Source organism: Panicum virgatum, chromosome 1N, assembly GCF_016808335.1.
Source record: "Panicum virgatum strain AP13 chromosome 1N, P.virgatum_v5, whole genome shotgun sequence".
Lineage (NCBI taxonomy): Eukaryota > Viridiplantae > Streptophyta > Magnoliopsida > Poales > Poaceae > Panicum > Panicum virgatum.
In genome coordinates, this window is record NC_053145.1 from 49,745,874 (window position 1) to 49,884,430 (window position 138,557).

A 138,557-nucleotide genomic window follows, 5' to 3' on the forward strand; every position below is an offset into this window, starting at 1 on the left:
ACAGAAATTTCCAGTGATCTTGATTCTACGCAATATGGCATGAAAGTTGCGCCACCACTTGTCCAAAGTAAGATGACTGTGTCTCTGCCTTTCCTATCTATCGCTGCTTCATATTCTGAATCACATACTATTGATGCTATTTTTTGCTATAAAGGTTCTGCATCGAACAATTGCCTAGTCTTTGCTCAGGTTTCATGGAATTAGCACACGGGTTGTTACTTTGTTTGGAGAAAGTCATCATGAATTTATGCATGGAAACAAATGATATTAGGCAGTTCTGTTTAGGGATAGTAATCGGAATAATTGAACAGTCTTAAGTATTTTTAGAGGAATTTTCAGTGTCCAATCCTGGATATCAACTTGAACAGTATTGGAATGAAATTCGCTTGACAATCACATATATGCAGTACATATGCGTGCCTCTTTTCTTGCTTCTTGGAAGAATATCTCTGCATTTCATTCCTTACTACATCCACCTTCTTGAATCTAATAATATGTTTGTGATTTTTGTTCTCATAATGGTTTAATTTGTGTAAGTCGAAGTACTGGTTCCGTTGAATTCTCCATTGACAAATTTGCATCCAGATTCCAGCATTAACATTAACTACTGCAGCTGTTCCATTGTGCTCTGCTATTTACTTGCATATTGTTTATGATCACTTGTAAAGTAGAAATTTTGGTTTCCAACAGTAACAATCTGAAATACCCCGGAAGGTCTTTCTTTCTCCAGCTGCTAAAAAGCAGTTGCCCTCGTGAGCAGCAACTTTTTTATCTCTGAATGTAAAATTCAGTTCCTTTTTGTGCTTGTATACCATTGAGGTTTCAGAAAGACGCAAGGCTCAAACACAGTTGGGGGCAGTCAAGTCATAGGATCCAGTCATCTTATGAGCGCAAATGTACACTGGTATGATCGGCATTTCTTTGAGGCGTTGATAAGTTTTTTTTTTTTTGTCATGCAGCAGCGCCAGGAGCGGGTGCAACTGCTGCTGCAGGAACATTGGGAACAGGGGATCAGAGCCGCGAAGAAGCTGGAGAAGATGCAAGCAAGTGGGAGAAGAAGCGCAAGATGAGCTCGACTGCGACGCCAGAGATGACACAAGATACCAGTAGCACGCCTAGTACAAGATCGGTGAAGGTGGCTAGGAAAGATTAATAACCGGTCTCCCCTCTGAACTTTGCTGCGTGGATGTATAGAATAGGGTAGGATAGATTTGGACCATCCAACCAACGCGATCGATCAGTTGGAGAGATGGTGCGCCCTCACGTGGCACTTGAATGTATGCATCAATTTTGCTATATAGTCTTAATGGTGGCAGTTCTGTCTCTCTTTTATCTGTTTTTTGTGGCATTCATGCTTAAGGAGTGAGGAGTGACTCTGATCATCATGTCTGTGCTAATGTTAGTATATATATTAATCAGCAATAAGTTCATCACCTGCCAATGCAAAAAGGTTTATACTTGCCTCTCATGCATTCTGAAAGCCATAGTTTAATTTCAGAGTTCTCTTTTGTTACCAGATCTGCTTCAGTTGCTTGAAATAACTTCCCTTCCCGCCGAAATAGCTTTGTATACTAAATCAATCTGTATATATCGGCTTCATTTTGTTCACAGCGCAATCAAAAGTTGCATACTTGCATCATTAGGCTGCTTCTATTCTTTGGGCTGGCTGCTATTGTGGCCCACATTCCACATTAGGCCTAACATGCATGTACTCCCTCCAACACAACCTTCTTAGGTGTTGACGATGTGGTTATAGCTATGACTTTGTCTGGTCTCATATGGCGTAACAACGAGCGGCACAGCATGGCCCGTGCTAGCCCACGGGCTGGCAAGGCGGCCTAGCAATTCAGATGGCCCGTGCTGTGCCGGCCCAATAGCCTGTCAAGGCCCATCATGCACGTGCACCAAAGGAATTGAAATTACAATTTCAAAGTAAAATACTTCACAATGCTAAGATAATTACGGATCACGTCACAATTCTCACATGCATAAACACTTGGGGATTCAAAAAAAATTAAAATACTATTATGAGCTATTTTTTGCTAGCTCATTTAAAATCTTTGTAGGTAAAAACTCACCCCTTCTGAGAAAACTGTACAAAGGGGGGATAAAGAGTAAAACCACCTCTATCATTGACAGTGACAGGGATGAAATAATACGACCTCGGATTCGGATTGGATGCGGAAATCATCTACTACACTTTCATCCCTAATCATTATTCAGATATAGATACATCACAGTTCCACGTGCACTACGATTTCACAGTCAAGATATAAGTTCCCAAATGATTCTTAAAGTTCAAGGTTCCTTCATGTGTTGAATCGTTGCATCCCCTTGCATTGGCCCCATTTGGTTTCCTAGAATGCTAGGAAATCAATACTTTTATCGTTAATTACAGTGTCAAACTAAGTCAATTTACAAAATCAACTCCAGAATTCCTGCGCTAAGAACTCTGAAGAATCTAACGAGGCCTTTGACCGCGTAATTAGATGATGGTTACTGTAGCATCACTGTAGCCAATCATCGATTAATTACCGTTATTAGATTCGTCGCGAAAAGTTTTCTGAAGAGATTTTGCAAATAGACTTCATTCTGGACTTCATGTATGAAAATTTTTTCTAGACTTGCGTGCACTAGGAATTGCCGTAAACCAAACAAGGCCATTGCATGGTAATAGTAGTTGCTCTAGCACAAACGCTGTCCTTCCTATTCTTCAAAACATTTATTTGGGTGGTGGCATGTTTGAGGGTCACGTCCCAGCTTATCTAGGAAAGAGATAAATGTGGATAAATTTATCGGATAACAATTCCAATTGTACTGTTGGCGAATGGATTGGCAAGTGGATGACCTTACAAAATCCATAGTTTCAACCTAACAACTTTATCGGGGCAATCCAGACCTCCATTAGCAATCTTACAATAAGCTTCATTCTCATTAAGTAGTGTCATAACAGTGTGATGATGTGGCAGAGAGTTAACTGAGAGAAATGAAATAAGTTTCATAAGGATGGAATCATGTATAGGTAGCGCTGCTCTGCAACACCCAGCAACGAGTACTGGAAGAGAGAACAGAAAAAGAACGCCTGCACCAGTCGGGCTGGTACTGATGTTTCAGCCTCGAGTATTTTTCTAAGTGCAATTTTAGAACTCATGAGACCCTAGTTTTGATTATATACAAAATACACCATATTAGTTGGCCTCTCATATCACAATGAACTCAACCAAATGATCATAGTTTAAGCAAGTAAACATCAAAATAAGCCGCCTAAAGATAAGAGCAAAGTCTCCGATGCTGGGAGACTAATGCAGGTAAGCAGCATGGAGCATGTTACTTCTCCATCAAGGTAAGGTAGCTAAATTAATCTCACGCGGCAGCTTCGACCTTCTGGGCCTTGTTAGAATTCTTCTCAGAATCGGGGTTTCTACCACGCTTCCCGCTGAACTGCTTTCCTCCTCTGTAGTTCTTTGCGGCCCTACAAATTTACAAACAAGAAAGGTGTAAGCCCAGATACCTTCTGCAGAAGAACACCTGATAAGGAAGACTTCTTTCAACATAATTAAATGCCCTGTAGTTGCAGCATTGACAGCTTGTTTATCGAAAACTATGAGACTGCATCATTTTGTAGGGGGGGAAATTGCTGCCTAATTTGTACTCCTTGTATGATCCACACAAGGTATAAAAGCAGAGCAAAAGTAGGGAGTTTTCCCTTAATAAATGTGGTGCCAGTAGTTTGACATCAACAGGACTGCAATTTACTCTAAATTAATTTTATTAAGTAAGATTCCATTAGAAGAGATTTTTTGCTTACGAAAATACATAGCAGACAACACAGGGTGGATTTTTATTTTTACTCTTTTAAGAACAGGACATAAACAATAAAATAAAACCGAGTCAACCAAGAACAAAATAATACCTTCCTTTGTAGCTTCTATTGTCCTTGTATTTCCCTTGAATACCACGAATTGTGCTCCAGTAATCCTTCTCAGCTTCACCTGCAGAAACAGATGAGTAAGAGCCAGTTTATGGTTGCTGTGCACTGTGGCGGGATGCCCTATGGAATTTGTTATGGAATATTAGCTAGTACCCCCTCTGTTTCTAAATGTCCTAAATGTCATAAGATTTAAAAACAGAGGAAGTAAGATTTTCATTACGGATCTTAAAAGATGCCCCCTAAAGGAACTCTCATCCAAATCTGTAAAGAATAAATGCTTTTGAAAAGGTACCATATTGGTAACTACAAAGCCTGAGATCAGCAAATATAAATATATAATTCCTATCTGGTGAATTCAGCACACTGCAAAAATGAACAAAAACTGATCCCTCGTAATATTGCACCATCCAGTGGAACTACAACTTCTACAGCATTTGTGATATGCATTAATTAGCTATGAGAAGAAAATCACCAAACAAAGTAATTAAAAATTACCTGTGTCCATGTCAATAACTGCGTATGCAGACGAAATATTTAGACTTTTATCAATGACGATGAAAAAATGCTATGTTGTTGTTGTTGTTGTTGTTTATCAATGACGATGTATTTATGGATATCAAGATCAGCCATACAAATCTTGAATGATGATTTTGATTTGTCTGGGAAATACTTCCATAACATCGCAATTTTATCAGCTTTACAAATACGATAGAACAGAAACTGAGGTTAAAGTCGCCTTTTCAAGCCTCATCAATGACCAAAGGGACACTCATCTTATACTAAAGTAAGCAACAGTAAAAACTAGATTCAAGCTTCGCAAAATCAGTGAGTGATAAAAGAAAGCTGATATTCTTACCAGTCACAGGCTCCAAAGTAATAATGTGGTCTTTTATTATCAAGCCACCTTCATCGGCTAGTACAGCAGCCATGCGAGCCTTTTCAGCTCCCTTAGAATCTTCAAAACGAAGGTATCCTGAATCATCCCCAATGCTGAAGTCCACATACTTCAAGAGAAAAATATTGTAAGAAAATATTCTATATTGATAGGACTCATCAAACAGTAAATAAGAAAAACAATCAACCATGCAGGAATCTATGCTCGTTGCAAGATACCTTGAAATATAAACTTTCATTTTGTAGCGGTGCAGCCATAAATTATGAGGTTAACAAAATTTCAGAAGCAAATTTCCCAGTAAATAGTCAATTGGTCCTAAGTACCTTACATCTTGAAAGGCAAGGAAAGTACATGGAAAATAAAAATATCCTCATAAGTCACCAAATAACTTGGTTCCATAACCTGCCAATGAAAAAAGTGCCTACACATCGCATTACATCATCCAGTTTCAAATTTTGTTCCTTCATACCATTGACATCATCTTATTGTTCAAGCACAGGCGCGCAGCTACTAAACATTATCCTGAATGGCCACCAGCCACTAACATGATTATCAAACAACAGGCAAAAGCAACGGCAATGGTGGCGTAGCCAGTACCACCCTACCAATCACATGGAGCTACCAGTCCAAGAATGAGAGAAATGTGAGAGGAAAGGAATACAGGGAGGAAAAAGACGTTCTAGCAGCAAGACAAGAGTCATAGATTGGGTAAGATGCTTTATCTATTTACTTGTGGTCTTGTGGAGCATTCATGGGATTGGGAACCAGCAAATATAGATAGAGCTGAATGAAAGAATGGCATGAACAGAGTTTGTTAATGAATGGTACCGGATGATTAAGCATTTTAAGGAACCCACCCACAAGCTGAAATTTGAGCACCCTGCTTGATTTGTGGAGCATATATGAATGCAGATAGTTGGCATACTTGCAAGTTATATTATAGGCAACATGAAAGCAAAACGAGGCCCATACTTCGAAGCTAATAAAATAGAACTGTAACTGATGCTATACCAACAAAAGCAAAATCCTGAAGGTAGGGTGAATTATTATTACCCGAACAGTTCCAAATTTCTTGAGTGTTTCTTTTAGATCTTCCCTCGAGATTGAATTCTTCAAATTGCCAGACTCACTATCTCCACGCTTTTCGCTTTCTACCAAGGCATCACCAATGCACTTCTCAGATTCCGTAGTTTCACTAATGTTTACCTCTTTCTCTTTGGTCACGTTTTCTGAGGACTTCTCTTCCTTTGAATCACTGCTCTCAGCAATCCCCTCGGATGCTTCGCCTGATGGATTCACCATTGAATTCGAAGTTTCTAATTTGGTGGCAGAGTCATCCACTTTGTCTACGCTATTTTTTTGAACAAAATCAGCCATAGTCTTCTCCAATTTGAAGGCCACAATTAGGCCTTTTGGATAGCTGCAATAAGATTTCCAGGTCTCTTGATTTACAATTGAACAAAATATACACAATACCAATAGTCCAGATAGGCTGCAAGAAACTCACCCTTCATCCTGACTATCCTTGACAGGGTGCGCCTTTTTGTGTTCTTCTTTTTTATATTCCTGTTCCGCATCAAATTCCTTCCTTCATAATTCAAGCAAGGATTTATAAGTTACAATATTAAAAGCATCAATTAATTTACATATCATCAAAATGTGTAAAAAAAATAGTACGAACCTGTGGGAAAATGTTTGTTTGAATTAAAACTAGGTAATAAATTGTGTATCAAAATATTGTGTCTTATTTAGCACAATCATTTGGAAATTTCCACTAGTAAATTTTAGCTAGACAGCAGCATTATGTTTATGGCTGCTGCCGTGATTATCCTAGTACATCACAATATACTCTACGAATGCCCAAAAGGAAATTTTCCTTAAGGTTGACCAACACTGTTAAATTTCTCTCTTGCATACTCAAATAACTCCCAGCTCCCAATATTAAAGCCGGCTCCTAGTTGGCAGGTCTTTAACTTTACTTGGCCTTGTTTGGTTCCCGCGCTAGAATCCTAGCGCCTCTTCTAGTCTCCGCATAAAAGACCAAATGAAGTCTATTTGCAAAACTTTTTAGGGATGGGTGTAACTTTTCGCGACGAATCTAATGACAGTAATTAATCAATGATTTGCTACAGTGGTGCTACAGTGACCATCCTCTAATCGCGCAGCCAAAGGCCTCATTAGATTCTTCAGGGTCACTAGCGCGGGGGTTCTGAAATTGGCTTTGTTTGACACCGTAATTAGCGGTCAAAGTGTCACTATTCATTAGCAGTTTAGCACGCTACAAACCAAACGGGGCCTGCAGCAACTAACTATTTCACTCGATCAACATAAATTAACCTGTTTTGCACAGGCTTTCATCATGAAAAGGAATCAAGAGACCACTTAGTACTCTTAGGTACAGTAAACATCAGGGTGCCTTATAGTCTACAACTAAAAAAGTACGAGTGCAGCTGAATTTCACATATTTTCATCCCACTAGCACTCAAAAAGAAAGGAAGGCGAGTTCATAACAGCAGCTAGCAGGAGGTTTGACCATTAGCCAACAGCTTCCCAGTCAACAGAGGGGACATTGATCAAAACTTCATACAACCTTATGAAGGTATTGACTGATAAAAAATGCATTTTGTGCACATGCAGAAAACCATGCACTATGATAAGCTAGTGGGCTTACTTAGGTCTTATTTCCAGGTTTGCCCCAGAAAAAACCAAACTATTCTCCAAAACCTTTTTTGCTTCCTCTTCTTCAGAAAACTCAACTAGAGCAGTGCCACAGAAGTGCTTTTTGTTTGCAATATGGCGTGGTAGTCTCACACTGTTCACCTGTGAGTTTAAACAGAAGTACATAAAAAGAAATGTTACCGTAATTGTCATTTGCATGATATAATTCATGTATTGCACTACAATAACTATTTTTCATAACATCTAAGAAACTGAACACAAAATAATACAACGGCTATATTGTTGTATGCCAAGGAAGTTAGTCATGAAGCTCTAAAATTTGGCTATAGAAGTTAGTAACCATATAATATTAAACATACTAACTGAATCTATGAAACTTGGCTATGCCATTCTCCACAATGTATTTCAGTTTTTCTTTTAACCAAACGCTAGAACATTGGCTGCATGATTGGAATGAAAAAAAGACCCACACCTTTGCATATTGTGCAAAGAATGATTGCACGTCTTCTAGCTTTACATTGTAAGGCAGTGGCGACGCAGCCACTGTCCTAGAATCCACTTGCTCTATAATCTCCTCTGGCTTCAGCAGCTCACTTGCTCTACCAATCTTCTTTCCTGCATTTTAAAAATATGAAAACAAAGTTACTGTACATATTACGCTGATGAAAGTGAACAAGTGTAGCTCTATCCCAGTTCACACCTCAAAGCAAATTACCCGCTCTGTAGCATCATTTCTCGTGACATAATACTCTGTACCATCTTGTCTCGTGGCATGATAGAATATCACAAGTAATTTTGCGCCTAATGGTATGTTTGATAGAATGGGTTATTCCTTTTGCACTAAAATGAGTACATACAGGATAAATGGCATGGTTGTCCGTGCTGAATAGCTGATATTTATAGGTGCAACATGTGCAGACTACAAATACAGCTATAAATTTTGCATTACCTCATTTGAATCGAAACTATAAATTAAACAACAAACAAGGGGTGATGATCAAAATCAAGTGCAGAGCCCGTCGCTTCCTTAGTACAGTTATCAGGAGTAGGACGAGAAAACACCACCACAGAATTGAGAAGCTGAACATCTAAGAAAAAAGGGAAGGGAAGGGATTGGATTACCATCCTCTGATACACGGAGCACCGGAGAACGCCGAAGCACCTCAGCCACCGCGAGCACAGTCTCCTCCGGCACAGTCTCAGGCTTGACAGAGGCGTCGAGGCCCAGGTGGGACTTCATCCGCGAGAAGGAACATATCAAGGCCAAGCTCACCACTACACAGTTTCCCAAGAAATAAAAATAAAAAAATCAGTAGATCGGCGACAAAACAAACAATCATCGACAAGGAGATGGAACGGCGTGAGAGATCGTTACGGCCATCGTCGCTCTGCTCGGCCGTCTCCCGCAGGAACTTGTCGCGGGGGAGGTTGCTGTCGCTGAAGTAGAACTCCACCTGCGCCAACGAACCAATAATTTCTTCAGAAGAATCGCTCAAAAAAAAAAGACGACCAAAACGAGGATTAAAAGAAAACGCAGCGGGGCAAACAAGGCAGAGTCGCGGACCTGGCGAAGGACGCTCTTCGCCTTGGATTCGTCGAGCGGCGCGGCGGCGGGGGCGGCCATGGATGCCTGCGCTCCGGTTGCGATCGAGCTGGAGATCGGAATCCGGAGAGGAATCGGGAGGTTAGGGTTTAGGTGGTTTTAGGAGTGGCGTCGGCGAGGAGCTGCTGTGGGCTCTGGCGTCGGCTGTTCACTCCTCAATCCGGTTCTCCAAGGTGTTTGTACCGGCCCGGCTCACATTTCCAGCCAATGGCTTACAAAATGGCCTGCTTTCTCTGTGAGGCCGAGACCAACGGCACTTGGGCTGTAAGAGGCGTCGACGCCAAATTTCATCAGCGAGCTCCTCGGCGGGAATCCTATACATTTTCCACGAGATTTTTCTTCCCCACATTCTAGTGTTTAAGATTCATGCTAAACATTACATTCATTGGATCGCATCTCAAACCCTAGCCCAAACCCCGTGCCACCCCTGTGACCGTGCTACCCCGTCGGCGAGGTCGCCGGTGGTTGGGGTGGTGGTTGAGGCCGCCGACGAGTCTGAGTTCCGGGGTTGCCAGGGTTCGGAAGCTTCAATGGTCGCCGGTGATCAGGGGAAAAAATCGACAGGCGGTGGGTGGCTGTGCGTGGACGGCAGCGAGGCGGCGGAGCGTTGCTGACCGGGGTGGTGGCTACCGGTAGTCGGGCCAGGTCCCGAGCGGGGGTGCTGACGGCGAGTGGACAGTGGGCGGCGGGACACGGCGGCGGCGCCAGCCGTGGTGGCGGAGGAGGCGGCGCCGGTGCAAAAACCGTCGTAAGCTTTGGTGGGCTGGAAGATCTTATCCATCTTCCGAAAACCATATTGGAGTCTCTGACCTTTCGGCCCACTCGCTTCCCTTCCGCGTTCATCACAGTCGCAGAGTCGTGGCTAAACTGAAGTGCTCAAGCGGTCGCCACTCACCGTCGCCCGACGGGGATGCGGCGATGTGCCAAATTGTCCTGAACTCCTTATCCTTACGTGTATTAGCTCGCAGTGTCTCTTTCGGATGGAGTCTAGATAGCGACAGCGTCTCCACTTGCGCACGCTCGCCTCGCTCTAATCTTTTGGTGATGGACCTCTACATATTAGTCATCTTATAAATTATCTTGTATAATGGTATCTGGGATTTTAATGATGTGGAGATGAAAAAATGACAGAAACTAGTGATTATTTTACCACGGAACCGCTCCTTGAGCTAACATTTGCGATTATAAATTACTCTCTAATTATTGTATGAGTTATCAATGTTGTGCAACTTACAATAGTTTTTTTCTACAAATTAAGTTTATTACGAGATGATAAATAGATAGTTAATAATAAAGATTATTAATTAAATTATCCTAAGATTAGATAATAATACTTGAGATAGGTTTTTATATGATATTGATGTATTTACTCCAATCTCAATGAGAGTGTCATGATCATTAAATATCATGTCACGTTAGCAAATTGTTTATATTGCAGATTTAGTTATAAGAGAAGAGGAGGGGCAGTTTAATGGGATTAGAGAGGAGTGTCATCACCACGGCACTCCTTCGTAGGGATGAAAACGGACGGGAACAGGTGGGAAAATCTTCAACCGTTTCCATTTCCGTCTTTTATTACGGGAAACATGAGCAAGAGCGGAATAACCGAGAACGAGAGTGAAAATGGGATATACCGGTTATGGAAATGAGCGGGAACCGAAATGCATTATTGTTTAATCTGCGTTCACCTTATATGAATATAATACTACACTCCCTTGCATGTAAGCTATTTTAAAAAAAATATGATTAAGACTTCATGTTTTCTATGTTTAAACGTGAAGTGCACCGATTGATATTGCAGAATAAGAGAGGATGTATGGTGTGCCTAATAATTTTTATCTGGATTTTATAAATACGGGATCACCCCGATTAAAAAACGGAATCCCGCAAATACGGGCGGGATACACTCCTTCCTTCTTCCCGGCTCATTTCCGTATTTATCCATAAATATAGAAACAGACGAAAAAAATATAGAAATACGAGCGGGACGGGATAGTGACCATTTTCATCTTACTCCTTCATTACAGTTTTTCAACCTTAATAACGATGATACTTCTTACTGAGACCGATTTTATCATGGTTATCTCTATTTTGGATAGGGACGGCGGGGCGTTCTTTCCTTGAACAGACAGATACCGGATCTGATATCTTTTCGGATAAGCATGTTCTCCTCGGTGGCATCTCTCAATTCTGCGCTGATGCCGGCTTGCTTCATCGGAGCCGAGATCTGTCACGCTCCCATGATTCCAAGTCATTAGTTTATCGGCTTCGGTTATTACTTATTATTACTCCGTATTAGTCTATTTGACCTGCTTAGGGCAGTCCCAATGCAGATTCCATTTTTAGAGTCTAAGTCTCAAAGACTCCATCACAAGAAACTATACTTCCCAATGCAAAGTGTGTTACTTTGGTTTATATGGTCTACTTGTCTCTCTCACATTTATTCTTAATTTGTGTGAAGACTTGGAGTCTAAATAAGACTTAGAGTCTTGGTTTTTCTTCCTCTCTCTTCAATAAATATATTGTCACATCAGCAAAACACAATAAATAGGAGTCTGCATTGCATTGGGACTGACCTTACCTCTCTTGCTTCCGCGCCCGACGGTCGTTATCTGTTTTGCGGAAATCCGAAAGCTACCTTTTTGTTGGGATGACAGCGGAATATGGTAGCATTAGTACCAGAATTTCTAGTAGTTCGATTTTGTACACTTGCCGAGATTGGACACCTCATGTGCTGCTAGTGGCACACTAGTGTCTCGTGCAAACTATTTTCTATGTTTGTGTTCGCTTGGTCTAGTCTAGTGGCACACGCATTGGCATTTTTTTTCTTTTTTCTTCAAAAGTAAACATATTATTTGCGTTTCCTGGAGCCATTTTCAAAGCACCTTTTTGTGCTACCGGAGAGAGACAGAGACGAGCCGAGAAAGAAAGAGACGGGGTGCCATGGGCCCGTCGGTACAAGTGGAGCGGACGGACAGCGTTGCGCGGCCAGACGGAGGGAGGGGGCCCGGGCCTAGCCGAAGGATCTAGATCTGGCCTGCGATTCGCCCGCCGGGGTAGGGGCCCGCCGGCTGACCTGGCGCCCCCGCGTATCAGCTGGGGATAAGCGCGATCGCCCCATCGGCCAACCGGAGCGCGCCAGCTGGCGCGGAGCAGCCGGCCTCGGGGTGACGGGGACTGTCCCCGTTGCGGTCGCATCCGGGCTTTGGTTCGCGCTAAGCGCACTTAGTAATAATTTTAATCACTAATTACGATATCAAACAAAATCAGTTTATAAAACCAACTTTATAACTCCCGCGCTAGTGACTCTGAAGAATCTAACGAGGTTTTTAACCGCATGATTAGAAGATGGTCACTGTAGCTAATCGCCGATTAATTACCGTCATTAGATTCGTCACGAAAAGTTACACCAATCCCTATAAAAATTTTGCAAATAGACTTTATTTAGTACTTCATGCATACGAAATTTTCTTCTCGAAAAACATACGCGCTAGTTTTGTTGCAAAACCAAACAATACCCTGGCGGCGCCCGTTCCCGTGTCGCACGAAAGGTTTTTTTTCTGCGAATGATGAGAGAAATGATTCTGAAAATACAATGAGCCTAAAACTATTGGAAGATCCTCGGGAATAAGAAATCTCTCGAGTGCTGGATTTGTCGGGACGAAAGGTATTGTGGTCTAAAGGAGGCTTCTTTCGGATCACCAAACTTAGAGACTTTAGAGGGAAGGTTGTGGCAGCCACGAGATGGTGGAGGACATCTAGCTGGATAGTGGGGTTCTGGGAACACTATCAGCTACGAGATTAGGCGATGATGTTAGGGTAGGGAATAGGGATGCTGAGACATCTCATCGGGGCAGCAAATCTAGTTATATTATGCTTTCTTTGTTTGAATATTTGATGTTTTTGTAGTTTAATTTCTCTAGTTTTGGCTAATTTTATAGAAAAAAAACATTTTAACAACTACAATATCAAATGAATGCGCTATATAGTTTTTCAAAAGAAACAACAGTTTATGGTGCTTTTAATAAAACTAGTTTGATGTCACCGGGATGCAGGTGGGTGCTACCCGATGGTGTTTTCTGGATCAATAGATTAATTATAATTGTATGTCACTATAGTTTTTTTTCTCCTCCTACATAATTACATGGATTATCATTCTAATCATATCATCAATTTATTGGGTTGATCCAATGATCCAAAATATTTATGACTTGCATCCTTAGTCGTAGAGCTGGTGTATATTTTTCAATAAACTTAGTCAACTGTTAGAGAAGTTTAACATAGAGGAAAACAAAAACATCCTGTATTTTGGATCAAGGGAGTCAAATGAAACACGAGAGTTGGGGAAGAGAAAACCATGATAGTGAAGACGAGGAATAAGACGAGACACAAAAAAAGGAATGAGGCGGTAAAACAATGAAGAACTCATCAGAGTCGAATTTAGATTGAGGGCAAAAGTATCAAGGGCATAAGGAAACTTGAATATGCACTAGAATAATATATATACTCAAGTGCCAATCTCCTAAAAAAAACAAACGAAGCATGAAGCACTAGTCGTGGCTACCTCCATTCGCTAATATGTGTTTTATTTTAACGCTCCCACTATTCATTTATACATGAGGTTGGTTAGTTCAACAAGAATGGAGCGAGTACTTTTATATAGCTCAAATTACATATATTTTTCAATTCAAAATATACTTATGAAGACTTCTTCCTTTCAAAGTACACGCTTTACATGGACAGAGGAAGTGCTGTTCGACGATAGTGAAGTCGTAAACTTTTGAGGAAAAAAATCTTTACTAGGCCTTCCGTTGTTTCCCCATTGATCAAAGGCATCATCTTACGTTGGCACCGAGTTTAGATTTCATTATCCAGTGACGATTAGCAACTCTAGTTGCCAGCCATGTAGTCGTATCTGGTAGACTGGCACCGTCGGACAAACGAACAAAGGTGCGTGGCCTAAGGATGGATTCGGATGTCTGGAAATTCGAATTATCCGTATTCGTATCCGTTAAAAACGCAAATATGGATATCCGAATTCGTATTCGAATTGAATGTGGATGGCAAATGGAAAGCATCCGAATTCGATTACTAAATCCGGATCCGGATCCGGATATCCGAATTTCTGTCGGATCCGGATCTGAAACCGGATGTATCCGCTATCCGCGAACAATTTCAGCCGCGCGCTCGCGCACCCGCCGCTCGCGGACTTCGCGCCTTTTCCTCCCGCTCACACCATCGCTTCGCGCCATGATTCCTCTGCCTGCGCGCGCAAAAATCCTTTACCCGCGAACCTTATAACCTTATCCATCCATGTACAGCTCCCATTTTCTCCTCATCCAAAGGCAAAAATTCCCACCGTGCACCCTAACCCTACCTGCTCGGGCCCGGCGGCGGCGGCGCGACGGCCCGGCGGCGGCGGCGCGACGGCCCGGCGGCAGCGCCCCCGACGGCTGCTCGTCCTCTGGTCCTCCCACGGCTCCTGCTCCTCCTCCTCATCCTCCCACGGCAGCTGTTCATCTCCCACGGTGGTCTAGTCTGCTACTCCATTGCCTCGCCAGTGAAGGTCTGCGCTCTTACTTCCCCTCCAAATTTGTGCACCTACGACAGCCCCTCCTCTGATTTCAAGGTGACATTTTTTTATGTTTCTATGTTTGGATCATGAACTTGGTGCCCTGTATGATGAACGACAGAGCATATATGGCCATTCATGTGAAAATGTGGGATGTAAAATTATTTTTCTATATTTTTACCTCTCCTGATATGATGCTTGTTATGCTTCTGTGTTCTTGAGCAGCTGTGTCATGCTTCATGCTTTTATGTTGTTGAACTGCTGTTTGCCTAGTTGATCTTTGTGGTTTGCCAAAATATAGATAGAGTAGCTTGTTAAACTGTTGCAAAATTAACTAATGTATGCTTTAAATTTGAAAAAAAAAAGATAGATATAATATCAGATCCAATCTAACAAGCCTCTCTAATACTTAACCTCGTGTTTTAGAGAATTGGAATCAAAGGGACAGGTGAAGCATATCAGTAACCATGGTTTCAAGAAACACAAGGTCGTCAAGAAATAACCAGGTATTTCATTTTTAGGCAACCTTTCCCAAAAAAATTAATCTATCAACTGAAATATGTAAATGGATTGAATCTATCAACTTTTACAAGAATTTCTTCGTTGCAGAGGTCAGCGACATCTGTAAATGGAGGAGAACTAAATGGCATTGCTAATGCGAATGCAAGTGAGAGGGACACAGAGGTTAATATAGAAGCAAGTGGTGCAGCTAATGTTGTGACTGAATCTGAGGCTGCAGCAGGAGGAACTCCACCCACCAGAGTCAAGCGTGCAAAGAAGAAAACTTCACCTATTTGGAAGCATTTCACTGAAGTTTTTGTTGAAGAAAAGGTGGATGACATGGTTATCAAGAAGCCGAGGGCAGTATGCAAGTATTGTGATGATGTTCTTAGTTCCCAAAGCAATCAAGGTACCCCACGCCTATGGAATCACTATCATTCATTTCATGATGAAAAAAATGAGAAACCTAGCATAAAGAAACTAAGTTCAGATTCTTTGAAGTATGATGAGGAGACTAGTGTTAGAAAATACTATCTTGCAATTATCATGCATGAATATCCAATCAACTTTTGTGAGCATGAGTATACAAATGATTTTATTAGATCTTTGCGCCCAAATTTCCCAATAATGGGCCGCAAGGGCAGTAGGACCAATATCATGGATATCTTTCACAGTGAGAAGAAGAGTTTATTTGACTTTTTCTCCACTCTTGACTGCCGCTTTAGCTGCACCATGGATTTGTGGACATCCAATCAGAATAAGGGGTACCTATGTGTGACTTGTCATTTCATTGATGATGAATGGAGGATACATAAAAGGATTATAAACTTCATGCATCTTAAAGGAAGGCATACAGGAGCTAATTTGAGTGCTGCATTTATGCAAAACATGGCCTCTTGGAACCTTGATCATAAATTATTTGCATTGACCTTGGATAATGCATCTTCAAATGATGTTTGTGTGGACACGATCGTTTCTATCCTTAAGAATCAAGGTTCTATACATTGTGGTGGCAAGTTCTTTCATGTGCGTTGCGCTGCCCATATTATTAACCTCATTGCTAGGGATGGTGTGAACACAATTTCAGCTGTTATTGCACACATTCGTGCATTAGTAGTTGCTATTAAGAGCTCACCTTTGCAAGAGGAGTTGTTTTTTAAGCAAGCTGCTGATTTGGGAATATTAGAAAGAGGTCTTTCTTTAGATGTGTCCACTAGATGGAATTCAACCTACCTAATGCTAGCCGATGCTCTTCACTTTAAAAGAGTTTTCCAAAGGCTTATTCTACTCCATCCTGAGAAATATGGTCAGCATGCTCCTACAAGAGAAGAATGGGACAATGCTGCTTCCTTATGCAACTGTTTGGAAATCTTTTATGAGGCCACTAAACTTTTGTCAGGATCTTATTATCCAACAGCAAACTTGTTCTTTTCTGAATTTTGTAAGATTAACCTCAAGATCACTGAGTGGCTCAAAAGCAGCAACAATTTCATTGTTTCCATGGCAAAGTCCATGAAGGAGAAATTTGACAAGTATTGGGAGATGAGCAATACTGCTCTAGCTGTTGCATGCTTCTTAGATCCAAGGTACAAGATGAAGGTGGTTGAATTTTATTATACTGAGATGTCAGATGAATATGGATATGATGATATGTATGAATTCAAAAGAATTTTGAAAAATCTTTATGAATCTTATGCCTCTATGTCCAGTTCTTCTACAACTAGCAATGTGCAACAAACTCAAGTTAGAAATGCTAGAACATCTCAGTGCTATGCAGACTTGAATGAGGAGCCAAAGAGAAAAAGATTAAGTTCATTTCTAAGGGAAAACACTGAAGTTGGCCAAGAACAATCTGAGTTGGATCAATATAGCAATGAACCATTGCTGAACTGGAAAGAAGATAACCACTTTGACATTCTGAGCTGGTGGAAAGCCCATGGTGCAAACTGTCCTATCCTTGCTCGAATTGCAAGGGATGTTTTGGCTGTTCCCGCATCAACAGTGGCATCTGAATCTGCATTTAGTGCTGGAGGAAGAGTTGTTCACAAATATCGTAGTCGTTTGGACCCTCATGTTGTCGAGGCACTTATTTGCACAAAGGATTGGATAAGGGCTACAAGGAAAGGTATTTTTCACCTCTATACTTCTCAGTACTGTTTGCTTGTATGTCCAGTTGGTAGATTAGTTGTTGTTGATTTTTCCCATGTAATTGTTGTCTATTCTTTCAGATCCAAGTGATGTATCTTCAATCATTGATGATTTATCTGGTTTTAGTATTCATGATGATGTCGACCAAGATGGAGGTACATAAACTATTTAACTTGACTACATGATGTTAGTTTCAGATGCTCAGATTTATTTGTTTATACATATCATCATTCATGATGTAGATACTTCTAATGCTGCTGACCAAAATGTCGACGGTGACAACATTGTGGAACTAGAAGATGTTTAGGATTGCTCTCTCTTTAGGTATTCACTATTCCCTTTGGATTTTTTATTAGATAATTGTGTCAAATCTGTACATGTGTTATTAACAAATTAACAATTTTTTTAGGCGATCAGAGGTGCTTGACCTTTTTGTGCTAGTTGTGCTACTGAGCACTACTACTGTTGTCTGCTGCCAGCTCCTACTGATGACTGCTACCAGAAAACACTTTAGTTTTAGTTCACTTGAGTTGAATGTCATGTACTTTGTTATCTAATTTAACATTAATGGTCGTACCATTGTTATTGAGGATGGATTTCACTTTGATTTGGTATGGTACTGTATGAAGAACCCATATTTTAGTTTACTTTGATCTATGTAGTACTTTGATTTTAATTCGAGTTGGCTATCTATGAAGTTGACACTAATATCTTATTCGTCTAGATTAAATTTTAGGAAAATAATTTCGAGTTGATTCTGAGTAAACATCCGAATGCGAATTCGAATTCGAACCATCCGTTTTGTATTCGTATTCGAGAAGATTCGGATTCGTATTCGTATTCGAATTAAAATGTGGTAAAATGTGATATCCGAATTCGAATTCATCCGTATCCGATCCGAATCCATCCATAGCGTGGCCCGGCGAGACAGCGACGGGACGCCGGTCCGCTGGCCGCCCAGCTCGTGGCCGCCAGCCCCTCCACGTGCCGGCCGACCCCTCAAAACGCCCGCCGCGCCGGGCACCCCCGAGGCCAACCATTTCCGACGCAGAACCCCCGGGGGCCGGAATCCGTGACACCCACCCGGAGGAGAGCAGAGCAGAGGCATCAGGCATGGCCGCCGCGGTGGAGCTGGAGCAGAAGCCGGCGGTGGGGTACTGGGGCGTGGCCGGCGCGCGGCCCTGCGACGCGTGCGCCGCGGAGCCGGCGCGGCTGCACTGCCGCGCGGACGGCGCGTTCCTGTGCCCCGGGTGCGACGCCCGCGCGCACGGCGCCGGGTCGCGCCACGCGCGCGTCTGGCTCTGCGAGGTCTGTGAGCACGCTCCCGCCGCCGTCACGTGCCGCGCCGACGCCGCCGCGCTCTGCGCGGCCTGCGACGCCGACATCCACTCGGCCAACCCGCTCGCGCGCCGCCACGAGCGGCTCCCCGTCGCGCCCTTCTTCGGCGCGCTCGCCGACGCGCCGCAGCCGTTCCCGTCCGCGGCCTTCGCCACCGCGGGGGGCCAGTCCCAGGGGGACGCGGCGGCGGCGGCGGCGGCGGACGACGACGGGAGCAACGAGGCCGAGGCCGCCTCATGGCTCCTCCCCGAGCCCGACACCAGCCACGAGGACAGCGCAGCCGCCACCGACGCCTTCTTCGCGGACTCCGACAAGTACCTCGGCGTCGACCTCGACTTCGCCCGGTCCATGGACGGCATCAAGGCCATCGGCGTCCCGGTCGCGCCGCCGGAGCTGGACATCGCCGCTGGCGCTTTCTACTACCCCGAACACTCCATGAACCATAGCGTAAGCCTCATTCTAGATCCTCAGCGGACACCACGAAGTGGTTTCTTTTGAGATTCGTCAACAAAAAAGAAGTTTATTTTCTGAGGGAAGAAGTCCACATCACACCACCCGTGCTCGCGCTGCCGGCGAGCCTGCCGCCGGTGAGCTCGGCCCCGTGCTCGCGCTCGAAACCAGTCTGGCATAGGTTGAGGGGGTTGGATGTCCGGTTTTAGGAGATCAGAAAGTAGACGGTTTCGTATATCAGGGTTGAAGTTTAGACTTTGCAGAGAGTTTAGGGGGGTAATCAGGGTTGAAGTTTAGACTTTGCAGAGAGTTTAGGGGGGGTAATGTAGACTTCTTCTTTTCTTAGCGGACTTGGGGATAACGTGGACGCCTTCAATTGCTTGTTACAGGTGTCGTCATCAGAGGTGGCGGTCGTGCCGGACGTGCTGGCGGGCGGCGTCCCGGCGGTGCCGGTGGCGAGCCGGGGGAAGGAGCGGGAAGCGCGGCTGATGCGGTACCGCGAGAAGCGCAAGAACCGGCGGTTCGACAAGACCATCCGGTACGCGTCCCGCAAGGCGTACGCCGAGACGCGGCCGCGCATCAAGGGCCGCTTCGCCAAGCGCTGCTCCGCCGAGGCCGAGGACGAGGACGAGGCGCTGCTGGAGCACGAGGAAGGGGCGTGCTTCTCGCCCGCGGTGTCGGCCCCCGCGGCCTCGGACGGCGTCGTCCCGTCCTTCTGCTAAGGGGGACGACGGGTGGCGGCCGCGCCTCCTCCTCCTCCCCGGCTCCCCGGCGGCAACCCCTTAATTTTGCCGACTCTGAATCGACCCCCAACGCATGCCAACATGCGAATGCGATGCGCGCGCTCCGTGTAGCATAATAATTGTACAGCAGCTCGTCCGACGCAACGAGCTCAATCGCGGTCGCACGGAACGCCTGTAATCCTCCTCACCATCCGTGTAATCCAGCCTTGTACATTACCATCTAGAGGTGTTTGTGCTTCTCTTGCATTGGGTGCATCTCAGTCTCAGCATCTGCGACCTGAAAACCGAGCTCTTCATGCGTCAGTGCCCCCACAGCGCGGCATCCTGACCTCTCAGAAAGATTGTCCCGTGATGTTCACAAGCGGTGTGCAGTTGTGTGGAGCTTTCCAGATCGTTTCTTGCTTTCCTGGAGTAGTTTCTTGCGGACAGGGCCACAGGGGGAAGGTGGAGCATTGAACTGGCGTCGGATCTGGGGGCACGTGAAGTGAAAGCTGTGAGGTGGCGGAGCAGTTACCTTACCCGAACTAGGTCCTGGTAAATTTTCTGATTCCAGCCGTTGGTGGTTGCCTGTGAAGATGCATCTAGCGGCCGAACCGGGATTAGACAACCACGTGACTCGAGTGTACGCCCACTGTGCTGGACTTTTCCTTAACAAGTGGCACTGGCACAGCACGGGTGCACATCCAAGTTCCATGTGGCAACCTTTCGTCAACTTGCAGGGGGAGAAGACAGAAGAGCAATGGAGCGCCACCCGTGACTGAAAGATGGATAATTTTGCTTTTGGATACTCTACCATGTTGATTTTTGCTATAAGATATTACTAAATCTTGTCTTTGTTGCAGGACACTCTTGAAATGTGAATCTTTGCTACTGGACACTATAATTACTATAATATTCATTTTGAGAAAAAAAGAGGGAGAAAAATTTCAAAATGACTAAATTACCCCTGCTCATAACCCTAACTCGTTGAACACAAGCGGCCCACCCATTCGCGTCCCCCGCCCACCCTCCCGCCGCCGCCCGTCCGCTCGGCCCCCGCCACCCGTCCCGACCCCAACCCCGCCTCCCAGAAACCGCCGCCGCCGCCAGCTCCCAGGAAGCCGCCTCCGTTCTGACGCCGCCTGACCACCCGTCCCGGCGCATCCATTCTGCGGCGTGGGACAGGGGCTGACGCCGCCTGGCCCCCCGACCGCTGCCGTCTCCTGCAGTCCTGCAGGCAGAAGACCCCTCCACATGTCCGCCCGCTAGCATGTGCCTGTGACTGTGATGTTTAATTTTGTTTTTGATTATGGCTGAATTTATATGGCTTTTGAACTTTATTATGGCCGCTAGCATAGCATGTATGGATTCTCAGCCTGGCCATGCTTCCTAAATGTAACGATATTGAGCCTGTAATGATTCTGAACATCTAAAGTTTGTTTGTTCTGTGAAATATGAACGTGAGCACATTGGCATGTTTAATTATTATTTTATTATATCTTGTATCAAAGATGCATAATGTGTCTAGCAGCAAAGGAAATATTGAGTGGAGTAGTGTCCTATAGCAAAAGCCAACACTGTGGAGTGTCCATGAGCAAATGAACTCATCACTTCTTAGCAAGCAAAGGAAATATTGAGTGGAGTATTGTCCTATAGCAAAAGCCAACACTGTGGAGTGTCCAGGAGCAAATGAACTCATCACTTCTTAGCAGCCTACCATTGCAAGGGTATTTTGGTCAGATTACTCATTTTCTCTATCCTCTAAACCAGGAAATTAATATTATAATGGCTGTGGTGTCCAATAGCAAAGATTCACACTTAAAGAGTGTCCTGCAGCAAAAGCAATATTGAGTAGTGTCCTGTGGCAAAATTACTCTTGAAAGATCTGCTTTGTTTCCCGTGCCTGCTGGCGATGCTGCACGCGGACGCCGGTGTCGCGTCGCGTCCATGATTCAGTGCTGCTACCGCCACTAGCTATCCCTCGCTGTCTCCATCGTGCATGGTAGTTGTAACGACCCGGCCCGGGATAACGACTAAGATCTACTATGCACGTTGAGTAAAACACACCTGCTAAATAGCTCTCTTGCGCTTTCTCCTCGCTTCGCGCAAAAGGTTCGAACCGGAGTTACTAGCTTCCCAGACTCAGGTTTTTAAGCTGGTCTGTCTCTCGGTTCCATTACCAGTATGGGACTAAACTTTTGCCGAACACGGCCCGCGGGCTGTACAATCACCCCCCGTTGAGGACTCGATGTCCTTGTCCAGACATCAAACCAGCTTACTCATATGGGACAAAGAAGTAGAATCTCCTCTTTTGATCACGTCACATACATCTAGTGCTAACGATCTCATGTCACGTCCGTGGGTTCACTGTCGCACGTGCTCATGTACGCACACTTCTACCCGTATGTGGCGTGAAACCGCGAGTTGACCCAGCCCGGAATAACGACTAAGATCTACTCTGCACGTTGAGTAAAATACACCTGCTAAATAACTCTCTTGCGATTTCGTCCTCGCTTCACGCAAAAAATTCGAACCGGAGTTACTAGCTTCCCAAACTCAGGTTTTTAAGCAGTCTGGCTCTCATTCCGTTACGGGTACGGGGCTAAACTAAAAGTACTGTGCCTCTACTACAGTACCAGCAACGCTACAGTAACTTGCTACAGTGTCGCGCATTCAATCCGGCCCACCCCAGCCCGCGGGCTGTTACAGTAGTGGCTCTCTGAAATCAGGAGCCAACTACTGGGCTTCAGCTACAAACATGACACATCGCACAAGATAAGCATTTTGTCCAAATAACAAGCAACCTAAGAATACAAATCTCACAGGAACCAGATTTTGTCTCGACAGCTACAAGCGCCCAAAGTCACCCAGTCAAAACTCGAAACAGAAACGTTATAGGCTCCTGCCTCCACAATTGTATCAGCAGCGGTGTCCTCCCAGGAAACACAACATTGAAACGAAGTGCAAGACTCATGAATCCTAGAATTACAGGAGTTGTACCAATGCGGACGGGAAAAACATGCTGGGTCCCCTAACATTTTCCCAGCATCTTGGAGCAGCTAAGGATCTCAGGCGTCATTGCCGTATGGGGATTCATCGCGCTGGGGTTGCTGCTCTGGGGACCTGCTATAGCTCCTGCTCCTTCTGGCAGGTGGTGGCGGAGGCGACCTGCTCAGTTCTCGGGTTGCTGGTGGCGACCTGCTGTTGTTTCTCGGAGGCGGGGGTGGCGGCGTCCTGCTGAGACTCCGTGCACGAGCGGGTGGAGGCGACCTACTGAGACTCCGTGCACGAGGAGGTGGAGACCTACTGTAACTCCGCCTCCTAGGAGAACGATCCCGTGGGCTGTAGCTCCTGAAACATGGAATTTTTTTCAGAAATAACCACAAAATAAACTCATTGAAAAGGCAGAAAGTGTGGCAACAATACATAAGGGGCTTGTTGAATTGCTAAGCAAAAGGCAAATTGAAAATATAGCTACAACCAGGCTGGTCAGCAAAAACAAAACAAGAGATGTGCACAAAACCCATCTACATCTCCAAAGAAAGTGTATTTGAAGACATTACTTCATATTCCCTCAGTTCTAAAACAGAAGTTTTGGAATGGTTTTGTGCTCCAATAAACATTGTTTTAGGTTTTATAAGTGGCATTTTTTTCCTGAAGAACCCTTATCAAAAGCTATTGAATACTGGTGTTCAGAACGAATTCATGAAGTGGGATTGGTGTCATTACCTTCTGCCATAGCTTGGGCTCCTCCGATACCTTGGGCTGCGGCTGCGGCTGCGGCTACGACTGCGATATCTAGGACTTCGGCTTCGGCGTCTTCCACTACCCAAGCCTCCGGAACCAATTCGTAAGCGACATTCACGTGCAAAGTGACCAGTTTCACCACACTCATAGCACTTCATATCAGAACCATTACGGTCTCGGCCACGTCCACCACCAGCTTTGGTTGACAGCTCAACCCTCCATCCATTCTTACCTATCGAACACGAATTAAAAAAAGTATATGCACAAATTCATACATGAATATACCAATAGCTAAAGGGTAAACTTGGTTCAATCACTAACAGAGATGAAAATGGTCGAAACGTTCTTCTCAAGTAAGATGAATGGATTAGCAATTTAAAATGGACTCGAGCATCTTTAAGAGTCTTGCAGTTGTATTCATTTTGCAGGACAAGACATGAGTATCACTTGCTCCAGGGTCAGTAAACACATGCATTGATTAGAGCAGCCCCAAGATATTCAACATCCCACTCATGCTTTAAGTTTGACTTGTTATCACTATGTTATTCACTAAGTTGATATAATGGATACCAGTATATTTCTTGGTACAAATATAACTGCCAAGTATCAGAATGCAGTCACAAATATTGTCGAAGACAATTGGACCGCCTCTAGATATTAATAGTGGCATGCAGTTCTCCTTGTTTGAGAACCCACAAAAGCAGGTGCCATCAGTATTTTCACAACTTGACCTTGCATAAGCTACCACTTTATTGGAGATGCAACTTCCTACTGCAGAGTGATAATTACCTCAAATCACAAGCTGTTACCCTCTTATCATGAAGTTTAAGATCATATAATACAACTAAATGAGGAAATAAAGGAATTTTTAATTAAAATTTGGAAGTAATTTAATAGGGCCATATTCTTCATAACAAAACTACCCATTGCCAAAAAAAATGAAATAAATTAATCATGAAAAGATGTATAGCAAAGGGCAATCTCTTTAAAATGCAAATAAAAAATAGACATCCTTGATTATTACCATCCAGTTCACGAATGGCATCTTGTGCATCCCTGCGGTCATCAAAGTCAATGAAGGCAAATCCTGGTGGTTTTCTAGCAACCCATACACTGCATTGAAAAAATAAATCAGAACAAGTGAATTCCTCTAATCATCATCTAATGTACAAAAGCATCTAATACTCAATTAAGCTCAAAAATGGCATACAAACAAGAATCTTTACCATCAACAATTGAACAGCAAACAATAACTAACACTGCGGCCAGGGGCGGGCTCAGGATTTTGACTTTGGGTATTCAAAATTTTGCCCTAAATGGGTGCCATGGTTCGGTGTGATGGAGCAGTAACATGGCAGAAGCCATAGCCTAACAATCTGCACAAAAGAAAGGCTTGCAGACAATTGTAGTGTATCATTTTCTATTTATAATTGTTTCAGAAAAAGGCGTATGAAAAATACAGTGCTATCTTACTACAGTTATCTTCGTGGTCGTGGACGCAACTCCGCCTCCGAGCCAAGACACAGCCACCACCCACTGTGTGGCCATCAGGCCGTGGCCACGCTCGCGCGGCGTTCTGCGGCTGCGCTCGCCGTCCGCCACCGGGCCGAGCCGCCGCCGCTGGCCGTGGCCGCGCCCGTGCATGCCGTTGCGCACGCCTGTGAATTCGAGCCATGCCGCGCTCAGCGCGCTACCCTCCGAGGCTCCAACCTCCGCTTGATCACCTCCGAGGTCCGAGCGGAGCCGCAGCCCATGGGCCGGCAGCCGCCTCATGGTCGTGCGAACTGCGCCGCGCTCGTCGCCGCCCGCCCCCTGAGCCGAGCCGCACCACAGGCCACATCCGTCGTCGCCCGTCGCCGCCTCGCCGGCTCTCCGCGCCGCGCCGTGGCCGCCGCAACACGACCATTCCTAGCTTGCCGCTGTCGTACTCGCTGCCTGCTGCTGCGCGCGTCAGGAGAGGGAGGCCAGGCAAGTCAACCGGGTCTGGAGCCTGGACTAGGCCAATCGGTGGAGAGTGAGCCGTGGGAGGGGTGAGGGGGTGGGGGACAAAGTGTTGGGCCGCTGGATTGGGCTGTTTGGCCTATTTCGAGAGAAAGAGGTGGATTAGAGTATAATTTTTCTATTTTTTATATACACCACACAATACATAGTATATATACTTGATTTTGTGTCAAAAATAATGGGTATTCAACTGAATACCCTTGAATTCAATTGGGCCCGCCCCTGACTGCGGCATACAAATGCAAGAAAGACTGACTGATACATTCAACAAGATCTACGTAACTCTTCCAAGGAATCCTCTCACTCTGCATGTACACCTATTGTTGGCTTGTTGCATAAGTCAACATACACCCCTCCGCACAGAGGTACACATCACTCTCGACAAGGTGCAGCTAAACCTTTCCTGGATTGAGTACTAACATAAACAAACATGCATAACCAAGTGATCAATATATTTCATTTATGTGATAATGTGATATACAAATTATAATCATAAGAAACTGTTTACTAATATACGAATCTAATGACATCATTTCTGTGTCACAAAAGTTATCAATTAATAGAGTAATCATTGGTAAAAGGCTTGTCCTAACTAAATGAAACAAACCTTGTGATTTCAAATGGAGGGAGTATTGAGGAGATGTGATTCTGGGTTAATTTCATGAGGGGAGTATCATCTATTATCACATCATCTGCTGTTTACTTTTATTTATAGCTCAGAGACATAAATTCCTAGGTCAAAAGATGATGTTGTTATGTTGCCATGTTGGATGCACTTCGGAACTACTAGCCTACTAGCTCGGTTCCATCTTTGGATCTGTCATTGTAATTCAACTTCATTCCACCTTACTCGTCATGTCACCTAGTATTTTCTACTATGTTCTTTTTATTAACACACAGCATAAAAAATAAAATTTATACTAGCTCGCTGAATTAAAACATAAATGGGCAAAAGATGCCCTCTAATCCTTAGAAAAGGAGCCCTACCATTACATAAAAGGACAATCACAAGCCTTTTAAAAGAAAAGAATCAAGTACGTCTGTAACTAAGGAAAAGCTAAACGAAGCTGGTAGCTTGAAAAAGTTGTCTTAAGCTTAGTACAACCTAAAAGAAGCTACTAGCAAGACATAAGGCCAAGCCCCATATGTACTGATAAGTTGAAGCCGCACTTGCTAACTTATTATGCAGAACCCATCAAAACACCAAGCCCTACCAAACTAGGCCTTACAGGTACTCCATGTACTTCAAATGTGAACATAGTGGTCCCACTTTTCCCTTTTATTTTCTCAAACAGTATATTTGCATTGCCCCCCCCCCCCCCCCCCCAAAAAAAAGGTTCATCAAGAAACAGCCTCAAGTCCAAGAAAACCTGTTCTACCCAACAAACTGAACACATAGACAAATGCATTGGTATTGAATCCTTCCACAGTAGCCTTACTATATAGTATCGAATCACGTAAGTGGACATCTGGCTGCAGTGCTACTGTTCTACCACTGGCACCCTCGGTGCGAAACTATAATACCCAAAAACACAAATTACTTGCATGCTTGTAAGGCAAGGGAACCAAAAAACAAGCTGACACAGTCCTATAGGCAATATTAACAGTACCATATAGACAACTCGGGAAAAGCATATGCTCAGTAGCACCAGCTTAGCACTTCCGCAATCCAAAAAGTAAGACAAAAGAAGCTTAGCCCTTTCGAGCAAAGGCACTGCATCTCACCTCCTCAGAACCCCGAACGTGCGGAACTCGTCCTCGATCTCCCGCGCCGTGACGCGCGGATCCAGATTCCCCACGTAGACGCGAGCCATGAGCGAAACCCTGCAAGAGGCCAAAGAAATTCCAACAAAATATCTCTCAAATCCACTCCAAGGCGCAGCAGCAACCACTAAGCTCCACCGGGGAAACCCCAAATTTCTCAGGGATTAGGACGAAACAGTGGCCTAGGAACCATAAGCAATAGGGGATCTGAAGCGCACTTGCCTTCGCGCGTGTGCTCGCTCCGGGTGATTTGAGATTTGGGGTCGCGAGAGCGACCGGGGGGCGGCTCTAGGGTTTAAGTTCGAGCCGCGGCCGGAGGAGAAGAGGGGAGGGCAGGGGAAGTGTAATTTTAGGCGGAAACGAGTTGACGACTCAGGGGCAGTTTCGGAATCCTGAGTTTGGTGGCAAAATACAAAAAGGACGAGTCCATTGGCCTTTTTTGCGCTATGCCTCAATTCTCAAATGAGTTGTTTTTCAAAAAAAAACGCAAGAGTATATAGCAGTTGACATTTTTATTTTATAGGTACAATAAACATTTATCATCAAGTATTTGAGTTTTCACCTCCACTTAGTTGATGAAAAGCACTTGGGAATTCATATACTTGTTTTTCATGATCCGCAGAAACTATGTCCTCGCCATCCAAGCATCCACCCTAAACCCTTGTGTTTGCTACCATCATCCGGCCATCCTTGCTCCCAAAGTGCTTTCTCTAAGCCTAGCAAAATTTATAACCCCATCTTAAATCCACCACTCATTTCTTCTTGATGTATGTCAACTGAGAAAGTCTGTGTATTTAATCACTCAAATATTAGGGCTTGTGATGAAAATACACCTTGTGTTTGGCTAGTGGGAGAAGCAGCCAGCTGGGCTGGTTCTGGCTGGGCTGCCAGCCCAACCATTCGGCGGTCTTGGTGATTAAGCCGCCGGCGGCCTCCTTTCCTCGCTCCTCTCAGATTGTCTCATAGGTCACCCCTCGTTGGCTGGATGGTTAGCTGAGGCTGGGCAGCTCAGCTAGTTATTCCCAGATAAACAGGCTAACATGTAGTAGAGTTTGTCTTGGGTTTTTGACATTCTATGTAATTTTCACTCGAATTGTTGATTTAATGTATATAATGTTAAAGTTCCTATAAAATTCAAATTTTCATATGGATGGCGTTTAATGAAAAGCTCATATTGCCGAATATTGGATGCAAATATCAGTCCCAAGAAAGTATAGTTCTAGTAGAACAATAATAATATGCTAATTCAAAATAATAGAAATATTTTTGAGTGTTCGAGGTGTAATATTTCTCAGTGAAAGTTCTACCCACTTTATTCGCGATGGAGTTGGATGGATGAGGTGACAATCCATGACTGATATTTTCTAAACAAATTGTCTAGCACACTCATTGTTCTTGGTTACGTATGTGCTTTCCAAGCAAACCACCAAAATCTGAAACACCTGACGAGCACGACGAAAGCTATGTTTAAACCTGTCCCTAGTCTTGAGTTTTAGCCTTCCAAGTGATAGGGTACACCACTAGGCATATTTTAAATGAGAAATATTTTTTGATTGTGGCTTACTTATTAGATCGTGTTCTATAAACTCATTTTGTTTCAACTTTTAAGAAGTAAAAATAACGCGCATGCTCAACGCGGAATGAAAGGGTGAGCATCACGGTCACCAAGTTCCCAGGTTGAGAAACGAGAATACATAGACATTGTATGATACAAAATTTTTACAAGGTGAGGAAAAATGTTCCTGCATTCCTGGATCGAGGAACCAGTGGCTGGTGAGCACAAGTGTACAACAAACAGATCTAATTGTCCATGCTGAGCATTCTAAAGCACGTAATGTCCACACATGCTCAGTTCTTTTGCTAGTAAAGACAGGTCCTAACAATATCTCTAGATCATTCCAAGTCGAGGTATGTCGCTGCTTCTTTTCAAAAAGAAGTATGTCAGTGCCATGTTCCATTGGCAGATGCTAAGTCAATCGATGTGACATACATGCTCAAGAAACGTAAACCTAGCTCAATGTTTTAAATAACGCGCTATTTTGCCGCTATAGCGGCGCCGAGAAGCTCATGCGACGCGAAAGCTCTTTTTTGCGCTATCGGCGCTATGGGCGCTATAGCACGCTAAATCGGCGCTAAACGCTATTAGCGCAGTAGCGCGCTATTTTCCCTCTATTGCTGGACATCCAAAACATGCCAAATCAGCAGCCTAGCCCGGTCATTAAAAAAAGGCCGGCCCGGTCCATTTTGGCTTGACGACTTGACCCCTTGAACCCACGGTGGCCTTGAACCCTAGCATCTACTTCGTATCCCAAATCCTAGCTACATGGGTCACGGCGGCAAGCGCGAGCAGCAACTGGGAGACGGTGGCGGCAGCTGGGAGACAACGGCGGCAGCTGGGCGAGCGCGGGCAGCAGCATCAGGTAAAGAGTATGTACGCAGCAATAAAATGATTCTTTGCATCTTGCTTCAATTGTCTTCTACCTACTGTCGATTGAATTGGAATTGGATTGTTGCTCCATTGTTGATTGGATTGGCGGGCAGCAGCAGCTCCATTGTTGAACTGTAAACAAATAGCGTGCTATAGCAGCGCTATAGCGCGAACAATAAGCTAACACTACTGCGCGAAGCTGCGGCTATAGCGCGGTCATAGCGCCGCTATAGCGGCAATAGCGGCCAGAACAGGTTGCCGCTAAATTCGATAGCGTGCAATTTAAAACCTTGACCTAGCTTGTTTTTAGCTTGTAGTTACAGTACAAAACTAGTACGGATTATGAATCAGATCAGATGCAGTTTCACATTAAATCAAAAGGTGCAAGCAGCAAAACAAACAGATATTAAGTCATGATCACATATTAAAGTATACTTTGCTGCTGATATTTTTGTTTATAATATTTCTAACAGATAATAATTACACACGAGATCAAAGTTATAAATAAAATTTCCTCAAAAAATATAACAGGTAGCATGCAAAAATAGTCCGCATCAATAGCCTCTGTAGGCTCCGACAACAAACTTTACAACAGAACACTGAAACTCAGAACTCAATGAACAAGAAGACAGCAGAAAACACTTGAACCACCCAAAACTTGAAAGTGAGATTTAAGTCACACGCTGGCAATAGAATCATCACTCCCACAGCAGGTGGCATAATTATAAGCACAGTATATACAAGTAACCAATCATAACCTTCTAATGAAAAGCCACATCTCACTACCACCTCAATGGTTTGTCCAAAAGGGAAAGAAAAAAGAGTTCTCAGTGACTTGAACGTTTTGACATTGAAGCATGAATAGAACTGCTCTTCAGCAGCTTCCCTGTTTAGTTCCCAAAAATTTTTGTACAGTACCCATCACATCGAATTTTCGAACACATGCATGGAGCATTAAATGCAGTTGAAAAAAAAACTAATCACACAGTCTAACTGATTAGCACGAGCTGAATCTTTTAAGCCTAATTAGTCCATAATTGGACATTATTTGTCAAGTAACAACGAAATGTGCTACAGTACTAAAATTCAAACTTTTTCACCAACTAAACACAAATAATCATCAGAAATTGTTGGGGTACATCGAATAAATCTGTTACACTGTATATTAATGTTCAGCCCATGATATAGTACTTGATAAATATACAAATCTGGTTGTGTTATTGCACAGCCAGCTAAGATTAATTACCCAAAAAATTGGATGGATCCAACAAATAAGATTCAGACAAGAGCTCTCTTGGCCAAGGAACGTGAAAAAGAAATCTCCAATCATGATCCTCTATTGCTCAAATAAACTAGAAATAGCCGCCAAATATCCAGCCAGCTGCAGGAATTGATGAGCATGGGGTCACATATCAGCAGTGTAGAACTGTGTCTCATATTCTAATTTTTAGGTAATTAATTGTTTAGCATCTCATTTCACAATTATCAATTATGATATTTCTCAAATTATGTTATCTGCATTGATAAAAAAACTTGTACATACTACAAACCGAATTCCTAATGCATTCAGCATTAAGTACCTGCCCCAAGATACCCTTTCCTGTCCGACCTTCCACTACTAATCCAACAGTCAGTCCTATCATTGCCAATGCACCATTAATCGCTTCTGCTTGACGTTGCTTCTGCAAAACAGACCACAGTTGAATTTGAACAAAACACAATGAAGTATTAATATAGAATACAGACCAATCTTGGAATTCAAAGGGGAGTGCAACAGATGGGTTTTCCAGGACAACTGAGATTAATTAGTGATATTATATGAAAAATGACTACTACTATCTTAGCCTCTTAGGAAAATAATAAACATATATCTATCTTGTATCACATAGGATTTTCAACATCTCACATAAGTTATAACACATATGACATCCTTTCAAAAAACAAAAAATATAACACATATGACATATTGTGAGTAATGCAATCGACAGTCCACTAGGTAAACCATGTTGCATATCTTTTTGCAATTAGGTTAGGTGAGTCAACTGCACAATATACGATGATGTTTTTGCCTGCTCAAAGAATTAAATCCGTAATGGGGAAATTGCGTGACAGCATGAACAGGGAAAAAGGCTAGCTTCACCATTTCACCAACAACCATTGGTGCAAACAAAAGAGAGATTTTCCCCCCTTATCCTGAATACTACTTCCTTTAGCATACATGATTTATTTAATCTAATTAATGATACACTCCAATACAGTAACAATGCACCTTCAGCTTTTCTTTGGCCCTGATTTCTTGCATCTGTTTAGCAGCTAGACGCTTAGCTTCCAGTGGATCAACCATCACAACATTTTCACCTGAGCTTCTTTTGCCTTGTGGTGCCTGATTCATTTGGACAAAAGCAGTTGAACTACAAAGAATATACTGTAGAATAAAGATGCAGTAACAGACACTAAAAAAGTTGAACAACTTTCCCCAGGTAGTACTTAGTATAATGCATAATAAAGTGAAGAGTGCTAAGGCATTATGGCATTCTGATTGGATAAAGGCCTTAGCAAAACTAAACCATGATCTAACTAAAAAGAATAAAAATCACGTAAAGAGTTCAGGAAACATTATTTGTACTACTACTTTTAATGTCATTTGTCATAGCCCTACCAACCCTCAAAAATAGATGGCCTACTCAAAAAACCTGATGCATACATCTGCACTAGCAAAGGCCAGCATGTGGCTTCTCCGGTGTAATGTATGCCCCCGTTGCTTGTATTGAATTGTCGATCTATGAGAAAAAATAATGGTAACTCAGAGGTCAGTTAAGCTAATGCAGGTGCTATTGATGTTACACTAAACCACAACCAGAATATAGCCATTAGAACACAAGTCAAACCAACTGATGTAATTTAAAAGTGCTATACTCCTGGACCCTTGCCAACCCCAGTGAAAAAGTTCAACTGTTCAACCATTATACAAAAATGAAATTCCTAAGGGTTTGTAGCTGAAGAACAGGTTCTAAGCCTGTAAATACTCTAGTTAAGATAGGCATGGATACTAGATACATCAGAATGTGGAGTGCGAACTAATTATTCTTCAATACGTTAGACGTATAACAGTTCAAGGTAAATTTACCAGATTGCTGAGAATAAAAAAAAAAAATTAACAACAAAAGTTCGTGTGACCTTGTGGGCTAGCGTCAGAAACAAATACGAGTATACGATATCCACATCACTAGAAGAACAACATCTAAAATCATGGAACGCCTTAATTTGGGCTCTGGATAAATGAATTGAGAAAGAGCAATACTGCATCAATGGGGACATGGCAGCAAGAAACCAGAGCATACCTGAACAAGGACGGGGCAGAGGACACTTGCCGGATCGAGAGAAGGCGGGAGGAGCCGGAAGAGCAAGAGGCTGGAGACGGAATCGTCGACGAGAAGCAGAGGCTGGTGGAGCACGCCATTCTTGCTGCTACCCGCCGCCTCCTCCTCCCCTTCTCCCCTCCTCTCCTATTTCTATGGACTCCGGACACCGCCGTCTTCCACCCTCTAGTTTTTCTCCTTTTCCGTTACACGAGGTCGTCGTTATCCTGTTCGGCTTCTTCGTGGGCTTGGGCCGGCCCATCGCCCAAACGGAAGAGAGAGATCGATCACACACTGGGTGGTGGGTGAATTGGCACGCCGCGACGCGCCGCGAGGCCACCAGGCACCAGCAACGTTAGCTTAGCTTCTGCGTGTGGCCGTGGGCGCCCGCGCGCGGCATGACGACCGCCACCGCCATCGTCGCCGGCCATGGCCTCGCTCTGCGCCGGAGCCTCCCGCTCCCTAACTCTCCAGGGCGACCCACCTCGGTCTCCCTCTCCGCGCGGCCCCTCCCACACGGTCGCCAACGCGTGATTGTTCCGGCCTGCCCGTCGCCGCGGCCGTGCCGGTGCCGGTCCATCTCCTCCGAGAGCTCCACCGCCGCCTCCGCGGCGGCCGACACCGCCGAAGAAGAGGAGGACCCCGAGAAGTCCGTCGACGAGGAGGCGGAGGAGGAGGAGGAGGTGGACCCGAAGGCGGAGGTGTGCTACCTGGACCCCGACGCGGACCCGGCGGCGATCCGGGAGTGGGAGCTGGACTTCTGCTCGCGGCCCATCCTGGACGCGCGCGGCAAGAAGGTGTGGGAGCTCGTGGTCTGCGACGCCACGCTGTCGCTCCAGTTCACCCGCTACTTCCCCAACAACGCCATCAACAGCGTCACGCTCCGCGACGCGCTGGCCGCCGTGCCAGAGGCGCTGGGCGTGCCGGTGCCCGACCGCGTGCGCTTCTTCCGGTCGCAGATGCAGACCATCATCACCCGCGCCTGCGGCGAGCTCGGCGTGAAGGCCGTGCCGAGCCGGCGGTGCGTGTCGCTGCTGCTGTGGCTGGAGGAGCGGTACGAGGCCGTGTACAGCCGCCACCCGGGGTTCCAGGCCGGCACCAGGCCGCTGCTCGCGCTCGACAACCCGTTCCCCACCACGCTACCCGAGAACCTCGTCGGCGACAAGTGGGCGTTCGTGCAGCTGCCCTTCTCCGGTGAGTGTTAGTTCGATTTTCTACCTTGATTAAGCCATCCTCAAGATTGTGTTGGGTTGATGTGTGATTGTGCTTCGTCTGCAGCTGTAAGAGATGAGGTGGAATCCCTGGAGAGGAGGTACGCTTTCGGCGCGGGGCTCGATTTGGAGCTGCTGGGGTTCGAGCTCGAGGACAGCACGCTGGTCCCTGGAGTCGCCGTGGAATCATCTCGCGCCAAGCCTCTAGCTGGTAAGTTTGCACTACGCCACATTCTTATTCTTGTGTAGAAGATGACAATGTGCTGTCAAGACACTGAAATTAGTAAGCAGTCTGAAGCTCCAAAGGCACTCGAGATGATGTGGTGGATCGACAGTGAATTTTGATTTTTCATGATAAGTGCCTGATTGCAAACACAAATGATGATGATCCGTAGGATTTCTAGTCGTAGCTTGTAAATATGGAGTAAAAGAAAATCGCAGTCTTCTAAGCAGTACTCGTATACCAGTTGGTTACTCTGATCTCTTTACGCGATGCAAATGCAATTGAGAGATCAGTTGCCGTAAACCTTGGCAAGTTTTGGCATGTCGTATGAGATGATCGCACATGTTTTATGCTTCCAGAAGTGTACTGCTAGTGTCGAAGAATTGCAGTTGCGCTAGCAAGTTGGCCGTGTCATCACTGTGTTTCCTTTGTCCTCCATTTTTCAGCGTGGATGAACGGTCTGGAGATCTGCGCGATGGAGGCGGACACGGGCAGGGGGAGCCTGATCCTGTCGGCGGGGGTGTCGACGCGGTACATCTACTCCGGGTACCAGAAGACCCCCGCGGTGACGCAGGAGGCGGAGGCCTGGGAGGCGGCCAAGAAGGCCTGCGGCGGCCTCCACTTCCTGGCCATCCAGGAGAACCTCAACTCCGACGGCTGCGTCGGGTTCTGGCTCCTCCTCGACCTGCCCCCGCCGCCTGTATGATCCACCCGCTGGATGCGTAGCCTGTACTGTATTGTACCCTGAATTTTGCAGGAAAAAATGGAAGTAGCAATGTGTAGTGCCAGCACAAGATTCTTGGGATCGGTATACGAGATTTCGTTTCCCCCCTTTTGCTTGTTCAGTACTCATCAGTGGTTTTGTTGCCAGATTGGCTCGTCACGCTTGTTTTTTCCTTCTCTCTCTATTTCGCTCCATGAATGGGCCTAGTCAGGAAAAATGGCGCATGGCCCTCTTGCTTGCAGCAGGCCAGGCCTGTCTGTCCTACGCAGCGTCGTGTCGGCCCAGTTACTTTTGTTGCCGGACCGTGCGTGAGGCGAGGTGGCCTGGGGGCTGGGGCGGCATTTCCCGCACAGAGAACTGTAGGTAGTAGTAGTGGGGCCGCCGTGTTGGGGTTGGACAACCGGTGCCGTGGACCTCATTCCGCAGCAAGTTATGGGCCCTTGTGAGCCTCCAAAATATATCTTTAATCCATGACCAATACCCCCAATTGGTCCTATATATATGACCAACGACAAGGAAAAGAATAGCAATAGTTAAATAATGGTGTGCAATATCACTCAACCATAAACCACCGGTTATTGGATCTAGTCCTCCGCGAAAACTAAGAAATTTCGCATATTTGGACCAATTCAAGGTGAAAAGGGGGTTTGCTCCTTCAGCAAAACTAGAATAAAATTGAGCCAAAAGGTCGCGATTCAAGAGTAAATTCGTCACAATTCAAGATAAATTCACGAGGAAGTGGTATCTCTTTAGGATCAACCCAGCATTGAGAATTGGTTAATCAGTAAGCATACATGGATTTGGTGTCCCGCCCAAGAAATTCCTACATCTGAAGATTGGTGCTAAAGCAAGCTCGCACAGTAATAGTGCAATGCTTTCATTATGTCTTCGACACACAGAAATAAATATATCAGGGGATTGGCTTCATAAGTGATTCGCCGCAGCTTGCGACCAGCCACTAGATAATAACCGATATAAATGAACAAACATAACGTAATCAGCACCAGCCAACCGAATGAGCTGGAAATCAGCATAAGATGTAGAGTTGCAAAGTCGCCCACCCATTTGAATTCCACGGGTTTAAACTGTTAGACTGAACATATCAATTTAAACATAGGTGACCTTGTGTGGCCATTACACTAACTGAGCTCAGCAAGAGATCGCTGTCTTCAACACCACTGGATGGTTTGAAATTCGGAAGCAGAATTCAGGTGACAAACTAATCTAGAGAGTAAATGCTCTAGTTTTAGTTTAAGCAGTATACCAACTGAAAATCTGACACTGGATTAGTGGCCACATGCACCAAAAACCACTCTAGAGAACTGTATCCCTAAATGAAATACCTAAAGATGGTGTTGTCTTAGCCCCAGAATCAAAACTTAAATGCCTCAGAAAGCAAGCTTTCTAGGACATTGTAGATAAAATTCAGAGTTTCCTCTCCAAAGACAAAATGTTCTCAGTCTGCATTGGTCACAGCAAAAATAAACAATCTCACTCATATGGGCAAAAAAGAGTAAATCAAATAAGCAAAAGGCGGTACATAAATGGATTCCAGAATGCATAGTATAATGATTTTTCTATCACAAAATGATTCTGCTAAGGCACAAGGCAAAAAAAAGAGGAGATTACTTGCGGTGCACCAATAGTTTACTGCAAGACAATTACTTGAATCAGTTCATAGTAACTCAAAACACATGTCAGCCTCAATAGCAGTTGTGGAACAGGAATAGCATAATCTTCATAGGAAAATAATTTGGGATACTTTATAGCAACACATCTACTGTGGAGAATGATGATGAGTTCATAGATGACAAAAAAAAAAATGCTTACTAGCCTCAATAGAACAAGATTGTCAGTTATCACTACTGAAAAACATGTCCAGTCTACAAAAAAATGCAATAGTAAAGAGAACTTAAGCTGCACCGCTATAAGAAACTTTGGCACACAAGCAACTAGAAATTAGACATCAGATTCTACTAAAAACATGCAACTCCAGCAATTAATCACTCAATAGAAAAAGATTGTCAGTTCATACATACTAAAAACACCAGTCTCAATATCAATAGCAAAGAAAACTTAAGATGCACTGCTGCATAAGCAACTACATCAGCAACTAGAAATTAGCAATCAGAATCAACATATCCATGACTCCAGAAAAAGGCATTAAAAGAATGTACAACACTTCGATATAATATTTGTAGCACCGAATTCTCAGCACTTCAACAAACTTAAAATGAGAACAAGAATGTTCCAACTATTTGAAGTAATATGCTAGAGAAATTAGTACTAATGTGAATCAGATAACATTTACTGCAAGATAAAACCCAACTCATATCCAGAAAGTACAATGCACAATTACTCACCTCTCACATTTTGCCCTCCCACACCTTTTTGTTCGTCATTCAAAGCAAATCTCACTGCAAAGTACCATGAATGAAGCCATTATAATGGCATGATTGCTAGAGCAACAAAACAGTATCACAGTTGCTTACCTCCATTATAATACATAAATGTTAGGGCATTCAATTCTTCAATCTTCTTTTTCTCTAGACCTTCCCGTTCCTCAGGTGTTGCCAAGATAACATGGTACGCGGAATCCATATAATATACTTATTTTGGAATGGAAGCATCAAAAACCACCATCAAAGGCCTCTTACCCTCAAAGGACAAACCACATATTCCTCCGAGAGTAGAACTCTTGAAAAAAACTGTATCTTTCACACTTAAAATAAGAAGGTCCACAAATTCTTTGTAACTCTCTTTTGAAGTCATCTGCTTTATCACAAAAGTCAGAGACACATACTTCCAAGTCAATGGGCTTAAACGCCTATTGAAGACCTACTAAATAGTCTATCTTAGATTGTTCTTCTGCTTCAACAAAAAAGATTGTCTTCTCATTTTTTTTCCATATGATTCGTCAACTTTGAGATTAGTTGCAGCAGAAAATACAAACTGTTAAGAACAATAATTGAATAGAAAAATAACCCAAATAATAAAGATAAAATATACAACAAGCCATATCAAATTTTTTAACCGTGTTTTGTGTAGCAGTCGTGCGCTCAATTCTAAAAACAGGCAGCCCTTGTAAATGGTGCGACCACCTTTTCAAAGTGAGATCTTGGAACGTTGGGGATGCAATTGGTCTGTCACTAGCTTTAGAAAGATCATCAGCAAAGATCATAAGCTGCCGAGGCTTCCACATCACTATAACCTTATCAAAGTGTTTTCTCATTGATCTAAGCATCAGCGAAAGTTTAACGAGATCAAATGTTTCCCTGTCATAGCTTAGTTCGCCACTCAGAATCTGACATACAGTCTTGGAATCAGAGCATAAAAGTAGCTTTAATATCTTCATTTCGCGTGCTTTTAAGAGTAGGGCAAAAGCAGCGTAAGCTTTAGCCTCGGTTGCTGATTTGCATTTGAATTCTGAGTAGACCTCTGTGTGGATGATCTGGTTGCCCTTCCAGAGAATAAATGAGAGCCTAGCTGTGGTGCCTTCAAAAGAGGCATCACATTCACCTTTATAGATTTCATCATCTGTGCCATCTTCCGTCCCTTTGATGCCGTGGTCATACATTAGTGTCTCCACAGTAGAGATTGTGTTATCAATATCTTCAACAATACAAACCCTCTTGTCAACCAAATGTTTCAAGAAAAATTCCAACTCTTTTTCAGGTCTTGCACCATCATCATATTGCATGATGTCAAATGAGCTCAGGTAAGTTGGATTTAAGTTCATAATGTTAAAGACTTGATGGTGTGAAAACAAGGTAGATGGATCTTTCAAATCTTTGGGTAAAATCAAGGCTCTTGATGAAAGTAAAGTATCGTGACCTTTTTGTATCTGTTCTCGAAATCGCCCACCCTGGACTCCACTTCTTTTAACTCAGCATCTATTCTTTGCCATCATCTGTTCACAATTACCAACAGTGATATGGAATGTTTGCAGATCTTCAGCAGCAATCATAAGTCCAGAGCTATCTTCAGTTGTTCCATCAACATTAACCTGCACTTCAGTGTTGTCATCTTCAACATTGGGCACTGATTCAGCTGTGTCATTTTCAACATGCAGTGAAGCACAATCACCTTCTGAACCCTTGGGTCTTGGTGTAGCACTGTCATCTTCGTTCAGGTTCTTCTAACCTTCTGAAATCACTAGCTTCTCCATTTCACCCTTTCCATTATGATAGCTCGATATTTGTCTGACTGATTTGCTTGCAAAGGGATAAAGCAAATGTGTCCTTTGTTGGTGCGATAGATGACACATTCTTGGACATCTTAGCCTTCCATGACCTTCAGTAACAACACTTGGATGCAAAGTTGACACCTGGAAAAACATTTGCAATCAAATCAGAAGAGGACAACACTTTGAATGCCCTAATGGTCAATGATATCTTTTGGACAGATGAAAAATAATAAACATATAAAAATTTAGTACTATTCAGTTAGACAATTAAAGAAAGTACGATAGGTGTGATATTCCTAAGATATCAGTAAACTAAATAAATACATAGGAATGATATGGATTAATGACTATTAAATTAAAAGTTGACAGTCAAATGGAGCTTTTATACAAAGAAACATAGAAGTTTTTTACAATAGAAGAAATCCATATCTACAAAAGGTCTTCTCTATCATGTTGCCCCATATTTCTTTTTCCTACACCTCTCAGGCATATCTGTAACACATATTCATAAATAATTTTTTCTTTAGAGGTATCACTTAGATGAACCTTAGTATCACACTACAAAAATTAGGATCAACATATGCACATATTGTCAACGATGCATCATAAAAGGTGCAGCACGAAAGGGATCTACTGACCTGTGGCCTGAAAGAGCTTGTCTTCTCCCTTTGACAATGAAAATGCCGGGGCCTTTTTAACACTTGTTGAGATTCCATGTGACCTCCATCAGCCACCAAAGTATTGTCAGAAACACAAGTGAATTCAAAACAACCACCCAATTTAAAATATATTAAGATTTGAATTGTCCAATAGCAAGATTCTCCAACTAATCAGTTCATTGGTTTGTAGAACAATTCAAACATACCTGGAAGAAGTTGAAGGTGTTGGTGTCACCAGAACTAATCCAATCAAACCCCTCAGTGCAAATTGTATACAACTCCCCAGCATTTATTGCCGACCACTAGCTGCACATTTATAGCCTGGTCTTCTACAAGAAGATTTGTCACAGCTGCATTTTTACAATCACCTGTTCAGACTAAAGCATTCACTCACAAACAAGCTTGCGTTGGACAAATCTACTATACCTTTTCATAAAAGAAGTAACCGGTAGAGAGTTCTTAACATTCTCACCAATGTCAATCTCATAACCAGGATCACCTGCGGGTACTAATATACAGTACCATTAATAACCAATATCATAACTTTCAAGAAAAATGGTATTTTACTTCAGGTCACCAGATAAAGAAGGCAGAAAAGATGGTCACCTGAACCAGGCTGAGTTTCTTTGGTAGCTCCAGCTACCGCATACTCCTTTAAATCTAGTTCTATCCCTCTTCCCCATTTCTATAATATCTGGATACCTGTATTTCCGTTAAGAGTAATGGAAATGGGGTGCGCCCCGGTTCAAAAAAAAAGAGAGAGAGAGAAAAGATGGACACTGAACATCAAATTGGACCATGCCGACTTCATGTACATCTACAAATCTACAAACAGGAGTCCTAGGGTTTGATTATGAACATCAAGTTGAGAGACCTAGGCCCTACGGTTTGAAAAAAGAAACATCCCACGAGCAACATTAAAGAGCAGAAGTGGCGGATCTTGCTCATAGGATCAGCATAACCAAAGCAGAGTGAATCCAAGGTACCTGGGTGGTTGTTGATTGCCATCAGCCTGTAGAACAGCCGATCCCGGTACTCCACCCATGGAAGCCGGATGCGGAGCATCCCTGACCGTGTAGTGGCACACCACTGACTAGGGGCTGGTTTGGTTGTAGGGATATTTTTTTAAGTCCCAGTAACTTTTTAGTATTTAGAAGTATTAAATAAAAGTTAATTATAAAACTAACTGCAGAACCCTGGGGCTAAATTGCGAGACGAATTTAATGAGGTATATTGATCTATGATTAGCGGATGGTTACTGTAGCATCACTGTAGCAAATTATGAATTAATTAGGCTCATTAGATTCGTCTCACGAATTAGCACTCAGCTGTCAAAAAATATTTATAAACAAATTTTATTTAATATTATAAAATAGTAAGATTTCTTTTGATGTGATAGAGACTTATGAAAAAATTTTGGAACCAAACAGGACCTAGATTCGTAGATTGTAACTAGAAGAGTACATGAGAGTTGGAAGAATGGTACATGAGAGTTGACCACTGTATAGTTGTTTGTGGATTGAGAGGATAATATGTGCACAAGGGGCAATTGGATTCTTATGGGCCTCTCAGTAGTGTTGGAATAAGACTGGCCGCACTCATGCTCCTCTATTTCTCTCCTCCAAATGGAATATTTCATTCTGATCATCGAGATTTTTTTCTCTATATACAGTTTTCTCTTGCTCATTCATCCTCTATAATCATCTTCTATACCGACTACCAGACACGAGGCCCACTTGTCATCCTCACTCCCTCTCTCCTCTCTCCCACCAAACGCGGGGCCAACTCATTTAGAGGAGGGTCCTGCTGTCCTGTGTATTTGGCGGAGCTTTCTCCGCACGGTTCGTTCCAGGAGCTTGTCCAGGAGACCGTTGCACGCGTTGGCTCCGGTAACAGCTCTTGCAGGCTAGTGTGCAGGAGGCCAGTGCAGGCAGCCTAAGCCCTCACTGATTGAGCCGTGTTTGGTTCCCCGTGTAAAATTTTCCGTGAAATTTTTTTTAGGCCTTTGACCACTAATTTAGAGTATCAAATGAAGTCTATTTACAAAACCACCTCCACAACCCCGTGTAAATCGCGAGACGAATCTAATGAGGCCTCGATCGCATGATTAAATGATGGTTACTGTAGCATCACGGTAGCAAATCATCAATTAATTACTTCATTAGATTCATCTCAGAAAGTTACATCCGTCCCTGAAAATGTTTTGCAAATAAACTTCATTTAGTACTCCATGCGGAAGTTCATTTTTTTGTGTGAACTTGATGTGACGCTTAGCCAAACACGGCTGGTTACCTCATATGAGGAGAATCGAAAGTGCAAGGAGCCAGTGGTGCTATGGGCCTCTCAGTCTCTCAGTAGACTGAGAGGCCCAGCTAGATGAGAAGGCCAGGATCATTTTTGACGTGTTAGAATCAGAACTATTTATACTTTGTAAAAAAACAAATAATCATAGGATGTGTTTGCAAAGTTAGTGCATAGATAGGTTCATAAATAAACAGAAAATTTAAGTGTGTAGATCTATGTAGAAGGTGAAAAGAATGATCCACACAATAAATATTGGGAATGCTTATTATAATCATCAATTACCACTTGTTAGGCATAAGAGCATCTCCAAAAGTTCCCTAAATTCCTTAGTAATCCTTGGTTTTTAGCAAAATGATAAAACTCCTATCCAACAACTCCTAATCCATCCTCCTAATCTTTTAGAATTTGGTAAGTCACCTTGTTCCACATAAAGTTAGATGGACCAATTAATCATTAATTATTCAGTCAGATCAAGACGAGCTTCTAATTTCTATAAAGTTCTAGAATCCTAACATTTGGTGGCAAATAGATTTTTTTCCATAGAAAGTGTACAAACTGCAACTAAAATAGAATAGGAAAATCCGAAGATATACAAATGTCTGTAGACCCTATGAAGTTCTAACAACTTTAACTACAGTCAAGGTCTTGATAACAATACACAAATTTTAGTTAAAGATTCGAGATAATAAATTGAACACTAAAAGTAAACAATAAAATCATGTTTGCCTGATATTCCTTAACACATTTGGTCAATGAAGAAGCTTTGCCATGGTGGCGTGGTTGACTATGCTGGGCCATCTTGCCTGAAAAATGTAAGCCATACATGATGACCGCATCAATAACAAGCCACCATGACCCATCTTCACGCCACCAAAACCCAAAAATCAACTGTGGATTTTTTTTTAAAAAAAAGAAGCATAGGGCGTGTATCATTGAATCAATAAAGCCAGTGCAGTCCTGATCAAGAGTACAAGCAAGAGCCAACTGTTACATACCTGCAGGTATCACAAACATAGAACATGCATGAATGTTTTCAATATTGCAATTTATACAATACAGTAAAATTATGATAAATGAAAATTATTATCATGACCAAACAATTCGTCTAATTTAAGTGTCAAATTCTAACAACTTTGGGTACTACTTGGTGACTAGTTTCCCACCGGTGACTGCTCACAGTATAAGACGACGAGTACATCTCAAGAAGGAACTGGATAAAATACGTAGAATTAATGGGAAACAAAACTACTGTGACTATATATATATATATATATATATATATATATATATATATATATATATATATATATAGTATTGATATATGGACCCCGGGGTTCAAATACGATTCAGTCCCCAACGAGCCGAACGCAGACAAGGGGAAACGAGAAGCCGACCCATCGGCTCGAGGCCGCCCGCGTACAGGAGCACCGGCTCGGGAGCCCGTTTGGTTCGTCCGTGCACCCAGCCTCCCACCTCCGCCCGACGGTTAGCGCCCTTTGGTAGCCTTCCAGTTCAGCTACAGCGAGCTCTTCACTTGATAGAAGAGCGAGACATAGCGGAGGAAATGGTGCTTTGTCGATCCTAACTCCTTGCTTCGGAATGCGATTACCTACTTTCCGCCTCACCTGTCGATTAAAGAATTCAACCAACTAGTTGGAGATGGCTGCTTCGAGCCCCACCTTTGATATCCAGTCGTGTGCCTGCCTTCTTGGATATGTTTATTTCGATGAGGCCGCTCTGATCGGGATCTGACTCCACTAATGTAACCGTTTTCGTACCATGTTTTTCACCTAGGGCCTACGCTTTTTGAGTGTAGCCTATCTTCGTGCTGGAATGGTTTTTTCTCCTCCCTGAGGTCGGACTGTTGCACCTGTCAACTCCGGCATTCCCAAGGCATCGCATATCCGGAAGGGAGCAAATACGATCAACTGTTATAGATTGACTTCTCCTGTTGCTTGATTTGGTGAGTCAAGTGTGTTTCCGACTCCTGCCAAGCTTAAAAAGAGGAAGGGCAGTCTTCCAAGCAAACCCATGAATTAGCAACATGAGGAGCCCCGAAGGGAGAATAAGAAAGATTAACCGACGCCGCGTTTTCAGAAGAAGCAATTGGATAAGAATCATACGCTGTGAATGAGCAGACGAATCGACCGATATATATATATATATATATATATATATATATATATATATATATATATATATATATATGGGAATCCATCAATCAGATCATCAATCTCTCTATGTGGGAGCTCGTGGCGTCCGCAGGCCACACGCAGCACGCACGGAACTAGCGAGATCCGGTAAATGCCGGCGGCGTATAACAAGCCACAACAAATACCTGCATGACGGGCAGTCAATTTTCTCTAGATACACATAAATTTGGTACTAGAGCAGAGTAGGATTAAAAGAAGTATTCTCACCCCCGGTACGGGCAGTAAATTTTCTCTGGGTACACATGAAAGGATCTTGATGCCGCCTAGAGGGAGGCGTGACCTGAAAAATTACAACTAAAGCAACGGATTATAACTCACTGCCAGTCAAAACCGATGCCACCGATTTTGCAAACCGGTGCCATCGCTTTACTCTGAGCAGTGAACCCCTCAAAACCAAAAGTGAGGCTAATGAACTCAGTTGCAAACCAAATTTGGAGATGATGGTCAGAGTGATTTGTTTCACCGAAGTTCGGTCCCACTGAATGTGCTACACAAGCACGCCCTACACAAGCACAGTGGTTCCTACTCTCTGTTGAGGAATTCCCATTGAGTCCGAGTCTATTTCAACTCTTTCTCGTGGGTCGCAATCTCCTTCAATCGCGTTCATCACTTCACTAGTGGGCTTCTTCCCTTGTGGAGGCGAAGCGCAACCTGCACAAACTTTTCAAGGCTCACCACAACCTTGGGAGCTCTTGGACAACTCCTAGCCGTCTAGGAGGATCACCTCCAAGAGTAACAAATGATTCACACGAGCTCAATGACGTCCAACAGTGCTCAAGGTGTTTGATTTCGCTCAGATATGCTCACAAAGGCTTCTCTCTACTACCCAACTCAAGGGATCATACAAGATCAAGCTACCTCACAAAGAGGGGTTGGGGAGAGCTAAATGAGCTTTGGCTTAGAACAACAAGAAATAACAGCAATGACATCAAAACCAGCAGCCAGCCACTGTGGGGGAACCAAGGCCTTAAATGCCCATTCCCCCAAAAACTAGCCGTTGCAACCCAGAGAAATCTTGTGCCACCGGTTCCCAAAACTAGTGTCACCGAGATTCAAACAAAATAGCTGTTGGCTCAGCTGACACAAAACCGGTGCCATCGGTTTCCCAAAACCGGTGCCACCAGGTTTGCCTCTATCAAGCCTGAGTCGCGTGTACATGTGGCTTTTGTGTCTCTCATCAACTCTTTTGGGTTACTTGAGCACTAAGACATAAATCAAGACTCCTTATGATACATCCCTCTTGATAGTACGGCATATATATACTCAAGTCAAATTAAAATACAAATTCAACTACTTGAGCTTCTCTTCTTGCTTGTCATGCCACACTTAAATCAGTTTAGCTTCATTAGGGTAGCATCTTGCTATGTCTCTTCATTTGAGAATTTTAACCTTGAGCAAGTGACTTGACCATACACCACATATGAGTTGTCTTCATCTATGGCTCAAAAGTCACTCCATCTTTCCAAAGTTTGACACTATTCAATATGAACTCCTCCAAGGCTCTAGAATCTCCGGACATTGACCATTATCAGTTTCTTCACCCTAGCAAAGTCCTTCGGCGCAAAGATCACTTGCCCTTCACTTGCTTGATACCTCAAAACACCCCTCTCGGTCTCTTTCCTTTATCCTAGCCGCCTTTTTGAACTCCCATTGAATTGTGCTTTTAGAATGAAAACCATTGCTTCAAATATTCTTCATCACTAGCAAGCTCAACCAATTCGAGACCATACATATGCAACAAACCATGTCTCATCTCGTATGCTTTGCTTGCTTTCTTTGTATCAATATAACTCGAATTCTTCAATTTTATTTGACAACTTTGCTTTCATAAATAATTCCATAACAACTATATAAGTTTTTGAAATCTTAGAGCCAACATATCTCTCAAGAATCATTTGCTCAATGATATTTCTCATTTTGTTTGTAATACATCTCAATCGTGTCATATGAAATCACACACTTGATCTTTTCAACACATGAGCATCATATATAAATAACCTTGAAAAGAGTACTTTGATATTCGACAATCATAAAACCTGCTCACATGCTTGAACCAAATTATTAGTCCTTTAATCATGTTGTCATACAATACACCAAAACCCACTAGGGGCCTAGATTTTCTTTCAACACAGATTTTCGATACTAGAGCGGACAACGGAGTAGGATTAAAAGAAATAAAAAAGTATTCTCACCCCAGTGTTGTACCTCTATCTGTAGAGATTGTGGTTGGCCTCTGCTCTACTAGTACACATCTCCCACTCCATGGAGATTCCTTTGCTCCTTGACCACGCTGAAATATAGTTTTAATATTTTATGCTACTTCTATAGATCACAATAGGTTTGTGCTAAAATTTCACCTTTTTTATGTGTTTTGCTATTTTTTGAATTAAATAAATTTCTAAAATAAAATTGAAAATTATTTGTAAGAACGAGTGGAGGCATCACCTGCTCCTAAAAATCATTTGTAGGAGCGGGTGGAGGCATCACTCGCCCCTACAAATTAATTTCAAATTTAATATAAAAAATAGCATACCCCATTGAGACAAGTGGTTGCATAGTGTGGTAGTAAGAAAGGTCGCGCGAGGCTTGAGGTAATATAAAAGAATAGCATACCATATTGAGACACAAGTGGCTGCGTACTGTGGTGGTAAGAAAGGTCGCGCGAGGCTTGAGGTAGGCGGTTCGAATTCCGATTTACGCAAGCATGTATATATTGTAAAAAAAATCCTATCTCGGTAGGATAGGGGCTTCTAGTGGTGGCCGGTTAGCAGGGATATTTTTTATTTTTATTTTGTTGTTTTCATATTTATTTCTAATTTTTTCATATTTCGAAAAATAGTTTGTAGGTGCCGGTCATAGGCTCACCCGCCTCTATAAATTAATTTGTAGAGGCGGGTTAGCTTATAATATGCCTCTAAAAATAATATTTTTTACTGCAAAAATAAAAAATAGGTATGTCACGTGCTTCTAAAAATATATTTTTATTTATTTCTACAAATGTTTTATGTAGCAGTGGATAGCGATTAGGCCGTGTTTAGTTCGGTAGGGTGTAAGCGCAAAAAAATTTTGTGTTTCGAATCTTCCCAATTTAAAACACTAAATGAAGTCTATTTACAAAACTTTTTGCACAGATGGGTTGTAAATCGCGAGACGAATCTAATGATGCTAATTAATTCATGATTAATCAATAATTAGCGGATGGTTACTGTAGCATCACTGTTGCAAAACATGGATTAAGTAGGCTCATTAGATTCGTCTCGCGATTTACAGCCCATCCATACAAAAAATTTTATAAATAGACTTCATTTAGTACTTCAAATTAATAAGATTACTTTTCACTTTAATGTGTTTACGATTTTTTTTAGGGGTGGAACTAAACACAGACACAGGCTAGTAGGGGGAGGCAACGAGGCGCAACCACTTTCTTTCCTGATCGCCTGATTCCTTCCTGAACGTGGCGCGCGAGCAAGCAAAGTCTAGTAGTAGCTAGCTAGCCACAGGGTAGCAGCCGTAGCTTTGCAGGGAGCGAATCGCATGCGTGCGGCCCGATCGAGACGTGCATGCGTGCACGTGCCGCGGCACGTACTGCCGCGCACCTGCACGCACGATCTTTTCCCACTCACACACACCTGGCGGTGTACGGCGACGCAAGCACAAGCTACACGTACTCTAGAAGGAAGCCTACTACTAGGGCACGCAGTGAGAGGGAGCTGGCGGTGGCCTTTGCGCCGATCCGGAGAGCGAGATCCTCCTTGGCTGCCGCGTCGCGCCGAATCGAAGAACCATCCGATCCAATCCGTGCATGCACGAAGCATCCAATCCATCCGTCGTCAGGGGCGCGTCCATGCAGATGCAGGTGCGGATGCAGCCGCGCGCGCATGCATGCATCATGCATGGGTACGGTGGCCGGCCGGCGCCGGGCGTCTCGTGTGTCGTCACGTCGTGGCCGGCGGTGGCCGGCGCGCGCAGCATGGCCGGCCGGGAAGAAGCCACGCCGTCTTTTCTGCCTGCGCGGAAGCCGAAAGGCGGGACGCCGCCGTGCGTACGGCGAAGCGTGTGCATGGTGCAGGCAGCGGCGATGCGATGTGAGAGGAGGGAAAAGAGATGAAGGCTTTTGTCCAGAGTCCCAGGTGGTGCGCCGACGGGCGGCCAGACCCCGCCCATGGACGATCGCTCGTTTTGTCCCTGACAGCAAGAGGAAGGAAGTGGAAGTGCAATGCACAGTGGTACGTACGTACCATCGACGGTTGAACTTTCCGGACGGAAAATCCGGAAAACCGGACTTTTTTCCCGTTTCCGGATCGGTACGAAAACAGTTTTTCGGTCCGGAATTTGATATATTTCGATTCTAAATTCAAAACTATAAAAGTCAAACTTTAGTAAAAAAACGAAATTTCAGAACAGTAAAAACGGAATTGTAATCCCTATCAACCGACTAGTGCAGGAGTACTAGTACTGCTCATGCATGCATGCATGCTGCGGCCTGAGCCTTGGAGCTGGGCAGGAAGCTAAGCCAGCAGGGATCCATCCTAGCTAGTCGTAGCTAGCTATGGGCCTATATGGAGATCGCACAGCTGGGACGGCCTGACCTACTACGTACGTACCCTGTATGTGCTACTTGGGCCTATTCCTTCCAGGAGCACGTAGATGCATGCATGGCACGTACGGTACGGTGCTGCATGCACGCGATGCGTAGGATGATCGATCGGCGCACGGCAGCGTCGAGCTCTCAGATCATACGTACGCAGACGACAAAGGTACGTGCCGCTTGGGTATCTCAAAGCATGGAGCTACGCGTGTATCCATTACAACTGCAGCACACGGATGCATCTCGAGATCACATTATTGCGGCATCATGTATACGTACTCCTACGTACGGAGTATGTCTTTCTCTGCAAATTAAACAACATGCATGATTGGAGCATAATGAGGAACTTTTCATAATAAAGCTAGCTAGCCGGCCTTAAGCTATAGCTCGTAGCTCCAGATGATGATCTGAGCCCTATCTTGTACAAGTACGTACGGCTCATCAAGCAGGCAGGATCGGGCATTCGGGCTCGATCATATCGGTCTCAGTTATCATGCACACTCGGGCTGATACGGCATGCATGCAAGTGTTCATAACGCCATTCACGTACGGTCTGGAAAAGGAGATAGTTTCTATCCGAAAACACGATTTTGTACCCGAGTACCCCGGTAGAGGTTATCCGGACCGCAAGTCCTGTACCGAGATGTGTGTGTTTTTGTCTCATTTTCATGTATAACTCTGTATTCCTTTTTTTATTTGCACGTATCTGTCCAGCTGCAGAATAGGCATGCATAAAAGTGCTTTGGTCTATGTGCATGTCAGATGTTCTGCTCTTTAGTCTTATCCCAACGGCAATGTTGCAGGGTGTAACATGACTACTTTACAGCCACACATTCATATTTCAAATGTTTTGATATTTAACCTTTTTTTCATTCGACTGTACGAGACATACCAGACATGAGTGAGTTATTTAAAGTATTGATATTTCAAATGGCTACCATATATATTTCCCAGCCGTTGAGTCTGAACACCTAATAAGTATTGTGTTACATATTCTCACATGTATTATGAAGAGAATCCTCTACAGAACCAATTCTTTTTTTAAATGTTTTAATTAATATTTAAATTATACTACTTTGTACAAGCATAAAATTTGTTACATATTCTCATTTGTGATATATATATATACATCCTTGTATAGACAAACTCTTTAAGAATCAAGTTTATAATACTTCAATTAATATCTAAATTATTTACTATATGCATTCCTCTTATACAACCTCCTACCCAGTACACCCCAGTACCTCTTCATATAACCTTACTAATACTCAATACCTTCATACAACCTTGCTACCTAGTACACCCTAGTACCCCCTTCATACAACCTTGCTAATACATTCCTCTCACATTCCTCCTCCACTCCTCCAGGACCTCCATATGCTGAGAGAAGCACAATACACAAATCAGCATATGGCATACGGGTACATATTAGCATATAAACACCGAGAAAGAGTGAAGACATAAAAGGAGAGGAGGTTGCTCGTGGAAGTACCTATCGACTGCTGCTTGCGGAGGAAGTCGCGGATGTGGTACCGATGACCACTGCGGCACGCGCATACCGCCCAACGCTACCCCCAATTGCCGGTTGCCCCAGTGTACCTACTATAATCCAGAAATGTTTTTAAAACTCAAGTGTAAAGATAAATATAGAAGAAAGTCGGTACATGTGCACCACTTTATTTAAACATAAAGATTAGCTTGTACTAACACATGAATGCACAAATGAGATTGTATAAGAAGACAACAATAATGCAATTATTGTCAAAATAAGCTTGTTTCAAGTATTTTCTCTTGAATGATTAAGCAAAAACAAATAATGTGCATGTACCAATATGCACAAACATTGTGAGAATTAAAAATGGGATCTTCAGATCAAAACTCAACTACATTCTGACCAACCTAAGGACCAAAATATTGGTACAGTTGACGAACCTGAGCATGAAGATTGTAGCTGGCTTTCGATGGTGAGCGTAGCTAGCACCAGGACGTTGCGTAGGCTCAGCTTGAAGGGAAAGAAAGCGATAGTGTGGTCTCTGGCAAGGTGTCACAGCACCAGGCTGCTGGTTGTTATTCGGATAGCAAACCCTGGTAGTACTGCCTCATCCCTCATAGCACACCTGAGCAGCGATATAAACATTGAATTACTAAAAACAGCAATAAAAATTCATCTCAAATGAGCAGATTAACTAGTTAAACAACATCATGCCTTAATCATGGTACCACGTGAAGCAATGCGCACATGAAAGAGATGTTGAGTAGTTAGAGAAGTGCATTTAGGCATTATACGCAGGAAGAGATGTTGAATAGGAAGCAAAAAAACTGAATTAGCAGCTACACTTATGCAGCCAATTAACCAACCATAAATGAAGCGCACACCTTTCACCAAAGACGCTGATGGCAGTGGCAGCAGCAGTGCCCTAGCCACCACCACCAAATACCAACCGATAGTCCTATACATTCAGACAAATGGAAAGCACTTGAACAGGACTGAAAGCAAATGGAGAGCACCAACCGATGGCCAAGCAAATGGAGAGCACCTGAACAAGACTCTGAATAAGCATGTCAAACAGATTCAGAAAATCTTATGCCAGGTCCAAATTTTTTTATATGCCAAACATATTCATCTGAACTGATTCTCCCAAAAAAAAAGAGGCCCATTCTACTACAACAATTAATAATCCACCATGTCTGAATTTTTTGGACTATGCCAAACAGCTTCATCTGAACTGAATTTAGGGACAACTAAAGCATGAACATATCGCAACCATATATATGACTGAATTGGTATGTGACGGAAGCATGTAATTTACTGAATTAACAACCATACCGAAGCATATATGTGACTGAATCTAGACAAAACCGAAGCACATAGCAGCACAATCAAGAATCCTTGGATCATATATTCAGAGTTTCAAGTACTGGTACAGGTAGTAAACTTGTAATAACTTCATGCTAGCAATACAATTGTAGCCTATATTTGCTAAATTGGATACCTAGGTACTGCATGGTAGTAATGAACAGCTACTTCATCCGTAGCATAAAATTGTTGTGAACCAATGGAACAGAATACTGCTGTGAATCTCAACTCACCAGAAAAAATGTTTCTCCTCTAAAATAGTTAAGGGGTGCATTTAGGCAATATACACAGCAAGAGATGTTGAATATGAAGCAAAAAACTGAATGAGCAGGTACACTTATGCAGCCAATTAACCAACCAAAACAGTAGGAACGGCAAGCACAAACATTATCCATAAATGAAGTGCATACCTGCTACCACCAAGTACCTGCCGGTTAGTCGTGTTCTCGATGCCGGTCGGTGCAGGCTACTCTTTCACCATGGACAACCCGTAGCTCATATCAGCCTAAACAGGAACCGGATCAACAAGCAGTGCAAGAAATAATATACACAACAAATTAGTGACCTGCTATAAGAAATCAAATAAAGAAATTCCTCAGAGAGAGAGAGAGAGTGAGCGGACAACGACTCACCGTGGCTGGATGCGACGGTCATGAGGTCGCCATCGGAATGGGGCAAGCTCGCGCTTTGCCGTTGTGGCGGAGCTCGTAGCTTGTCAGCGGCCAAGTCCACCTGCGGATCGACGACACCACGAGCTCGTCGCTGAAGCAGCAGTAGCAGGCAGAAGCTGCTGCTCTCCATCTCCCTCTGATGCTGCTGATGCTGGTGGTGCTCCACCTGATGCTGGTGCTGCTATCGATCGCCGGATGGGTTAGGCTGCGGCGGCGCCGGAGGGTGGGTTTAGGTGGGTTTTGTCCTCATGCTGCTGGTACTGGTACTGGTATTGATGCTGGTAGGGGTATGGATACGGATAGGGGTTCATGGCATGGTGTGTGGCGGGAGGAGGAGGCGACGGCGGTGTGCCGGCGCCGGCTGGGCCTGGGGGCTGTGGCTGTGGCGGAGGCTGGGCGGGCGCCAGGGAGCTGAGGAGGAGGTGGTCGGACGCGGTGGAGCTGGGCGGGGCCGAGATGAATGTAGGGTAGTAGCACAGCGCCGCGCAGCCGCATCCGCAGCAGCAGGCGAGCGGGGGGCGGCTCGTGGTGGCTGTGGCGAGGCATCCTCGCTCGATGCGGCGGGTTCGGCGGCTTGGTGGGATGGACGCATCGAGCGACTCCGGCCCGATGACGACATGGTCGACGGCGCCGAGGATGGCGAGAGAAGGTGGAGGTGGTGTCCCGCGCCGTAGCAGCGACGTATCCGTGTTGGATGAGGACGACGTCGGCCCGGCCGGTAGGCGGACGCGTCGGATGTGGCGGTGGAGCACGAGCAGCGAGCCCGGGGGCCGTCCGCGGCCGCCCGCGTTGGTCTCTACACCCGAGGCAGAGCGCCTCCTGGAGCGGGGGGTCCACCCGGCGTGGTTTTGCAGGGTGGGGTCCGCCCCCGCGGCGGCGAGCACAGAGGCCATGGAGGGGAGCTGGAGCCGGACCGCGAGCTGGAGTGCGGTGTCCCCGTCGGGGACGGCGCGTCGGCCGAGCGCCGCGGCGACGGAGGACGCGAGGCGGGCCTCTCGGGTTGCGTCGGCAGCAGTGAGGCCACGGGACGGACGCCAGGGCCCGGTGTGCACGACATCGCTGCCGGCGCCGTCGAGGGCGCGCGCCGCATCCACATCCTCGACCTCGACGCCGCGCACAGTAGCCGCCTTAGCATCTTCGGCCGTTCCACTTTACGTCGCTCCTGCTCGCCTCCGCCGCTACCCACCAGCAAGTCCCCAACGGGAGCACCTCGACCGCTGCTCCGAGCGAGGCCGAGTCTGGAGCTTCACCAGGACAAGGCCGCCGGTGCACCACTTGTTTCGCAGGGGGCGCCGCCGCTGGCTGTTGCTGTGCCTCCCGCCCTCCCCACATCCTGGTCGACGGCCGTGGCTGCGCAGGATGAACGACCCTCGAACGGCAAGGCCACCATGGGTCCCCGTCCAGCACCGCCACCACCGAGAGGCTGCGGGCGCCGCGCCAGATCTGGTACCAGCCCATCGAGATCCGCACGCGTCACGCCTAGATCCGCATGGAATTGGTGCCGGCGTGTCGAAGGTCCGCGGGGTCGGAGACTGGCGACGTCGGTGGGACGCGCAGGCCCTAGTTGAGCCCCGCGTGGACGGCGTGCGCGAAGGGGAGGGCTGGGTCGTTGGGGCGGTACGAGAGGCGGAGCGCTGGGCCCGATGCGAAGGTGGTTGAGAGGTCGAAGAGAAGGTCCCGCGGGTCCCCGCTCGCCGCGAGGCCCGACTGGAACGGCAGCCCGAGCATGCCGCCTTGGCCCGTCGGCAGCTTCTGCTCCGCCGGCGCCGGGGCCGGCCTCCGCGCCTTTGTGGGTGCCGGCGGCCTGCGCGGGGGTGGCGAGCACCGGAACCACGCGTCGCTGCAGGCGTCCGGCTCCACCGCCGCTGCGTGCCACTAGGCGGAGTCCCCCGCCGCCGTGGCGCCGGAGTGCGGCAGTTGCGGCTCCTCTGGGGAGGACGAGGACGAGCAGTAGCTCCACTCCCCTAACACCGGCACGTGCCGCCGCCGCCGGATCCGGACTCGCCGGCCCTGGATCTGGGCCTCGCCGGTGCGGCCGGTGGAGAGGATGGAGTCCCCACCGACGAAGCTGTACCGTGAGGGAGAGGAGGTCCGCACGGATATCAACTTCATAAACCCGTACCCGCATGCTAAAATCCGCGCTCGCGCCCGCAACCCGCAACGGGTAGGAAACGATACCTGTACCCGTTATCCGCGGATACCCGCATATCCGCGGGCACATCCGCATACCCGCAAGTTTTAGAAAAGCAAGCACACAATCACATTTTAATAGCATGTAAATATTAATATGCACCTCTATATCTCAGCATTAATAAATTATAACCTATTAAGCAACACGTCAACACCATTTATTTGAGCAAACAAATAAATTTTAGCAAATAAATAAACTAGTCTCATACATAATACATCACAAGAGTCATTGTTTGCGGGTTTGCAGATTCGGGTATTAATTTTTCAAACCCGTTTAAAAATACCAGTTGGGTTTAGAGTTGTACCCGCGCCTGTGCCCGCGGGCTCAAACTCATGCCCGTATCCGCGCCCATCGGGTTTGGTATCCACGGGTACACGGATATTTCATACCCATTGCCATCTCTAGGAGGGGAGGGGATGGGCGACACGAGAGAGTTCAAATGATTTTGAAACACAGTAGAAGTAGAAGGTACCCGATAAAAGGGAGCGTCTGGTACAGAATCCGACAATTTATTAGGTGCACGTCTCATCGTATACAATACGTACCTACATCCGAACGTGTACACGATCTGACCCGATTCCACCTCTACCTAACACCTTCCTGAATCTAGCACAGATCTCAAAGTACATATTAAGAGTTCAGATAACCCCTACCAGGTACTCGGGTCCTAGAAATCTTCGTCGATTTCAAATCGACCACGGTCCATGGACCAGACGATGAGCAAATGAATGTGCATGCTGCAGCTATAGCTAGCAGCAGGCGTGCATATGCATGCATGCAGCAGTCACCGGCGTCGTCGATAGGGCATTCAATTGGGCCGGCAGATCGCGATCGGCTTTGTTGTTTGCAACGCTCGCTAGCTGGGTGTCCCTGTTACTGTGTCCTAACTCTGAGAGATCACACGCTGCCATCAGGTCCCAGCTTTGAGATCGAGCCCGAGGAAATTAAACGCGGCAGCTTTGAGAGAGTCACGCGCAGCGCGGCTACTTCTATTTTCCGGACAGATGGCTGCCCGCTGCCTCTGTGTGCGTCCATGTGTATGGGTGTGTGTGTCTGACTGCTGGGGAGAGAGAGAGAGAGAGAGAGTTGAGAGCGAGCTTGGAAACGGGCAATGGCCTGCCCTAGTGCCCTGTGCCTGTGTGTGCGCATGAGAGAGACCAGCGGGCGCGTAAATGCAAGGCAGCGCCGGCCACAGGGCGTGCAAAGAGGAGGGAGGGGCACGCATTGAAGGAGGGCCGCAGGGCTCTCATCATAGCTACCCGATGGCGCCATCGACGGTCGCATTTACTCTTGCTGCTGCGTGGATGTGCATGCAGCAGCAGTAGCGCTTGGCCGCTGTGCTGTGTAACCCTAGGATGCGTGCTGCCCGAAAGGTGCAAGTCAAAATGCAGGCGATCCACGCTCACATCTACCCCGGGGCCCTCTGGGGCCCTCTTCATTTGCTCATCGATTGAGGATCGATTCTCTCTCCCGGCCATCGCCAAACACTGCGGTCGCTGACATGCACGCACGAGACGGTCGCAGCACAGCTCTCTCTCTCCTCTGCCTGCTCATACATGTGATGCGATGCACCAGCTAGTATGTACGTACTAGACGGCCGGTGGAGTCGAATAGCTGATCTGAGTGGTAGAGAGCTAGCTTCCTACAGGGTGGCAGGCAGGCAGGCCACAGGCAGCAGCCTATAGCTCCCTCCGATCCTGGTGGCATGATGTGTGACCATGCATATACGACTTCAGACTTTACAGGAAGCTAGCTTGCGGCAACCACACTGATTCTAAATGAAACCTATTTATAAAACTAAAGCGCACGTTTTTCGAAAAAAAACTAGCATGCATGAAGTACTAAATGAAACCTATTTATAAAATTTTTTTAGAGATAGATGTAATTTTTCGCGACGAATCTAATAATGATAATTAATCAGCGATTGGCTACAGTAATGCTACAGTAACCATCCACTAATCACGCGGTCCAAGGTCTTATTACATTCTTCATGGTCACTAGCGCGGGAGTTATGGAGTTGGTTTTGTAAACTGGCTTTGTTTGACACCGTAATTAGCCATCAAAATATCACTATTCATTAACACGCTACGTCCTAACGCGAACCAAACGAGGCCAAGTTCAAACCCCTGACGAGTCACGGGTCCCAGCACCAGAGACAATTCTTTATTGACACATCAAAATATCACTATTCATTAACACCAGAGACTTTACAGGAAGCTAGCTAGCTGCAACTACGAAAAGTTCCTAAAATTTTTTATTGACACATCAAATTTTACGATACATGCATGGAGTATTAAATGTAGTTAAAAAATATAACTAATTGTACAGTTTGGTTGTAAATGACGAGACGAATCTTTTGAGACTAATTACTCTATGGTTGGACAATAGTTGCCAAATAAAACCGAAACGTGCTACATCAACTTTTTCGCAAACTTTTCGCGAACTAAACACACCCTGATTCATTTGGTCTTGTTGGCCATTCTAAAAAACTAAAGTGCACGTTTCCCGAAAAAAAATCTCGCATGCATGAAGTACTAAATGAAGCCTATTTGTAAAACCTTTTTAGAGATGGGTGTAACTTTTCGCGACGAATCTAATAATGGTAATTAATCGACGATTGGCTACAGTAATGGTACAGTAACCATCCTCTAATCACGTGGTCAAAGATCTTATTACATTCTTCATGGTCACTAGCGCGGGAGTTCTGGAGTTGGTTTTATAAACTGGCTTTATTTGACACTGTAATTAGCCATCAAAATATCACTATTCATTAACACGCTACGTCCTAACGCGAACCAAACGAGGCCAAGTTCAAACCCCTGACGAGTCACGGGTCCCAGCACCAGAGACAATTCTTTTCTTTACCTTGCTCCATCGCCATGCATGGCCGGCTGTGTTTCTTTTCGCACGAGTACAAACACTGCACCGTATACCATCGTCGGCTCACACCCTTCTTCCAGCAGTTCTACAGCAGAGCAGCGTGCAGCCATGAACTTACAAGTTGCTACAACACAATGATCAGATCATATACATGCTGTTATTAAGTTACTCGTACAGTCGTACTAGTATCAACCTCTCGAACGTAGTACATGCAAACGGCCGGCCGGGCTACATCTACATGTATGCATGTACGTACTCCTAGGAGCTAGCTAGCCATCGCCTATCGGCACGGTCCCCTGCACAGACTAAGTTCCGCGTCGGGCATGGCCGATTTGGCAACCACCGCTCCGGAGCGGTTTGGGTGCCATGTACAGCAACAATTCGTGGCCGCCGGCGAGCCAGACTTTTCTGGTACTGCATGCCAGAAACGGTGCGTGGATGGCCACTCCGTCGCCGGCGAGATCTCATCATGGCAGCCCAACGACGACACAAGCTGTGGTGGTGCGGCGGCGGCCGTTGGGCATGTTGGTGTGCATGCAATGCAACCAACGTTATCCGCTCCGATCCGCGCGCTTGTTCATCAGTAACGCAACGCACACAGAAAGTCACGGAGAATGAAGAAGAGAGAGGAGGGGGATATATTCGAAGAACACGCGCTGCAGATTCGGCCGTTGCATCGTGGCATGTAAAACGGCCGGATATCGGAGAGCACGAGGGACCTGGTGGAGCCTGGGAGCCCCATGGATTGAAAGTTGAAACGCTTGCATCGCATCGCCTTAGCTAGCTTCCCGGCCGGCCTCGATCGCTCTGGTGCGAGACATTGCATGCATGCCTGCGCGCTGGCCTGTTGATGATTCGCCATAACTCGAACGCGCAGTGTGCCGGTACAGTCACGCTACTAGTCCATCCACCTCCGATCCGGCTGCGGCTGGCGATGGCGAGGATGAGTCCAAGCTAGCGAGCGGCCGGGCTCCTCACCGGACCCAGCGCGCGCGGCCGCTGCTCGCCGTCCGGCCGGCCGGATGAAAGGCGTTTTGTTGCCGTGTCCATAAAGAGGGCACTGCGCCGCTAGCTTCATCATCCTGGCAGGCCGCTCTGTTTCACCTTTACGCGATCCACGTGAGGGATCCAAGGGCTGTCCGGCCGTCTTGCCGATGCAACAGCTGTGATGCTGAATTCCTTGAGGTTCTGTCCCGTTAGCAGGTTTGAACCCATAGCGCTGAATGGAGGGTAGATAGACCAATGCATGGTCTCACACTGGCTCCTTGCCAATGACGATATGATGCAACTCCCTCTTTGGTTCCACATTGCTAGTGCTGGAACAGTCGCATAATCAAGCTGTTGATAAACTACGACCTCTCAGTTGGCTAGCTCTACCAAGAGATGGTAAAGGATCTTAATTTTTAGCCTAGATAATCTAAAGATCAGGCTCTAAAATAGCCAAGCTCTAATTTTGTATAACTTTGAGCTAAAAATATTAAGGATCAAGTTGAATTGTGAGGAGAGCACCTTACCACCCCTAGCTGTACCATTCGAGAGAAAATAATACGACCCGTTTCTCTCAATGCAGGCAAACAGGATTTTTTTTAAAATGCTTTTAGTGGCGCAACTATGGGTTGTGAATACAGCAGCACTGTACCATCTTCCGCGATATTGGAAGACATTGAAGACTGAAGAATCGCATGCATGATTCTTTTTTCCTGTCCTGAAATTTGGTTGTAGGCCAGCCAGTGCAGTGGAGCATTTCTCCTCTTTTTTTCTTTCAAGGAAAAGACAAGAGAGCTAGAGCAGTGAGGCATAAGGCATTTTTTAACCGGACGCCTGCTTCCACCCTTTTGCCTCCCTCCCCGGCCATAACTCCTCCAGCAGACCACATTGCCCCCTCCCTCTCTTCCTCATCACTATATAAAGGGAGGCCAGCCCTTCTTCTCCACCGTTCCTGCTTGCCACACCTCTTCTCCCCTCGTCTCTCCTCTCCTCTAGCAGTCTAGCCACAAAATGCCTAGCCCCATCCACCGCCGCCGCTTCCTCCCGGTCTGCTGCCCAAGCTTCTCGGCCGCCGGCGATCCGTCCCCGGCTGCTGCATCATCCACGGGGCGCCTGCAGGTGGCCAGGAAGAAGCGGAAGCGGCTGAAGCCTCGCGCCAGCTGCAAACGCAGCGGTGCTGCTGTTGTATGACTGGCGTTATCCTCACCGAGCTTCCTCCACGACGCTCCGTTTCCTTTTATTTTCTTCTTTGCTTTGGTGGGTATTTTTCATCTAGCGAAAAGTGAAGCAACGGTAGGTCTTCTTGACCTTGCAAGACTTTTCGCTTGAAGATGAATTCCTATCAACACTTCACCTCTCCTTCGCGCCTACCTCTCCCCATCTCGCGCCTATCAATCCTCCCATCCCTCCCGTCCCCGTCTATCCCTCTTGAGCTTGGAACACTTGCAGCTAGCCAGCTACTACTACTCTCGTGTGAACGCTGCTACGGTGTACTGGAAGTTAAGTTTATGCAGTGCAGTGCAGCGGTGCATTGTTGCCTTTCTGCAGCTACGTGATCCCGCATGGACTCTGCTATTCGGTGTAACAAAGTTGGTTTTCTGATGTATTTCCTAGTCGTGTATTTCGTTCCTTGCAGCTAGTGTACTTTAGCATGCATGCAATTTGCTACTGGGTGTAATGGAAGTTTCTGAATTCTGATGTACTTCGGTGTCATGCATTGCCTGGTCGTTTCTGCATATAAGCCTCTTCGGCTCTTCTGCTGATGCCTTCTTGACCCAACCCAGCTGGGGAGGAGGAGCACATGAACCGATGGCTGTGGCGGCGTCGCCCAGCTGAGATTTATTTGTGCTGTCAGTTTATGTGTTCACGCTACTATACATGCGAAACCGAGGAAAGAAAACGGCGAGCAATGGCGCATTCAGAAAACGTACTCCTACTCTCTTAGGTGCCCTCGTGTGTACTGCGTCCAATGGGATTGGCCGGTGGGCTGACTGGCACGCACACGTACGTTACATGTCGTGTCCTCAGAGCGTAGGCGGCACTCGATCGAGCCATCCATCGGACCGTCGCGTGCATCCACCGTGTCCTCCAGCGCTGCCTGTTGTCGCTGGTTCGGCAGCACCGAGGAGAACCGGCCGGCAATCTCAGCTGGTCGCTTGCATTGGAGCCAACGGCAGCCGCCGGCCGCGGCTCGGACGCTCGGAGCCCCGGCACCGGCGCGGCGGCACCCAGGCGGCACGGCGTACGCGCGCGCGTCCACGCGAGCCTCCCCCGGCCCTCCCTCCCGCCATGCCACGCAATAACTCGCTCTGAATGCGATGCTCCGACCGCCGGGGCGCGCGGCGTTCCCTGGCGCTGGCGGTCGACGGATCGGGCCAGGCACGGCGTGACCGCCCATTAATGCATTCCAGCTCTGATGAATGCATGCACGGCGCGCGTGCCTTCGCCGCGACGGGGGTCGTGCCTGCGTGACCGATGCATGCGGCTGCGACGGCCCCATGCTGGTTCCCGGCCGGCGGGCCGGCCGACGACGCATGCCGCGAACGGCGGCGCGGGCATGGCCGCGGCGCGCCGCGCTGCTCGCGGGCTCATCGGAGAATGCTGGCCGGCATGGCGCGGGCATCGTGGAGGTGGAGCCTACGCGCGGGATCGAATTGAATGGCGCCTGTGCCGTCGTCCGATCCGTCGCAGCGCCAGCGTGGGGCAGAAGGGATGATTGAGGCGAGGCGAGCCGAGGCCGGGCATTCTGTACGCGACTGTGCACGCTCGCTGAGGCTGAACCCACCCCGGCCGGCAGCAGCGCCAGAGCGAGCCTTCACGTCGAGTCGCCAAGAACGGCAGTCAGGGGTAAATGCGGGAACAGTCGGCCAAGCGTTCCCTACGTGACAGCTCCACTGTGCATCTCGCAGATGACAAAAACTTGGCGTTTCCTTTTCTTTTTCCTTTTGGTTGTGTGCATAAACATCTGGACGAGCAAGCTGGGAGGGAGGAACAAAGACAGCGCGCTGGAGACTGTTCGCCAACAGCTCCGTTGCTGACCACACTGTATTTCAGCCAGTGGCAACGAAGGTGTCGGTATCATACACGGTTCTCAGGCGACGGGCAGCGGATCGCATAGGATTTTCAGTGACAACCGGAGGAGCATCTCTGGCCACTAAATGCAGCTCGGCAGCAAGCGAGGAGGCGAACAGTCACCTGGCGGCTGGCGCTTCATCCCTCGGTCAAATTAGGCTTCCTGTGCTTGCCTGCTGTTTGCAGGGCGCAGCGTTGGAATAGCCTTTCTCCGTATGGCCCCAGCACGGCACAGCTGAACAATCAGGACAATCACAAAAACCGGGTGGCAAATAGCAGCAACCGTTAACTTGAAAGACTACTCAAACTTTGGAGTTCAGTTGCAGATGTACAGGGCATAAACTGAGCTTTCAAATTCAACGGCTTTATTTTTAAAACAAGAGCAGAAAAAAAAATGGACTTCAGCAGGTAAAAGAAGAAAAAAAACTTTCATTTCAAAATCTTACCCCGGGAAAGGTACACCGTACACCCACATTCATAGGCAGTATGTAATCATTGTCCTACCCTGATTCCCAGCCATTACTACAATTCCAGCATATTGAAGACACAAAAGGCGCAGTACAGGGCGGTACAGTCGCAGCACGAAACAATGCAAGTTCCAATTCATACGTTTATACGCGAATAAAATGAGGTCCACACAACACAAGGCAGCATGTGAGGCCACTGTAGCCAATTATTAGAACAGCATAACGAGAGCATCACTAACAGTTTTGTAGCGACTGGTTGAAGAGCAAGGGACAAAGGCATTGACGATTCTGAAAGCAGGAATTCAGAATGGAACAGTGCGACTGGCCAACGTGTTGACGAGTCCAGAGGGCAGGTCTCAGGCAGTAGATTCAGAGAGGTCCTGGAAAGGTCCCGTTCTCCCTCTGCTCGTTCCACTTCTCAACCTGTTTCAGCAAACAGTAAGCTGGTGATGATTTCAAAGAAAGCAAACATGACAGTTCTAATTGACAGATGACAACGTAATATAGTGTTAATAAGCAAGCAGAAGGTATAGCGGGCTGCATAATTGGGCTAGAAGGTAGAAGGAACGCTAGGAAAATTAATGGTAAACGCTTGATCAGAGCGAATACGGTGTGTTTAAAACATTTTGATATTCAGTATGTATATAGTATCATATAAACTGGATTCCAAACATGGACAAAATATGGTTGCTTCAGTATGGCCTAAGGGTGGGGTAAATACCCCACTCCACCCACCCCCACCCCCCCCCAAAAAAAGGTGGGGGTAAATGTATGATAGCTTCTGAAAGCTAACTATAACATATCTGATGTGCCAATTGAAGGACTGACCAGCAGTAACAAACAATAGTAATTCTCTGATGAATAATACATAAAAGCTTCAGTACAAGAAGGTGAAATAATTAAGTAAATACTCTCCTTCCTAGGCGCTAGTCGAAGCAACTGTTTATCATCAAAGAAGGTACATAATGAGTTCTTGCATGCATCTTATAATGGGGATGAGATAAATGTGTAACACCTCCTCTTGATGTGAATTTGATTTTAAAACAAGTCAAGGTAAATGTGAGAACATCTCATGATATTCATTTGAAAACAAAGCAAGTGAGGGTAAATGTGCAAGCTCATACTTGTGCTGTGCAAATTTGCAAGGACATGCCACTATCTGCATGCGCGAGCACATCAGCGGCCATATGTACGGCCTACTAATTGACAACTAAAGGCAGTCACTGAGAAGGCAGGAGCGAGAATGTTATTGAAAGCCATCAGCCCATCACAAGAAGAGTCGGTTGACAACAGACCACTGACTGAGTCAGGATACTGAACAAAGGCAACTCTTACTAAGGGTACATAGTTGAACGAAGATTTAGTATTGAACAAAAGATTATTGACGGCAAGGACTTTGATATAGTTAGATAAGTCACAAACGGCGTAGCAATACATCCACTGAAGCATGATGATAATTTCATGATTTCGGGCCCAAAAAAGAGAAAAAAATTGTGGTGTCAAATCCAATTTATCATCTGTATGTTCTTTACTCAAAAGGATACGTTCCCCAGGAGAGTAGTTAACAATGGAAGCTGCAAAGGAGAAGGAACTCACCCATTCTCCAGGGCAAAGGGACCTGTAGTACTTGGCGAATTTGTCACAGTCACCAGCATCGTCCCCTTTGGCATTCACACACCTGAATTCCATGAAAGTTGGATGAACTAGTAACAAAAATATGATTGTGTTCTGCCTAGAAAGTTAGAGAACAAAATGCTGACAGACCATAAAAGTTGCTGAGTATATGGTTATACCTGTGGTACTCAACGTAGCGAGTAAAACAATGCCTTGTCTGGTTTGTCGTAGGGAAACGGAAGTCCGCAGGTGCTGTTTTTATCTCAATCTGCCATGTGTAAGAAAATGAATAAACTTGTGACAGACGATGAACAACACAGAAAGCACTTCTATGGAGGCTGGAATAAAATGAAAGGGAAAAAAGCAAAGAAGCATAGTGAAAGTCAAGATTGACAACATCAGAATATTTGCATAAGCAAACTGAAACATCCAAATGCCAGATTAAACATAAACTGGACTTTTCATGAAGCATGGCCGAAAGATTGGTTTTTCATCAATGTGAAGTGTGCAGGAAAGCCTGTAGATGTTAAATGATGAAATCAGTAATTCAGCAACAATTATGGTGAGAACAAACTATTGTAAATTACAGTCTGATATACCACAAAAAAAAATTGTAGAGTAACATATTGTGGAAGCCAGCAAGGCAATGAGAAAATGCAGTTTAGTACAGAAAACACATGCATATTAGAGAATACATATAGCACGGCTGTAATACCATCTTTCTGCAACACTGCATGGGCCCCGTATGATGTAAAGATTATAAATATCATCATTTCATTCTGAAATGAGTAAAATGCACTGGGGGTCCTTAAACTAATTGATCTGTTCTGTTTAGGTCCATGAACTTTGAAAGTGCATTTTTAGGTCCACAATCTATTCAAGTGTGTCACTTGAGGTCCAAAACACCTCTTACCGGCGTTGACCGCCTACGTGGACCGCAACGTAGATCCACGTCGGCCCCTCCCTCCTCTCTCCCTCCCTCCCTCCTCTCTCTCTCTCTCTCCCTCCCTCCCTCCCTCCTCTCTCTCTCTCCCCCCACCCGCGTCAGCCCCTCCCTGCTCCGCCGTCCTCCAGCGCGTTGTGCTCCCTTCGCCGGCGCGGACGGGGTGGCCGGATGCGCGCCCGTCCTCCCATGGCGGCGGCGGCTCACCTCCCCGCCGCAAGCCTCCTCCCCGGCGCTTGCGCTCGCGCCGGCAGGGCGGAGCGGCCGCGGCCGCGGCAGGGCCGCGCGCAGCGGCGGCGGCCAGCGCCGGAGCAAGCAGAGCGCGCGAAGCTGCGGCGGCCTCGCGGCTTCTCGGCGTGATAGGGGCCTGTCCGTGCTGGTCACCGGCGCCGCGGGGTTCGTGGGAGCGGCGACGATGGGGAGATGGTGCGGCGGCCTCGCAGCCTCTTGGCGACGGCGACGGCGCCGCCACCCTCCCGCCAGTGGAGGCCGCGGCGGTGGAGTACGCGCGGAACAGAGGAGGCGGCTCCTCCTCGGTCTTCTCCAGGCGGCACGATGAAGGCGCGCAAGGGAGGCGGAGGAGGGCGGCGGCGCGCGGGCGAAGGACGCGAGGGCAGCTCTCGCGTCGACTTCGAGCGGCCTCCGCCGTCCCTGCCTCATCTCCGGCGTCGTGCCTCCGACGGTGGCGCGGGCGTTCCTCTTCTCCGACAGCGGTGGCGAGCAGGGCCGAGCGGCCCTCTGCTCCCCCGATCCCCTCTCCCATGGCGGCGGCCAGATCCTTCCTCGCGACGGCGCCACTCCCCGCAGCGGCGCATCCTCCCTTCCCGAGCTCGCCACGGCCACGACCCGCAGATCTGCCTGCACCACGGCGGCGGCGGCGGCGGCGGGGCCGGCCTGCGCGGCCGGCACACAGCGGCGGGCGTGGAGCTCGGAGCTCCGCAGGCCGGCGGATGGCGGTGCGCGGCGGGGCGGCGCGAGGCTGGCCGCGGCACGAACACGCACGCGGGGCCGGCCCTCCTTCTTCCGCGCCATCCCTCTCCCCAGTGGCCGCGGCGGCGGCGTGCGCGCAGGCGGGGTGCGTGCGTCCGCGACGACTACGTCGCGTGGCGGCGGGCGCGCGGAGAGCGGCGCGCGGCCGCGGCGGACGAATGCGCGCGGAGAGCGGCGCGTGCAGGCGGCGTGCTTTTGATCTACGTGGAATACGGTCCACGTTGCATCTACGTGGCGGTCCACGTAGGCGGTCAACTCTGGTAAGAGGTGTTTTGGATCTCAAGTGACACACTTATAGATTGTGGACCTAAAAATGCACTTTCAAAATTCATGGACCTAAACAGAACAGGTCAACTAGTTTAAGGACCCCCAGTGCATTTTACTCTTCTGAAATGTACAAATTGATGACCGTGCTTGTACAGCTCTGATGTCAGAAATCCAATGCAAATTACATTGACTTTCCTCTACTTTTCTTATTTACCTAAAACTCATGTGTTCCCTTCCACTGATCCCTGGAATGTCGATCAAATGGTTTGGCATAGTTTCAGTGTTTCAAAATTGAAAAAAAAAAAACCTAAGTGCGTAACCGACACTCTGAATCCAGGCCAGTGCAAAATCTCTCGACGAACCTCCCGGAATGCGTTGTCAACCCTACCCGGACGCCCGCTGAATCTGTGACCGCGGACGAGGAGATGCAGCCTCGCACCTCCGAACCGGTCAGGGGATCAGAAGCCATCATCATTGTTCCCGCACGATCCTACGATTCGTCGCACACGCGTCGGGGCTACCCATTCGTCCGAGCAGATTGCGGGAGTCTACCGGCGGCGACCTAACGGCGGGCACGCAGAGCTTGTTTCGGATCGGACCAGGCGAATATCCGGCGGATGGAGCGGAAGGGGCCGAAAGGAATCGCGATCTCACCTCGGCCATCGTGGCGCGGAGGGGGGCTGGAGATGGCGGCGGGTCCCCGTCGGCGTCGCGCGGTGGAGGTGGGGAGGTCAGGCGATGGCACCACTTGGCTTCTCCGGTCGGGTCAACCTCGATGGCTTTTGCGAGCCGGGCGGAACCGAAAGGAGAGAAAGAGGGGGCTTGTATGCATCAACTCATCTGTAAAGTCCATTAAAATTCAGTTGATGATTCATTTTCTCATCTTATGGAAGATGCTTAATTAATTTATCTATAAAATCCATTAAAACCCAGTTGATGATTCATTTTCTGAAAAAAATATTGAACTTTCAAAAATGTTGAACTAATATTCTGAAAAAGTTGAATTAGTATTTTGTAAATATTGAACCAATATATGAAAAATGTTGAATCAATATGTTGAAATGTTGAATGTCAAAAAAAAAAATCCTCACCTTCTCCGGTGGCGGCGGGGGCTCCGGCGAGCGCAGGGGAGGCGGCGTGCGCAGGGAGGCACCACGGCGGCAACGGCACGCACAGGCGCGGAGCTACGGTGGTGCAAGGCGCGCAGCGCAGGGCGGAGGTCGCAGGCGGCGGCGGCGGCGGTACAGGGGGCGCGCGGCGCGCGGGCTTCGCGCGGAGACGGCCGGCGGCGACGGCGAAGGGAGCCCGCGGCGCGGAGACGGCGCGCGGCAGCAGCTCCGGGGTGCGGCGGCGGCGGCGCATGGTGGTGGTGGCATGCGACGCACAAGGAAGGAAGGAGGAGGGTTAGGGTTGAGTGAAGGGGATGGATGGATGAGATTGGTTGCACGAATCTCAAACACTGGAAGATGGGTAAGAAAAAAACTTCCAGAAGATATATAGGATTGGCGGAGAAAGAGACGGCCGAGCCCAGGTACAGCCGTACAGGCGAAAATGTCGCGGCCCAGTTTGGCCCATCTGGCTCGCCGAAAACAAACGAAGATGGCGCGGGGGCCGCACGCGCGCGCGACCGCCATTCAGCCTGAGTGGCCCAGGCGCATGGGGCACACCCGAGCAGGCTCTCGTGAGTTCGTTAGGCTGTTTGCACTCGTCATACTCTAAATTCATCCTCTAAAATAAATATTTTATTTTGGTCATCGAAATTCTCTTTTCTACACACAGTTTTCCCGCACCCGTCATACTCTATATTTCATTCTCTATCCCAACTACCCACTCGCAGACCCCATATGTCAGCCTCACCTTCTCCCTCCCTCCCGATCATATCCCCTCCCCTCCCTCTCCCGGAATCCCTCTCAGCCCCATCCCCTCCTCTGCTCTGCTCATTCCCTCAGCGCCCCCCCCCTCCCTTGCGCCCTCCCGGCGGCAGAGCCGAGGATGGCCGGCGGCGCGCGAGGCCAGCGGCGGAGGGGTGCTGCTGCGGGGCTCCTGCGGCAACCGGCCGGCGCGGCGCGCGGTGGCAGCCGGCGAGGGCGAGGGCCGCACGCGGCGACGTGCTGCCCTGCGCAGGCGAGGAGGAGCAGGCGAGTGGCGGCTAGGGCTGGATATCGAGCCAGGTCGGCTCGTTAATGAGCTGTCTCGGCTCGGCTCATTATACAAACGAGCCAGTAGATCAGCTCGGCTCGCTAAAAAGCTCGAGCCAGCTCGTTTGTCTCGCGAGCCAAACCACAAAAACACAGTATAGGGAGATTTATAAAAGTAGTGAGCAATAAATACAAAGTACTTATAATTTTAACAATGGAGAATATAATCCATCCAGCGATTGATGCATAATTCCACAAAGTTTTTGTCCAGCCCACCACAACCATGACATAACCATGACCATAAGTCCACGATAGTCATACTCATATACTTTACATAAGTAAAATAAATGAGCAACAGCTTGAGTGCTAGACTGATCAGGTTTGTAGGTAATATATAAACACCAAAAGCAAGATAGAAGCAACTCGCGACCCAATTTTAGTTGTTAGCTTGAGATTTAACTTGGCTTGTTATGGCTCGCGAGCAGCTCACGAATCAGCTCGAGCTGGCTCGATATAAACTGAGCTAGCTTGTTATAAAACGAGCTGGCTCATTATAAAACGAGTCGAGCTCGAGCCGAACCATTCACGAGTCGAGCTCGAGCCGAACCATTCACGAGCGAGTCGAGCGAGCTAGTGAGTTACGAGTTTTTCGTCCAGCCCTAGTGGCGGCGGGGGCGGGGCTCGGAGCAGGCGACCGGCGGCCGCGGCGGCGCGAGACAGCGGCCGCGGCAGTGCGGCCACGGAGTCCACCGCCGTGAGATCCGCTACCTCGATTCGCCGCTATGGGATCCACCACCTCCCTCCTCCGGCGGCCGGCGCGAGGCCGGAGCAGAGCGGCGAGCCCGGCCATCTCTCTCCCTCCCTCCTCTCTGTCCCTGCGCCGGCCGCCGCTCCAATCCCCTCCTCCGTCCACTCCTTTCCTCCCTCCAGCAGCGGCGGCGGAGGCACGCGCGAGCCCAGGCGTGCGGGCGCGCGCCTCCTCCCTCCTCCCTCGATTTGGGGCAGTGGCGGCCTCGGCGGGCGGCCTCAACGGAACTGGTGGGCGTCGAGCTCGGCTCGGCTCCGGTGCGCCCCGCACCTCCATCCTCCCTCCCCTTCCCGCGGCAGCGGAGCTCAAACTCGCGCGCACGCCGGCCGCTGCGTCGGGGCTCGAGCTCGCGCGCACGCCGGCCGCGGTGGCGGAGCTCCGGCCGGCTCACTCCCTCCCTCCTTCCTCCTCGGCAACAGGCTTGCCGGCCGCTGCCGCCTCGTCCTCACTGGCTCTCACCCGCCTCCGGCGAGCGGCACTGCTCGCCCAGGCCTCGAGCGGCAATGGCGGGCCGGCGCGACGTGGAGCTGTTGGGAGCGGCGGCGGGAGAAGGCCGACGTGGCGTTTACCGTCCGTTCGCTCCGTCCCCTGGGAATTGCGCTCGGAGAATCATCCGCAACGATGGCGGACGGCTTATCATCCCCCGCTGCGGCGGTTTTTCCCCTATAACGGTACTGCAGGATGACCTTCCGGATGCTTTAGCGGACCCAGTGCACTCAGCCTTAGGCCGGGCCTCCGAGGCCTGCTTGCCGTGCGTCACGCATGCGCGCACTCGTATCTTTCTTTCTTCCTCGGGACTCGCACGCGTACCAGCACGGAACACGAAGGAAATCTGGGCCCTGTTTGGTTCGCGCTAGTTTTGTAGCGTGCTAGTGAATAGTGATACTTTAACTGCTAATTACGGTGTCAAACAAAGTCAGTTTACAAACCAATTTCAGAATCCCCGCGCTAGTGACCCTGAAGAATCTAATAAGGCCTTTGACCGCGCGATTAGAGGATGGTTACTGTTGCATAATTGTTGCAAATCATAGATTAATTACCGTCATTAGATTCGTCATGAAAAATTACACACATCCCTAAAAAGGTTTTGCAAATAGACTTCATTTAGTACTTCACGCATGCGAGATTCTCTTTTCGGGAAATGTGCGTGCTAGTTTTATTGCAAAACCAAACAAGGGTCTTGTTTGGAAGTGCAAGAATTCTAACGCGCACATTTCCCGAGAAGTGAATCTCGCATGCATGGTGTACTAAATGAAGTCTATTTGCAAACCTTTTTAGGAATAGGTGTAACTTTTCACGATGAATATAATGACGGTAATTAATTGATAATTAGCTACAGTGATGTTACAGTAACCATCCTCTAATTGCGCGGTCAAAAGCCTCATTAGATTCTTCAGAGTCACTAACGCGGGGATTCTGAAGTTGATTTTGTAAACCGGCTTTGTTTGACACCGTAATTAGTGGTCAAAATTATTACTATTCCTAGCGTGCTACAATTCCAGCACTAACCAAGCAGGGCCAGTGACGATCGCCTCGCCGCCTTTTTCCTTCCCTTCCTGGCTGGCTGCCACCGCAAGAGGCTGACACCTGGGCCCCACACGGCGCAGCGTCTCGCTTCGCCTCTGCGTTGCCTTGGAGTTTTTTTATCAAGCATACCTCTATTAAAAGTTAAGAAAACATACAAAGACGAGTACACATACAGGTAACCCATACAGGAATACGGAAGACAGTTGTCCCACCCCTACTATCAGAAAGGACCTCAAGAAAAGCAAAAATTACAACCAGGTCCTTGGACTTTTGGCAGCCGGAAGATTCACGAAATCCCCTGCTCCGTCGCCGGCCAACGCCGCCACCGGCTGCCGCCACCGAACCCGACGTCGAAGGAAACCCCATCGCACAAAGGCTTTGAAGAGGACCGCAGTAGATGCTCGCCGCCGTGGACGAGCTGAAGCCGACGGTGAGCAACCATCGGTCGGGCTGCACCCCGAGCTCCTTCGGCGCGGGATCGAAACTCGCCGCCGACGAGAAACGCCGGCGCGCGAAGCTTGAGCTCGATCCATCCTCCTAGCAACCGCAGCAACCACAGCCTCCTCCGCATCCTGGAAAGACAAGACCAGCCCCATCCGCCGCCACCAAGGACTGCGCACCACCGCCGGCCGACTCCTGTACAAGGGCTCCAAGTTTGGAGACCCACCTCCATAGGCTCGCCACCGGCACCGGAGTAGAGTGTCGACGGGACGGGGAGAAGCCCAGGAGGACTTATTCCACAGCGACGCCACCGCCGGGACGGGGAGAAGCCCAGGAGGACTTATTCCACAGCGACGCCACCGCCGCCGCCCCCGCCGACACCATTCGGAAACGCAAACCTAGACATGCTAGGACCTAACCTACCCCATACACCCCCAGCCGGCAAAGAACCGACGGTTTCCGCCACCTCGCGACGCCCTCCGGGCCGTCGGAGGCGGAGAAGACCGCCGGCTCCGCCGGCGGAGACCGGTGCGCCCGGATTCGCCTCTCTCAACTGTAGATGGAAGAGAGGATTCGAGAGAGGCCGAGAGTTCGTTGCCTTGGAGTTGGGGCGCGCGCGGGCGGGGATGGGCGCATGCAAACGGTGGGGTTGTTGGTAGGGACGAACGCCGACGTGGTGGCGAGGCGACTGGTGGCTTCGTCTCGGCGCTGGGCGGCGGCTAGCGGCCGCGCAGCTGGACGGTGGCGAGACGTGCGCGCGCACCGTGATGCCGCCACGTCGTTATTCTTTCGCCTTTGCGCCCGCCGCCGCCGCCCAAGGTCAAAAGGGCTGACTGGATTCCGCCTCCTGTTGAAAACGGCTTTTGTCTTGCTCTGCTCCTGATGAGCTCAGGAGTCAGGACGGACGGGTGTGGGTCCAGTCACAGGTCACGGCCTCCGTTCACAGTAAACAGGCTGGTGCTCAGCTCAGCGGGTCGGCTCGTCGGAGTCCTGCGTAGGCGCGGTCCACCGCGTCCGCGGCCGGTGCCGTGCCGAATCAGCGCCCCCACCCCCGCGGCCCCAGCGGTCCAGTGGACCTGGACCAGGTGCCGCCTCCCCCACGCCACCCGGATCAGGTAGGGGCACTGGGTCAGCTATAAATACCCCCAGGCCCTCTCCTCTATTCTCACCTCAAAGGCCCACCGCGTTTTCTGGCTACGAATCGATCCCTTGCTTTTGCCGTTGGCCCCCATCTTTTCGGTGCGAGAGAAACCGAGAAGCCTGCCTGCCTGCCCGCTTTCTAGGAGGGAGGAGAAGAGGACGTGTTTTCCGTTCCCCACCCCCGGATCGGGATTTCTGATTGATTGTCCAGGCCGCTGGTTGCAGCGAGGTTTCGGGCCTTCGTGGGATTGTAAGGATCTTCCCCCCCGTCTGTTCTAGCTTTTCGATCTGTTCTAGTATGCTCTCTCTTCGATCTGGTCTTTGATGTTGCTGGGTTTCCTGAGAAACCCTGTTCCTTCTATTGTTGTCGATAGGTTAGGAAATTATTCACCTTGTGACGAAGAATTAGATAGATGATGGGGATTATATTTTTCGGTATCTTTTTTGCTGCGTAGTTAGAGGGTCATCAAGTTCTCTGAATCATTCGCGGGATAATATAGCTTAGGTTAGCGCGTTTAGTTTTCGGATAGCTCTCTGGCATCTGGGCTTTAGTCATGGGGTTCTGAATTCTTGATCCCATGCATGCGGCTATATCAGAGTTTCTGTTCAACTCAGAAATTTGGGTAGATTTTGGCTCTATATTTTTACTTTTTATGTGAAAAACGGAGGGGAAAAGATATCCCCACCTGATTGATTGCATAGGAGAGCAATACAAATTGCCGCTCATGAAGGTTGTTTTTACAGCAGTTCCGAAATGATAATAGGCCATATTGGGGGGAAAAGGAGATTACAGCGGTTTGAATTATGTCTCGATTTTAGATTATCTGAATTCCAATTCGAAATCAATTTTGTGAGTAGCAAATCTGTTCTGCCATGCTCCTAAATTCCCAGGATGTGGATAGTTTTGAATTAAGTAGAATAGGATCCCAGAGTATAGTTCATCAAAGGAATCAGTGAAATTGCTCATTGCTTGCAATCCCTGATCTATTACATATCTCTGCAGTTTCTCATCAGCTATTTGGTTCTCCTCTGCAGTGAAAATTTTATGTGCTAATGGAGTCCAAGGGTGGCAAAAAGAAGTCTAGCAGTAGTCGTTCCTCCCTGATGTACGAAGCTCCCCTCGGCTACAGCATTGAGGACCTCCGCCCTGCCGGCGGCATCAAGAAGTTTTCCGCTGCTTACTCGAACGTATGTACCGTGCTATCTGCCTTCCTTTTATCTATACTTGCAGCTCTTGTTCATGATTTGATGCTTACATTGTCAATTATCTCATCTATTGCAGTGCGCGAGGAAGCCATCTTAATAGCCCTCTCGTCGATCACATCCTAGTAGCTTAGAAACCACCTACAATTTCATTTTGATCTTCCTAAATCTCTCTGGCTAGCTGCTTTCTGGTGACCAGATTTCAAGAAACTGCTTCCTGTCTTCCTTGGTTGTCTGTCATCTTGCTCTGGAACAATGGCAGTCCTGCAAGGTGCTGCTGCTGCTGCTGCTGCCCCTCCCCCGGTCTCTGCAATTGGGTTTGAGGGATATGAGAAGCGCCTTGAGATCAGCTTCTCTGAGGCATCTGTCTTCGCTGATCCCAATGGAAGGGGACTGCGTGCTCTCTCGCGTGCCCAGATTGACTCTGTCCTTGACCTTGCACGGTGCACCATAGTGTCTGAGCTCTCAAACGAGGACTTTGACTCTTATGTCTTATCTGAGTCAAGCCTGTTTGTGTACCCCAACAAGGTTGTGATCAAGACCTGCGGGACTACCAAGCTTCTGCTTGCCATTCCGAGGATTCTTGAGCTTTCTGAGGAGCTCTCACTGCCGCTTGCTGCTGTTAAATACTCACGTGGGACATTCATATTCCCTGATGCACAGCCTTCCCCACACAAGAACTTTGCTGATGAAGTTGCCTTCCTGAACTGCTACTTTGGTGGTCTCAAGTCTGGTGGCAATGCTTATGTGATTGGAGATCCTGCAAAGCCTGGGCAGAAGTGGCACATCTACTATGCTTCTGAGCACCCTGAGGAGCCTGTTGTTACTCTGGAGATGTGCATGACTGGGCTGGACAAGAAGAAAGCTTCCATCTTCTTCAAGACCTCCGCAGATGGCCACACGTCCTGTGCTAAGGAGATGACCAAGCTTTCTGGTATCTCGGACATCATCCCGGAGATGGAGATATGTGACTTTGACTTTGAGCCCTGCGGCTACTCCATGAACGCCATCCATGGCACTGCTTTCTCGACCATCCATGTGACCCCAGAGGATGGCTTCAGCTATGCAAGCTACGAGGTCATGGGCTTGAACCCGTCCTCCTTTGCTTATGGCGACCTGGTTAAGAGGGTGCTGAGGTGCTTCAGCCCGTCTGAGTTCTCTGTTGCCGTGACCATCTTTGGTGGGCGTGACAATGCAAAGTCCTGGGGGAAGAAACTGGATGCTGATGCCTATGCTTGCAGCAATATGGTTGAGCAGGAGCTACCTTCTGGTGGCTTGCTTATTTATCAGAGCTTCACTGCTACTGATGAAGCCACCACTGGATCGCCGAGGTCTGTCCTGCATGGCTTCGCTGGGAACAATGCGGAGAATGGATCTGAGAGTGGGGAGCTCGACACTCCTTTGTGCTGGGAGGTGGATGCTGTGGATGACGAGACTCAGGAAAGGGAGGTAAAGAAGATGAAATGCTGATGCTGATGTGCCATGCTGAAGATCGAATAGAAGACCTGAGAGTGAACTCTGTTATGATTTATAGTTGCTGCCCTTGGTTATCTTGTGAAGCAGCCAAGCCAGATTATTTATGCTTCATAGCCTGCGTAATATTGTTTCTGAATAAAATGGCTCTAGGTGGCTAGCTTTGTCTGCCACAATGAGCCGATGTACCTATTTCGTGTAAGGAACTGTATGAATCAAAATAAAGTCTCTGTTTGATGACAATCTGAATGGAAGTGTTTTTATGTGATTCATTTGCACTTGCACTCTCATGTATGTTAATGGCCAACTCAAAGATGCATCTCATCACTAGCATATTTCTTCTTTCATGCCCGTACATTTCAGTCGAAGAAACACTTGGTTCTATCTGGTCCGTGAAATGTGAAGAGAATTTATGGATGTCTGGGCGTGTTACGGTTAACTGACGTCTGGGATTGGACTCAGCCATGGCCGCTAGACGTGGTTGGAACGTTGGCATCTAATCGCACTCAAAAAGTCTCTCAAACAGCATTGCCTCGTAGCCACTGGCTTGCTAGAATCCGATCCTTGATGGAGATGGGCACTTCTCGTGGTTGCTGGAGATCGGGGGCAACCGGTCCGGCAAAGTCACCTGGATTAAATTATGCCAGGCGACTTATCTTCGGGGGCGTGAGGTACGTGGAGCATCTGTCTGAGTCTGAGCCGAGACGTGAGCCACATGGTGGTGTGGGGCAACGTGATCTTCTCTGTGCTCCAGTCCCCTTCACGAGACCTACAGGTGACCTGTGGAATTTTGGGAAATTATTAGCATGGAACGGGTGCAGGCAGTGATGCAAACAGACGAGGATAGAAACTTGTCCATGTCGGAGATCAGAGAAGGAACGCAAGTTGACTGAGAAGTTAAGATTTAGCTAGGTCATCTCTGCAGGGATTACCTTTTGTTTCAAATAGTCAGCTTTCATTTTTTTTGAAGGAAAATAGTCAGCTTTCTGGTTGTACAGGGTTTACTATATTTGCACCAAACTGATGATTCAGCTCTGTCATGCATATAGGCTGCTGGGAGTTTTGATCTTTTCCTTCTTGAAAGGTTCACATTCTCCTTAAAATAAAGAGTTAATTCCTTCTATGCCACTGAGAAATATAACTCATCTCTTATAGGCCATTGAAAAATAGCTCATCCCCTCTGTGCCACTAGTTTTAATTTTCCATCCTTTACATGCCATTCCGTTACTCTGAGCCGTTAGTTGGACGTTTGCTGCTGTGGCCCCACTCGCCACTCCCCTCTCCATCTCTCTTTTTTTTAACAGAAATCTCCCCTCTCCATCTCTCCCCGGCCTCCCATCTCCATCTCGCCGCCGTCTCCTCTTCCCGGTCTGCTACGACACCTGCCCGCTCTGCCGCGCCCCCGTCATCGATGACGCCGACCTCGTCGCCCTGCCGCGGGAGGACCCCGTCGCCGCACCGCTCGAGTTCATTGACCTCCGGCCGCCGCAAGGAGAACCTGGTCATCGACATCCCGACGCGCACCGTGGCCATTAACACGCCGCCCATGAACTCCCCGCTGCCGGCGAGCCGGATGCCCGGGAGCGCCGACAAGTTGCGGTCCCCGGTCTCCGTCCGGCTTTAGTCCCTCCGCCGGCTGCTGAGCCAGGGCAAGTAGGCCGTGGTGGGCACGTCCTACAGCCCGCGCGCCGCCTCTGCCGCCGGCGGGGACATCGAGCAGGGGCTCGCCGGACCCGAGGCCGGCCGCCCGCCCAAGACCCCTCCGCCGCAACCCAGCCCATCGCCATGGCCCGCAGGCGCCGCCGCCCGCGCTGATGGCCACCCCACCCATAGCCACCGCGCGCTCGAGGCACGGCACGGCCGCGGTGAGGCCAGCGCCCGCGACCTATTCCAGGCTAGCCCCAGCCGCCGTCGTGCTGGCCGCCGCGCGTCGCGCGGGCCGCCGTTGCGCGGGCCGTGCCCTCCGCCGCAGCATGCCCCGGCCGCCGTCGTGATGGCCGCCGCGCGGGCCGCGCCCTTGCCGCGGCCGCCGTCATGCGCACCGTGCCCTCTGCCGCACAAGCAGGTTCCAATGCGCGGCGCGGGTTCCAGCCTGCCGCAGCCGCCCATGCTGCCCCTCCGCCTGCGTGCGAACCATGCTTGCTGCCCGACGGCAGCCGGCAGAGGGCGCGTGCGGGCACGGGTCGGCGCTCGCACGTGGTGGCCGGCGCGACGGAGCCACGGCAGGGGCGCGGCGGAGGGCGGCCGACGGAGGTGCAGCACGGCACAGACGGCGGGCGACGGAGGCGCGGTACGGCAGCTGGCGGAGGGGGCGCGCGGGCCATGGGTCTGCGGCGCAACGGGGCCACGGCAGGGCCATAAAATCGGCCGGGATTCAGTCGACCGGCGGCTGCTCTGCTTCTAGTGGCCGATGGCTCGGGCGCTCTACCTCGCCGGCGACCTGAGGGCCACGGGAGAGGAAAAGGAGAGGCCGAGAGGAGGAAGGAATTTGACGCCATTAACTGTCTTTTGAAGGCAATGGCATAGAGAGGATTGAAAATAAAAAACAATGGCAATGAAGGGATGTGTTAATTTTTAATGACACATAGGGGATGAGTTACATTTTCCAGTGGCACACAGAGAATTTACTCTAAAATAAACACTCAACTAATGGTGTATGCTACGTGTAACATCCTGAGAAGGGATTCAAGTTTTGCAACATCATCTCATATACAAGGATAGAGAGCCACAACCACAAGTTGCATCAGAAAATCTGAGTACAAGGTTTCAGCAAACTGGCAACTGTGAACAGACTGAATTCCCTATGAGATTGAATAAAGAATGTTGCAGGTAACAACAACACATATGACCAATGTGAAAGAATTGTTTTCAACCAATTGCATATAAAGAATGTACCATGAAATTATTGTACAGGATAAGCCTATGCTGCTGTTTCAGCAGGAGCTTCACTCAGTGACGTTGGCATTCTTGTTGTACGATGCCACGAGAGATGTTCTCTTCCTCTTGCCGACCCAGCATATCCGGGTTATTTTGCTTTTGCTTCTCAGGTTAAAAGAGACCTCTATACAGTTCGGGTTGGTCCAAGGTAACAAATGAGACATTGAGTGCAATATTGAAACAGAGCTGCCGTGTTGTATTGGCGAATGTTCGCGTGACTTCTCTTGCTCGTCTTTAATTGTAAGAGTGTTTTGAGTTGGGTTCTTTATTTGGTTGCCCAGGTATCCCTGGCAGTTTGGTGCCTCACAGTGGCACTCCACTTTCTCTCCAAAATGCACAAACCTATCAAAAAAACAAGCAAAATTATTGTTGCTCAAAGCAAAGCGGATATAGAAAGTTCTATTGGTCCCTATATTCCTGTTGTATCAAAAACACTGGAAAAAGTGTGCCAATGTCTGGGTTAGCGAACCAAGGGCGGTAGTTGAGACCTGAGACCAGAAGCCAACGAAATAGTTATGTTGATTTAAAGGGGGAAAAGGTGGCAACATCTACAACAACCATTTAGCCACGTCAAATGGGCTGTTTGGTATCTTTGAAAAGCATAAAAGCAGTTCGAACTTGTAAGCTTTATTCACAATTCCATATGATCAGACCATTGCAAAATAGGCTTCAAGATGCATGCAAGTCATCGAGCAAAAGGACCTTAAAAAAAGCTAACTAACAAAATAAGCATCATAGTCTCAGCTACTAAGTTTGCACTTGTGATCCACCACACAGAAAGGTAAAGAAATGGTTCTAAGACCAGAGATTTTAGAGTGGCTAATCAATGATCACATGAAAACGCTATGGGGGCCGCGATGCTAGTTTGATCACTCCAGGGCCACCTGCCCAAACTAGATTTCAAAATTTTCTTTGGGTGTCGCTGCAACTAGCAGACTGCAGGGAGGTGTTTTCTTTTGTAACCAAATATGCATTGCAAGAAAATATGTTCTAAATTAAGAATGTATGTCCTCATCATAAATGCAATAAAAGAAAATAATTGTTTGAAATACCTGTAGTCATAAGTTAAGGGCTCTCCAACTTTGATGGAACGAGAGGCAAAGACACCAACTCTAGTCTCACCTTCAACCTGCCTGGCAAAACCATAGAAACAATCAGGAACATGATATAACAATATTTCCTTTTCTTGTTTCAAGAACACAGTATTACCATTTTTCGAGTTTACAGTTGGGCTCACAACTGTGGTTTAGAAATCGCGATGCATTTCCTTTAAATGTTGCATCTATTGTAAAATCTTTGCTGATTTCACACATGTAGAAGTTTTTGTCACCGCGACTTCTTATATCCCAAAGCCTTTGTTCACATATCATATCGTCAATGACTGAAACAATGGTTAAAGCAAAAGGAGTGAAAAAAAATATACATGGGGCAAAATTAGCTCTTAGATTAGAAAAAAAAGTAGCAAAATTTCAGCAAACTGATTTCTCCATTGACCTGAACCATAAACAGAAATGGAATGATAAGAGAAACACCTGAACACAATGTACTGTGTTATACAGTAGGTTCGAAACAAATTGTCTCAAACCCTCCAATACTGGCAATACATCGAAGACTATGCCGCACAAATAATGAATAAATGTCCCTGTTTTAGATGTAGCTATGTTATATATGTTTTGGCTCCAAATTTGCCTTCAGTATCCAACTATCAGACTATATATAGTTCGACTTATAAAAAACATTGACAAGTCCCCAGTGTTTTTTTTTGGGGGGGGGGGGGGGGGGTGCATTTGGCAAAGCCATCAACAGTTCGATCAAGTTCCGCATCTAGCAAGCAGCGGTCCAGGGAGTGTGAGAGCTGTGAGTGCAAGGCTTTGCGGTTGTACCACCTCTCCAGCACAGTGGCGCATGGAGGCTAGTCGAGCATGAACGTGTGCAACAGCAAGGACAACACAGATGTCGGTGTCAATGCATTAGGCGAGCGACAGCGAGCCACTGCAATCGGATGAAAGACTGAAAGAGGGAGGTGTGTGACTGAGTTGAACATGCATGCAAGTTTCGCTGGGTGCTTCAAATTTGTCCTGGTGAAAGCAGGTCTGGAGCCGACTAAGGCCCTAACGTGGCTCCGCCACTGGCATCAAGCCGCATGTCCTTTGAGGTTGGCTGTGATAGCTCTGTGCAACATTCAGTAGATCTTTATAACTTGTGAAATTACCTTTGCAAATCATTTTAATAACAACAAGAAACTCAATTGTGTTAGAATATCTTCATGAGCTTAACTCGATCCATAATAGGGATGGTGCTCCCTCTGTCCATCCATGCAAGGCATATGTTTATTTGAAAAATGTCAAACTTTGCAACTTTTGACCAAAGATTGGTCAACGTCAACTGCATCAATAGAATTGTATTCAAATGAATGTTAAGCTGATATTAATTTTGTAGAAATTAATAATACATTTCTTCTATTTAGAAACAATATATTGCAAGAGAAATGTAAGTTCAAAATCTACTCCTCCTGCTCCAAATTGTAGGTCGTTTTGGCAAATTTAGGTACATAGTATCTAAATTTGCCAAAACGACCACAATTTGGAGCAAAGGGGGTACTTTAGAAGACTTTCTTCCATTCTTATAAAAAAAGAATGCCTTATGTTGATGGACAGAGGGAGTACTAACTTATTAAGGGTACATGGACCACTGATAATGGAAAGTTTGACAAATTTGTTTGCAGACACGAAGCGCATTAAAATTTGCACGGACTACTGCACATTTGAGAACATAGCAAAATGGGACCCCACCACGACAAATGTTACGTAAAAAGGTCATCTACCAAGAGCTTGCTATTTCTGCCGCTTCTATTTTCAACTAAAATAATAACACAAAAACAAACTTTACCTTCACCAACATACTCAATTACAAAATCACCTTTCTCCAATGGCTCCAATGCAACAGCACCCCATCCACAACGCTCTGTCTGTAAAGGGAACATGTTGCTGCAGTCATAATAAAATAAAAACTAATGCCATCTTTGAGCAAGTAAACACTCAGAAAATAATCACTCTTGCAGCACTAAAGCAGGTCACATCTATTGCGCATACGTAGGAGCAAACATGCAGGTGTCTATTATTTTTTCATAGAACCAAGTGACCTCTATGGCCCATGTGGAGCTGCAAACATACAGGAGTCTCTGATTTTTCTATTCATCAAACCAAGTGACCTCTATAATACATGAAGGTAGGTCAATTTCACAAAGCACTGAGAACCTTCTCATTGGCACATGTTTTGCATCAACAAACAAATACAAGGGGATATTCAGGTTTGAATATACAGGGTTTACTTTGGCAGCAGTAGATGGTAAGAAACCTAAGGACCTGTCCAGTGAGGGAATGTGGACTTAATCCTAAGATTTGTATTGACACGCCCCTATCCTAGGTCTACTTACTGACATTCATAAAAGTATGTTGGATATTTTTTACAACTTGCTCTAACTAAAAATCTGACACTATGGTAAAAGTAACACTACAGATCATATGATCTTTAATGCTACTCCTAAATAAATCAGTGTTTCAAAGATTAGGTGTCACCCACCTATCACTTTGATGCACAAACTCTTGAGAAAGAATAAACTTACAAACTTAAAATTTTTGGAAACTGTATGTAACATTGCGACGCTATTATATGCTGAACAGAAATGAGGAGTGAATAAATTAGTGACAAAAGTTCCTAGAAAATCAAGTACCTTCACAATTTTAATTTTCTTATCCTTGCGGAATGGCCTGTTCGTACAGAGATCTGAGCAGCGGCAATTCTTGGAACAACTTATCGAAAGACCCCTGATAGTAAAAGTCAAATTTAAACAACCACATTAGAGGAAAGTAAACATGCATAGGTTCTACATACATCATACAGAACTTTATAAATGATTGTGCTAACAATTCATCAAATGTTAGTAACATACAAGTGCAAACATCCATAATATGACAAGTACCAGTGTCGATGTTCAGTGAATATGGTACTGAATTTGCTTAGCATATGATGCAGAATTCAATTTGAATAATTGCTAAGTAGGTGTTCAAACGTTTAAACTTCAGCCAAAGTTAAAATGCAGGAATACTATAGGAGTCCATGTGAAGTGAAAAACCTAGGATTAAAACCACATGAAAATTGTGGGTAACAGGATATATTGACGCAGACTTATGTCAACAATATAAACAATAAGGTTTGAATGAAGGTTCAGATTACTGTAGAATTCCTCCAAAATCAAAAAGGAAGGAATCCTATATACTGAAATTCTATCATTATGATGTTTCAAGCGCTCAAATAGTGCTCACTTATATGGAATGGGAAATCCTACATTTGCCAGTGAACATCTTATGTTCCAAACAGCCTTAGCATAGTCCAAACAGCATTGTCGCATGGGAATGAACATGTTCTGAAGTGCTAAACAGTTTATATGTCAATCAAGACTTTCCACAAAATGATAAACAGTACCAAATAGCATACAATAACAGAGTTTTTTTTATTTGAGGTGACAAGTGGATTTTGAGGAAGTTTCTTGCAACCTGTACACGCAATAGCTAAACAATATAAGTGCACTTTAGGGAAAGACAACAATACAGACTATACCTTTACTTTAAAACAGAGCTATAACACTGTTTATGCCTTCTCTTTGCTAAAATAACTCTGGTTCCATATTTAGATCACATAATATTTCAAAAAATACTTTCATGCCTCAATAGAGCAAGAAAGAATACCTGCATTCACAGTCTTCTTTGCAAGTAGAATCAGCTCGGCAGTTCGTGCACCCAGTATCCGCACGAACACCAATGCGCTTCTTTTTTATCAAATATACATCTTTTACAAATTAAGGAAATAACCATGTTTTACTGCCTTACTGGTAGGGATGAAAACAGACAAATGGAAAGCTCATCTTAAGTACACAGCTTCAGAAACATAGAAATCTCCATTAGGATACTGCGCCTGATGGACGTATAGGGGGGTGGCTTGTAAACAGCCTCAGCAAAATCCCTAATGGTTGAATCAATATCGAAGTCTTCATTAACATATGGAAGGGGTAGCCGGTGAAACACTTCCTATCAAAAAGCATGTTCAGAGTCACCATGAATAAATATTGCATAGGAAGTGCACTTCGTCATGATGAAACAGTAGCACTTGTAAAGTTGTAATAGATAAAGGAAGATAAGTCACTGCATTTCCTTTTCCTGAGACTTTACATCATTAGAAACCTAACCATGTTCCTCATAAAATCTTTGTTTTACCATGTGTTCCAGTCGCATCACCAAGTACTAAAAACTAGTCATGTTCACGTACAAATGAAAATAACACATCAATTCTAAAATGTGGTGTTTTCGACCTCCCGGTCCCCAAGATGCAACATGACCATATTTTTGTATACAAACATAATAGCAAAGATTGAAACCAGATATGGTAATCATATCTACTAATACAATTTTCCATGCGACCTTCTAACACTAATACACATATTAGTGGTCAACCATGCAAACAAATGATGATAGAAGTCCTAAAACATTACTTTCGGTTAACCATTTTTTCGGCTTTAAAAGTAGTAAAAACAAATTCTGAAACCTAACCAGCAAGCTGCTAAAGAAGATCTGAAAATGATTTGTTCAAAACCATGCACAGTTTACATGAATGAAATAATCATAGAAGAAAACATAGCAAAGGTAGAGTTATGTCATGCATGCACTCACCTCTATGCTGTTGGTAAAGTCAGAATTCTGTCACCAGCAAACAAAGTATTCCTGTCAGCCACCTTAACCATTACAAATATTAACAAAAGGGTGTGTGGGATGCATTGTGAATTTGTGATAATATTGTCCAAGCTAAGCCTCAAAGGTAACTTATTCTTGTTCGATATTAATCTTCCAAGGATCCAGAGATGGAACAAAAAGATACTTGAAATGTAATGGAGGCATTAGCACTGAGCTTGGAGAAAATACAATGACTAGATGCACATAATTTTTTTTTAATACTTATACTAGAAAGTTTCTCTCTTGCCTATTTATCAAATTAGACTGTATAAGCTGCTGTTATTTTGTGACAAATTTTAAGGAAAAAAAGATAGACCTCATTTTTCAGAAGCCAGTCAGAAGGATGCCTCCAGCAAATTGCACTTCCTTGATCGTCTTTTTGATGAATCACTGGCCATGGTGCACATTTTGTATGTGCTGCAACTGTACAACGCCCGCAGCGCCAAAAGAACATCTTTTGCTTACAAACCATACAGGCCTAATAGGAGCCAGAAAGTTAAACAGATATCCCTTAATGATCAAGTAATGTAACCAATCCAAAGACATGAAGTGAAATAAAACATATTTTGAAAAACAAATACAGGTTTATGTCTACAACATTGACTATATCTACTGCAAGTCTGCAATAACAAAACCCAAGTTTATTGCAGATAAATCTTTATATGCTTGTTGCAGTTACGATTTATAAACCCAAGTTTCATGATCAGAAAAGTTTAAAATTTAATATTGTATTTATAGTTCTGACTTGTATATGTATATTTGGTGAGATGTTACATTTTCCCTAATACAAAGTAGCACAAATTAAAAAGCGTCTCATGCCACAAAATTGGAAACTTACATGTTGAGGACACCTGAAGCTTTCGGCAGTGAAGTTTGAAGTGCCTTTCACAACACAGTTAAGATGAAAGACCTCTTGACAGCGACTAACAGAACAATTTATTTTTTCTCCAGCATAAATAATCCTGGAGCACAAACAGCATTCGACCTTTGCACAAGCAAAAAAAAAGGTATGAGATGCTATGCAGATGAAAGGAACAAAAATGGATCCTAAGTCAACGAAAGACTAATTACTCCCAATGATCACATTTATAATTAGTTTTAGGATTCCTAACAATAAAACTTTTTCAACTTTTGACCATCAATGTAATAGTTAACAATGCAAGATTGATATCAGTAGATTCATCAAGAAAAGTATTTTCATAACATGTAATCCTTTTTTATTTGATTTATTATATTTTAATAGAAATTGCTAATGAAAGTTTCACCTTATAGACCATGTAAATGTCCTAAATGACTTATACTATAACAGGAAGAATAACTTCAGGATTAATAAATGGCAGTTTGCCAGTTTCGAGATTTAACTAATAGAAAGACATACTAAGTACGATGAGTTTAAGTTATGGAAGGAAGATAATAAGCAATTAAGAGGTTGATATCTGTATAAAATGGTTCAGGCTTTGTATCTAGGGCCATATACTCCCTCCGTCCCGCAAAGAATGCAATTCTAGTTTTGTCCTAAGTAGAACTTTCTTAAGTTTGACCAAAATTATACAGAATAGGATCAACATTTGTAACATCTAGCAGCTATACTGTGAAATATACGTAATTATGAATCTAATAATACTTATTTCATGTCATAAATATTTATATTCTTCTCTATAAATTTGGTCAAATTTATAATAATTTTACTTAGGACAAAATTAGAATTGCATTCTTTACGGAACAGATGAAGTATGTATTACACATACAGATAAGTTAACTGTTAACTTGAAAGAAAAATAAATGTCAAATCCATTCTAGATGTCAATAAACAAAAAGACAAATATTGTTCATTATGTGCTAACAGTACCACTTTTGTTTCTTTAACCGAGAAATCGCAGATGAATCTGAAATTGAATTTTTGCAAGTTTCTTTAACTTCATGTTGAAGAAGGGCGGGCCTGGTGCAGCGGTAGAGCCTACCGTCTGTAACCGGAAGGTCCCGGGTTCGAGCCCCAGCCTCTGCACATTTGTGTGGGTAAGGCTTGGGGCTTAAAGACAACCCTTCCCCAGACCCCGCACAGTGCGGGAAGCCTACGGCACTGGGTACACCCTTTTTTTTTCTTTAACTTCATGTACTAAGTACATTATGTTTTTAGATTTTTTTTAAAACAAAATCATAACATGTTGCATTAATAGTATTTTCTCTATGGGGGCGCTAGATCCCTGGTCACCAACATATTCTCGATACATTTTTACACATACATATTATCCTTTTGGCTGTCGTTGGGTTTCATCTTTAGCCTATCCCAGCTTGCTTAGGACTAAACGCAATGTTAACCCACCACATTTTGCACCATCTGCCCAAAACTCATGTCTGTGGCTTTTCAGAGTCCATTATTCTTGGAGGAAACTTTGAGCATTAGCTCTTGTGGCAACAGAGCTGTAAAGCTATTTAGTATAAATATGAGAAAATTTTAGTGAAAAATACGCTAGCACTATTTTGATGTGACCAATGTACATAGTTAAAAGTATGTCAATGTTCAAAGTTTTTTTTTAAAAAAAAACTGATTGCAAATTGTCTAGGGAAGCCTGAACATAAAGTGACTAAGGGAATGAATTGTGCAGCACGATGAGTATATATTATCAATGCTCCTTGCTCCGGGTAGGTGCAATTGTTGGCACAATGCTTAAGAATTTCCAAGATGGACCTTGAATTGCAAGAACTGATTACCAGCTGAAGCATTCCAGCTGCATTTTGCTTGATCCGCCCAGACAACGAGTCTGAGTTAAATGTGAATTCAAAGTGAGCTGAAGCAGACATTGGTCCATCAACGCGAGCACTTCAAGAAAGAAATCCTTACCGCCTTTGGCGCGCCGGTGAGGAAAGGCAGCACGCAGTGGTGGGCAGGGACGCCGGCCGCTGCCTTCCTAGCTGCCCACTCGCTCACGCGTTCCTCGAGCGTCTTACCCGGTGCTGGAGCCTGCGTCCGCGATGGTCCGGGTGACGGAGCAACGGACGGCTTCTTCCCCACGCCGCCGCCGCGCCGCGCGGCGGGGCAGGCGACCGCACCGCCTGCGCCCGACATCTCGAAGGTGCGGACACGGCCGCTCCACCGGCATTCCACTGGGAGCATGAGGGGGCCGCCGCCTCCACTGTCCTCCACAGAGGCAGACGAAGACGCGGACGCGGGCGCCGCGTCGATCGATGCGGCGGCGGCGGCGGCGGCATCCCCGGCGTGGTCGTCGGCGAGGTCCCCCGCGGCGTCGACGGGAAGTTCGGGGAAAGGAGGGAGGCAGACGGTGCTCAGATCCGGCATCGCCACCAGGGGGCAGGGACCGTGGGCTAGGGTTTGGAGGGCATTGGGGTTGGTCGGAGCCGTGGAAATGGACGGGACCGAAGACGTGAACTGGGGAAGAAGAGGACTCCCCTTCCCCTCTGCCTCGCTAGATTTGGGAGCCATTTTGTGAGCCAAAGTGCCAAAGAAATCAAACTTTTCCAAATTTTTTATTAACTTTTTCTCACACTTTTGCTTGATCGCTGCTTTCGCTTGAATATGAGTAGCGAAATCGTTTTTGCTTCGACTGCTGTGATTATTTTCTTGTTACGAAAAGTGACATTAGGTGCCAGATGAATTAGAATTAGAGCTCTTTTTGCATAGTTTAGCAACAATAGGGTGTTAATTGGTGAGCTTTAGATGTATTTTCAACTTTTTTTAGTTCAAATTTTATACTTCTTCAAAATAGAAAAAATTTGCTAGGGGACACCTTTTAAAGATGGCTTTTGCCACAAACCACTAAAAAATGATGTTTTTGTTCCAAGACACTATACAAGTGTAGTCATTTGTTGTTGGACACTATACTTATTATTATATTTAAATCTAATATAAAGCTACACGAATTGACTGTTTTACCCCTGCTCAACTGTACTCCGTAATTTACTACTGCCGAACGAATCGCAATCGGACACCAGCCCAAAATGAATCGGCCCCCTCGCTACTTCGTTCTATCGATTTGGCGGCGCCCCTCCCATCGGACACCGGCTGCTTCAGGCGGCGCTCGCTCCCCGCGGCGGCGGCGCCAATATGCGGCCGTTGCTCCCACGCTCGGCGGCGGAGCCCGCTCAAGGCGGCTGCACGCTCGCACCCTCTCCTGCGTCGGAGCCTGCTCCCTTCTCTGCTTTTCTTCTCCACCTAACCAACAAGAAATCAATGGCAGCAACCGCATGTCCTTTCACCGAGCAAATCCAAACAAACATTTGTGTGACATGAGCAAATCCAAGGAAACATTATTTTGCTCATTTTCTTCCAAACCTCAGCTGCGTGGCTTGCAATTCCACCTCGTCAAGTACCAAATCCACCTCACTGGTTGCATCTTCCCCCAAATCTGAGCAAGTCGCCACTCTTTTTCTTCCCTGCTTCCACGCCACCAACAGTCGCAAGCCACCCTCACTCATGCAGCTGCATAGCACCAGCGGGAGCTCGACTTTGCTGTGCAAGGATGCATAGGAGGGAGTCTGCGAGCAGTGGGAGGGAGCAGCTGGTCCGCCTGGACGCGACGGAGCAGACGACAGGCATACAGGCAGAGGGGGTATATTGTCCTTTACATTTGTTTGGTGACTTATTTGAGTAGAAAATACTATTATATGAGCTATAATGTCCAACAGCAAATGACCACACTTGTATAGTGTCTTAGAGCAAAGACATCATTTTTTAGTGGCTTGTGGCAAAAACCATCTTTGAATGGTGTCCCATAGCCAATTTTGCCTTCAGAATAAATATTAATTGGTGATCTTTAGATGCACCTCCAACTCTCTTTTTTGAAGAATTAGTACAAAAATTTGAATTAGAAGGAGTTAGAGGTGCATCTAAGAGTCACCAATTAACACCCCTGCGCAACAGCCTCACCTGAAGCTGAACCAAAGAGTCGTTAGACTGACCACAACGGATCGAGCATCCTCTCCCCCATCCCTATTCCCTACCCCACCTCCCACTCTGTCTACAGTGCTTGCTACAGTATGATTCCGTCCTTTACTCGTCCATTTACTCGATCCGCTGTGGTCAGTCTTATGCAAACAGCTTTACGCATAAAGTGCCTGTTAAGCTAGAAACGGCTTACACTATCCAAAAGGAGCCAAAAATATTAAATTTAACAGATTCACCTTTATATCCACTCATGAAAAATAAGAAAAAGCTATTTCACCAAACGTTCCAAAAATCCACCAGAGAGCTGCTTCACTAAAGGAGCCGCACCCGGAGCTAGTTTAGGAGAAACTGGAGCAATGCCAAACCGGTCTTAGAGGGGTTGCCCACTTTTACTTTGAAGCAGTACAAAAATTCCACAAGGCGTGTTTAGATCCAAAAAAATTACATCAAAAATCGTAACATTGAATGTTTGGACACATGCATGAAAATATTAAATAAAATTTATTTCCATAAAAATTTCTTCTATAAAAGTATTTGTAAGACATAAATGCATCTAAATATATGCTATAAGTACATACATAGAAAAGAATACTTATTCAGAAATAGTAAGTTTTGGTATCAAAGTTAGCCGATGATCCAAGCTAGGGGCAGCATGCAAAATCAGCCGTTAGATCAGACGACGAACGGTGCAGATCGAGGCGCCGTTTTCTCGACAGTCATCTTCCCCACCTTCGCTGTAGGGTTTTTCCTCCTCACTTCTCTCCCCAGTCACGTCCCCCCGCAGCCGCCGCACGGCCGGCCGCCATGAGAGCCCTCGTTTCCCTCTCCCGGCTCGCTCGACGGATTCCCGCCTCTCTCGCCGCCGTTAGGGCCCCAGCACCGCTCCTCCCCCGGCACATCCATGCCGACGCCCCTCCGCCGCCGCCGCCTCAGGACCCGCTGCCCTTCGTCTCCCGCATCCTCGAATCGGAGCCTAGCCTGGCCCCGAGCACCGAGGCGGAGCCGGCACCCGACCCGTTCCTCGATGAGTTCCTCGCACGCTTCGTGGCCGCCTTCCGCCCGGAACTCGCGGCGGTCTTCCACGAACACGACCGCGCCGTGCTCGACGAGATGCTCCGCCTCGTCGCGGACGCCGTGGTGTGCCGCCTCACCGGGACCGACCCGGGGCCCGACGCCGCCGAGCTCAGCGACGACCTCTGGGCGGCCGTGTGGAAGGTCAGCGCCTCGGTGCAGGAGGCCATGCGCCGGGACCAGGTCCGCGCCGACCTCCGCCACTACCTCCATTGCGACGAGGTCAAGGAGATGACGCGGTTCGCCGTCGACGTTGGCATCCGCGGCTCCATGCTCCGGGAGCTCCGCTTCAAGTGGGCCCGCGAGAAGCTCGAGGAGGTCGAGTTCTACCGCGGTCTCGATGGCATGCGCGCTGAGGCCGAAGCCGCCGCTGATCCTGACCCTGCGCCGGTGCGGAGATTGACCGCTTTGCCGAAGAGGAAGGGGGAGGTGAAGTTCACGATGTACGGGTTGGACATGTCTGACCCGAAGTGGGCCGAGGTTGCGGAGCGGACAGCCGAGGCTGAGGCACAATTTGTGCCCCAGGAAGCCAAGCCTGTAGAAGGGAAAGCAAAGAAGGCTGAGGAGCGGCTGCTGTCGGTTGACCCGAGGAAAGGAGATCCGGTGCCTGCCATGGAGGAATGGAAGGAGGAGCTCCGGCCAAAGCGTGTTGACTGGATGGCGCTGCTCGAGCGGGTTAAGGCACGCAATGTTGAGTTGTACCTCAAGGTGAGATCTTTGGTAATCATAAAAGCTTGTGAGCATCATGCTTCAATGTTAGTTCGGTAGATTTTTGCATGTTCCATGCTTCCTTCATCAACAATTGTCTCGCTCAAATAATCACTTATGTATTTATGTTTTTCACTGGGTGAAGAGTGGAGCCTCTTTTGATTGTCACACGGCATTGATACCATGGGCATAATCAGACAACAATAGCTTGGCCTCGACCACTGTTCCGAGGACTTTATACTCATTACAAAATTTAGAATGCAGTTCTAATTTATTTCATTTCTTGGTGAAAAGGACATTGTATCCTCATAAGCATTCTCTGAAACTATATTTTAGGGACATAGGGACTTAAGGTGCACACCCGTCGTCCAAATATCTTAGGCGTGTTTTCCTCAGCACTGGTACCAATGCTTTGCTTAAATTGGCTCAAACACCCCTATTTAGTCCCTTAAGTAGCCTTTAATATACTAGCATGCTGCTTCATCACCATCTGGCTGCTCTTTGTTGCATGCACATTTAAGTATAGAGAGGTAAGTTGTGACCAAGAGCGCAGGAATTTGCATAGGGAAGCAGAACACGCCCGACAAGTCCCGACAATGGCTGGAGAGAAATATGCACAAAATATCTGGATGGATGGAGTATATAATAAGAACCATTTCGTTCTTTGAAGATTGAACCTAGTGAAACTAAACCTATTTAATCTTCAAAATTTCTTGAAATGTTTTGTGGACTTACTGGAAGTGGATGATACAATATGCTGTAATATTTCATGCCAAACTTGATCGCGCTTGAGCGGACAGAATGACAAAGTCGAGGTCTGCATAGTGATTTCTGCTGTTCTCTAATACTCTGTCGAGCTGCTGCTGCTGCTGCTGCTTCTTATCATGTCTATCAAATGCAATCAAGTTTGGTCATGAATTTTCAGGAATCATTATGCCCATTCACCTACATATCATCTGTTTATAATACTAGAACTTTTGAAGACTTCTATAAATAGTTCTCACAATCACTCTACAAGAAGGCGCTTATCATTTGACGAACACTTGGCAGGAGTTCATATTAATCCTTCAGTAACTGGATAGACTCAAACATTGGGTAGTCTAATATCTTCACTCACACACACACAAAAAAAAACAATGTTTGAGTTAGGCATAGGCATTTAAATATGTGATTACATTTAATTTTCCCAAGGTTCTTAGGGATGGTTTGATATGTTACATCAATTCAGCAATTGCCTTAAAACAACTGTGATTGCACCGCTTGCCATTTTTTTTAACATATGCTCCGTGTTTGAATTTACAGGTTGCTGAAATTCTGTTAGCTGAAGAATCTTTTGAGGCAAACATCCGAGATTACTCAAAGTTAATTGATCTTCATGCTAAAGCAAATAATGTGGAAGGTGCAGAGATAATACTTGGTAAAATGAAAGAGAAAGGTATTGCATCGGATATCCTCACATCCATCACGTTAGTCCACATGTATAGCAAGGCAGGCAATCTAGATCGAGCCAAGGAGGCTTTTGAGTTTATTCGGAGTGAGGGTTTCAAACCAGATCTGAAACTCTTCAGTTCGATGATTAAATGTTATATCAGCCATGGAGAACCAGGACAAGCAGATAATTTGCTAAGGTATATGAAGGACAAGGATATCAAAGCCACTATAGAAATGTACACAGATGTCATACGGGCATATGCTCAGCAAGGCATGGTGGATTATGCCCAGAATGTTCACAGGTCGATGCACATTGCTGGAATGGAGTCTACACAAGAGTTGTTCGCAATTAATATAGAGGCATATGGACGCATTGGTGATCCTGGTCAGGCATGTGCATTGTTCCAACAAATGAGGAGGTATGGATACGAACCAGATGATAGTTCCATTGCTGGTGTGGTGGCTGCGTACATGAAGAAGAACCAATTAGATCAGGCTTTGCACTGGCTGCTGAGTTTAGAGAAGGAAGGAGTTAAACTTGGCATCAAGACGAACCTTGTGTTGCTGGATTGGCTGTCTATGTTGCAGCTAGTTCTGGAGGCTGAACAGCTCGTGCAGAAGATAAAACAGCTGGGTGAAGAACCCATAGAAGTCCATGTGTTCCTTGCCGATATGTATGCAAAGTCACGCCAAGAAGAGAGAGCCCGCAGATCCCTCAAGATCTTGGAAGAGAAGAAGAAACTATTGAAGGCTGATCAGTTCGATAGGATTATAAGAGGCCTTCTGGACGGTGGATTCTCAGAGGAGGCAAACAAATACTACAAAATGATGAAATCATGTGGCTTTGAACCATCAGAAAACCTCGAGGTCGGTGTTAAGTCCAGTATAAAGTTGAGGGGTGGGCCTCGCCCCACTGGTAGGCGTTGAGGTTAGGGCTTGTATGCTTGCAGTGATTCTGGTCGAGAACCTTGAGGTAGCACTGACGACTGGCACAACCAAGCCGACCAAACTTTCAAGTGTTGAAAGACAGGTTGGCTGATTTTTTTTTTTGTTATCCATCGTCTCGAGGCATGAAAATGCTTGCACAGACTATAATATAAAGTCGATAGGTGCCGGTCTCGTGATTTTGTTGTTTCAAGCGATCAGGATTTGCCCTTGTATTTGATTAAGTTTTTGGTGTTTGTAATGCCTTTCTGTGACTCGTGATTCAGTAATATATTCACTCCATTCAGCAAATCTTTCCTCTCTATTTTTGGGCCCTCTCTTCCATGTTTGGACCTGCAGGCCCGAGATGTGACGGGCTAAAAGAGATGCATGAGCGGGCTTTAGTTTGCACCCTTAAAGCCCAAGGGCCGAAGGAACGTGAAGTGCAGACGGCGCAAGCGTGGAACAGCGCGAGGAAGGGGGGAGCAGCTGCGCGCGACAGAGAGGAAGGGGCTTGGCTGCTGCTCGGCCGGGGAGGCGAGGCCGGAGCAGAGTGCCGCTTGGGAGCCTCTTGCGCAGCAGGTCCTCGGCCGCAACGCGCTGGCGTCTGGCGAGGCCCCGCGGCTGGGGCTTCGAATGGATAAGTAGATAGGAAGCGATGGGAAAAAAGAAATAAAGAATTAGGGGGAGAAAGCTAAACAAAAGGATAGAAGAGAAGAAAAAAAATGAAATAGTAACAAAAAGTATAAAAGAAAGATGAGAGTCGGATATTTTATCACTTTTATCCATTTATTATAAAAATTAAGAGAATCTATTTTGCCAAGCATTTCTCTAACCAGACAAGTCAAACAAACAGAACTACAACAATATAGAAGCCGAAGTCAGAGCCGTTTTCGTGGGAGCTAAAGATGTGCCAAGTGGGCCTGGAATTAGGGGCGTGGACATGGGGTGTGTGGCTGTGACATGGGGTGTGTGGATGGAGAGCCCAGGTTAAAACAATTAATACTGTTTTTTTCTTGTACCTGCTGGCTGCTGGCACCGACAAAACCTCCACATAGAGTTAACTGACAAAACCTCCACAGAGTTACAGCAATTTTCATTGCTTTGATCGTTGTCACTAGCTACTACCCTTTCTTGAAAACGTTTGTAACATATTTCTATTGACTCTATTTTGACGTATACAAATACTTTATACCACTTATGAAGCGAGCAGCGTTTCAACAGGTTTGTTTCAAACAATGATGACATGTAGACGTTAGCATCAACAGAGAACATAACGTTGCCATCAGGCTCACCGACTAACCGACACTAGCTGGGAAGACGAGAAAAATAATCCAGCGATCCTCATCTAATAGGGGTAGGTAACACTGAATTTATCTGGAAGCGGGTAGAACCCGTCGCAACGCATGGCCCTTTGCTCTGCAGAAATTTCTTAGACACGCCACCATTGCCCCGCAATCGACAAGCATATTGAAATATGATAGAGCTGTCGATGTTGTGTGGCCTTCGGAAGTCGGAACTCTAGACCCAGAGCCTGGCAAAATCAAAGCAGGAATTACTTCAGAACAATAATTGATGGAAATTATCTATAGCGAGAGGGTTATCTGATTCACAACACTCAAAACAACCAGACAAGTTTATCAGATATATTGGGTGCCACAAGCAAGCGGCCAACAACCGAGTCCAACATCCACAGCACAAGGGTGCAATCTGCAATGTAACATTTCATAATTTTACAAGAAAACACCACCCGATACACTCATTGCACAGCCATTACCACGCATGCTTGCTTGTTGGAAACAAGGCACCGTTCCAAACAGTCGCGGCTACCGCTGAGCCAGCTTCTTCAGGTGCTGGAGCAACTTTTGCTTTATCCACTGTCTATCATATGGCAGAAATGCCTGAATTGAGTGATCATAACTGCAAATGTTAAAATACCAAGTTGTTAGCTTCTTCTTAACTTTGAACACAAACATGTACAAATGCTTCAAGTGACTTTGAAGATATAAAAAGCTCCTGTACTCACACCAGGGCACTTATGTCAGCTAGGCCATCAATGAAGTTATAAAGGTCGCTGATATCATAGGTTATGGGGGCCATAGGGTTGATATCCCTAATTTTCCTTTCATAAAGCCCACAGATTCCTGCCATTTCAGTAGAGTTGTATTAGGTAATTTATGAACTTTTAGAAGGGAAATAAATCTAGAAGAACCACCAAAAAAGTGCAAATACGATTTTAGAGAGGTATTATAAGATCATAAGATGAATCCATGCTAAACTACCCCACTAGTGGCCAGTGGGGGTGCTATCAGGTCCGCCAACAAAAGTTCAAAGAAAGAGGACTTGATCCATGAATGTTGATGAAACATCTAAGGTGTACTATAATGTTTTTTCTTAGATTTAAATATCACTGTATTTTTTTCTGATCAGCAAATGCATGAGGGGAACACTTAATAAACTATAAGACATTAATGATGCTGCAGATGCAAATCAGAAAACCAACTTCATACAGCTGTAGGATCACATGAAACCACCAGTGTTAAATAAAGCTAACTAATATTTGTACTTTCAGAAGCAGATCCTTAATCAAACCATACGTACCATCCAATGCATGGTTAATTGAATTATAATCCATAAATGTCCTAGAAGCCCTATTTTGGGATGGTTGCATCAGAATAATGGTGTGTCTCCCAGCCTGCAAAGAGCAATCAATCAGATTCACACATCAACATATGCCAAATGCCATGGGTATCAATGCATAAATGTAGTACTTCGTCCAGAGTGCAAAGCATCAGATTTGATGGATGCTAAGGAAATTACTGGCACGCCCATACCCACTAGCCTTCAAACAGGTTCCTAATAGAGAAAATATTTCCTGTGGCAGCTTCTACTATTAGAGTATTCATAAAAGGTGCCATATCACAAAAGCAAAGATTTGCTAGACAAGCCATCTATTAATAAAACCCAATACAGGCCCTCTCATTCCCTAGTAGCCATCATCAAGTTGGCTTTGGACAGGACGCACAAGTATGGCATCCAAAAGCTTCTGATTTTAAGAGACGCCAATACTCTGGGAATAAAACAAACCCAACCTAACACAGTGCCTAGCAATATCTTTAGTGTTGTTGTACTTTTGCATGCAAACACCGCAGCTGTCTTTCGAAATTCTATGCTGAATAATATTTACGCTATTCTAATTTCAAGGGAGAACCTTTATATTTTCTGTTCTTCATACAGAAGAGCTCTACAACTATATGCGGGTGGACAAGAAGAATCCACTATCCAAATCTGGGCTATATGATATTTCCGTTTCCAGATCCCTAGTGCACATCTATGTGAAGGAAACATGCTGTAGGAGAAAACATATACAACAAATAATTCATTGTCCTCATATACTAGAAGCTCACACTCAATGTAAATAAGTTATGACAAAACCTCTAACATGTCGCCAATCTATGAACAAACAATTCTTGAATCATATCAAATAACATATATGATATATTTAAACTAACAGAAGATACAGAATACACTATGATCAAACTTATTTGAATATTAAAATGTTAATTAATAGGCCGGAAAGTATAAATTCAGTGGCTCAGAACTGCAGATGGAGACAGGGAGTTCCGTAGTACGTAGATATAGAGAGTCCCACCAAGTATTCATAATAGACAAGGTTGCAAATATGACGATACCAATTGCGCCATTTCCTAGCCAATACAGACCAAAGCACTATTGGAAACCTAGTCATATTCATTTGCCAGCAATAAATTATAACCAAGTAAGCTGCAATGTGTGACCTGATGGTGTGGCAAATGGCGAGTAATTGGGGAACATCAGAGATAGGGTAAGAGCAATGAAATTAAAGGAATTGACACAGTGGCATGATACGGGGTCAGCTATGTTACTCGGATACCGGTACGAGTATCGGATACGCGGATACGCACTACCTCAAAAAACACCGATACGGGGATACGGTTAGAATAATTTAGTATTAATAATTTTTACATAAAATATCACACTCATTAGTCATGAGAGTAGCATTTACATGAAACTAGTAGTATTGCAGTAGCTAGAGTCCTACTCAACCGTAGAGAATCAAGTGCATCTGAACAATCAAGTGCATTTGGACTCTCCGGAGAACCATCCCACATCACGTGAAGCAGGACAGAAGAAGTGAAATCAATAAAAAAGTAACCCCACCTCCTCTGCTCCTCCGCCTCCCCTTTCTCCTCCACTGCGCCGGCGCAAGAAGCGCACGGCACTCCTCCGCGGCTGCTCCTTTCCGCCCGCCCCTCCTCCGCCAGCCCCTCTCCGCCACGCGAGGCCGGCCACGGCGGGAGCGCGCGCACGCGAGGCCGCCGCTGCTCCTCGCCGCCGCCCCTCCTGGAGCTCGCGGCCTCCGCCGCCGCCCCTGGAGCTCGCGGACCCCGCGCTCGCCGCCACCCCCTGGACCTCGCGGCCGCCGGCCCTGGAGCAGGGGAAGGAGGAGGCGGAGCTAATCTGGGCGGGGCGGGGGCGCACGCGAGGGACGCCTCCTCGCCCGGCGGGCCGGCTCGTGCACGCCTCCGCCTCGACGCACCCCCTCGCGGGGACCGCACACGTCTCCGCCGCGAGCTCGGCGGCGTCGAGCTCGCCGACTTCGAGCTCCGCCGCGCCGTGGAGGCCCTCCTTCCTCCTCCTCCATACTCTCTCCGCCGCGAGCTCCACCCTCTCAAATACGTGTCCCATACGTGTCGGATACCCGTATCTGAGCCAATACGTATCCATATTTTTGGGATACGGCTGAAAACATATCCGAGGCGTATCCAAGGCGTATCCGTATCCGATACGTGTCAGATACGGATACGCCACTCTCCAGACGTATCCACATAACAGAGGGGGTCAGTATGGGCTACGCTTGCACTACCTTTTTCTTACTTATGAAGCATTAAGACCATGATGTTTTCATGTTGCAAGACACAATAGATTTCAACAAACCACATATTACCCATTAGTGAGAAACCCTTGCTCTGCAAACTTTGTTATCTAGTAATCATAACTGCCACTATGGTGTTCTATGATATGAGCTTCAGCATTGCAGTATTTCCACAATTTTGTCAAATCTCGAAAGGTACCCTAAAAAACAAGTACTGAATTTTAAAGTTAAAACATATAACTGTCTAAGTAGGAAACAGCAGTTTCACAATTTATAAGTTGAACATTCAGACCAAGTTTAGTTAGCAGATGACACATTGTAGCATTTTCCTACTATTTATAGAAAGTCTATAACCTAATAAATAAACTACCAGAACATAGAAGCAAAGTCATTCTAGGATCATGATCATGAGCTTAGAACAAATATTTTCGATAGAATGCAGAAGGAATAGTCTTCCGGGGATAAGTATGGATCAGAATGTTCACGCCATGGTATATAGATATCACCACATTCACAAAACTCACACTGAAACCCTGCCCAAACAAGTCAACAAAAGAAATAATAGCAATAGCAGATTACTCGGCGAACCCTGTACAACCTATGAGAGCCACTCCGATACAGCTAACCAACGGACCGCCGGTGCCGGATACAAAGGAAGCAAAGCAAAATACAAATAATCTGCGGGCGTCGCGCGGTTACTGGCCTACCCGGTGCCGGCTTTTACGATGCCATCGGTCACAGGCCCAAATCCTACCCCCAATCATAACCTGCCGCCACTAAGACTGGAGCACGCACACCGCGGGCGCGGGGTACCAAAACCCCGCCCCGCGGCTCGTCCCGAAAATCCCAGAGTAGAAGAGGATTGTGCAGAGAAGCTCACCATGGAGGGGAGCGGGGCGACCGGAAGCCGATGGCGACTCGCGGGCGGGATGGAGCCGGCGGAAGCGGCGAGAGTCGAGAAGGAGGCGGCGATTGGGCGAAGCCGGTGGCGAGGTCGTGGGCGGGGGGGGGGGGGGGGGGGGGGGGGGGGGGGGGGGGGGGGAGCGGCGAGAGTCGAGAAGGAGGCGGCGATTGGGGGTGTAGGGGAGGTAGGAAGCGAATAGGTCTGCGCAGCGCGCGTTTCTGCGTGGGGAAAGGGAAGTGGGACCTATTACCTGTTGTGCTTGAAGAAAAGAAAGGAAAAGAAAAAAACAAGTTTTGGATGCGTGTATAGATGCCACATTGGATTCTTCGCAAGAGCATCGGAATTTCTGTGCTTCTATAGCCATCTAGTAGAGCAGCAGATATTTTACTGTGAACACGTAAAAACGAGATATCCCATCTCAATTGCCGGATGGTAGGCGGTGGTAAAACTGTAAATGGAGGACTATTTTACGAGCAGCGAAGATCGCTAGTGTAGTAAATTAGTAATACTCAGATTTGATGGGGGCGGAAACTGCTTATAGAGACATCTAATGTCATCGGAGATTGGACATTAAAGTTTGTTACTAAGCAAATACTCCGTCCGTCTCAAAAAACAAATCATTTTAGAATTCAAATTTTATTCCTAAAAATATGTCATCTTACCATATTTAATTTGTACATGCGCATGTAAGAACCAATTAATATCAAATATGACTAATAAATAGTGGCAAGTAAGATCATTTTACCACTTTCTTAATTTGTTCTAATATTTCTAAAATGACTTGTTTTATTTTTTGAACAGGGGAGTATGCTCGTATGTTACTACGGATAAAATTGATATATGTATTGCTTATGAGAAACACGTGCTTGATCTGCTTGGGAGATAAGCGGGACGCATGTTATTTTCCTACTTCTATGCAAAGCACCTTCTGGGTAAATGGAAATAAGCAAAGCGGTTGGGTAAAATTCCCCTTTTTCACCTATAAGTTGCTTATAATAAGTGGAACAAATAGGACCAAAGTTTTCATTAGTTCATGTCATACGAACACAAAATACGGAATTTCAGAACATAACTCTATCTTACTGTTACCCCTGGGGAATTTTACATGCTGCTATACTCGTTTTAGCCGTGCATAAGTCACGAGCATCTACTTCACCAAACCTGCAAACCCTAAGTCGCGAAGGGTCATCAGAACATCAGAGGCGTAATAGATTCATCCAGGTGTCCAACAAAAGCGTCATCAGGCGCGCTAAAGAATCGTACTTACCTACTTTTAGAACACGGTTGTACCCCCAAATAACACGTGCCAAAACACAGTAGATGTTACATTAGATGTGAGCCCAAAACGAAATGACATTAAGGCAGTGTTTGGTTACTAAAGGGAATTTTTCGTGCACGTTTCTCGAGAAAAAATCTCGTATGCATGAAGTACTAAATGAAGTCTATTTGCAAAATATTTTCAAGGATTGGTGTAACTTTTCGAGACCAATCTAATGACGGTAATTAATTGTTTATTTACTACAGTACCATCCACTAATCACACGGTCAAAGATCTCATTAGATTCGTCTCGTGATTTGCACGGGGGTTATGGAGGTAGTTTTGTAATTAGACTTAGTTTACTACTCTAAATTTTTGGTCAAAGATGCAAAAAGTTTTAGCGAAATTTTTTTCGGGCCAAACCAAACACGGCCTAATGCGACAAATAGGGTCACGTTAAGGCCTTGTTCATCTCAGGCTAGAAGTACAGAAAATTAACCTGACGTTACAAGAGAGCAAAATTTGTGGCTTTCATCCTTTCACTTCGTCACTGTTCAAACAATAAGCACTCATATGGCTTCTCAAAAAGAAAATATACAGCTAACAAATGGTTGTTTCTCCCTACTGCAGCTTTATAATTTCTCAACAAGGGCAAAACTGGAGACCCTTAACTGCGATAAATTCTAAGCTATTTATTTCGAGGATAAAAGATTGTTGCAAGCATCAATTTCAGCAACATGCGAGCTCAAGATAGCCTGACCCGACGGATTTGCTTCAATGGCGTTCGTTGCAGCTTTGAAAACCGCTGTGCGGAAGAACGTATCCTCTATTTTCTTCAGGGTATCCTCAACAACTCCAATGCCCAGACAGTGTGACGAGATCAGACGCCCAATAACTTCACCAAAATGTGCTGGAGCTTTCGGAAGGTCAATAGCAAGATCATCCAGAAGAGAACCATAAAGCAAGCATCCAGTTTCCAAGTCTACTGTCTTGATAATATTATTGCTGTGGAGGTGTTCCAGTAGCCTCACAAGAGGATTGATGGAATTGCTACCTTTGTCAAGAGCAAGATTGATGGCTTCTTTAACAACTTCTGGGTAGTAATCAGGACTTTTGAGCTCCTCAATGCACTGTTGTGCTTCATCTAATATACAAACGTGGAAATACTCCTCAAGAAGAGAGACTGTCTTCTTTTGAAGACTAGCAGAGTTTGGCTTGGGAGCAGCAGCTGGCTTCTCAACTACAGGAGCTGAAGATGGAGATGGTGCAACAGCAAGTCCAGGATAATAACTTGAAGGACGAGATACTGGATCCCCACTACCCAAAAGTGCACTTGTCTTGCCACTAGTTAGTGCTCCACTGCCTTGAGGAAGTAGTCTAGATTCTAGAATTGACCAACGATGGCTTATTCACCAGCTGGGTGTGGCTGCGGAGTGGATCAGCTCTGGATTTAGAACGTGGAACTTCCCAATTATCATTATCTAACCCAGGCATTCCGGGCATCTTTCTTGCTCCAGGCATGGCAGGCATCATGCCACCAGTTCCAGGTCCATTCAATGGAAAAGCTCCAGGTGAGAGTGGTCCTCCAACTTAGACCTCCCCCTCTAGCCACTCCGACCCTAAAACCCAGTGGCATCTTTCTTGCTCCAGGCATGCCAGGCATCATGCCACCAGTTCCAGGTCCATTCAATGGAAAAGCTCCAGGTGAGAGTGGTCCTCCAACTTAGACCTCCCCCTCTAGCCACTCCGACCCTAAAACCCAGTGGCATCTTTCTTGCTCCAGGCATGCCAGGCATCATGCCACCAGTTCCAGGTCCATTCAATGGAAAAGCTCCAGGTGAGAGTGGTCCTCCAACTTAGACCTCCCCCTCTAGCCACTCCGACCCTAAAACCCAGGTGTTAGAGTGGGGGAGAGGGGGGGCTTTATCACTGGACCAACACTCCAGTACCAGTCCGTCCATTCCTTTTGTTTGCAGTGGACCCAGGTCGCAATCCAAGTTTCATTTCTGCCTCTGTATGAATTTCACTGATTTTCTTGGCTTTTATCTAAGAAAGAAATAACAACATATCAGAGTCAGTGAAAACTAGAAATTCAACCCAGTTTGTGCATAAGAATAGCAAGTGTCAGTCCATGAAGAGGTCATTGCACTGAAGTAGACTAGTGTCTTGTCAACTACCAGCATGTGAAATATATCTCTCCAACTTGAAATGTGTGTTTTATTTTCTTGATTTTACAAGATCCGCTGGCAGTACAGTACACGCTGACACGCAGAACCTTATGCGAATAAGTTTCAAGATGGAGCTGAGAGACATATACCTCCTCACGTCGAGGCACCCAGTTGTTTGAACGGAGATCAAGGATATCACGTGCCATGAACCTCAAACGTGGTGCCAACTGAGTATTAGTTGTAAGCTCCTTCATGCGGTTGAAGTAGACATCATTAAATTGACGAGACTTTGGGTTCTCATCCAACTGTTTACCAATTTTGTTGAAGAACTGGCAGATGGCCTCAACATTTTCCTCAGCAGGGCATGAGTTGCTATCAGAACCTAGCAGCTCCTGTTTACAGCAAATGAGTTTGAAAATATTTCACAGGGAAAGAACATAATGCATGTGGAGAAAAGTGTTCGAGTCTAGAGAAGTCTATATGCCCACTGATGGAAAAAGGAAAAGGAAAAAGATCATGCCAAATCACCCATTTACAGTTCAGCCCATATCAAAATCTTATCCTATGGTTTCATATTTGCTGAAACTACCAAGCTGAAGAGTATGAAGAAATACATATGTATGTACCTGAACAATGTGATGTACTATCTTTTCTGTCACCATTTTTTGCTTCAGCAGCTCACCAATAAGGCGAATGTTTCCAAGTGTTCGAAGCTTCACAAGCCTTTCTTTATCACGTCTCTCCATCTCCTGGTCTGGACCAGTCAATCTCTCTACCTCGGCCCGTAGGTTGCCAGCACCTTCAAATGCTTCTTGACAATTGTTCAACAGCACACGTTTGAATGTAATTTCTCTACCACCAGGCTCTTCAGGAGGGAATGATGGGAGGCTTTCATTGAGTTCAAAGCACAGCTGAGAATACATCTAACAGAATGTGGGCTCAAATACAGCCTTCTCAAATATGAGAGTAATAACATCCTGAACAGACAGGAGAAAAGAGGTCAATCACAAGGAAATGATAACACCAAAGGCAGCAGAATAAAGAAAAAAGAATAAACAAACCTTCAAAATATCAGCTGTAGTAATTCCTGCTTCTACCAATTGCCCCTTCAGAAGGTCAAACTTCTCTGGAGTCAATTTGTTCAGTATTCTGGCAATGAACAAATAAATTTAAAAGAAAGAAAAACAATTTTGACTTCTTCAAAACAATATTATAGACAAAAAGATCGTTGACAGAGGTAAAGAACGAGGAGAAAGCTCTGAAATCAAATAATACCCTTTCATGGCTTTCAGAACTTTCTCTTTTTCAGAGAGATTTCCTCTCCGGACTGACCATGGGACTTCAGCCTTGACAAGAGCAGGGGTGGGACCAGTCTGATGTAAAATTTCAGGAATGTTAGAAAATCCATTTAGGCTTCACATGTAAATGGTTGGATGGTTATACAGTAGTTTTGCAGTAGCTTTACTTGTGTAGCATCCAAATATCTGTGGTTGTTGATTAAGTGCTTGAAATGTGATGAGCCAACATTTTTGCACTAATAAGCTCACATTTTTAAAATATTACGCGAATTTGAGCTGATCATCTCAACACTTGAACATTTAGCACGTGGGTAGTATTTCTAAGGTTTAGATTCAATTAAATCTATACCATTGAATCAGCATTTACATTGTATATGTTTATTTATGCAACAATTACCGAATTGCTTAAAAATCATTTGATGTGAACGCATAAGGAACTTTTCCATGCATGTAAAAAAATTCTACAAAAAATACAAACTTAACTGAAGCAGTTTAGCATAATAGTTACAAAAAACAAAATATGGCAACATAGTCATACACAAACAGAACAACAGATCTCAGCCCAAATAAACACAAGCAACATTTCACTGAAGAAACGATGGTAAAACAGATACTATTACTCTGTTTCAAGATACCTGAGATTTAGCAGCAAACTGGGAGCTTAACTGCTCTTGATTTCCACTTGAAACACGAGATTCTTTAGCTTCATGGATTTTATCCCAAGACTTCTCTTCACTAGCAACCGGGGAAGTTTGAGAACGTGAATGCCAGTCGCGACTGTCAGTCTCGGTATAGCGGTTATGTGACTGAGTTTGTACCTATAACACATCATAAAGCACCCAATCTTACTGTAACAACACTTTGCAGCACTGCAGAAAATTAGAGCAGTATGAAGAAAGTAACCGAAGCTTCCATCTGAAAAGTAATGGAAGAGTTCTCACATTTGAGTCCTTGCGAAACCAACTTTGATCCTCGTGTTCCTCGCCAAGGAGTACTGCACTAATATCTTGCTGAAGTTTCAAGATTTCCTTAGCTATATCAACAATCTGCAAAACCATTTTAACCAAAACATGGACTGAAAAGAATACTCAGGAGGAGCGGAACACTTTCACCAATGTATAACATCACACTACCCTCTACAAGAAACTACACATTGGCCAACACTGCTTCTTTATGAAGGTTAGGATGTCACTGAAATAAAACGTGTTTTCAGTTTTCCTAACATGTACTGACATAAACTCACAAAAGAGTGACATTCTGGGTCCTTTTTATATAAAAGGTTGTCTCAAAATGTATTCCCAAATACTATAAGCTTAGTAGTTTATAAATATAAAATAACAAAAATTAGCAGTCAAAACTGTGTCTTGGAAACCCAGAATGGTACTCCTTCCATGAATGCATGAAGTAGATACAAACAATTTTAGTCCCAACTCCCAAGCAAGTGGGTAGGCTAGATATGAAACCCATTAATAACCACAGGAAGAGCTTAAGAAAGGAGATAGCAGTAATAGTAATAAAAGTAGTATTAACAACCACCACCACCACAACAAAGCCTTTTAGTCACAATCAAGTTGGGGCAGGGTAGACTGAAACCCAACATTAAAAAGAAAAAGGTTGTTTAACTGACGTGAAAGATGATGAACAAAGCATATCACCTCTATTTTTCTTTTTACGATATACAATACAGATAGTACAAGCAGTGCCATCATTTGGTCGACATAAAAACAGTTGCAAGCAGTCATAGGATATCAAAAGTGAAGTCACAAATAGAAACCATTGCCTCGCCTGAATTTTAGACTTCTAATGTCTTGCCTTTCAGAATTAATTAGGAAAAACAGAGAAAATAAAGAGATGTTTGGTGATAAAGAATTATTTCAACATTGTATTGTTTCCACATCCTAGTTCTCAGAACAGGTAATGATTTCAGCATGGTATGCTATGAGGTGGATGTCTGGTCATACAAGACTACAAGAGTGGGGGTGTCAGGAGTTACTTTCACATAATGAAATAAGCATCTAGATGAACAGAATGAATAAGTACCTCACGCATTTCAAGGAGTTGATCTTTAGTGTAGCGAACCCGCTCGAGAGGCTCAAAACATGAATCTCCAAGCTGCAGCGTATTATTACGCAAGTCAGAAAAGCAAAGACATAGATACAGCATTTTTTTGCTGTAGCTTGGACACACACATAACCTCTCCCCCCCACCCCCCCCCCCCACCCCCCCCCCCCACCCCCCAAAAAATCCAAAAAGTGTTAGGCACTAGGCAGGTGGTCAGGCTCCACCAAGTACCTAGGTACTAGGCGACACGGCACTGCAGCGCCTAGGCGCCACTTTTTTAAACAGAGCATGCATCAACAAAATGCATTTGGAATTGCCAGCACAAGTCAGACAAGGAAACTTGAGTAGGGTAGAGGACCATTTCCATGGTCAACGCCCTACGTAGGCATGTAATGGTGATCGTGCAGTTTAGCGTGTCATTTTTCGGTGTTTCCTAATAAAAGCAGAGCTTAACTCACTATTTTGGGAACTCCTTGTCTTCCAACTCCGCTAAAGAAGAGCACAACCATGGAAACAATTACATCAGCATATGACAAACTATATATCAACTAGTAAACAAAAATCAAGAACCGATAATATGACATTGCTCTGAGAAATGGTGTTTGTCTTTGCTCTCTTTCAGTCTTAATTAAGATTTGTTGAATAAACAGGGGCATACATTTCTAAATAAAGACAGTTATCAGTTACTATCATAAGTTTTAAGAAATAATTATTACCCACGTAAAGATGCATGCCTACGAACTCTTTTGGACAATGTGTGGATGAAAATATGAGATCAACATAGCTCATAAGAACCAGGATTCTACAACTCAGTAAATGGTGCTGTCTGAGTCACTTGACCTTCTAGTGAGTACAAAGTTGTCATCCTTGTAACTAGTTGAGCTGGTAGTAATATCTGAAACTCAGCCAAAACTAAAATATGCTTTATTCATCATATTCCAAAGTGTCGCATTTGGCAATAATGAAACTCCATAAAAAGCAGCTTCGAAATCAAGTATGACAGCTACAATAGCTATACTACTAAAGTTGTAATAAATCGAAGAAATGCCTCTACCAACACAATATGCTATGGCTCTACGCTATATAAATCACATAGTACATGCAGAAAGCTATGTGCATAAATAACGAAAGCTAAAACTGCTTCTGCTCTGCCAAAAGGTTCAGCTCTGTTCAGGAACAATCAGACCATCAAAGGCATTGCAATGCCACAGGGAGCACTCCAACCCACAAAATGGTACGCTTAGCCAGAAAAATAACCCAATACAAGTGCCTAACATGTCTCAACACCAATGTGTATCCTGCGTATGTTCAATGCCATCGCTTCTAAAAACAGCCCAACTGTAAATTAAGTTCTACGAGCTTCAATTACCAATCCGGCACCGGAAGCAATATGACGCAGATGGCAAAGATTCAGACATCCCCTCTATCTCGTCCAAAGAGCTACAGCAAGCGCAAACCCCAACAAAAAAACCTAGAACACTGCACACCCCCACCTCGCCCCGCCCCCAACTCCAGATCGTGCGGTCACCTTGGCGGCAAAGCCCGTCGAGGATCCTCCGTGCGGCCGGAGGAAGCCTCCGGCTCCGGTGGCGGCGGCGAACGCGGTGGGGAAGAGGCGGGGGGCGCGCAGGCCGATGCCGCCGCCGCCCGGGCGCAGGCTGATCACCGGCTGGTCCGTCGTCATGGTTGCGCCGCTGCTCCGGTTGAAAATCGACAGCCGAGCCGGGGGTGCGAATCCGCGCACGAGAGCGGATGGAATCGAAGCTTTTGGTGAGCTGGGTGCCGGTGCCTTCTCTCTATCGGCGAGAAGAGGCGGAGGGAAGAGGAGGCTGCGCGGCCGGGGTGTGGGGTTTATCGCGGAGAGACGCTATTAGGGCTTGTGGTATGGTATTCCTTTTCTTTTTCTTTTTCTTTTTTGAGGAAATTTGGTATCCGGTAATTTGGTGTGGTGGGCTGGCGGCCAATGCGGTTATACGGACAAAGGCAGCTTGTCGGGCTTAGCGTTGGGCTTTCTGACGGCGGCCCAGGTGAGACGTTATCTTTTCTTTTAAGCGCTGAGACGTTATACTGGTAGTGAATTTGTGGTGTGCTGCAAATTGCATTCCTTAGAATTTTACATGCACGTATTGAAGTGGTGTATTGATTAGGTATTTTCTAATATAGTACCTGAACTCAACTATGAGCTCTCAGTATAGGTTCCAAAGCCTATTAAAAAAAACTTTAGAAGAACTGAAAAAAGAAAGATCATAACAAAAATGTGTGATGGCGTACCGGAAGAGAAAACAGCAAAAGGCAGCACTATATGCCAAACTAAACAATTAAGCGTATTAATCCTAATCTCCTTCCCCGCTGTTCTAAGCATTCTCCCTTTTTCACGATGAGCTTTGGAGCAATGGTTCATGAGCCGTGTCCTGTAAAGTACTCGCGCCGCGTGGCGCAGGAAACGGGAATGAAAACGCGTGTCGGCGCGCAGTTTGGAAACGCGAGCAGGATTTCCCGATTTGGGCATCACGGCCCCGACACGCCGACCATGGCGTTCCCATCATGTCCCAGTTCCAGGCCAGGCGTTCCAGCGCCAGACGCGACCCTGGGTCCACGGTTTCCCAATCCTGATCCCCGTGAAAGCCATGCCCCCATCCTGCGCCTGGGCAGTGCTCAAAGCGTGGGCGAACGGCCACGGCCGGCAGAGGGTGCGTTCCTGCTGGCGCCAGGCACGGGGCACGGTGGCAGCCAACGGAAAACAGACGCCCTGTTTAGATCTTTATAGGTTTTTTAAAAAAGACGTAAACGCATTAAAGTAAAACGGAATCTTGCTAATTTGAAATACTAAATAAAGTCTATTTACAAAACTTTTTTCATGGATGGGCTGTAAATCGCGAGACGATTCTAATGAGCCTACTTAATCCATGATTTGCAACAGTGGTGCTACAGTAACCATCCGCTAATTATTGATTAAACATGGATTAATTAGCATCATTAGATTCGTCTCGCGATTTACAACTCATCTATGCAAAAAGTTTTACAAATAGACTTCATTTAGTACTTCAAATGCCTTTTTTACATTTTTACACAATTTTGCAAAATAAACTAAGGTGTTGTTTGGTTCCAGGGACTTTTTTAAGTCCCTGGAACTTTTTAGTATTTAGAAGTATTAAATTAATATTAATTATAAAACTAACTGCAGAATTCTGGGGCTAAACTGCGAGACGGATCTAATGAGGTATCTTAATCTATGATTAGTGAATGGTTACTGTAGCATCACTGTAGCCAATCATCGATTAATTAGGCTCATTAGATTCATCTCGCGAAAAAGCACTCAGCTGTCAAAAAACATTTATAAACAGATTTTATTTAATACTATAAAATAGTAAGATTCCTTTTGATGTGATAGGGACTTTTGAAAAAAAGTCCCGGAGCCAAACAATCCCTAAACACCCCCAGAACCGCCCGGCCGTTCTCCGCCGCTCCATTAAAGGCGACGCGAGCCCCTCGTCGCATCTGGCAGCACATTCTTCTTCTCCTGCAGCAAGGACGCCATTTTTTCTCCCAAGTGCCTGCCGCTACCACCTACCGCCATGACATGTCCGTGTGCGTGACGGCACGAGGCCTGTGACCTCACCCTGACTCGGATCCAACGTATAGTAAGAGCCGGCGGAGGGCGCCTTTGTTCTTGGCACGCCCGCCGATCCGTCCGGCCTTCTTTCGTGTGAAAAAAAACACACACACACTGACCCCATCGGATTCGGAGGTTTGGTTTTAATCACAGGGAAGAAGTCCACATTACCCCTAAACTCTCTGCAAAGTCTAAATTTCAACCCTCATCTACGAAACCGTCTACTTGACATCCCTGATCTCCTAAAACCGGACATCCAACCCCCTCATCCCATACCAGACTGGTTTCGGGCGCGAGCACGGGGCCGAGCTCACCGGCGGCAAGCTCGCCGGCAGCGCGGGGCCGAGCTCAGAGGCTCGCCGTGCGCCCAGCACCGGTTGCCGTCGGCAAGCGTGGCGAACTTGAGCAGGCGGCTGTGTGCCGCGGACCCGCCCGCGCGCGCGAATGGGCGGAGCAGCGCGAGCGGCCGGAGCGGCACGCGTGCTCGCCAGGCGGAGGCCATGGCGCGTGGCTGCCGGACCGCGAATAGGAGGCGCGGCCCCCTCGAGCGTGCCAGCGCCTCCCTCGTCCCTCGAGCGCGAGCGGGTCGTGGCGCGGGCGGGTCCCGATTCGCGCTTGAGAAGGAGGCCGGGAAGGGGGCTCACGGCGGAGGTCCTTGGGACAGCCATGGCGGCTCGGGCCGCCAGCGGAACGATGCCGCGGGCAAGGAGCAACCGGACTGATGGTTGGGGAAGAGGGCGGAGGTGGTAGGGCAGCTCGTAGCGGGAGGAATCGGCGCGAGGTGGCCGGAGCATGGCGGATTTGATGGAGCAGCGCGCGGTGGCCGGAACAGAGGAGGCCGGCGCAGCTTGCGCTCGGTGTCGCTTGGGGTGACTGCTCCGGCGGGGTCGCGCGCGGGGCTGGCTTGGACAGACGCGTGCGCCAGTGCGGCGGCCTCTCCCTCCAGTCCTGGCACTGCTGCTGCTGGTCGGCGGCGGCGGCGGCCATCTTGCACGATGCCGGCGAGCTCCGGCTGGCATCCGCCCTCGCCGTGCGCGTAACCTTGTTCGCCTCGGTCCCTTGATGCTGTAGGAGCAAGCCGCGGCGGGGTTGGGCTGGCGGCGGGGGTGGGCGGCGGCGGTAGTGGCGGGGGTAGGCGGCGCGGCACGACGGGATGGGGGCGGCGATGGGGATGGGCACGACAGGCTGGAGGCGGGGATAGAAAGGAGGGATGGAGAGATAAAGAAAGGAGAGAGAGAGAATGAGACTGACACGTGGGACCCACAGCCAGGAAACCACCTAGAACTGTGCTAGGGGGGTAAGTTGTTTGGTTTTAGAAGTTGAGGGGGGAAACATATCCGCTTTTCAAGTTCGATGGGGTATTTTAGACTTTTTGACAAGTTCAGGAGAGTAAAATGGACTTCTTCCTGATTACAGCGAACCTGCGACGGCGGTTGCATCTGATGCTGACCCACCGCGAGCCGCCACCGCATGCGCAATCTATATATCTTATATAAGTGCAACCCACTAAGAGTCATTAATAGCTATTTCTCTCACTTGTGGTGAAGCCACATCATCATTTTATTTCAACCATTGGATCTGAATGAAAGCTCATATCTTGACCTTCCGCAATCCACTAAGATTTCTTACCATTTACTTGGTTTTATATTGTCTTATGAACAATTTTTATGACATAATTAGCAACAAAATGTTAAAAAAATAATGTAAGTGGTGACACCCCTCATGCATTTTTGTCACACACATTCCTAACATCCTATTATACTACAGTAATACAGATCACGATGGTGGAGAATCCATAACCAATTCAAAATATCTACATTGGTCCAATGAAACATAGGTACTAATAAAACTATTAAACAAAATATATTCTTTCCGATTATCAACATTTCACACAATTGCGTTGCTCACACTTAATTTTATAAAAAAAATTCCAGAAACTTCAGTTATCCAAGAGAGTCAATACAAAGTCCAATCTCTTGCTTCACAAAATGATCCGGATATTTCCATTTCCTCCCGGAATAAAATTTACACATCCTTATCATAACTATTATGTTTCCTCTTTTTATCGGTTTATGCAACTAGAACTTTTTATATGTACATCGACTTCCATATTTAAGTATTTCAGAGTAAAAATGTTGAAGTTGAGTGTGTTGAAAAGGAAAATCAAACGCGCGGGGTATTCAACTAGTATCTTGTCATTTCTCTTCACCAAACGCTCTCGGATTTACGGCAATACGGACGTGTCCTCGAAGCGGAGAGCGAAAGGAAAACCAGAGAGCTGTGCTGGGCATGGCATGGCTGCTTGCTGGGTCTGCACTCGTAGAACACTAAAACCCCTATGCGCCCGGCTGCGGGCTGCGTCGCTAGCTCCCGGTGGTGAGCCCGACTGTTTGGATTGAGAGGAGGAGAGGAGCACGAGCTCAGACCACCAGGGCTGCATGCAGGCTTCTTGCTTGATTTTTGCCTGCTGCATCTGCTGGCTCGTACCAATCAACCAATGTGTCCCGACTTCGGTTGGTTCCCGCAGCAAACCGCCACGGCAAACAAGAATCTTGCAGGTCAGGCAGCAGCAAACAAGCACGTTGGTTGGGGGCCTGGGGGCCTGAGACGGCTGACAAGTGACAAGTGAAAATGTACTTGTGAGGAGCTGGAGCTCAGCCTCTCAGGTGGCAATTGCGGCGTCAGAACTCAGAAGTCGTTCTGGCGGCCGGCGGCCGGCCGGACGCGGGGGAGGCGCGAACAGCGAGCAGCGACGGTGTCACGGTGGGCGGATCTACGACTACGTTATGATGGCATTAAAATTAAAACCAAGTAAACGATGGTAGGAGCCTGCGAGGCTGCCAAGATTACCTCAAGGCTCAAGGCGCCGGGGTCTAACACACCACCTCCATCGATATTTATATACAGAACTAGTAGATCGCAACGATCTCGATCGCCCGAATTCGCATGCCCATGCACGCCATTGAAGCCGTCCTCCTCTCCGACGCAATTCATCTCATCAGAAATTTCAGCGGAAAAATCCATCGAGATCGGGGACCCGGACGGCGTCGCCGCTCCCGATGCACATGCACACCCCTCGCCGACGGAGCCGCCGCGTTCGCGGTCCACCGCCCTTCGCCCCTTCCTTCCATTTTCCAAGTGTGCGCACTGCCCCGAGCAGAGCGAGCGAGCCAGACGGCAGGTGCACCTGCAGCGCCACCTAGGGATGAAAACGGTCGGAAACGGTCGGGAAAACCCTCTAACCACTTCCGTTACCATATTTTTTATGCGGGAACGGGAACGGGAATGCCGGTCGGGAAAATGAAATCAGGATTACGGGATTCCGAAAACGATACATTTCGATCGGTAACATGTCGGTAACGGTCGGGAAACAATAATTCAAATCGGAAACACCAACATCGTATAACCAGTTGAACCATTCAACTTAACACCTCAGCTTGCTCGGATGAATGAGTTCAAGAAAAAAGGTGACCGGTTCATATAGGCACAGTCAAAAGAAGAAAAGGAAGAAACAATTAAACAAAAAAGAAATGTATAAATGGTTGGCCTTTTGAGGTGCATAGTGCCCAGCAACTCATAAAATGAATGGCCCATGCGGCCCACTGCGCACGGCAGCAGCAAAGCAAGCGCCACCACGCCAGCCATACTGCATGCACCTCTCAGCTTTAGTACCACCTGGCTTAGGCAGCTAGGAGAGATTCAACCCATGCTCTATATAACTCCCAGTCCCAGTACGCAAGTGCACTTCATTGGGTGCCCCGGTGGCTGGTGTGGGCTGGGCCAAATAGAGTTCGGTTTATGGGCTGAAATAAAAATTTGCTTGCAAATATGGGAAAATATCGCGGGAATATTCACGGTTAAATATGAGAACCGGCAAAACGGTAAAATCACTAAACTGATTTCGCCGGTTTTTCCGGTTGAAACAGTATTTGGACGGGAAAATCGGTCGGGACGGGATTTTCCCGTCCCGTTTTCAACCCTAGCGCCACCCTCGGAGTAACATCGGATTGGGGCAGACTACCAGCCCCCGCACCCGCGTCCAGGGTCCGGTGGGGGTGGACCGCGCCCACCGAGGAGCCGAGGTGCGAGCCCTCTCCCTGCCACGCCAACCAGACGCCAGACGCCGCCCCCGCGCCGCGCCTCCCCCGCCGAATCCACCCCCACCCACCTCGGCTGGTCATCCATCCCACCAAACGCCCCGGGGGGCCACAAGGGGTCATGGCGGACGGCAAGGGGACGGCGGGCGGGCTGCGCGCACGGGATCCCCGGCTATAAAAGCCGCCCCACCCCCCGCGAGCTCACCAGCTCTCCACCAAGAGCTAATACTACCAGTATACCGCCGCCGCCTGCTTTACACCGCGTCCTGCGCTGCCGCCGCGTTGGGTTGCGTCCCAGATCCGCTGAGTTCTTCGACCGATCGCTCGAGCAAGGTTGGTGGCCCCGGATTTGACTCTTCTTCCCTCCGTTTGCTCTGGTTCGCCGTGCTTCCCCGAGACTGATGATGACGCGTGCGGGGGTTGTTGGGTTTTCGTGCAGATGAAGATCACGGTGCGGGGGTCGGAGATGGTGTACCCGGCGGCGGAGACGCCGCGGCGGCGGCTGTGGAACTCGGGCCCGGACCTGGTGGTGCCGCGGTTCCACACGCCCAGCGTCTACTTCTTCCGGCGCCGGGACGGCGAGGGCAACGACCTGGCGGCCGCGGACGGGAGCTTCTTCGACGGCGCCCGGATGCGGCGCGCGCTGGCGGAGGCGCTGGTGCCCTTCTACCCGATGGCGGGGCGGCTGGCGCGCGACGAGGACGGGCGCGTGGAGATCGACTGCAACGCCGGCGGGGTGCTGTTCCAGGAGGCGGACGCGCCCGACGCCACCGTCGACGACTTCGGCGACTTCGCGCCCACCATGGAGCTCAAGCGCCTCATCCCCACCGTCGAGTACACCGACGACATCTCCGCCTTCCCGCTCCTCGTGGTCCAGGTAACGAGCCGATCCCCTCCTTCTCGCTAGGATTGTGCTCTGCTCTAGGAAAAGCGCTGGTTGCCGCGGTGCGGTTGCGTGAGGGCATCGAGGTTATTGTTTCATCTGTCGAGTTCGCCGCTAGTGCGCCCGCACACCACGACGTCTCCGTCAACGTCTCGCTGGGTCGGGGTGATGTGCACGTTCCGCCGGTGCCAATGACGACACGTGGGCGGGCGCCGACGCTCATCCGAGCGCGTGGAGACGTTGCTCGAACGCTGCTCTGCCTGGAGTTGCCTGCCGTCACCGTACTGCCAGTTGTACTCGCCATAGCACGAAGGCGTTGACTCAGGCTCTATTTAGATTTTTACTCGTAAACAAAAAAATTGTTACATCGAATATTTCGACACATGTATGGAGTACTAAATGAAATCTATTTACAAATTTTTTTGCATAAATGATCTGTAAATCGCGAGACGAATCTAATGAGCCTACTTAATCCATGATTTGCAACAGCGATGCTACAGTAACTATCCGCTAATTATTGATTAATCATGGATTAATTAGCATCATTAGACTCGTCTCGCGATTTACAATCCATCTGTGTAAAAAATTTTGTAAATAGACTTCATTTAGTACTTCAAATTAATAAGATTCTAACAAAAAAAATTTGCGTGTGAACTAAACACGGCCTCACGCGCATCGTGCGCATCGTGGCACATTTAATTACTAGTACTATGCTAAACCGTCGGTGAGAACGAGAGTTTCTTGTTTTGCCCACAGCAACACTCCAAAAATCACTAGAATTTTGTCTTCAAAAAAGTATAACTAGAAGTTTTTTATTCCCCACTTTCTGTGGACTCAAAAGTATTGTTTCATGGTCGCGGACATAATACCTAGAGATTAGCTGGCTTTTCGTAGGTCTTTGCAGAGAAATAGTGTACTCATCAGGGTACAAATGGTACAGTTTGAATGGTTGACTGAGGTACGAAAACGGCAATAAGTTACTCACACGAATTCTAACATGACTTAGCTCGCATTTCGTGGTTGGCGTCATTAGGCCGAAATATGTTGTCCTTTTGCGGTTTTGCCTTCTCAAAGAAACAATTGTGGAAGCCATGTGCTACCATTTCGAGGATGCATATACTATACTGTAGTCTATAGCTTACTATAGCTACCTGCTTTGCGTTCACGGCAATCCCCGCACCACCAAACTGCCATTTCGTAACCGGTGGACGCAAACCCGGCACCAAACTACTTTTTATAACAGGCGCACATGATGGAACCTTCTGCAACTCATCAGGTGCAGCTTTGCACCTTTGCCGTGGTGTGACCTGGCAACCACACCGACGATCAGCGTGGGCTGCTCCTTTCGTCCGCGAACAGCGAAAGTGTGGTTGGCCGGTTGCGTGCGGGGTGTTTTTTTGCTTAGGATGCACAACTGCATGGCCATCCAAAGAAAATGATAGCCTAACTGGAGCGCCAAAAAAGACGAGGCTTTTATTAGATTTTTCTTGGGACAGCAAGCAACATTTGGTGGCTTCTTCTGTTCCGATCTGCAACTCTCTTGGCATGTATATATTGCTTAGCTATCGTGTTTGGTCATACTTAGCTGTACAGCCATGATTACATGGCTGGCACCAGTAGCATGATAATACACCGCGGCGCCATACGTATAACATTCAGATTGGCTAAGGAAAACTTAGATATCATTGGAATTCAATGCCAAGTCGTGGAGTCGTGGTTGCATTGGATTGGAGCTGCAAGTTGCCCAAAATGAGTGCATCTGCTAGTCCATTACTCCATTCGTACGATGATGGTCATGTGGTAGTTTGATGTATCTTTCTGAGATTATTGTTCTAAGGGCGCATTTAGTTCCCAAAAAAATTTTGGGCAAAAATTTTTTGGGAGCATTTACAATATTAAGGAGTATTAAATATAAATCAATTATAAAACTAATTACACGGATGGACGGAAATTTGTGAGATGAATTTATTAAGCCTAATTAATTCAGCATTAGAGATTGTTAATTGTAGCATGACATTGTCTAATTATTGCATAATTAGGTTCATTAGATTCGTCTCGCGATTTTGCCTGGGGTTATGGAATGAGTTTGGTCAGTTATCCATATCTAATACTGTCAAACGTTCGAAGTTACTGTAGCGATTGAAATTTTTTGGAAACTAAACAGGACCTAACATAAAAAAATAGAAGTAAATAACAATATTCAATGACAGTGGTTGATAGATGATCACGTCCTGTGTTACTGCTAATTTGTTATTAGCCATTCAGGCTCCCATCTTCTTTTCTACTAGAGAAAAAGTGGACCACCGGCCCCCTATCCCATTCAGTTACCTACCGGCATCTATTGAGCAGACATGTATTTTCAGTCTCGCCTTGTGTTCTTAACTTGACACTGACAAGTCAAAGACTTGCTTTTGCTTATAGTTCAAAAATTATGAAGCCATTTCTGCAACTGACCTCTAATCAAGGAAGCCGTCCAACAGTTTCAAAACAGGCTGTAGGAGTAGTCAACGGATTCATCCCAACCTCCTAGTGGTTTTCTTTTTCATTAGTTTTTGCTATTTTCTCCAAGTGGTGTGTGGTGCGTCTGTTTCGCGTGGAGTCTGTTTCGAGTGGGGTGTGATACGGTGTTTTTTGAGTTGGGTGTCTTTGTATTGTAAAGTCTTTTTCTCCTTCTAATAAAAATTCGGCAATCTGCTTCAAAAAATAAAAATCCGGCAAAACTCTTGTTGTCCTTCCGAAAAAATTTCTGCAACTGACCGAAGTTGGCGCGCACGTTTTTGCTCCAGGTGACACATTTCAAATGCGGTGGTGTCGCGATCGGCGTAGGCATGCAGCACCACGTCGCCGACGGCTTCTCTGGCCTGCACTTTATCAACTCGTGGGCGGACCTCTGCCGCGGCGTCCCGATCGCCGTCATGCCCTACATTGACCGCTCCCTCCTCCGCGCGCGCGACCCGCCGACCCCGGTCTACCCGCACGTCGAGTACCAGCCGGCGCCCGCCATGCTGTCCGAGCCGCCGCAGGCGCCCCTCATGGCCAAGCCGGCGACGCCGCCCGCCGCCGTGGCCATCTTCAGGCTCAGCCGCGCCGACCTCGGCCGCCTCCGCTCGCAGATCCCCGCGCGCGAGGGCGTCCCGCGGCTCAGCACGTACGCGGTGCTGGCGGCGCACGTGTGGCGGTGCGCGTCCCTGGCGCGTGGCCTCCCCGCCGACCAGCCCACCAAGCTGTACTGCGCCACGGACGGGCGGCAGCGGCTGCAGCCGCCGCTCCCCGAGGGCTACTTCGGCAACGTGATCTTCACGGCGACGCCGCTGGCCGACGCCGGCACGGTGACGGCCGGGGTGGCGGAGGGCGCGGCGGTGATCCAGGCGGCGCTGGACCGGATGGACGAAGGGTACTGCCGGTCGGCGCTGGACTACCTGGAGCTGCAGCCGGACCTGTCGGCGCTGGTCCGCGGCGCGCACACGTTCCGGTGCCCCAACCTGGGGCTCACCAGCTGGGTGCGGCTGCCCATCCACGACGCGGACTTCGGGTGGGGGCGGCCCGTGTTCATGGGCCCCGGCGGCATCGCGTACGAGGGGCTCGCGTTCGTGCTCCCCAGCGCCAACCGCGACGGCAGCCTGTCCGTGGCCATCTCGCTGCAGGCCGAGCACATGGAGAAGTTCCGGAAGTTCATCTACGACTTCTGATCGCCTCGACACCCAACACCCAAGTCATCGGCGAGAGAAGGCGCAGCAGAAGCAAGCAGAGAAGCGGTAGACAGAAGCACAGCAGAGGACAGGGAGGGTGATCTTACTAGGTTGCAGCAAGATTCTTTAATTGCACACATAGTTCCTGCACTTTTTTTTTCCGTTCCTGCCTGCCCCCTTTTGGGCGGGATGTAAACGTTTTGTGCCGTATGATTCACGGGCTAAAACGGCCTGAACAAATTGTAATATGAACAATTTAATCCGTTCTGAATGATACAGGTTAATAAGGTCAATCACTTTATCTCTTGAGCCTTTTATTTTTTCTAAAAAAATATGTGCAGGATTGCAGGACGGTGGTACAATTCTGAGAGTTCCAGATGAATCTGCTTGAAAGGAACTCTGTTCTTGTTTTATGTTTACACATGCAGGTTGAACCTGAAGGTACAGTCTGGACCAATCCTTATCAAACCTGCACAGAATTGAACCTTCTTTCCAAAGCAATTGACGAATTGCTGCATTCAAAACGGGCCCGCTGAATAGTTATAGTTTGGATAGGGAAGAAACTGTGCATGACAAAGGGCACGGCAATGGAAAGAGCTCTGCAGATGCAGCGCGTTCTCCTATCCTCCTCGGGGAGCTTCGTCTTCTTCCACGAGCAGTTGCAGGTAGGGGTGGTAATGAGCCATGGCCCTAATGGCCTCTTCGCAGCCCAATAAAATCCTTAAAATTTTTAGTTCAAAAATACATATGTTTAGAGCCCGACTTTTTTAGGGCCCGATCCTTAGATTTTCTAGTTCAAAATGTTGGACCCTTTACCACCCCTAGTTGCAGGCTCGCAGCGATGGTTGGTTGCGGAAGTCCCCTCTTCTTTATGACCTTGGGACCCCCCATTGTGTGGACAAGGTGTCAAGGAGAAGAGGATTCGGTCGAGTTCCATTGATGCATTGGCTGAGCAGATACGGTGTCGGCCGTGGGGGCTAGCCTAGCCGGCTAGGGATCTGCTCGAGGGATACAGTGCAGGTTGCTCGTCATCCGATCAAACAGCCGAACTTTCACAGAGAGTTGAGAGACACCACGAAGCGCGTGGCTAATAACAACGCCGACTGCCGAATGATGGCGGACCCCCACTAACTCATCTAACAGCAGCCAATGCAGGATTTTTTCACCTGCTTCAACGCTTTCTTTTCTCTTTTCATCCACGTAGATTCTCGCTTGGCTCTCCACCAACCATAATATTTGGATGTTCAGTTGGTGGTGGATGATTGGTGGGCATCTGGTGACCGTGCTGTCTGCCTGACCGGTTGCAAGCAGGTCAGTAGGTGGTGGCACCGGTGGGTTCCACTAGGAGACCGGATGGTGATCAGTCATTAGGTCAGTTTTGGTGGGAGTATCATAACAGTGTCATGAATATTAAATTTATTGACATAGCAAGATTTTTATGAAGAGAGAGGATATAGAGTGTCATGGATTGTGAGAGGAGTGTCACCGACTCGATTAACTAGTTTATAATTTTGGTAACTATGTCGATGACACTTCTACTGAGAATGAGAATGGTCTTACCACGACTCCACGTCACGTTATTTCGTGGTCAGTTCACCATGGATTAGACGCGGGTGCCTGCTCGGTTGGGGTGGGTGGGTGGGTGGGTCAGCGCCTCGCGGGCTCGAGGCGCGGCCATGCTCATACCGTTTGCCTCTGGCCACCAAACCCCCACCCCCACACGGTGCACGCGTGGGTGGATCACTAGATGAAGCTATCCAAACTTTTTAATTAGTCCGCATGATGGCTGGCATGAAAGTTGCGAATGGTGCTACGGTAAGTCGGTACCCGATCGAACCCCGAGCGCGGCGGCGGCGAACGCTCGACATGCACCTGCCACGACGTTCATCCAGCTCGCCGTCGTATATCCATCATGTTGATGCCTTTCCGGTGGCCATTGCCAGCGCGTCAAGCTTCGGCGTTTCTCGGTTTGGAGACAAATCCTTTTTGTCGAGATGGATTTGAAGGGCCACACATCTGCCAGAACCCACCTACTTCCCTATATGGGTTGCTTTTTATCCGCCGTTAACAATTGCATGGTGCCTAACCCACCCATGTAATAAGGGGCTATAAGGGCACATACGGAAAGCAACATGTTCTCCTCGTGTTGTAAACGTGGGTTGCTTAGCGTATATTCGATTCAAAATTGATGAAGGTGGACACGTCATTCGGTCCCATCCGGAGCAAAGTTCTCGTCGTGTAGCTAATAAGCATGCTGAGTTAAAAATCGCTCCAGCCTAACTTTTCTCGTAACTAAGGCAGCTACTTGCAACAATCAAAGGATAAATAATAATATCATTCTATTTGAAGTACCCGGTGCAAAATCTAGCTTCGGAACTTAGATGGTGGTTCGTACCACCACCCTTTCTCAAGCGTGAAGCATGTTAGAAAAAAGGTAATTCTTGGTATATTTTAATTTTAAATATTATTAACAATTCCATGACATAAATTAATGATCTTGTAATAGCAATATATGTGCTTGTGTTCATGTTAATCTCACTAATAAACATGAACAAAATAATAAACTAGATGTGGTTTAGAATGTACCTTGAGGTGGGACTAGTGCCGGAGACACTGGGTGCATCGTTCCCATGACTGGATATTGTGCTGGTCAGAGTTGTTCACTGTAGTCGAACTAAGTCGATGCAGTGCAAATGACCGTGGGGAAAGTTGTCGAGACAATCTTGATGTTCACTTAGAAAACACAGGTATGGTCCCCAGGAAATAGTCGTACAAGTTGTGGAAGAGAAGTCGACCAGGCCACCAGGATGTAATGGATGTAGTAGATTGGCCACCAGGACATAGACGACGTAGTCATTTGGTGAGCAAAGAGCAGTCGCTACTGCGTGAAGACACTCCCCAAGAAGAATCTTTAGCATGCACAGGTTCCAGAGGATGCTCCCCAAGAAGGATCTTTAGAGTGCAGCAGTGGCGAAGCCAGGAATGGAAGGCAGGGGGCTGGTGACCCTTCTTCTTTCTTGCTCCCTCCCTTCCATCATCAATGGTCTCCAAAATTTTAGGGGGGGCTGTGGTGGGGCTCCATGGAGTTTTGGGCAGTAGGGGGGCTGGAGCCCCTCAGCCCCCCTGTAGATCCGCCCTTGGTGTGCAGAGGTTTCAGAGGCCTGCTCTCGCTATGACTGTGCGTGCAACGCTAATGATGGGAATGCAGAGAGGAGAGAGGTCTCCTTAGCAGGAGTACCTCAGAGTGAGTGATGTCCTGTGTTGAGAACGAGCAATGGGAATGCAGAGAGGCAGCGGAGGGAGAAGAGAGAGGTCTCCTTAGCAGTAGTACCTAAGAGTGAGTGATGTCTTGTGTTGAAAACTAGAGAGGGGTCGGTTTATACAGCTGTGGAGGTGACTCCTGTTCAACGAATTTGAAACATCCTAAAGGCCTTGATGAGAGCCAATTACTACCATGAATCACAAGCCCTTGAATAGAATTATGGCCATGATTCACCAGAAATGATCACACGTTTAACATCTCAAAATTATTGCATTCAATATCAAAATATTTTCTCAGCACATCGCATCACACCGGCCGTGCTGCGGCCTCAGAGAGGCTAGGCAAATGAGCCCGCGTGTGTGGCTCATCAATCTCATCTTACCGACTTCACAAGAGGTGTACACAAAGTCCATCATTTAAATCGGTTGAGATCCTTCACAAATACCTAAATGAGATTAAGCACTTGATTCTCTAGCATTTATTAGTGAGTTTTTAATTCTTTAAATGCAAATGAAATTAAATAGACCATACCCACAAATTCCAACAAAGCAATCGAGAATTCTATACATCTTGCGGAAGAAGATTTTTGTCCTCCCCACCTTCCACTATTTGAGATTCTTACAACATCTAAGCCCTGTTTGGATACTTTAACTAAGATAGAAGTTAGAGTTAGTATCCAACAAATGACTAACCATAAACTAACTCTAACTAAAAAGATGTTTGGATGGAAGGGTTAGATGGACAATAAATACACTTTTCTAATCATTTGGAAGGGGAGAAAGAGGGATGGAAGGTGGGACCCTGTGACATCCCGAAAATCTATGAAAATTAAATCACGTGCTAAAATATTTTTTTCCAAAAAACTTTTCATCGTTGAGCTCAAAATCCGCCTAAAACCCTGAACCCTAATTCCCGGAATCTTTCTCTGTTCCAAATGTCCGATTTCCAACCCCCGACCCCCTTTCCCTGTGGCCTCGTCCGCGCGCGCACGCGACCGCTAAGCGTGGCCGACCGGCCCCACGGTCGTCGCCGCGATCAGCGCCGGCGCGAGTCTCTCATCTCTCTCTTTCCCCTTTTTCTTTCTCATTTTCCATTTTTCCATTTTTCCTTTTTCCATTTTCTTTTCCTTTCTCCATTTTTCTTTTTTTCTCCTTTCCCTCTCTCCTTCCTCCCTCCCCTCTGCCGCTCTCCCCCGAGCGCTTGCCCAGCCCGGCCACGCCCGCACGCCATTCCCGCACGCGCTGCTCACCCCGCCTGCCCAGCCTGCGCGCCTCGCCTTCCTGTGTGCGCGTGCTGCCCCGGCCTGCCCGTGCACACGCACACACGCGCACGCACGCGGCACTCGGCACGCCGCGCCGCGACGTCGCTCGGCCCGCCACCGGCCGCCTCCACGCACGCACGCGCGCATGCTCCACCCGCCGCGACGTCCGCAGCGGCATCAGCTCGCCGCTCGCCCACGCACGCCCGCGGCCGCGCGCACCACTGCCATTCACCACCGGCCGTACGCGCGCGCTGTTCTCCCCTGCCTTGTCCACGCACGCGCATGTGGGCAACGCGCCATGCCACGCCGCGCCGCACGGCCCAGCGTCGCCACCTTGGCGCTTGCGCACGCGGCGAGCACAGCTCGCAGGGCCGCTACGCGCTCTCCCTCCTCCACGTGCTCGACGACGGCCTCGACGCCCACGCCACCGCCGCACGCCGCGTCGCGACACGAGCAGCCGGCCAAACGCCATTAAAGCACCCCGCCGAACCCGCCGGACCGCCACCGACGCGGCTCCTCCCCTCCACCGCCTCTCCATGCCTATAAAAGGGACCTCGGCGTCGCCCTTGCTCCCACGACTCCGGCCGCCGCCACCAGCACCCCTCCCACTGCCCACAGCGCCGCCACCTAGAGCCGCCGTGGCCACCGCCGCCCACTCTCGTCGCCCCACCTCCCTGCTCAACCCCAGCCCGAGCTAGGTAGGGGAATCGGACACCTACCTCCTCCTCTCTCTTTTCCCCTCCTCCCGAAGCGCCGTCGAGCCCCAGGCCGCCGGCCTCAGGCACCACTGGCGTCGCGCCGCCCCTCCCCTGTTTTCCAGCGAGGGGAGGAGGAAGGGGACGGGTGTTTTTGCCCATAACCCCCTGGCCTTTCTTCTAATTCTTAAATAACCTTTCCACTCTCTAGCTCTTTTACAAAAGGGACCCTTCCTATTCTTTTATTCACAAGTAGACCCATCCATAGTTTCAATTATACCCCTACACTTTTCCAGAGTGGCCCAGATGTTTTCAAAAATTACAACCAAGCCCTTGCCCCTCAAAAATATTTACAAAAGGCCCTTGAACCCCGCTCGATCCCTAAACCTCTCTGTAACCTATCATTTCATGTGCCAAACGATCTCCGATCGACCTGAAACTTTACCACGCCAATCCTAACATAGTTTTGGCCAAGCCATTAAGAAACCGCCCAAAAATATTACTCTTATCTCCATATCTTAGTTGTTTCCGATTCGAGCTCAACGATAAGACTTTTATTTCTTTTTCTTGATTGTATGTTTGTTTGTACGCGTCGTAGATCACGGTGTGAACGAAGGAGAGCCCGTCGACGAACAGTACTGCGAGCAAGCGAATGAGGACCAGTTCCGCGACCCCGAGCCCGAAGGACTGTACTTCGACCAGGACCTCCCGGAAGGCTTTGAAGACGGCAAGTTCAATCCCATCCTTTGATGCATGCTTTTGTCCTAGTTTTCATATACACAACCTATTGGCCTATTTTACAAAATTGCATATGTTTTGCCTGCTGAAAACACGGTTGGATAGCCACCCCTTGATTTGTTATAACAATTCCTTGACCACCTAGATTAATGTCTGAATGTGTTGTTTGGACGTTAGTCACTGCTAGAACGCTTAGGACCTCATGCACAATACAACTTGTTTTATAAAGAAAATGTGTGTGTGTGGGAAGGGAGAAAAGTGGAATTTTGAAAGGTGAATTTAGACGGGATGGATGGCATTTCTGTGTGATTTGCCGATGGGTGTGCTCGTGCCTGTGTGGTAGAGCAAGGAAGGGAGATATCCATCTTGTCACCACTAAGGACCGAGTTGGTGTGTCATCTCACCTAACTCCACTATCGTGCAAACTACTCGACCGTTGAATAGGCAACGGCTTAGCATAAACCCCACTAGTTAGTCTGATAGCCATCAGGAGAGCTGAGAGCAACGGGTGATCAAGGAGAAGGGATTAGCTCTGTGTGACTTATGCCCCGGTTAAAACCTCTGTGATAGGTCAATGACCCCTTGGTGGATCCCGTGATGGCTAGCTGTAGTAGCACCGCCCAAATTAAACTGGCTTAAGTGCGCTAACCATCATCTTAATACTTAATCAAGTTACTATACACTTAAAACGGTATAATCTGACAAGCTGTCGGGTAAATCCCGATTAAACTACTGTACTCCAGGATCACAATTGCACTAGCAGACCCGTACGAAGACGAGCACAGGTGATACTAGCATACAGAAATCTTCAAATTAATTTACAACACGGGTATTACATAAATGCTTTAAGTACAAACGACAGAGTTCAAAACACAGCGGAAGTTTAAAACCGAGTTTGAAATACAATACGATAACCACGACGACGATACAAGGTGAGCTCCACATCCTGCCCGCCGATGTGATGCCAACCTGCCCGATCTTCACGGGGAAGACGGGGCCCACTCGACGGTCCACCCAGGAGGAAGCGGTTGTCCAATCCAGGACGCACAGACCTCCTCGAAATCAGCGGGGACACAACCTGCTCAGGAGGGTTACAACAACAACCCTGAGTATACTAATACTCAGCAAGGCTTACCCGACTTTGGGTATACTTAGCCCATTACCTAGACATGCAAAGCTTTTTGGCTCTGGAGTTCTTTTGCTGAAAGGCTGCTAACAGTGAATCCTTACTTTCCATATTTTAGCTCCATTTAATACAGCGAGTATTTACTAAATTCGCCTAACATCTAGAGCACACATGGTGGATCAGATTAAACCTCTATTAAAACCATTCAAACATCTTCAACTCATTCTCATTTCATCCTTTACTACGATGTGACTAAGTGACCAAGGTTCTCTTAACCGAGAGAGACGGTGAATCGATCCGATTTAACCTTGCAAGGTGGACCTAACTCACACAACACGTGAAAACCCCATCGGGTCACACACGTCAACTGTTCCCATTATCACCCCGACGTCTGAGTCACGCCTGCCAAAACCCGGGTGAAGGGTCCCTCACGGCGAACTCCCAGAGAACCCGGAGGCGACATACTATCCAACACCCGCCATCATTCCACTCCCAGAATAGCAGGTCGCGGTTCAAAGTATCGTTGCAATTCAGGTAATTAGCTTACCGGTTTCGACTACCTCCTACTTCCGGCATGTGGTTAGTACTGTTCAAGCTTGGTCAGTACGGACAACAACAGTACGGTCCTCAATCGACACAGGCGGAGACTCAACTTTCCTTTATTCCATGGTTATGTCCACTTTCTCTTCGCCCAGTCTCCATTTCCATTCTCATAGCATTATTTCTCATATAACTGCCTGAAGTGACAACCCTATATCTCGCGGGTGACTGGAAATCACCCGTCTTCTACCGAGTTTATTTAAACATAGCAGTGCTAGCGATAACTGAACTAGTAAAGACACTGGGTATCCAAGATTATGCATCTATGGTTCCAATCAATTCCTTGAACGTAAATGCACAATACTTTAATTATAACATGGAGTAATTAAAATAAGGGTCATGCTCCGGGGCTTGCCTTGCAAGTCAGCGGGGTTAGCAACTTCTTCGGAAAGGGGCTCGACTGCGTCCTCCTGCTGCTCTCCCGCTTGCGGCTCTTGGATCGGCTCGGAGATCAGCTCGTAGGCGGCTTCGTTCGTGGCGTCTACATGTATGAAAAAGAATGCCGACCAACATTAATTGAGTAATCACAACAACCGAAAGGGTGTGGGTGCTGATGATTGGTTTCAAGACTTCAAAATATTTTAGCCTGAAGTGTCTCCACCAAACAATAGCTGTTAACTTGTTTCGGAGGATAAAACACAACCTAGAGCAACATGGATTACATTACGGACCAAAAATTTGCTATCAAGCAAACCTGAGCAAGATACCTAAACAAGTAACAATCAAGTCCTATAAGTTTAGCATGATTCACACAGGAGCTTGCTCTGCTGAAAACACACAAATGCAAGAATTAACTAGCAACACTATAAAAGAAAGACATAGCTAGGAACTAAACAAAAGTAAAGGCATAACTTGCTGACATAAAATAGCAACGAAATTTTACCAGATCAACATGATAAAGATAAGACATGCCACAGAATTGTTCCAACTTTTATTGATGACAGAAAGTATTTATTTTAGCCCTAGCAAGCTAAACCAAACACAAATATATCTACACAAAAGTGTACAGCAATAGGTCATGAAACTTTTACAGTGGGTTACACATGAAAAGATGGTGCTACTAAATTAATTTCAGAATTTTTAGATCAACAGAACTGCATATATTAAATAAATAAGCTCAAACACAAAGTAAAATTGACATTTGACATGCATGAGTATTTTTCCTCTGAAGTTCTGGACCTAAGAAAACTAACAAAATTTACTTTGCATTTTTAGTAATTTTTTCTACATTTTTCTATGAATTTTGGAAGATTTCAGCCATTTAACAAATAAAGAAAAATAATAAAAGGGGGGCTGACAGCCGGGCCCCACATGTGGGCGCCGGCCCAGCTCCCATCCCCTCCCCTGCTCTGCCTGCTGCCTCGGCCGCGCACGCCGGCAGCGCCCTGGCGCGCGCGCGGCAGCCGTGGGCCGGCCGGCCGGCCGGCGGCGCAGCGCGAGCGAGCTCGCACTCAGGGGCCCGCGCACCAGCGGTCCTCGCAGGTGCGGCACGAGGCGGCAGCAATGCAGCAGAACAGAGGCGGTGGTGGCTTGCGGCGGCGGCGGCGGTGGCACGGCCATGCCGGCCAGGGCAAGGCCAGGTGGCGGCGCTGCGGGGCGGGGCAAGCACCAGCGTGGCTGTTGGCGCTCCTTAAGTATCCATTTTATCCCCTATTTAACTTTGATAATGGCATGAATTTAATATCAAAATCACTAACCATCCTAACCTCGGCCCAGTTATTGGTCGTTTTAGCGTTTGCACATATATTTGGGAGGTACTTCGTTTTTGCAGGTTTTTGACCAATTTTGGAGCATGAAATGACGAGGCCCACGATCACGCGATGACACGAAGAAAGGCGAAGGCCAAAGCCCGAACAAAGGATCGAAGGCCATGATGATTAGAGGCCCGTTCATGCACATCCACCCTCCAATGAAGCCCAAAGGACAAAGCGCACAAGATAAGATCGGGATACTTCGGGGCTAAGCAAAGCAAAGAGATATTTTAGGAAGGATTTTCCATCCTATCCTTTTTCTCAAAGAAATCTCGAAGATAACGACGTCTAATGGGGTGCAATCGTGAAAGGCATAAACTCTAGAAGATTCCAGGAGACTTGGGGAGAAAGAAGGACACGAGACGGCGAAGGAATGAGCCAGGCCGGCCGGCCTAGGCCCATTGGGCCGGCCGGCCCAGCCCTTTTTTAGGTCGGCTCGGTCTCCCCTTTGACCTAGGGCTCCCTGAGGCTATTTAAAGACCCCTCTCCAAGGTTCACGCAGAGATCAATTCGGGAGACGACGCTAAGGAGCAGAGAAGATAGAGGGACACCTCTCGGAGAGCCGAGGGTCGTGCTAGTTGTCTAGGGGCTTCCCTAGCCGACGTGGGAACCTTGCAAGGAAGACCACGTCGTTGTTCTGGAGCTAGGATCATCAAGATCAAGGTAGGGCCCCGGTTGTGATCTTGTGATGTACAATCATTCATGGTGAAGTTATTTGTGATTCCGAATGTTTAGCGACCATGTTCTCTCTTTTGATTTCGTTCTTTTCTTTGGGTTTGCTTCATCCTAGATCTATTATCGAGATAGATCGCTTAGCATGATCTTGTAGTCATGGTGGCTAGAGGTTCATGGCGGAACTATCAAAGGGGGTTCGACTTGCTTCATGGTACTTTTGTGGCGTCGTGACAGGCCGTTGCCACTAAGTAGGTGGGGTATCGAGAGATCGGATTGGAGATTTTGAGTTTAAAGATGCTTTTCATTGAGATTCACATCTATCTTACTTCACTACATCTAGCAGGAACTATAACATATGCATGATCTAGGTGATCTAGATTGGTTATCTCTAACTTTCTCTTGCTACCTTCGGTGTTTGTCATTTTTAATAGATTAGATTCATTTTTCACCACATCAACACAAAGAAATCTCTATGCTAGTAGATTGTTTCTTGTCTCTTTGGTTCCGTGGATTGATAAACCTTGGGCGAATACTCTGAGGGAAAAGCTACACGAAACCGTGCGCTTGCGGTATATAAATCGGGGGCGCTAAGGAGCGTCAACAAGCTTTTCTGGCGCCGTTGCCAGGGAACCATCGATTTAAGATCCAATCTTACTTGCATTCGTGTAACACCCGGTTTATAAAAGGACATAAACCGAGCAATCATATACGTGCCAGGATCAAGTCACACGTATATACAACAGAATGAACAATATATCACAGCACATATCACGTAAAAGATATAGGGTCAGTTGGATCCATGCCACTCCAATTTCTTGAAATTGGATCTCATGTTGAAAATCATGCCATTGAGTGGCATGATTTTGAACGTGACACCCAAAGATATAATAAAGTGAGTATGAATGTTATTTATTACATTAATGACAAAATGTCTGATACAGAGTATGCGGAAGCGTAATACATAAACGATAACTCTCATCGGAAGCTGAGCAGGGTGCCACAGGGACGTCGACTGGGAGACGAACACCTAGAAGTCCTCGTACTCCTGGTAGCTCCGGGCGAACTCCCTCACGTCGGCAGGAACTGAGCAGCAGTAGAGTATCCCAAGAGGAAAAAGAGTAGAGTAGGCAAGAGTGAGTACACAACTTGTACTCAATAAGTATAACACAAACTATGAGGCTCTAAGGTTGGCTGACTCAACTGCATTAGCTTTTAATCTTGGCAAAATTTTATTAAAGCTATTTACTACAAGTGGATGAATTACCATAAACCCAGTTACATAGTAATTAATCAAAATTTATCATGTTACTACTGAGAACCATACCAAACCAAGCCACCCGGGGAAACCTCCCTAACCAAAGGAAGATAACCCCACTAATCAAAAGGAGGATTCGAGCTGCTGATGACCATGAGCACGGCTAGTATACCAGTTTTACACTCTGCAGAGGTCGCACATCTTTACCCACAAGTCGTGAGCTACGCTAGTTGTTCTTCACACTTACTTAGGTGAGATGACTAGCAAACTGACTATGAGGCCTTTACAAAGAATCTCGTTGGTAAGGAGTAACCGCGAGGGTGGATCGGCGACTATGGAGCAGGTCTAGTGGGCGTCAAGACACAGGTACGCAGACCAAGCACAGACGAGGCCACTCAGTACGAGGGCCATAGAAGCTTACCTCCCCTGCCCCATAGGTAAGTTACTCCAAACCAAAAAGACCTAATTATTACGCCAAGACCGTCCCATTCCAGTCTTGTGGTAGCGCTGTTGTCCCAGGTTGTCGCTCTATGAACCGGTCCTTATGGAGAGTGGCCAACCCAGCAGTAAGCACCGTGCTGGCCCCCCTAAACCAAGTTTCTAGAAAAACCAATTTTAACGAGACATGAGCCACTCACACGGGCCACTCCCAGAATTAAGTTGCATATACTATTAATCAAATTAATTAAAAAGGACCAAGTGTGTTGTAGCGCGGCACCTAGCACAACTAATCAAAATGCAACCCAATGTAATTATATAAAGGATAAATGTGGCTAGGAAATCCTTATAGGCATACAATATTAAAATGCAGTATGAAAATGTATTTAAAAGTGATAGGTGTTGTTCATGTTATACTTGCCTTCCTCAAACTGTTCCTGCTGCTCAAACTGCTCAGAAGATGGATGCTGCTCCGGGTACTGGGACTGGGGCTCCTCAGATGGATCAACATCTACTCACGAACACATGGCCAAAGACAATACACAACATAAACATATATGCAAACAATAGCATATATAATGAAATAGTACAACAATATATGAAAACAGCAAACAAAACTATGCTAGAACTATTCTATGCGTTACAACAATCGCGTGGACATAAAGAACGCCTAAAACGGAGCTAGAACGCGAAAACTAGGCCTAAAACAAGGTCCAGGGGCTTAACTGCGAGAAAACTAAGTTTCTAGGGGTTTTCTACAAAAACCGAGGGTTTAAACGTAATTAAACATTTGTTCTAGGGTCTAACGTGCAAAACTGCCAAGGGTGGATGGCGGGTTCTAATTTAAAGAAACTCAGGGGGGTCCATGCAAAGTTTTGGGCCAAATTGCAAATACTTTTGAACGGGCGCGGACTGCGGGTTGAATATAGAAAAGCTGAGGGGCTCTTTAAAAGTGTGCCAGGCTGAAGGGGTACGCGTGATCCTCGGCCGTCAGATCTGGATCTGGCGGCTCGGATCTAATCAACTCACGTTCTAATCCTGGGCGTTGCTTCCAAATCGGGCGGCCAGGAGGGCTTGGGCGCACGGGCGTCGGCGCTGACCGCCAGAACAGGGGTTCCGCGGCGGCGTTGCGTCGGAGAAGACCGAACTCGGTCTTCCCGGGGCAGATTCGAGCGGGGCTTGGGTCGAGAAGCATCTACGCGGCATGGGTAAGCCACTGGAGGCAAAAGCTGGGCACGGCCGGGCTTGGGGACGCGAAAACGGCTGTAGCGGTGGGTTGGCGCGGCGAATCACGCCGGCGAGCGACGTTCCGGCCTCGGGTGCGAGCTACGGGCCTAACCAACTAGCGCAAAGTGACCAGGGGTGGCGAGCTGGTTCTTACTGAAGGCGTGGGGTGGTCAAGGTCGTAGCGCAGACGTGCCGACGGTGAGGACTGGCGGCGGCACGGGGCGGAGCTCGCGGAGGAGGGTACTGGAGGGGTGCGCAGGGCTCCGGACCTCCACTGGTCCACGCGGGGTTGCGCTGCGAAGCCGAACAAGGGGTCAGGGAGGGTCGAGGACCACCAGCGGCGAAACTCACCCGCGGTGGATTCAGGACCCGATTCCGGTGATGCAGGGTTCTAGCCTTCTAGGCTAGTGAAAGAGGGCACTTGGCGTGGAGGGTGAGGGCTCTGGGGGTCCGCAGGGGGCTAGATAAAGCCGGGCGCCGGGGATCGCGGGGCGCGGATGAGGAAGAAATCCCCGGCCGCTGCGCCGGTGATGTCGGGCGGGGTTGTTATGCAGAGCAGAGGGCGCGGGGGAGGATGGAAGGCGACCCTGACCTGTGGGTCCGGCTTGGCAGCGAGCGCGGCCGCGGCTGAGCAGCTTGCGATTGCGGGGCGAGCGCGCGACTGCGAGCGCCGACAGGTGGGGCCGGGAAGCGGGGAGCGGGCGTGGGAGCGGGGTGCGACCGTGCGCGGCGCTGGCGTGAAGTGGCTGGGCCGCGCGGTGTTGGCGCTGGGCTGCGAGCGGGGGTGAGCGGGCCGGCTGGGAGGTAGACTGGGCCGGAGAAAAGGGGAAAAAGGAACGGGCCGAGATGTGGGCCGTGGGGGAAAAGGAAAGGTGGGCCAGCGAGTTGGGTTGCTGGGCTGCCTGGTGGGTTTGAGTCCATATGGGGTTTTCTATTTCCTTTTCTCTTTTTCTTTTCCAAACTACACCCAAATCTATTTGAATTCAAACCTAGCACTCAAACAAAAAGAACAATGCACCAGCATGAATGCAAAAACAAAATTTTAAACTTAGACAAATTTTAATTACTTGTGAGAGAAAATTAAGTTAAATGCAAGTCTAAGCATATAAAACCTTAGAAAATTAAATAAAGCTAATTAAATTTATTATTAAATACTAAAAATTAAATTAGGGTGTTACAAATCCTACCCCTTACAGGAATCTCGTCCCGAGATTCTGGGCTGGCTAGCAAAGAGAAACAAGGATGGGATTAAGTTCTACTCACTCCGGAGTTGGATTCTCATACCCACGTGACTTGAGTTGGAAGTATGTTGAACCTCATGCTCAATTTGCTCTCCTGACGGGGTCTGGATCTTTACCATTCTTTTGGTAGGCTGCATCACAAGTTTGTTTCGAGCTGACCAGTCTTGACCAAGAATGATGTCGATTCCTGTTGACTCCATTACAATAAGGTTCTCAGGGAAGGTTGCCTCGCCTATCCTTATGCTAACTCGAGGACATATGTAACTGGAGATCTGCTCTTTTCCTGATGATTTGACGACCATCCTCTTCCTCATGGGAAGCTTCAATATCTCATGCTTAGCAGCAAACCGTATGCTAACGAATGAATGTGTAGCACGAGGGTCTATCAACACTGAGGCTGGAAATGAGTTGACTAGAAGCATACCAAGAATGACTGGACTATCATCCCGAATGGTTTCTGCTGACACATGGTGAACTCTACCCTGGAGGTACTCTTTTGGTCCCTTCTTGGATTGCTCATGCTTTGTACGATCACTGCATACTGGTATCACCTGCTGCTGATCCTGATCATTCTGGGCATCTTGCTTGGAGCAGTTCCTGGAAATAAGGTGGGTCTCGTCACCACTGGTACGCGGGATTGGTGAAAGGTCCTGGACTGGTGCTCCCGGTGACAGGTGATTCTGTGGACAACTTTTGGCATAATGACCTTCTTGCCTGCATTGGTAGCACAGGCGGTGGCGGTGAATGGCGCTACTTGGTTGGCCTCCCTGTGAACTTAACATCCCATCTTGCATTATTGCTGCTGCTTGCTTTTTGGACTCCTTGCGACCGCGTGGCTGAATCACATTCATAGTGATAGTCAACCCATCAACATACTCATAGAGTGCTTGGTTCTTGACTTGTGTATCTCTACAGTACTCAGGATTCTTTCTCTTCTGGATGGTCTGTAGCTCATCGACCGATGGACAGTCAAGGAAAAGGGAATCCTCTGCTAGCTGCTCTTGATGAGACCTCTTTCTCTTTGTACTGGAGAACAACCTCTGGTTCCTCCTAATTGTAGCTTCATCTTCAGTCGCACGAACTTGACGACAGGGAACACCATAGAATTGGCAACACGGACAAGCTTTTTCACCATTCTTCGGGTGGTATGTTGTTTGCGAGGACTGATCTTGTACTGTTGTCGGCTGCTTCACGGAAACTGTTGCATGAACACTATCACCCATTGCACTCTCCAAGGTCTTTTTGTTCCGCTGCCATCTGAGCTGGGGTAAAGAGGAAACACAGATTGGTAAGGTCAAGGAAGAGAGAAAAGCCCCACTATTCAAAGTTCTATCTTATTTAGTCATCACTGCCCAGGCATCACTGCTACTAACTCCAGATAGGTGTTACATAAATCCGAAAAAAGAGAACTATAGCATAACTCTTCTGCCTCGTCTGAGAGATTCTCAAATTCTCCTGTACTCTCTGTAGGTCGGGGTGTCACAATTCGTAAATATTTCTTGATTTTTCTTTTTGACCTTTTTAGATCTCTTATTTTTCTAAGCTAACATAAAAAACGGATCTATTCCACGAAAATCAATCTAATCTAGAGTTTGCTTTATTTTCTTTTATGTTTTAGATCTTGTATATTCATCTTTTAGATCTCGTATATATTTTTTCTTTTTCACTAACCCTAACAGGAGATGGACGTGAGCCTCTCCAACAAACCCGAAAATTTTGTGGATGATCCAGAAAAAATTTACAGGCAAAGGAGACGAGAAGCACGATCAAGGAAGCCGGAACTAGTAGATCCAAAAGTCGAAGCTGACGGTTCATCGTCTTCACCTCAAGCAACTCCACCAACAAGTCCAAAGGAGGCGCCACTTCACCGAGGGATGGCGCTACCGGAGCAGGAGTGTACGATCGGAGAGCTATGCACTCCGGACGTTCGGGACTTGCTGATCCAAAATCTCGACAACATCGGAGTTCCGTTCGATATCAAGACTTCAATCATAAGGATGGTGCAAAGCTCGCCCTTCACTAAAAAAGAAGACGCTAATCTACATCTTCAAGCGTTCCTCCAACTATGCCGCACCTTCGACATGCAAGGGATGACTCAAGATCAAATAAGAGCGAGGCTCTTTCCGTTCTCTCTACTTGGGAGAGCGTTGCAATGGTTTCATTCTCTACCACCGCGCACGGTGCAAAATTGGGAGTCCTTGATGGAAGAGTTCATGACGGAGTTCTACTCGCCGGGCATGACCCAGATTCTGCGCAACAAGATTGCAACATTCGCGCAAGCCCCGACGGAGACTATTGCGGAAGCCTATGAGCGCTTCAACGACTACATCCGCGCCGTGCCTCATCACAAGTTCTCAAGGGAGGATGTGGTCCAGAAGTTCTATCAAGGCCTCACTACTGCGTCAAGGGGGATCATTGACGCATCGGCCGGAGGTTCTATCATTGAGCTCACGCCTACTCAAGTTTTCAAGCTATTCAAGAAGGTGGCAGACAATGATGCATGGGCATCATCGGGGCGCCTACAACCACTCCAAGCCGTGGGCGCTGTGAAGAGTGTATTGCAAGTGGAATGTGAAGAAGTACTAGAAGGGAAGATCGACTCGCTCATGAGAAGGTTGGAGAAGATGAAAGTGGAAAAGAGAGAAGCCCAAGCTATTGATTTGAAGGCGGCCGAAGCAAGGTCTACATGTGAAGAATGTGGAGAGTACGGCCATGTCCAAAAGAATTGCCCGGAGGAAGCCAAGATGCTCGACTACATGAAGAAGGGAGAATGGATCCCACCACCCAACTTCCGCTACGGGCAAGGTAGACCCCAATTTAATGCAAGCTCTTCCATTCAAAACTCGGTGCCTCTTCATATACAATTGAAGGAGTTCATGGAGGACCAAGGCAAGATTAACAAGGACACCGTCACCAAGTTCAAGGCTATGGACAAGATCTTGGAAAACATTGATGGTAAGGTGACGGAGGTCGGGAGCTCTAACCTTCAAGTACTCAACATGATGAAGATGCTAGAAACGCAAGTAGCCCAGCTCGTCGGACGCCTATCTAGCAATGAAGGAAAATTGCCCGGGCAACCTCAAAGTCCAGAGACGGCAAAGGCAATTCAAACTCGCTCGGGAAAGGAGACCGAAGAACCCGAACATGCGGCGGGAGCAAGGAAGCCTAAGCCAAGAGTTGAAGTGGAGACCATCATCAAGGAGAAGGCACCTACTCCTATGCCAGAGATAGTCACCGAAGAGCCGGAGTTTGAGCTAGATGATATAGACACCAAGATTCTACCGCCAAGACCACGATACCGCAAAGGTAAACATGAAGATGAGCAATTCAACAAATTTGTTGACATGGTACGCAGGTTGAGCATCAATATGCCGCTCTTGGACGCTCTACAAGTTCCGACGTATTCTCGCTACTTCAAAGACATCATGGGAAATAAGCGCGAGATACCGCCAAGCACTGTCAAGCTAACCGAGGAATATAGCGCGGCAATCGCTAATGAAGCTCCTGAAAAGAAGAGGGACCCCAGATGTCCTACCATCCCGTGTTCCATTGGATCTCTTATGTTCGAAAGAGCACTTTGTGATCTCGGTGCAAGTGTGAGCGTCATGCCAAAGAATGTGTTCGAGAAGCTACGCTTACCAGAGCCGGAACCCACCGCCATGTGCCTAGAGTTAGCGGACAATTCTGTTCGCTATCCTTTGGGAATCGCCGAAGACATACTCGTGAAGATTGGAGAACACTCAGTCTCCGTTGACTTTGTGATTCTCGATATGGGAGAAGGAATCAAGGCGCCTCTCATCCTTGGGAGGCCTTTCCTCAAGACCGCAAGGGCGAACATCGACGTTGGCAAGGGGGAGATAAAGTTCGACATCAATGGCACCACAAGCGAATTCAAGTTTCGTCCACGCCTCGAGGTATGCAACATGATCAATGTAAAATATGTTCCGCCTCACCGCCGTGTCACAAAGGAGAAACCAAAGAATAACAGGAGCCGAACAAGAAGGAAGCGAAGAAGGAGATAGAAGTCGTCGCGTCCATCGCGACAAAGAAGATCATTGCACCCGTCAAGAAGAAAGCTAAAAGCCCGCCTGTGAAGACCAAAAAGACGACTAACCTAGAAGACAAACCCGTACCACGGATTGTGCGGAAGTGGGTACCCAAGACTGCAGCGCCATCACCGAGCGTTGGTCCGAAGTGAAGAAGAAGAAAGTCTAGCTATAGACTATAAACGAAGCGCTTTGCGGGAGGCAACCTGTTCGTCGAGTCAAGAATAAGCTGCCGGGAGGACAACCTGCGAAAGGTTTTGGTAAGTGAGTCAAGAATTTTGCTACGCAAGAACATGATATACTTTTGAACAATTGGTCGTTCGGTCGAACAATTCAATTTGGAATTTTATTCGCTCGGTCATTCCGAAGTTATTTCTTATTTTAAACTAATGACATGAGCCATCCTATGATTTATTTGCCTCTTCTTGAGAAAGCCACATCCAAAATTTCATACCTATTTTTGGCGACTGTTCTCTCCATGACGGCCGGACCAAGTTGAGATAAAACACACGAATAGAGCCGCGCTATGTTTATATCATTTGAATTCTTGATGCGTAGGTTCGCACAAACATAGAGAGAATTTTTAGTTTCATTACCATAGGACTAGAATTTTCCTAACCTTAATTATTCTTTTTCAAAAAAAAATCTCTCTCTCATTTTGGCAAAAATTAGAACCTAAACCCAAGACCCACGGTTGAATTCGATATTGTTCACTATCAATTCATGAAAGTGAATTGTTCCGGTGCAACCAAAAATTAATATAGTCGGGAAATATTTTTCGACTTACAAATGTAAAGATGTTTAAATTCCCCTCTGATTATTCATTTAAACTCATTGCATGCTTTGAGTCAATTGTTAGAGGAGGACTAAACATCTAAGCATGATTTGGAGAGGGTTTATGTGCTTGATTAACGTCCATTGATCAAAGTGAGTTCACGGGAAAGTGTTGTGCTCTCTTCCTACCACCACATGCAAATAATTCAAAGGAGGAAGCAGCAATGCATGGGAAGGACATGTGATTTTCAGCAAAGATGGCACCATGTGATGAATGATGAAGCATGAGACAAGGTGAATGACACAAAGTGAAGAAATAATGTTGCAAGTGGACATCAAAGGCAAAGAAGGAGTGGTTCACGGGATTTGGATGGAGCAAAGAATGCAAGATGTACTGGATAGAAGCAAATAATTGCACCAGGAAGCCACCAGAGAAAATTGAAGTGGAGGAGAGCCAAAAACACCCTAGGCCGGCCGGCCCCAAGGCCCTAGGCCGGCCGGCCTGGCCCCTTTTTAAGAGCTCTGGTGCTCCCCTTTGATAGGTGTACTCCTCATTCAATTCCTTGCTTTTGTTCTTCAAGTTCTTCGCCCAGAAACATTAGTTAGAGCCCTGAAAAATTCGTCCACCAAAATCTACTCCAAAAATCTCAGAAAATTCACCACAATTCCTAGTTTGTTCCACTCTTCGATATATTGTTCTCCCGCCGATAAGAAACCCCCGGTGTGTTTGTTTTTGAGTGTGTGCAGCAAGGAGTCACCATGAGTGGCCTCATGAAGTTCATCGCCGGGAGGAGAAGGACGCGTTCATCAACTTCCAACGCATCGCCAAGTTCTTCGCGGAGGCACTCGGTCTCCGAGTCTCCTCGGAGCATGGAGGAAGACAACCCCGCACCGAGGAGCGACATATTGCTCCTTTGTGGGATGAGAGACCCGAGAAGCTCCTCCATGAGATTCACCGAAGGGATGCCACCTTCTCCACGGCGTTCGACAAGGTCATCCGCACCACCACCATACAAGCCCAAGAATTCAGAATATGAGTTTATTATCTTGTCAAAGGAAGAAGAAGAAAGGCTCAAGTTCATGAAGGGAAGGCTGTGAGCAAATTATAATTTTGATGATGAAGCATTGGAGAAGTTGGGATTCCATCATGACACCTATGAGCTCTTGGAGAACATCGGTTGGAAGTTATTTTCCGACGGTGTCATGGTAAACATGCAAGAAGAAGTGGCTCTGGAGATGTTCATGACACTGGAGAAAACAACGGAAGTGGTGGATGATGAAGAAGTGCCATGTCTGAAATTTCAAATCAAGAATGAAGAGAAAGTCATCACATATGGAGAAATAGGGAGTTTGCTCGGATTCAAAAGTAATGCATATGAAATGGTGCAAGTTGAAGATGGAGAGCTTGATGAATTTTGGACAAAGATAGCAAAAGATGTCAACCGCCAAAGAAAGAATATAAGTAATGTGACCCTCCAAATATTCCACTCTTGGTTGAGCAAAAGAATTCTCGGGAGGATGGGAGAATCGAAGGTCACCGACCAAGAATTAAATTGGATGTATGCTGCATTGGTGAAGAAGTAAGTGATTGATCCCACCTACATCATGGTTGAAAGGTGGATTTGTGAAGCATCATCCGGCACGGGAGAAGTTGGTTCGGGGTGTTATCTCACAATGATAGCCCGAGCCATGAATCCGAGGTTACGAGTGATCCAAAAATTTTATGTCCCGGGAAGAGATATTGGGATTGAACATTTGGGGCAAGGCCATTATATCGGAGGGGATGAAAAAAAGAGATTCACTATTTCTGAGATGGATATCTCCCTCCCCGATCAAAGGCTGAAATTATTTGCAAGAGGGAGGACTGATTGGCGAGTTGAAAATATTGGAAAAAAGGTGAAGAAATC

The 138,557-nt window shown here is 46.8% G+C and overlaps 12 protein-coding genes, 2 long non-coding RNA genes and 1 pseudogene across 23 annotated transcripts; 6 read left to right on the forward strand and 9 right to left on the reverse strand.

The window, feature by feature from the left end:
• Positions 1-11: 11 nt before the first annotated feature.
• Positions 12-1,323, forward strand: LOC120654145. Its single transcript, XR_005667000.1, has 2 exons — positions 12-67; positions 960-1,323. It is a non-coding gene; the product is annotated as an uncharacterized LOC120654145 (long non-coding RNA).
• Positions 1,324-2,973: 1,650 nt separating this feature from the next.
• LOC120656400 (la protein 1-like) lies at positions 2,974-9,362 on the reverse strand. Its single transcript, XM_039934474.1, has 10 exons — positions 9,070-9,362; positions 8,881-8,959; positions 8,628-8,780; positions 7,978-8,120; positions 7,498-7,646; positions 6,334-6,414; positions 5,880-6,246; positions 4,788-4,935; positions 3,914-3,992; positions 2,974-3,472 (listed from the first exon to the last, which is right to left on the reverse strand). Exons 1-10 carry the CDS (start codon positions 9,127-9,129, stop codon positions 3,364-3,366), a joined length of 1,368 nt encoding a protein of 455 aa, XP_039790408.1. The 5' UTR covers positions 9,130-9,362; the 3' UTR covers positions 2,974-3,363.
• An 8,971-nt stretch (positions 9,363-18,333) lies between these two features.
• Positions 18,334-20,144, forward strand: LOC120656401 (zinc finger protein CONSTANS-LIKE 3-like). Its single transcript, XM_039934475.1, has 2 exons — positions 18,334-19,114; positions 19,507-20,144. Exons 1-2 carry the CDS (start codon positions 18,443-18,445, stop codon positions 19,837-19,839), a joined length of 1,005 nt encoding a protein of 334 aa, XP_039790409.1. The 5' UTR covers positions 18,334-18,442; the 3' UTR covers positions 19,840-20,144.
• Positions 20,145-22,612: 2,468 nt separating this feature from the next.
• On the reverse strand, positions 22,613-27,728 carry LOC120656402 (serine/arginine-rich splicing factor RSZ23-like). The gene is made up of 5 exons (XM_039934476.1): positions 27,574-27,728; positions 27,313-27,411; positions 24,611-24,699; positions 23,569-23,818; positions 22,613-23,190 (listed from the first exon to the last, which is right to left on the reverse strand). The coding sequence occupies exons 2-5, from the start codon at positions 27,399-27,401 to the stop codon at positions 22,908-22,910; spliced, it is 711 nt and encodes a 236-aa protein (XP_039790410.1). The 5' UTR covers positions 27,402-27,411; positions 27,574-27,728; the 3' UTR covers positions 22,613-22,907.
• Positions 27,729-30,859: 3,131 nt separating this feature from the next.
• LOC120656404 lies at positions 30,860-36,899 on the reverse strand. Its single transcript, XM_039934478.1, has 5 exons — positions 33,121-36,899; positions 32,484-32,559; positions 32,049-32,162; positions 31,360-31,461; positions 30,860-31,160 (listed from the first exon to the last, which is right to left on the reverse strand). Exons 1-5 carry the CDS (start codon positions 33,237-33,239, stop codon positions 31,116-31,118), a joined length of 456 nt encoding a protein of 151 aa, XP_039790412.1. The 5' UTR covers positions 33,240-36,899; the 3' UTR covers positions 30,860-31,115.
• On the forward strand, positions 33,332-35,442 carry LOC120656403 (protein TAB2 homolog, chloroplastic-like). The gene is made up of 3 exons (XM_039934477.1): positions 33,332-34,332; positions 34,417-34,560; positions 35,019-35,442. Exons 1-3 carry the CDS (start codon positions 33,537-33,539, stop codon positions 35,276-35,278), a joined length of 1,200 nt encoding a protein of 399 aa, XP_039790411.1. The 5' UTR covers positions 33,332-33,536; the 3' UTR covers positions 35,279-35,442.
• A 13,621-nt stretch (positions 36,900-50,520) lies between the features above and the next one.
• On the reverse strand, positions 50,521-52,581 carry LOC120654146. Of its 2 annotated transcripts, XR_005667002.1 has the most exons (4): positions 52,514-52,581; positions 51,179-51,363; positions 50,739-50,848; positions 50,521-50,626 (listed from the first exon to the last, which is right to left on the reverse strand). It is a non-coding gene; the product is annotated as an uncharacterized LOC120654146 (long non-coding RNA). The 2 variants fall into 2 exon arrangements; XR_005667001.1 differs by lacking the exon at positions 52,514-52,581 and having other exon boundaries at positions 51,179-51,613.
• A 393-nt stretch (positions 52,582-52,974) lies between these two features.
• LOC120653619 (WAS/WASL-interacting protein family member 2-like) lies at positions 52,975-54,232 on the reverse strand. The gene is made up of 2 exons (XM_039931323.1): positions 53,984-54,232; positions 52,975-53,877 (listed from the first exon to the last, which is right to left on the reverse strand). Exons 1-2 carry the CDS (start codon positions 54,230-54,232, stop codon positions 52,975-52,977), a joined length of 1,152 nt encoding a protein of 383 aa, XP_039787257.1.
• Positions 54,233-62,405: 8,173 nt separating this feature from the next.
• On the reverse strand, positions 62,406-67,017 carry LOC120656405 (cytochrome c oxidase subunit 6b-3). 2 transcript variants are annotated; one of them, XM_039934479.1, is made up of 4 exons: positions 66,840-67,017; positions 64,165-64,502; positions 63,968-64,049; positions 62,406-62,794 (listed from the first exon to the last, which is right to left on the reverse strand). In XM_039934479.1, the coding sequence occupies exons 2-4, from the start codon at positions 64,455-64,457 to the stop codon at positions 62,741-62,743; spliced, it is 429 nt and encodes a 142-aa protein (XP_039790413.1). In that variant the 5' UTR covers positions 64,458-64,502; positions 66,840-67,017; the 3' UTR covers positions 62,406-62,740. The 2 variants fall into 2 exon arrangements, with proteins under 2 accessions (XP_039790413.1, XP_039790414.1); XM_039934480.1 differs by having other exon boundaries at positions 62,414-62,794; positions 64,165-64,253.
• Positions 67,018-72,262: 5,245 nt separating this feature from the next.
• LOC120656406 (S-adenosylmethionine decarboxylase proenzyme-like) lies at positions 72,263-75,187 on the forward strand. Its single transcript, XM_039934481.1, has 3 exons — positions 72,263-72,489; positions 73,275-73,427; positions 73,522-75,187. Exon 3 carries the CDS (start codon positions 73,698-73,700, stop codon positions 74,910-74,912), a length of 1,215 nt encoding a protein of 404 aa, XP_039790415.1. The 5' UTR covers positions 72,263-72,489; positions 73,275-73,427; positions 73,522-73,697; the 3' UTR covers positions 74,913-75,187.
• A 2,378-nt stretch (positions 75,188-77,565) lies between these two features.
• On the reverse strand, positions 77,566-87,069 carry LOC120656408 (histone-lysine N-methyltransferase ASHR3-like). Of its 4 annotated transcripts, none has more exons than XR_005667899.1 (11): positions 86,481-87,069; positions 84,477-84,623; positions 83,955-84,116; positions 83,579-83,629; positions 82,822-82,939; positions 82,601-82,700; positions 81,586-81,679; positions 80,742-80,820; positions 79,062-79,233; positions 78,905-78,985; positions 77,566-78,194 (listed from the first exon to the last, which is right to left on the reverse strand). XR_005667899.1 is itself a non-coding variant. In XM_039934483.1 (11 exons), the coding sequence occupies exons 1-10, from the start codon at positions 86,934-86,936 to the stop codon at positions 78,918-78,920; spliced, it is 1,419 nt and encodes a 472-aa protein (XP_039790417.1). In that variant the 5' UTR covers positions 86,937-87,067; the 3' UTR covers positions 77,566-78,194; positions 78,905-78,917. The 4 variants fall into 4 exon arrangements, 2 of the variants coding, with proteins under 2 accessions (XP_039790417.1, XP_039790416.1); XM_039934483.1 differs by having other exon boundaries at positions 78,905-78,981; positions 83,579-83,605; positions 86,481-87,067; XM_039934482.1 differs by having other exon boundaries at positions 83,579-83,605; positions 86,481-87,063.
• Positions 87,070-89,247: 2,178 nt separating this feature from the next.
• Positions 89,248-92,987, forward strand: LOC120656409 (pentatricopeptide repeat-containing protein At1g01970-like). Its single transcript, XM_039934484.1, has 2 exons — positions 89,248-90,320; positions 91,623-92,987. The coding sequence occupies exons 1-2, from the start codon at positions 89,346-89,348 to the stop codon at positions 92,676-92,678; spliced, it is 2,031 nt and encodes a 676-aa protein (XP_039790418.1). The 5' UTR covers positions 89,248-89,345; the 3' UTR covers positions 92,679-92,987.
• An 818-nt stretch (positions 92,988-93,805) lies between these two features.
• On the reverse strand, positions 93,806-98,731 carry LOC120656410 (enhancer of rudimentary homolog). 3 transcript variants are annotated; one of them, XM_039934486.1, is made up of 5 exons: positions 98,471-98,649; positions 95,277-95,370; positions 94,702-94,819; positions 94,453-94,595; positions 93,806-94,209 (listed from the first exon to the last, which is right to left on the reverse strand). In XM_039934486.1, the coding sequence occupies exons 1-4, from the start codon at positions 98,471-98,473 to the stop codon at positions 94,502-94,504; spliced, it is 309 nt and encodes a 102-aa protein (XP_039790420.1). In that variant the 5' UTR covers positions 98,474-98,649; the 3' UTR covers positions 93,806-94,209; positions 94,453-94,501. The 3 variants fall into 3 exon arrangements, with proteins under 3 accessions (XP_039790420.1, XP_039790419.1, XP_039790421.1); XM_039934487.1 differs by lacking the exon at positions 93,806-94,209 and adding an exon at positions 98,667-98,731 and having other exon boundaries at positions 94,294-94,595; positions 98,471-98,567; XM_039934485.1 differs by lacking the exon at positions 93,806-94,209 and having other exon boundaries at positions 94,248-94,595; positions 98,471-98,587.
• Positions 98,732-100,191: 1,460 nt separating this feature from the next.
• Positions 100,192-107,142, reverse strand: LOC120656411 (annotated as a pseudogene). The gene is made up of 11 exons (XR_005667901.1): positions 106,808-107,142; positions 105,259-105,330; positions 104,160-104,264; positions 103,854-104,036; positions 103,196-103,293; positions 102,982-103,069; positions 102,547-102,897; positions 102,070-102,312; positions 101,702-101,798; positions 101,530-101,607; positions 100,192-101,281 (listed from the first exon to the last, which is right to left on the reverse strand). The product of XR_005667901.1 is annotated as a eukaryotic translation initiation factor-like (transcript).
• Positions 107,143-113,045: 5,903 nt separating this feature from the next.
• On the forward strand, positions 113,046-117,862 carry LOC120656412 (hydroxycinnamoyltransferase 2-like). Of its 2 annotated transcripts, none has more exons than XM_039934488.1 (3): positions 113,046-113,322; positions 113,429-113,866; positions 116,659-117,862. In XM_039934488.1, the coding sequence occupies exons 2-3, from the start codon at positions 113,429-113,431 to the stop codon at positions 117,559-117,561; spliced, it is 1,341 nt and encodes a 446-aa protein (XP_039790422.1). In that variant the 5' UTR covers positions 113,046-113,322; the 3' UTR covers positions 117,562-117,862. The 2 variants fall into 2 exon arrangements, with proteins under 2 accessions (XP_039790422.1, XP_039790423.1); XM_039934489.1 differs by having other exon boundaries at positions 113,124-113,322; positions 113,407-113,866.
• Positions 117,863-138,557: the final 20,695 nt, after the last annotated feature.

What these genes read in the sequence shown, in the direction of transcription:
- LOC120656404 (XM_039934478.1), bottom strand. Translation starts at nt 33,239, where the DNA reads ATGGCGTGCTCCACCAGCCTCTGCTTCTCGTCGACGATTCCGTCTCCA. An exon ending in TCTGCCCCGTCCTTGTTCAG is followed by an intron (nt 32,560 to 33,120) that starts GTATGCTCTGGT and finishes TTTTTCTCATAG; the next exon opens with ATCGACAATTCAATACAAGC. An exon ending in TGGCCTTTGCTAGTGCAGAT is followed by an intron (nt 32,163 to 32,483) that starts GTATGCATCAGG and finishes CAAATGAATCAG; the next exon opens with GCACCACAAGGCAAAAGAAG.
- LOC120656400 (XM_039934474.1), bottom strand. Translation starts at nt 9,129, where the DNA reads ATGGCCGCCCCCGCCGCCGCGCCGCTCGACGAATCCAAGGCGAAGAGC. An exon ending in GCTCCGTGTATCAGAGGATG is followed by an intron (nt 8,121 to 8,627) that starts GTAATCCAATCC and finishes TTTAAAATGCAG; the next exon opens with GAAAGAAGATTGGTAGAGCA. An exon ending in AATAGAAGCTACAAAGGAAG is followed by an intron (nt 3,473 to 3,913) that starts GTATTATTTTGT and finishes GTAAATTTGTAG; the next exon opens with GGCCGCAAAGAACTACAGAG.
- LOC120656409 (XM_039934484.1), top strand. Translation starts at nt 89,346, where the DNA reads ATGAGAGCCCTCGTTTCCCTCTCCCGGCTCGCTCGACGGATTCCCGCC. An exon ending in ATGTTGAGTTGTACCTCAAG is followed by an intron (nt 90,321 to 91,622) that starts GTGAGATCTTTG and finishes TTGAATTTACAG; the next exon opens with GTTGCTGAAATTCTGTTAGC.
- LOC120656402 (XM_039934476.1), bottom strand. Translation starts at nt 27,401, where the DNA reads ATGGCTCGCGTCTACGTGGGGAATCTGGATCCGCGCGTCACGGCGCGG. An exon ending in TGCCATTCGTGAACTGGATG is followed by an intron (nt 23,819 to 24,610) that starts GTAATAATCAAG and finishes CGTGTTCGATAG; the next exon opens with GTAAGAATGGATGGAGGGTT. An exon ending in AGCCCAAGCTATGGCAGAAG is followed by an intron (nt 23,191 to 23,568) that starts GTAATGACACCA and finishes TCCATGTTTCAG; the next exon opens with GAGCTACAGCCCACGGGATC.
- LOC120656406 (XM_039934481.1), top strand. Translation starts at nt 73,698, where the DNA reads ATGGCAGTCCTGCAAGGTGCTGCTGCTGCTGCTGCTGCCCCTCCCCCG.
- LOC120656408 (XM_039934482.1), bottom strand. Translation starts at nt 86,936, where the DNA reads ATGCCGGATCTGAGCACCGTCTGCCTCCCTCCTTTCCCCGAACTTCCC. An exon ending in ACTGGCTTCTGAAAAATGAG is followed by an intron (nt 83,606 to 83,954) that starts GTCTATCTTTTT and finishes TGCTGGTGACAG; the next exon opens with AATTCTGACTTTACCAACAG. An exon ending in AAAGAAGACTGTGAATGCAG is followed by an intron (nt 81,680 to 82,600) that starts GTATTCTTTCTT and finishes TTTTACTATCAG; the next exon opens with GGGTCTTTCGATAAGTTGTT.
- LOC120656412 (XM_039934488.1), top strand. Translation starts at nt 113,429, where the DNA reads ATGAAGATCACGGTGCGGGGGTCGGAGATGGTGTACCCGGCGGCGGAG. An exon ending in TCCCGCTCCTCGTGGTCCAG is followed by an intron (nt 113,867 to 116,658) that starts GTAACGAGCCGA and finishes TTTTTGCTCCAG; the next exon opens with GTGACACATTTCAAATGCGG.
- LOC120653619 (XM_039931323.1), bottom strand. Translation starts at nt 54,232, where the DNA reads ATGGGCTGGTACCAGATCTGGCGCGGCGCCCGCAGCCTCTCGGTGGTG. An exon ending in CGCTCGGAGCAGCGGTCGAG is followed by an intron (nt 53,878 to 53,983) that starts GTGCTCCCGTTG and finishes CGCGGCGTCGAG; the next exon opens with GTCGAGGATGTGGATGCGGC.
- LOC120656405 (XM_039934479.1), bottom strand. Translation starts at nt 64,457, where the DNA reads ATGCTTCATGAAAAGTCCAGTTTATGTTTAATCTGGCATTTGGATGTT. An exon ending in CGCTACGTTGAGTACCACAG is followed by an intron (nt 64,050 to 64,164) that starts GTATAACCATAT and finishes CATGGAATTCAG; the next exon opens with GTGTGTGAATGCCAAAGGGG. An exon ending in CCCTTTGCCCTGGAGAATGG is followed by an intron (nt 62,795 to 63,967) that starts GTGAGTTCCTTC and finishes TTGCTGAAACAG; the next exon opens with GTTGAGAAGTGGAACGAGCA.
- LOC120656403 (XM_039934477.1), top strand. Translation starts at nt 33,537, where the DNA reads ATGACGACCGCCACCGCCATCGTCGCCGGCCATGGCCTCGCTCTGCGC. An exon ending in CGTGCAGCTGCCCTTCTCCG is followed by an intron (nt 34,333 to 34,416) that starts GTGAGTGTTAGT and finishes CTTCGTCTGCAG; the next exon opens with CTGTAAGAGATGAGGTGGAA. An exon ending in TCGCGCCAAGCCTCTAGCTG is followed by an intron (nt 34,561 to 35,018) that starts GTAAGTTTGCAC and finishes TCCATTTTTCAG; the next exon opens with CGTGGATGAACGGTCTGGAG.
- LOC120656401 (XM_039934475.1), top strand. Translation starts at nt 18,443, where the DNA reads ATGGCCGCCGCGGTGGAGCTGGAGCAGAAGCCGGCGGTGGGGTACTGG. An exon ending in AACACTCCATGAACCATAGC is followed by an intron (nt 19,115 to 19,506) that starts GTAAGCCTCATT and finishes TGCTTGTTACAG; the next exon opens with GTGTCGTCATCAGAGGTGGC.
- LOC120656410 (XM_039934486.1), bottom strand. An exon ending in AATTAACCATGCATTGGATG is followed by an intron (nt 94,820 to 95,276) that starts GTACGTATGGTT and finishes CTGAAATGGCAG; the next exon opens with GAATCTGTGGGCTTTATGAA. An exon ending in GCTGACATAAGTGCCCTGGT is followed by an intron (nt 94,596 to 94,701) that starts GTGAGTACAGGA and finishes TAACATTTGCAG; the next exon opens with TTATGATCACTCAATTCAGG.